At 37.2% G+C, this 144,179-nt stretch overlaps 2 protein-coding genes across 3 annotated transcripts in view; both read left to right on the forward strand.

Annotated features, from left to right (window-relative positions):
- Positions 1-6,783: 6,783 nt before the first annotated feature.
- PLEKHA5 (pleckstrin homology domain containing A5) lies at positions 6,784-76,600 on the forward strand. Of its 2 annotated transcripts, XM_059817030.1 has the most exons (26): positions 6,784-6,904; positions 13,255-13,359; positions 17,650-17,722; positions 21,497-21,597; positions 22,530-22,645; positions 31,438-31,902; positions 36,610-37,078; positions 38,610-38,693; positions 41,411-41,530; positions 42,225-42,278; positions 48,874-48,954; positions 54,874-54,936; positions 56,079-56,159; positions 56,294-56,443; positions 57,842-57,943; positions 59,118-59,229; positions 59,485-59,531; positions 60,431-60,619; positions 61,176-61,293; positions 65,223-65,338; positions 66,660-66,869; positions 69,565-69,723; positions 71,027-71,154; positions 71,990-72,135; positions 73,288-73,372; positions 76,582-76,600. In XM_059817030.1, exons 1-26 carry the CDS (start codon positions 6,797-6,799, stop codon positions 76,598-76,600), a joined length of 3,501 nt encoding a protein of 1,166 aa, XP_059673013.1. In that variant the 5' UTR covers positions 6,784-6,796. The 2 variants fall into 2 exon arrangements, with proteins under 2 accessions (XP_059673013.1, XP_059673012.1); XM_059817029.1 differs by lacking the exon at positions 60,431-60,619.
- A 19,078-nt stretch (positions 76,601-95,678) lies between these two features.
- Positions 95,679-144,179, forward strand: part of AEBP2 (AE binding protein 2) — a 48,885-nt gene continuing 384 nt past the window's right edge. Inside the window, exons 1-8 of the mRNA XM_059816554.1 lie at positions 95,679-96,304; positions 114,340-114,547; positions 117,673-117,780; positions 126,217-126,403; positions 132,232-132,356; positions 139,213-139,280; positions 142,782-142,895; positions 143,158-143,224. Of these exons, the coding sequence (XP_059672537.1) occupies positions 95,679-96,304; positions 114,340-114,547; positions 117,673-117,780; positions 126,217-126,403; positions 132,232-132,356; positions 139,213-139,280; positions 142,782-142,895; positions 143,158-143,212 (1,491 nt within the window). The 3' untranslated portion in view covers positions 143,213-143,224. The remainder of the gene's footprint in view (positions 96,305-114,339; positions 114,548-117,672; positions 117,781-126,216; positions 126,404-132,231; positions 132,357-139,212; positions 139,281-142,781; positions 142,896-143,157; positions 143,225-144,179) is intronic.

The following is a 144,179-nucleotide window of genomic DNA, read 5'->3' on the forward strand; positions in this document are numbered from 1 at the left end:
TTACATAACTGTAAGTTACTGCATTTATTTCAACTAGAAATGAGACATTCTTACACTAGAAAGCAAGCATACAAAGTAAAACTTCCTGATGTGATTTTTTTTTTTTTTTACCCCCCCCTCCAGTTCAGGAATGAAATGCTTCACAGAAGCAGAATAAAGCTGTCCTAGACTTGTCTTATGTTTGTCTCCAGTTGAACCTTACCTTTAAATGTCAGTGCAAAAATTTAGCATTAAGGTAGAGAGGATGACTTTATTGCTTGGGTAATTTTGGTCTTCCTACCTTATCTGTAATCTCTTAAAGTATTTTGTCATGAAGCAGGTATGAAAAATGCATAAAACTGCTTCTCATAAAAAATATCACTATGTACTCTGAGTATATTTGTGATATATAGGGATCGCATATTTGCATAATAGAGATTAGATTGTCAGACTGAATCTTATCTAAGACATAGAATAAATGTTGAGAGGCAGATACTTGGTGTAGCATTCTTCAGAGATATGTTCTTCAGTGTTCACTTGTCAAAAGGAAGAGTCTTTCTAAATTAAAGATATGGAGGCCTGTTGAAAGTTGTGTCCTGGTTTATGATTTTGTTTGTATTCTTTCAGTGAAGTAGAATTCAGCCTTTGCTTTGATGGTCACATTGAGAATGAGCAAATGAGAAGGCCTTAGCATTTAGGAACACATAAATAAAGTCTACAAAGAAAGGGCATAAGCGAAGCTTTGAAGTGGCATCTAGTTTTAATTTTAGTGGGGGAAAACCAGATGTGTCTTTGGCAGTTCTGGCCCAGCTCATTTTTTTAAGAGGACAGGGAACTCAACCAAATCATACAATGGAGAAAGACCCCAAACCAACTGTCCCCACCCTAGTACTTTGATCTTTCTTGGCACTTCTGAGTGAACTGCTCTGTTACAGAGAAAAGATGGTCTAACCCTTCATTTCTAATTGTGTGCACCCTCCTGTACAACTGGATTACATATCTCTTTTTTTCCATTCCAGCTGCTATTATCTGAGTGTATTCGCTATCCAAAAAGTCGTGGTACTGTTAAAGATGATAGCAATTTCAAAATGGCAACACTGGGCAGAATTTTCAATTTGCTGATTTTTCAGTGGTGTGTGTTAGAACAAAATATTGGTACACAGCATTTTTGGGTCAGCATGTCCTGTAAAACACAAGGTAGAATGAAAACAAACAATCCTGCTTGTGTAGGACGACTTCTGTTGGGTGCTGCTCCTGGAATTAGGCATTCTATTGCTACTTACAAATAGAATAATGTATTTAAGGGCTTTTTTTTAGTAGTCCTTCGATCACATTTGGCCATCAAAAAGATTGCTGTTGACTGTACATTTAGTGAGTAGATTAAAACTACACAACAAGGTTTTTTGAACATGTCTAGAAAATGTCACAAGGGATGGTCACAAGGGAGAAAAAGAGTACATAAGAAGGCAAATAACGGTCAAATTTAAGGTTACTGCCAACTTCTAACCTGAACAAGATAAATCCTTTTGCTCTAAGGGCTTGTCCATGTGCCAAAGCTAAGCTACCTGCTAAATGATGCCAAAGCTTGCAGTGTTCAGAGGAAAGGATTGGGAAGGAGAAGTTTAAAAATTCTGGAGAAAAGAGGCCAAGTTAAGTTGGTGCTCTTAAGTTGGTATCGGTTGTCTTGCACCGAGATAGCTAAAAATGGAACTTGTCCCTGTGTGAGCTATTTTGGTGTGGTTAGGGTTTTGTGTTGTGGGTTTCCTTATTTATTTATTGTTGGTTTGTTTTGGTTTCGTTTTGATACTTTTATAGCAGGTCATTGTCCCAGGCCACTGCTGGAATCAAGAACAGAATGTTATTTTGATACATGCAAGAACTATGCTTTATTTTGCATTGAAATGCTTATCTGTCATGTCATCTTAGTCAGCTGTGTCAATTTGTGGAGCCCGACACATCCCAGTAGCGAATATTAATGAGGAATAGTTTGTGCCACTACTGAGTCTGGAGAGCATGCTCGTGAATACTGATAAAATACACAGGGAATTTTTTCCATCTTTGGCTCTAGCATTTAGCATGTCATTAATACGACCTAACTATGGATGCTAAAATAGTAAGGGTCAGTTATATCCTTCAGTACAAGTGCAACAGTGTGTGTGTTTAGTTACCCTGTGTTCTCAAAACATGTGGATATGAAAAATGGATGGGAGAGAGAAGGAAGAGGAGCATTGTTTCTATATACCTCTTGGAGGCTGTATCTCTGCATAAGCAAAAAGTTAACACGCTGGCTTCTAGCTGCCTGTGTGAAAGTGAATCACTCTTTACCACATAATAAAAGTACAGACACATAAATATGCAGAGTTGAAACTCTGAATTACACACTGGAGTTTGTATAAAATTGAAATTAGAGTTCTCAGTAAAAAAAACCCAATTTTTGCTTTATTTCCCCTGAGATTTGTGGATGAGATATGTTTTACAGTGTAATATATGAAATACTAAGCGCGTGTGTAGACCCGGAAATTCATGGATAACTGAACAACTGTCTAAATCGGTTGTTGAAGATTGTGAGTATCAAATTGTAGCTTAGTTTTAATGAAACTCTCTGTAGTCTGCAAGATCGAGTTTAAAACAAATGCCTTAACCTACTGTTATGTGGGAGGGTTATGACAATAATTATCAAGCTACTCTACACCTTATGCAAGTATTTTGAGAAGTCTTGTCAAAATATCAGCTAAATTAATGCCAAAAATGCTGTAATTCAGATGAGTAATGAAAAAGTTCTCAAATGGAAGTATTTAAAATGTATTCATCCAGTTAGACATATTTACAGTCATTACACTTCTTGTACAGGCTGAATTTTCAGTGTTCGCTCGTGAGATTTCACTTGCATCTAGCTGAAGAGAAAGAAAAAGTTGTTCTTCCTTTGCCTCGCCTTTTTAGAAGGAAGTGACTATAAAGGTCTCTCAAATGCTAGAAAGAAAGTATTGTGTATCCCACAGGAGAGTGTTTCATGTCTACAACATTTTTTTTTGCCTTTTTTATGTAATGTCAGCTATATCTCTATACATCTCAACCACAGTGTGAGTAGTAAGGAAAACTGTGTTTTGTCCAAAAAAGCTTTGATATTTTTTGGAACACTGACTTGATGTATAACTCAAGCCTGAAACAAAATATTCTTGAATAGGTTTGTGTCAGTGCTTCCTCTCCTCTCTCTCTTTTTTCTTTCCCCTTCCTGCTTTCCCTCCCCTTTACAATCTTTGAGTGTGGCCTTGTCCTGTCAGTGTGAGCCAGCTGCACTCATACAAAACATGAGATCTGCCTCCTTTGTAGTGGTCCTGAGTATTGATGGTCCTTGAGCAGAAGTCCTGATCCATTTATTACTGCTTTTCTGGATGTCAGCTGATAGCCAGCTGTCAAGGTTTAGCGTGAACAAGACAGCAACATTTTGGCAAAGCTTGCGGAGTGTCAGCTCATCTCCATAAATTAATTTTTTTTCAGTTTGGTGTAAGAGTTTCTGAAATGTCGGAGGGAACAAAAAGAAAGTTTTTAGAAGTGAAGAAAAAGAGGAATCATTAAAAAAAAAAGGATGCTTCCTCAGGAATGTTTTGAATTTTAATTCTCTTCAATCTGGGCCATTTTCACTTGAAAGGCACTGTAGGATCATGGCAATTAGGATACTCAGGTCCTGTCTCTTCTGTCCCCTCATTGTGATGATGTATTTCTGCAACAGAAGCTTCTTTAGAAGCTAAACTTAGCATTCTGCTGAATTTAGTGTGAAGATAAAATACCAGCATTTGCTAGCTCATTAGTTAAGCTCCATAACAGGTGTATCCATTTAGGTGTTAGTAGGTTTTTAAAATCCCAGTAAAGAAAGTGCAAAGAACTGGGCTATCTTTCTAATCTTTAGGCTTATGCAGGTTTATCCAACTATCCGCTTACCATGAAGGTAGTGTGAATATTGTATTAGGCTTTTGTTTGGAGGTAACTTTTAATTGCCATGCTCCATAATTGCAAAATGTTATGATCTAAAGGAATTTTCAAGAAACCTGGGGAATGTTAAGATAGTCTTGTTAAATCTAGGTTGTTTTAAGGAGCAGGAAGGGTAGAGAGCATGAGACTTGAGATGAGTTGTGCTTCTTAGCTTTGAAAGCTAAGAAGGTTAAATGAATAGGTAATAAAATAAGTAGGTGTTAAGGATAAAGTGCCATTCAAAGCCTTGTGTTGTTCTGCACCTCTTCTGCTATCTTGCAACTAAAGCACTTTTTTTTCTGTCCAGGTTTGTTCTCTGTCAAAGACTATTTTTCAGGGCTAAACTTGTGATAAGAAAGGCATAGTATTATGTAAGATGCCTTACATGACAAAGATGATCATCATATATTCTTTGCAAAAGTGAATACTATCAAATGGAATTACTTCCTTTGTGATTTATAATGCTGACTTCAGATACTGGGTTTTTTGCATTATGTACTTTTTTCATTATAAATATTATTTTTCATTATAAATATTATTTAAAGTGTTAAAAACAGAAGAGGTGAGTTTGTTTTGAAGCATGTGGCTTATATCCAAATAAAACATCTGCATTACACACTCATTGCCCTTTCTTAGTCAGATTTCTGCTTGTATGCTTTTTAATCACTGAACCAGGTTTAAATTTCATCAGTGCACCTTTCCTGCTCTCATCCCTACATTTCAGGGGTTCAGAGGGGGTATTGCAGTTCAGCCACCCTTGCGTCTCGTAGCTGCAGAATCTTGCTGCTGTGCCAGCTGGCAGCTCCACGCTCTCAGGTGTGCTCATAGCAAAACTGGGGCTGGGAGCCTGCCACTTGCATGGGGGCTGGGGGTAGAGGAGCCCCAGCCTGCAGCAGGCACAAGTTATAATGTCAGCTGATTGACACATCTGGTAGGCAGTAAAGGCAATTCCTCCCCTTCTCTTCCTTCCCCTCTAGGGCTGGAGGGCTCAAGTCAAAACATTTCTTCCTTGAGTGGCAGCAGCTGATAGTTGTTGAATGTTGGCAATTTCTTCCAAATTGTGGGAGCTGCTGTGATCTAGCAACACCTGCAGTTCAGGGGAACAAGAATCTGCGGAGTGAGCGGTTTGTGCTGGTGAGGGTGAAGCCCCCAGTCAGCAGGCTCCCTGCCGCTGGAAGGTACTCCCAGGATCGCTGCAGGGCGGTAGCACTCTGAATTAAAAAGTCACCAGCAGAAGTAGAACTGTGATTGCGATGCAGCACTCTTGTTCCGATCACTGAATATTTATCTGTATTATCGGAAAATTTTAAACTAGTAACTTCATGTTCTAAGCTAGAAGACAATTGCTTTTACAGTAGTGATATTTTATCCCTACAGAGCAGTTGTTTGTGTCTTATGCTTAATTTGTCCCTTTCTAGCTGAAATCCTGTTTATGAATATATACAGACGTAGCTGAAGGGAATTATCGGTGATCATGTATGAACTAGTAACACTCTTACTGCTCTAGTTTTTAAATTCAAAACTGTTACCAATGGTGCCAATGTTTTCCATCTCTTTCCAGAGTATTAATAAAGATTCTTTAATACTTGTTATCATCCTTTTTATTAGTTTATATATATACGCGTTTGTGTGTGTATACACATGCATTGTTATATGCCATAATGAAATATTCATAATTGTTTTCACTGGGCTGATATACTCAATGTACTGGATTTATATACTTGAGTTGGAAAATCAAAATATTATTACCTAATAATTTTCCTTATCTCTCTTCCACAGTCATAATGAACGAAAAGTTACCTGCAAACATCCAGTAACAGGACAGCCATCACAGGACAACTGTATTTTTGTTGTGAATGAACAGTAAGTGGCATCTGTTTCAATTTATAAAATATATATTTTAAAACACATTAATATTGAAGTAAGAGTCAGTGATTGCTAATTGCAACATTTATTTTTTCCAAGCCAGATTAGCATGTATAAAGTTTTACCTGTTTAAATTATTTAAACGTAATATTAAATACTTAATACTAATTTTTAAGACAAAAACCATAGTCCAGATTAGTTATATGATAGAAATGCACCATGTTTATGCACTGTGTGAATTTCCACTTGTCACTTTACTTATTCTGTAGTGTTAGCAAATGACCTATATATTATGTAATGATCCAATAAAATTCCAGAAAGCAATAAATGTTTTAATCACTTAGGGACAATTATGTGCCTTTAATCTATCATGTTTTGCCTGATAGTTTCTCCTCAGTCAGTTCTTTTCTTGGCCAGTTGAGACACTTTCTGAATCATTGGATAATAACTTAGTTTTGTTATCTTTGCATTGGTGTTGTAGAATACACAATGACATGAGAAGGTATGTGTGCGAGTCATACCTGACCTCAAGATTTTATATGTGGCTGGGTATTGGGTGTCTTACTCGCCACCAGTGCTGCAACATGTTATACGGCAGCTAGAGTGAAAACCATCAGAACTGCAATATGTGAAACTTCACAAACATGCATGTTCTCACTGAAGTGGGACAAAGCCATATGGGGTCTTTAGAAAGCATGTCTTCCCATTTCCATCTCATGCTCATACCTGTCTTTTTCCGTCCCATCAGCACCTTACCCTAATAGAAACTGCTATTTTAAAACATCTTAAAATTCATCTATAATAGATTTAAGTTTAAAACACAGTGCAGGTAACTTTAGAGTGAAGTGTGAATTGCTTTCAAATTGGAAAAGTAGGACACAGGCTGTATTAGGCTACATCTAGGGGTGCTTTTTAATAGCAGTCTGCACACACAGCATGTTCTAGTGCTTTTACATATTCTATTTTCAGGACTGCTGCAACAATGACATCTGAAGAAAAGAAGGAGCGACCAGTAAGCATGATATGTGAAGCAACTAACTATAATCTGACATCAGATTATGCTGCTCATCCAATGAGCCCTGTGGGCAGAGTAAGTCTTTATGTCCAAATTAAATTAAAATCATTCAGTTATTCCACAAGGTACTAGACAGTGCTATATATTAGTATTCCATTGAAAAAGAGAAGGAAAACATACACCTTTGTCAGGACATGTGTCTCCTTTCATGTTTAATTTGGAAACTGAGGTGTCTGAAACAAATTATCACTGAAGCTGTAATTTTTATCAGGTATCTCAGAACTTATGACTTGCACACACTTGAAGTGTTTACAGAATCTGACCTTTCTAATTGGTGTGAATGAGCAAAATCTTGAGTGAATGATGAGACATCTGGGTAAGCATTGTTATGGAAATTGCTCGATACACAAACAATTGACTAGATTTCTTCAAGTAAAATGCAGAGAATTGTATTGTGTATAAAACGGTAGTTACAAGGGAGATGGAAGGTGAACCTGTGGTACAATTAAAGGGTGGATGACACCATTTGCTGTCATTGGACCAGAAGTAGAAGTCCTGGTTTCCTAAGAAAAAATTGCTGGGAAAAGTCCTGCAGATTCCTAGGCCACCTGAATTTGTGTCCCACTTTCTCCATTCATCCAACTTCTCAGAAGGTTAAGGTAAATGCCTAGATGTTTCTCGAGGTGATAGATTCAATTATATTTATTTTAAGGTTACTGGATAAATCTGATGAGGCTGTTGTGTGCATTTTTTCCATTTTTGCACAGCTTTCATAAAAGGAAAGTGTACTTGCTACAAAACTAAGAATTTTCTGAAGTTTGCTAGGACACCAAGGTAATAACTTTGATCAGTGATGACAGACAAGAGCCCTGTAATCTTTTCTACCCAGCAGTTAACATTTAAACAATGAAAAAAGCCCCATACTTCTGCTAGTCATTGAAAACTCTGAAAACTCTAAGAAGTGCTTTTCAGCAGATTAATCCAGCCTGCAAGAGAAAAACAAACTTTGGAATGTGTTTTAACTGAGCAAATTCCATAATTTCAGAAACTTAGATTGAAACAATTTCTTTTCCGAGTGGTAGTAAACATTGTAAGGTTTCTTTAAGTGCATTTTGGAAACCTTTTTTTGTTGTTTTAAATGTCTCATTAGTCAAGCAGAATCCTTGACCTACATTAGAAAACTATTATTTAATGAGAAAAGTATCTTAATCTTTCTGTGTTTCTGAGGGGGAAAAAAGAGTCACAGATGAATTATAAACATTAACAAAACCCGTAATTTCAACTTTCATATTGTCATGTTTAGGTCCATGCAGGAAAGCCAATTTAAAACAAAACAAACCAACAACAACAAAAAACAAACCCCAAACCAGCTAAGCCCTAAAACAATCAAGCAAGCAAAAAGCCCAAGATAACTTCTTGTTAGAGCTGTAGTAGTGACGTAGATTGCAATAGTTACACAGAAAATGAGTTACAACAGAAGCGCTCCCAGATTAAATATAGGAAATTAATTACAATTTAGGAGTGTGTGTTTTACAAACGTATTTTTCACACTCCTCTCTCAAAAGAGAAGTTTAAAATGCCCTTTAGCATGTTTGTTTCATAGTGTTTAGAAGGAAATTGAGATTGCTATGGCCCAGTTACTGTAATTTCTTTACTTTCATTGATTAATGACACTTTAGCTTCCTTTGAAAATTATTATATTTTGAAAAAATAGACTTTTGTTCTACTTTTCATTTCTCCTGTCTCTTCTAGTTATTTAAATGCACTTCAAATACTAATATGATTACTGTGACTGTATGTGCAATTACTGTAGTACAGTTTTCAAATGTAAATTTGTCTGAATTACTGCAACACCATTTAAAAAGTTTTGTTTTCAGGAGATGAATGCTTGCAAAGTAGAACCACAGCTAATATTAATCAGCATTTTCTGGTGGTTATTTAAGGCTAACGAGTTGAATTGGTTTTGAAGATAACTAAATAGAAATCGCCTGCTAGTTGTACCTGGATACAACTAATTTTCTTCAATGTTCTTATTGTTGGTATCTCCCAACAGTAGAACCTGAAATTCTTAGCTGTCTTATCAGCCTTCGTGTATAATATGTAAAGGCTCTCTGTATTGCCCCACAATAGAAGAGGAGTAAAATATTTGTGAGGAAAGTATATTACAGAGGAGAAGAATGCTTTATGTTGTTGCCACACCTATTTTTTTAGGTGTTTCTGTTTTCAGAGAACTCATGAACAAGCCTAATATTGGAAGGTAATGAGGAATGAAAGAAAAGTTTGTCGTATCACTAAAGTTTCAGACAGTTGAGGGGTATAGAAATAAGTTCTCCCTTTCATTAATGTTAATTGATCCTGAATAGATATGGAACTTAGAGAAGTTTCTATTTTGTGGCAGAAAGACTCACTGGAGTCTAATGCTGCTGCTGTCTAGAGGCTAATATGAGGTGAGGCAAAAATCAGTCTCTCCCCAGAAAAAGCCTTATTTCTATTCCTCCTTTCCCACTATATACCTGATGCTGGCCAAATAACACACTACATCTCTGTCAAGTGCTGCTTCTTCCCTATTAGCTTGAAGTGTATTTCTAAACTTGAAGCCACTAGCACAGACTTCTGACTGTGAAAAAGGTCTATATAGGCTTGAGATTGCTACAGAGCTATACATTTCCACCCTTCTTTTTAAAATTAAGAAGTTGTTTCTGTAGTTGTCTTCCTTTTTATTTTTTTCCTCCACTGTTAAATCACTACCTAGAAAAATATGATTATATGTCCTGAAATGCATTCAGGGAATCAGCTTTTTAATGTGTAAAGTCAGTCATATTACCAGGCACTCTCCACAGTTCATCTCCCCTGCTCTTCATAGCTGTCCTGATTATCAGCAAAATAATGTTAACAATTTTCTCACAGTAAGTGGAATGGTGTGTTAGCCCAGGACAGCTGCTGCAGAGCGCCTGTGTCTCCATTACAGCTAGGTTGTATCAAATTGTTTAGAAATATTCATCAGTTTGTTTATAGATATTTCATACAGTGCTTAAGCCAGTCCAGCTTTAAATGGTTAGTTTAGGTATAGCTATACACGTCTTCGCAGGATTTAGGTTAGCCAGAAATTTTGGAGTAATAGTGATGAGATACATTAGCAAACAGCATAGAAAACAGGACCAACATGAAGGGCAGTATTCATGCTTAGGACCAAACATGTCTACTGTGTGTTCATGGTTTATATTCAGACTAGTCCAGTAGTGCTCCTTGTGCGTCTTACATTTTAGTCTTATCTAAAATAAATTCAGTTTGCTCTACTATGCAAACCAAAGCACAGTAAGAGTGAATGACTGGGACATTTGCTTCAAGACCAACCTCCTGGTCCAAGCTAAAATGCTGAGGTAGAAACCCACTTAGCTCATGGAAAACTGCAACATTGGAAGGCGCCAAAATTGCTTACAAAATCCAGAAGGCAGCATCATGTTGGTTTGTGGTTTGGAAGATAATGTAAGCCTTGAAGACTGGAAACATTTTTAAACAGAAGTTGAAAATAACAAAGCTTTAGCTCTCCATTCTTTGAGTTCACATGCAGAAAATTTCCCTATGAGCAAGGTTCTCAGTCCACGTTTTTCAAATATACATGCAATAAGTTTAGTGTTAATTAATTACTTTTGTGCTAGTTCTGAAGCTGGGGAAGAAGCCTCGCATAAATTCTGTGTCCTCTACCAGCTAAGCACAGAAGAGCAGCTTGCAGAGTGATGAACTGTGCAGCCCCAGCTACTGACTGGTCTGTTGCCCGGAGTTCAAAACCCTGCTGGTGTTTGTTTTCTCCAGGTTTGGGAAAGACTGGACTTCCTGGCTTCTTTCTCAGTACTGGAGCTGTACGGAGTCCTGTAGGTTCTGGTTTTGGAGGCATCACAGTTGCTGGGACCATTCCTTAGAACGGGTCAGATGGTACCAGATGTGACTATAAGTTTACTAGCTCTGTTACCTTCTACACCTTCCACCAAGTGGTTAGTAGTTGGACCCTTCATTCACTATCCTTTTCTCCTTGCCTTCTCCAGAAGCTGGAGTTGTGCAATATGTCCTGTATTTTTAGTGCTATGGGATAAAAAGTATTTGAACCCTTCAATTCTTATTTTTTTCCTTTCTTCCTGTTTCCTCAGTTTGAGATATATTAGATATGTATGTGAGAGAACATGGGATGACCAGGGATCCCAGACATAACAAGAGGAGGAGCTGATGTAAAAAGTTTGGGAACTCATAATTAGTATATATATACACCTATGATATTTCAATATCCTAAAATAGTCATTATCTCAAAGCTCAGAATTTGTTGTGAACAGTTATTCTCTTTATGCAGTGTGTGGTAAAATAATCACAAGTCGTCTAAAATGTTCTCTATATTAACTAAAATTAGAAAGCACTTCTGATGCTCTGTTTAATTAATGGAAGTTTGTATTCACAGTAGGTAAGATGTAACTCATTAAAACTTTGCTGTGAGCTCAGTGAAACTGGAGTCCATATGGTTTGTTATCAGACCTGCTTAAGAGATACCTATCTAAATTATCTGAATTTGTTAGTAGGCTTGACATTAGTAGTACTTTCTATTGTGTTTTCAGAAGCATCCTTAATGCATTAGCCATTTTACAAGCATAGGGAGTCTGGAACACTCTTGAGAGGTTTTGAACCTTTAATACCTAATGTTAGAGCAGGAATGAGTGTTACAAATTATTTCTGATCAAAATCTTGGCACAGCTCTTGTGGGCTATACCAATACAGTAGCCATAAAGGTTAACTTAGATGTAGTTAACTTTACAGTGGGCTCTGGATTGTTACAGGTTCTCTATATTCCTTTATTACAGCTGGATGTCATAATTTTCTTCACTTCTTACAAACCTTTATCCATTTTGCACTGGGAGAAATTTTCAGATGAAAATGTGAAAGAATTTTACTTTTAATTAGGTTTTCAATTGCTTGCTCGCTCTTGCTTTCCAAACAGAGTTGAGTCAAATTTCTGTATCTCCAAGGGAAATTAAAAGCACTTTGTTTTTATATTCCCTCCTGATTCTTTCCAAAAAGCAATACAAAACAGCCTTGTTTCATTGTGTTGTAGACTTAAGACAAACACACATGGTTTTTATAATGTTATTCTTTTTTGGCTAAGCTATGTTGTATTCTTCAGTTAATGGCATTGTTGACAAAAGCTGCACATCATTTTAAATTGCAGTTTTCAGTTTATGATTTTTAACCTACTGTGGAATTCTCTCTGAAGCATGAAAAACCCAACTCACTTCTGTGATGCGTGTTGAGAGAATTTCCGTAGAGAAACCCCGTGCCCTAATTTGCAACAAAAAACGAGGTTTGTTTAGCCTTCCTCCTTTAGGAACTTTGCATAACCTTATGATGAGTCTCAGTAGTAGAGATGGGGAAGTTGAAGCACAGGATTATATTGTCTAAATTCAAATGGTGGATTTGATCAGAGCCATGAACACAGCTTAAAAAACCTATTTGAACTTTACTTCTCTTGCAGAGTGGGATGCTTTGCTGTATCACATTGCATGGTCTCTAAGGCACTAATTCTTACAGAATTTAAACCACAAGTAAAGGTTCAATTTATTTAGTTGCAGAATAAACTTTCTAAATGTAGCCTGGAAAGAATGAAGTGTGAATTGGCAAAGTGCTGCATGTTTCTTTATTCCTTTTCCAATTTCTTTTGGTTACTCAAGTAGAAAAAGGATAAAAATCTAAAATGGGTTATTTATCCTACTTCTCTTAATCATCTGTGATCACTGCATAGCTCTAAGGTTGTAAAAGGTATAAGCAACAGCAGATACAAGCGCTAGAGTTTGAAGGCAAAAGATTCAAAGTAGGCCTTAGTGCAAGCAGGTAAAATAATGAATATTCAAACCAGCCAAGAGATCATAGAGCGAATGGTTCTTGAGGGGGAAGAAAGAATAAAAAAAAAGTTAGTATATGTTAAGAAAGGGACGGTTATATCTTGTTGAAATCTGAACGTGTCTTCATGCATTAGGCCAGTGTTGGAAGCAGGAAAGAGGAGAATTTTCTTCCCAGCTGACGTAATTTTTCATAATTAATAATAGTTCTGTTAGTTTTACTTTTCTTTCTACAGCTTGGTAGGCTTTCTACCTACCTTGTAAGAAGGTCAGATATGTATTTGGTTGTTTTTTCTTGTTAAAAAAATTTTTTAAGTACTTGATTGAGATTTGTCTTTAAATTTTCTGCAGAGGAAAAAGAAAGAAATGCTGAAGCCAGCAGCAGAACCATCATAATAATTATTTATCTAAAAAAGGAATATAGTTTGTATTCTCCAATCCTCCAGAGGAACATGTATAAGAAAAAGATCTTAAAGAAAAGAAAATGTGTTAGGATTTTTCAACAGATACTGATGTCATATTTTGTTTAACCTGTTCAATTCAATCTAGACATCACGATCTTCAAAGAAGGTTCATAATTTCGGAAAGAGATCAAACTCAATAAAGAGAAATCCTAATGCACCAGTTGTCAGACGTGGCTGGCTCTACAAACAGGTACTCTTCCCCTTTCCCCACCTTCTTTTTTTTCTTTTTTTTGGTAAGGTGTATAATGTACAAAAGAATCATTTGCATAAAATACAATGATAGCAATACCAGAGTGAAGCTATAAACCCTGAGGAACTGTCACATGGTATTTTAATTAACTAGCTGCTTATTGGATAACATTCTGATACAAGTGAGTAAGACATCAGACAAGTACAGAACATTGATATATTGTATATAGATACCTTTCTCTAAAATACACAAAGGGCTTGAAGAATCTAGGCAGATGTTGGTAGTAAATAGCTGAAAGAATTTCAGGCATGCTGAGATGATAGGACAAGGATGTATGGCCCAGCATATTGTTTGTTTAAATTCTGAAGTTTCTTTTGTTAGGCTGTATCTCTTATTTTTTTTTTTTTTTTAAAAGTAAGTAAATATTTTCAATAACAAATTGGAAATCAAGCAGGTTTTTCACGTATGAAAAGAAAGAGGAATGCCTGTTTTCTTAACTCATAGATGACCATCTTAAAACCAGAAATCATTTTAGTTTTTCCTATTGAATGTAAACTAATCTGAAATATGTGCTTTTTAGTATTTATTCACACTGTACCTAGCCTGCTGTAGAATTGCTATTCTGCAATACCAGACCACTTGCACTTTCTTGCTCTGCAGGGAATCAGAGTAGAGTAGGTTGATCAAAAAATTGAACAACAAAAATGATTAGGCCATATTAGGAATATATTTTATAAATCATGTAAACTCAGCTGAGGCAAATGTGTATATGTAGTTTTGAATCTGCATTGTCATTTACTGTCCCTACTCTGATAGCCTGGTATGACCCATGTAGCTTTTAGATGTGATTGATGAGTCAGTTTTTACAAATTACTATCAAAAAAAAAAGATTTTGAAGTATCTGCTTAGTAGAAGATTTTTCCGTGTTCAGATAGCCTTGTGGCCTCTACTCTCATTCAATGTTGAGTGTGAAAAGTTGTCACAAAGGTGAGAGATTTTTTTGCTTTGTTTTGGGGCTATTAAACTTTGTAGTGTGAAAAAAAAGTCAGTCTATTCCTGAAGTAATGTTTTCTGGATTTTTTAATTAAATGAGGCAATTAACTTAATTGAAATATGAAATCTGAATTATAGCACAGGTGGTTGTGCACATGAGTATCTGTGTTATCTTTGCTGCCTACTTCTGAATAAGTTAGATTCATGATGATCTGGCTTTTCATTCTGAGGTCCTTTGTAGTGAGTTTTATATGTATGAAAAGATATGGTTATGTACCTGAACTAACTTAGTGGAATGCTCTGAAGATTCTAGCTGTTTTATGTGGCTTGTCTTACATCAAACTATGGATATTCAGCATATAAAGTAGTACAAATATGTTGCTTTCCTAAAAATTATACTCTATGTTCATATTACCAAGTCCATTTTAGTGTACAATTGTATTATTTTACTAATGAAGAAACAGTAGCTATGTTTTAGGTCACAGAATTATGATGGTTGGAAGGGACCTCACAACCTCCCCTGCTCAAGTAGGCTCAGTTAGAGGAGGTTGTCCAGGACTGTGTCCAGCTGGGTTTTGAATATCCTCACAGATGGAGACTGCACCACAACTTTTCTGGGCAACCTGTGCCAGTGTTTGATCACTCTCACAGTAAAAAAGTTTACCTCTGCTCAGGTGGAATTTCATGTTTCTTAATTTGTGCCCATTGCCTCTTGTCCTGTCACTGGGCACCACTGGGAAGAGTTTGGCTCTATCGTCTTTACACTCTTTCATCAGGTATTTATGCACGTTGATAAGATGCCCCCTGAGCTGTCCTTTCTCCAGGCTGAACAGTCCCAGCTCTCTCAGCCTCTCTTCATATGAAAGATGCTCCAATCCCTTGATCATCTTTGCCGCCCTTTGCTGGATCCACTCCAATATGTCCGTGTTCCTCTTGTACCAGTGAGCCCAGCACTGAACCCAGCGCTCCAGCTAGACCTCAGTAGTGCTGAGAAGAGAGGAAGGATGTCCTCCCTCCATCTGTTGGCAACGCTGCTAATGCAGTCCAGGATGCTGTTGGCCTTCTTTGCCATGAGAGTGCATTGCTGGCTCATGATCAGCTTGTTGTCCACCAGGACCCCCCAGGTCTTTCTCCACAGAGCTCCTTTTTAGCTGATCAGCCACAGTGTATACTGGTGCATGGGGTTGTTCCTCTCCAGATGGAGGACTAAGCATTTCCCTTTGTTGAACTTCATAAGATACTTCTCTGCCCAATTTCCCAGCCTGTTGAGGTCCCTCTGAATGACAGCACAACCATCTGCTGTTATCAGCCACTCTTCATAGTTTGTATTATTTACAAACTTTCTGAGGGTGCATTCTGTCCCAGTGTGGGGGTTAAATAGCCTTGGCCACAGTATCAATCCCTGGGGTAGACCACTAGCAACTGGCTGCCACTGGTGCCACTGATCAGCACTCTCTGGGCCTCATAGTTCAACCAGTTTTCGATCCACCTCACTGTCAAAATGCATACCGTTGGACAGGGTTTATGTGTAAAATGATTTAAATGCTGTGATGTTGGATTGGTTTTTGTACGAAAAGGGGTTGCTGTATGTTTTCATGTTGTAGCAGTAATTGAAAGCCATTTTAGTCAAGAGTTTTACCAACAGGTACTATCTTCAGAAATTTACAGTGAAAGCTTGTGCAGGTTTCTTTTTGATAGTAAGATAACTTTCTTAACATGTTTACGTAATCACAGAGAACAGAAAGTTCTGTTTGACTCAGGGTGTGCTGTCTCATTGCCTGTAATGCTATTCTTCTCTCATTTTTCTACTAATTTTTAAGTCCACAGTCAACTCTCTTTTTTGGAAGGTGTTTACTGTGAACATACTGTTACCACATTATGACATAATCGCCATCAAGAGGGAACAATAATGAGTAAATCCACTGATACAAAAAGGATGTACTTCAAAGTAGGAAATAATTTAAAATATGAGAACCACACAATCATTTTGTGTGCCTCTCTGCTGTGTCTGAAAAGGACCGAAAGGTCATTCCTAGCGTGTCTCATTGCTGGCAGGATTTTACATGTGGCCGTGTAGAAACCTGCTGGTGTTTTTGAGTGAATGGGATAAATGTGACATTGCGTAACAGCCTCTTCGGAAAGTTTGTCTGAGGGTTTGTGATAATCCTTTATACTGAAGTAGTTTGGGTATTTTCACACTGTACAGTTGATTTTTATGGCCAGTGTCCTTTGGGCCAGGGGTCTGGCATCCTAATCCGCTACCGAGTCAGTGGCCTTGTCAGTGAGGTGAGGAAGGCAGTCCTCTCTCCTTGTGCCTGCCTTTCCAGCTGTGAAATAGGAGCTGACTGCTATGGGCAGTGCTTCCAGACGTCATTAGTGTCTGTTAAACCACTTTGAGGTCCTCAGAAGGAAGGTGCTATAAAGCGTTTAGTTATTCTATTTATGAAAATGTTTGTGGCAAAGGATTTTTTAACTTCTTCTGAATGATATTTCCTAGCTCATGCTTGCCCTTTCTTCTTCCTTCAGCTCGATTTCCCCACCCCAAAAAGAGCAGAGCTTGAAATAAGAGGCTAAAAATTATGCTGACTTTTCTCAAGAAAAATCTGAAACAGCCCCAAAACCAAACCCACACCACCCCACAATTTTTCATTATAGAATCACTCTTTTTGGCTGTCACAAAACCTATTTACTACAAGAATATTGATAATTCACACATACCTTTCTTCTTGGAACAGATTAACATATTTATTAAATCTGATTCTACTAGGATGTGTGCGCTGCAGTGCTCTGGCTTATTTACACTGCAGTAGTGGTGGCAGTCTTTCATTCTGAGTTGTGCAGTGTAAATTGGTTATAAGCATAAAAGAAAATGAAATTGCTTTAGGAATAAACTTTATTTGGAAAAAAAATTGCTCTAGATATGAGTGGTAGTAGAAGATGAAGTTCAGCAGAGAGTTTCTTCAGAAAACAAAGGATGATGTACCCCGAGTATTGCCTTTCTCTTTTCCTTTTTAAAAAAGTATACATTTTTTTCAGTTAACTGTAGATTGTAGTCTCTAGCATACTAAAATAATGGGCTCTCATTTAATGGATTCTTGAATCGTGTTAACTTCAGGCTTCTTGTGTTACAATCTTTGTTTGCAGTGTCAAGTCTGTGATGAGAAGTCAATGATACTTAAAATATCTTAGCCAAGAAAATTAATTACTAGCACATCTCCACTGTTATGTAGTACCTGGTTTACCTTATGAACTATTAACAGTCTGAAAGTTCTTACTTGATCACTTTGATTAATACAGGATAGTACTGGAATGAAGTTGTGGAAGAAACGGTGGTTTGTGCTCTCAGATCTGTGTCTCTTCTATTACAGAGGTAAGTTCCACTCCAGAAAGCTTCGTTTGCTAATTTTACTGGAAGCAGATAAATTTTGACACACCACTCAAATGTAAGAAAAATGAAGCTGCTACTTAACTTAATGGGTAAAATAGCTGTATAGCTGTCAATATCTGGGCCTGCTACTTTTATCTTTTTTTTCTTTCCTCCTTTTTTCTTAATTACCAATTTCACATAATTGTTTCCTGCCTGTCAGGTACGCTCAAAGGGCAAACCCATTCACAGCCACCTCTTTTATTAAGTTCTGGATTATAGTTTTTTCACTGCTTCTGATGTTAGGAAGTAGATATGCCAGGTTAAATCTGATTTTTCATGCAAACGAAGTAACTGAAGTGGGGATAAGAAAGGGATAGTGCAGGGCAGCTGAAATTCTGCCTTTGGAATGATAAAAAGGATGTATATGCCTTTTGGGAATCTAATCAGTGTTCGTGAACACTTATAAAGTGAAACATTTCCCAATTCCTTATGAGTAGACATCTCTGCTGTATTTGGAACAAAGAAATCTGTTAGTACCCTGATGTAGCTACGTGAGACTTATTTTACATGGGAAAAATTAGCTGCTTATAATTCTAGTCTGGAGATAATGTATGCTAGAAAACCGATTCCTTCACCATTACAGATTATTAACTGTAGTGCTCCTGAGGGGATAAACAAATGGGATTTGTGCATACAGAAACATATTCAATCCTGAAATAAGGTGTAAGACCGTAATAGTTTAAAGGAGGCTAAGAGCACAGAAGATTGTAAAGCATGGTAAAATAGAGGAAAATGAAGTTAAGGCCATCTGCAGTCTTGTGAAGGGTAAGAAAGGGTTTCAGTTTAGGATGGGACTTCAGAATTGGTAGAAGTGTTGTTGATGCTGATGATGCTGAAAGCAGTGAGTGATGAATTTAAAATGCTGTTCTGTTAAAGTGCAGCATGGTTCTATTCTAATCGAGACCAATCAGGTCATGAAGCACAAAAGCTTTGTCTTTGTAACTGTTTCAGTTAAGAAATTCTGAATTATTGATATATAGTCATTAGGCTTTGTTTCTTTACCCCCAAGTATACGTAGTTGGATAAACCACTGCTGAGTCAAAATTAAGCTATAATTTCAGCCATGGAGGCATCGATTGTGATACAGTTACACTGTATTTAGTTAAGTGGTCATTATATACTCTGTCCTTTCTTATAGGGTTTTCTTATTTTAAACAAGTCTTCAGGCTCTCTCTTCCAAAGAGTGTAAAGAAAGTGCTGCTTTGTAGCTGCCTGAAGAACGGATTAAATTGACTTAAATCACTGCATGTGAAGTATCTCAAATTAAAACAAAAAAGCAATAAGCAAAACCAACAACAAATAAAATAAATCCAAACAGCTCTATAATCTCACTTTTTCATTTCTACATGTTGGTTTGCCAAATAAGCTGAAATACAAGCAGAATAGTCTAAATTGTTTACATTATAAACTTAGCTATCGTTCACTTACTAGAAAGCAGTTAAAGCTGATAAACTGTAATTAAACATGTATAGTGATAGTCTTAAAGGTATTAGAAATGGCTACTAAAATATAAAAAACTTGCACGCTAAACCCTGTGCTTTTATGTTTTTGTTAATTCTGTCTCAGATATTGAAAAAATTGAAAGGGAGGAGCCATGCGCTTACTCCCAGATCTCAAACAGTGTTTCTGGTTACGCGACTGTGGTGGTTGGGTTTTTTTGGTTTTGATTTTTGGTTTTGTTAGTAAATCTTACTGAACTTTTACAGTTGTGCTACAATGGTAGTAGCTAATGTTTAAATCTAATTTGTAGATGAAAAGAAAAATTATTTCATTGTATTTTTTCAGAGCTTAGAGAATACTCTTTTTCTGTTTCATGGAGGGATAAAAGACTGTCAGCTTTCATATTGGAAGGTTATTGTTGCAACAAATAAAAGATTTTAGAGCTGGACAGAAGATCTCCTGTTTTTCTCTTGTATTATTAATACACAGTATACAAGTAAAGATGGGTATGGGGCAGTGTAATGTGTAGATAAAAGCTAGTCTGATGGGAAACAGATTTTGAAAATCTGGAAATGGAATGTAGCAGTATGTCTTTAACAAAGACCAAAGTCCTCCAGACACGCAGCTGTTCAGTGGAACAAAGATGCTTAATGCTTTTATATGGCACTAGTGGGTGTAACTTAGTCATAAGACAGAGTATAATCTAGCAGAAGGGAATTTTTTCCCCAAAACAGCAGTCCAAATAAAGTAAACCCCAGCATTTGCCATGCATTCTGGGACAGGGGAAAAAAGGCAGATTTTTTTGAGTGTGTGTGGCTAGCAAGAAGTAAATATTTGAGAGGGGGAGATGGGATGGTTTCAGGCATACTTATGGGTAGAGTTGGGTACCTGAAAATAAATCTACTCCCTTCATTTCTTTTCTACCTTTTAATCAAAATAATTTTATGCTCAGTTCTCCAATTAAATAACTACCCAAGAAAGCATAATTTTTACATCTAACATGTAATGCTAATATGGCTGGGCAGAGCTTTCCCTGTATGAATAACTTCAATAAAAGTTGTGGCTTTTCAGAATTTAGTGAGTAAAGAGAACCGGGAAAAGATTTTTAAATCCAGGCATAAGAGGTAGTCCTTTTGTGCTGTTAATGTGTATTTTCGGTCTAACAGTATAAATTTTCTTTGCTTGAAACTTTGGAATATCTATGTTATCATCTTAATTTCATAGATCATAGTCATTTGTGTGGGCAGTATCTTTAACTAAGAGAAGTGTTACGGGGAACAGTCTCCTAAGGTACTCGTTGTGAATAGAAGTTCTGTATCTGAAATACAATTAAGATTGACTTTGTGAATTGCATCCAATTATTACTTTATTAAAGTATAATTGGATTTAAGAGCTGGTTGTCCCTTCCAATTAAAATGTGACTTTATTATTGTAATGTCTTGTTCTAAATTTTACAAAAAAACAATGTTCTCGAAAAAAAGGGTGTTTGGTTTGGGGAATTTTTGTTTGTTTTTTACAAATGATCTGAAACATATGCATTCTTACAAATATAATATAATTGAGTGTAAACTGTTCATAGGAATTATAACAAGCTCATAGTTTCATATGCCTGATATCAGAAGAGGAATGCGCAAATTTTCTCAAAGACCAGCAATCATAAACAGTAGTTAAAAATACTTCCGCTCTCATCGGTATTTGCAATTTTTACTGAGCCGGCAATAGATAACAGGTATGGTTCTTGTCACTGAATTAGAGGCTTGACTTCCATCTACTTTTCAGCTTTGAAGTCGTATGCAGGTAAGCACTGATTCCCAGAAAAACTCTAGGTGAAGCTATTTGTGGTGTTTTCCGTAAGGTAGCAGATTCCATAAGGTAGCTCATGTACTTTAACTTACAGAGCTGGCACTCTCAGGAGGGTTTTTTACGCTTGTCCATCTTGGGAAAAAGTTGAAGGTGGCCGTATTGAAATGGCCTGGATTTCACAGTGCTTAGCAGGTTTTTGGGGGCTCACGCTTGTGTGATGCAGGTTCTGTGGCATGTATTGGCAGAGGGGGACTGCACAATTGCTCTGGTGGACTGAACACTTCTGAGACTGTATACAGGCACCTACATAACAAATCAGTGTGGCTTTCTGATTCTCTAATGCATTTTCTTCTGAGGTAAACTTCTTGTTACTGGTCTTGTGTTGTCAAGTTCAGAGTTTTACTGAAGGGTCTGAATAGAAATATTACATGTCAAAACACTTTGTTTCTCTAATCAAAGACTACACATTCACAGATGAGAAAGAAGAAGGAATACTAGGTAGCATACTTCTACCTAGTTTTCAGATATCTGTGCTTTCTCCTGAGGACCATATTAACCGCAAATATGCCTTTAAGGTAAGGGAATCAAATTTTCAGTTTAATTTTGTGTCTGAAAGCACAATAGTCTAGTGAACAGAACTCATTTTACTGAATTGTTATGCAAAACAGGATTGACAAACAGCTTCTGAGACTGATTTTCGCATAATACAGTAGCAGAGAATTCAAGTATTTAGCCTGATGCAAATATAGACATAATTACTAGAATAAGAAAATGGATGAATATAACTTATTATTAGTCTTTTATTTTTAGTTCATGGATCTTAAATACTGTGTGGTATATTTAGAATTGTAAACTGTATCCGCAGTTAGACTTATCCCACTAATGAAAGTTCTTTAGTTATTTAGATACAAAGTATCTTTACATATAAATAAAAATAAGGTTTTATTATCACTTAAATCACAGTATTACATGAATCATTGTTAGGAGTGTTTCACAGCTAATATTTTTAATCATAATTTAAATCACTCTACTAAGTATTTTCTCTTGACTTTTTTTGTTTGTTTGTTTTATGAGCTCCTTTTGGCTCTTCTTTTGGCCTCCTAAGCAACACATCATTTATTTACTATGGTAAGTACAAATTAAAACTTACCGTATTATTCAGACTGCAAAAATCTATGCCAAAATCTTATTTATAATAATTATATTAATTTGCAATAATGGATAGTTAAGATAGGTTTTTTTAATAGAGTGAAGAAATATAAGGGCTTTTTATTGAGTGTATTAATGAAGAAGCAGCTATGATTGGAAATTACAGGCAATTATTTTGAAAATATGAATGCAGTGATAGAGAAATATTGACGTATTCCTTCTGATATGTTTTCTGATAATATTATTTGCAGAAATCTTACTATAGAAAACATTAGATCGAGTGTATTAACATTACTTGCCTTTTTTCTTTTACAGAATCTTACATTTTTATTGCAATGACCATGTCATTTCCAATCAGGCAGCTCATCCAAACATGAGGACCTATTATTTCTGCACAGATACAGGGAAGGAAATGGAGTTGTGGATGAAAGCCATGACAGATGCAGCACTTGTGCAGACAGAGCCTGTGAAAAGGTAACGTGGATTTTCAAAACGGTGGCACAGTGTATTTCTTCCTCATATGTAGTTTGATTTATTTAAATGAAAGTGCATACCTTAAAATAGAATGTAAATTGGCTGAAATAATTTCTCCTTATATTGAAGAACCCTTACTAATTTAACAATGTTGGACAAAATTTTGAAGTAGTAAAAATAATTTAAGTTCTGTGGTGAATATGGATGCCTTAAGAATAAAGGGTTAGAGGACAAAAACCTGACTAGTCCCTTTAGCCAGCGGCATCAAAAGTCCAATGGCAAGTACTATGTGCAGGCACATTTGACTTCCCCAGCCCTCTTGATTGAATAGCAATAGCAGCTCAGCTGGTGGTAGTCTTTGGCTTAAACTTGTCATAAGTCTCAAATTCACAACCATAGTTTTTGGCTAAATTAAACAGTTGCACTTGTGGGCAACCTGTGGGGAGCCATTCTTGTTCATCATTAAGCTGTCATCAAATTTATGATGATCTGTCATCAAATTTACCTGATCTGGAGCCTTATCCTTTGTGTATCCATGTGTTGACAATGAAAAGCAAGTTATCACTGGAAGCCTTGTGTTCTCAGAAACCGAATATTGTCTGTTGCTGTCTATCCAGTAAGAGTCATTTTCTCTCTCAATGTCGTCCTTTGGGTTGGCTCCATGTCATCTGTAATGGAAACCCCAGCAATGGAAAACTTAAAAGCTTCTCATTATTGATGGCACAGAAATTATTGCTGATGGATGCTGTCACTTGATCTACTTCTGCACTCTGTTACTTCCTGCTACACTGGAGCTAAATGAATGGAAGCAATGCTGAGAAATTTTAAGTTTAAAAAAAAACAGAAGAGAGAAAAAAAAAAGTAAAAAATTCCATAGACACTGATACCAAAGAAGGAAAAGGTACAATTTTTGTGGAAGAGTGAGCACATTGAACTTACTGTCAAAATACAAGTAGTCTTTCTGAATTTTGCATCACTAGTGCAAGTCATTCCTGTTAACTTCTTCCTGACATTTCTATATTCCATGTTCCAGTATGGTGCTGGCAGAAGCATAAAATTAAATGCAGACTGATTAGACACTTTTAATCTTAGATGTTTTAATATTTTGTGAGCTTCTCAGTCAAACGTAATAAAACTTTTACTTACACCAATCTATGGGATATTCAGAAGGATGCCTATAAACTGAGAACACTTTTAAATTTGTACCTGTGCAACCATTTAGTCACTGATCTTAAACAAAAGTTTGGAATCTTAGCTTTCATCTCTAATACCCTTTAAATATAGATAGTATATGAAGTATTTCATTCTTTGCATTGGACAGCATAGTGAAATAGCTTCATAGAAAAATACATTGTTCTTTGCGCTATGGAAGAATAACACATGTGCTTCAAGCTCTCAGCTGTCATGTTTATTTTTCCCAGAATTACTGAAAAGAAAAGATTTAAGCTTGTAGAAAGAAGGAGTGGCAGGTTCAATTACCACAATGACATTTGATCTGATTATGTATGATTTCATATTAAATATGAAGATGCTATGTTCTTTGTTTCCTGTAACCCTCCTCTTATTTGGAAACAATAGATGATATGGGGAAGGGATAAGCAGAGTGAGATAGAGCATAAGCAAGTAGATATTTAATACCATTTTCACCTTTTCATTTCTTCGTTCAGAGCTTTTAAGAGATTGCACTTAAAAGAATGGTGTTACTTTTGACAAAATAAAATATCTCATTTAGTTTAGTGAATAATAATCTGAAAAATCAATTTTGGTTTGCAGTTGAAGTGTATTGTAGATGGCTGTGGTAGCTTGCAGATGGAGAAATTATTAAACCAAATCAGACCCACTTAACTTCAAACAAAAATCATGTATTGATTGTATAAGCACTTCGTAGGGGGAATAATACTGAAGTGAGCCATTCTGAATCTCTTTGAACCAGTGAAACGACCTTCATTTGGTGTTTGCAATACCGTGAAGATGGAACATCTGAAGAGGATGTCTCTGTAGTAGAAAAAAATAACTTGAAAAACATACTTCTCCATAAGACAGAGCCTCCTTAATAAGTGTCGTCTTCATAGTCTCTCCCATAATAGTCAATACTCTATAGAAGATATTTAGTACACCTAATTATATAGACATATGTTACATTATTACTTGTGACATTTCTTTTAACATAAGAAGCAATCCAAAATGGTAATGTAAATATCCATTTTTTTGTGCAGTTTACTAATATAGCTGTACAGTCAAGTTTGCTGCTTCAGAGCCTAGCAAGATTCGTAGTGAGCTCACCCTGGTGCCTGGCACAGCTTTGTAGGCTAGTCATCCTTCTAGACTGCGGTGCCGGGTCTGCTCTAACAAGACGGATGTGCAGTCCGCTGCCATGAAGGGTGTTCCAATCTCCTGAAATGCTTGGCCATGCACTCCTACACCCTTCTTTCAGCCACAGCACCTGTTCCAGCACTGACGTCTGCCTATTTCAGGTGTTTGGCGGTGCATAGGCAAATGGTGGGGATTCCCAATACAGCTGAGTTTATTTTACACTTTTCATCCAGCTGTACATGCTCCTGCAATCTGCCTTGCATTGCTTCTGGTGCTTATCTTACTCCTCGGTGAATCAGTGCAGCACACTAAATGAGTAGAGAAGCACTCAGCAGCAAAATCAGTAGTCTTCTGCCTGGATATCACAGGCAGAATGGGCTTGCCAGCAGCCGAAACAAGTGTCAGAAAAGCAACAAGAAAAGCAACTTATGTAACACCATCTTGTTGTTTTAATTCAGGCAAGAAACCTTAGAATGAAACAGAAGTAGATGTGACCTCTTTGAAAAGTTTGTTAGTAGTCTTGAAATAATTACTTGAGAGAAAATACATTTCAAGACCAGTGAAGTCTCAAAGACTTTCATGTGTGTTAGCTATAATAAGGAAGAAAATCCTTCAGACATCTGTTTTCTAAAGAATCCATTTTTTGGCTACCAAACCAGTTCTTAAAATGAACCATGTACCAGGATATGATCTTATCCAGAAGAAATACTGTTTCTTCTCTGTAAAAAATCTGTTAAGTATTAAGTATTGTATTACCTCATCTCTAAGTAACCTAAAGTTTGGCATGCACATAGCTCTAAGCATAAATTATTTTGATTCAGTCAAATTCAGCCAGTGCCTTTGTTTCTCAATTGTATTTATTCTAGACGTTCTAACATGGTACTGAATACAGTTTTCTAACAGACCAGATACTTACGATACAACAGCTAGAGTTATTAAGAACTTACTTCCTTAAATACTTATGAAAGCTGATGTTGAGCCACTATTAAGTGCTTGCTAATATAATATAAATTGCCCAATGATAAGTTAGAGTTTTTACAGTATAGTTCTTTAAATGTAGAAGTCAACATACTTTACTGCTTATGATACTCTGGAAATCCAAACACAGCAGTTTGTTAAATTGAATGTGTGGTGGTTGACCCTGGCTGGACGTCAGGTGCCCACCAAAGCTGCTCTATCACTCCCCTTCCTCAGCTGAACAGGGGAGAGAAAATACAATGAAAGGCTCACGGGTCAAGAGAAGGACAGGGAGATCACTGACCATTACCATCACGGGCAAAACAGACTTGACTTGGGGAAACTAGTTTAACTTATTACCAATCAAAACCCCTCCCTTCTTCCTGGACTCAGCTTCATTCCCGATTTTCTCTACTTCCTCCCCCCGAGCAACACAGGGGGACAGGCAATGGGGGGTTGCGGTCAGTTCATCACACATTAGTTTCTGCCGCTCCTTCCTCCTCACACTTTTCCCCTGCTCCAGCATGGGGTCTCTCCCATGGGAGACAGTTCTCCATGAACTTCTCCAATGCAGGTCCTTCCCACGGGCTGCAGTTCTTCACCAACCACTCCAGCATGGGTCCTTCCCATGAGGTGCAGCCCTTCAGGAACAGACTGCTCCAGCGTGGGTCCCCCACGGGGTCACAAGTCCTGCCAGCAAACCTGCTCCAGCATGGGTTCCTCTGTCTCTATGGGGCCACAGGTCCTGCCATGAGCCTGCTCCAGCGTGGGCTTCCCACAGCGTCACAGCCTCCTACAGGCATCCACCTGCTCCGGCGTGGGGTCTTCCACGGGCTGCAGGTGGATATCTGCTCCACCGTGGACCTCCATGGGCTGCAGGGGACAGCCTGCCTCACCATGGTCTTCACCACGGGCTGCAGGGGAATCTCTGCTCCCGTGCCTGGAGCATCTCCTTCCCCTCCTTCTTCACTGACCTTGGTGTCTGCAGAGTTGTTTCTCTCACATATTCTCACTCCTCTCTTCTCCGGCTGTTGTTGCGCAGTTGTTTCTCCCCTTTCTTAAATATGTTATCACAGAGGTGCTACTACCATTGCTGAAGGGCTGAGCCTTGGCCAGTGGCAGGTCCATCTTGGAGCCGGCTGGCATTGGCTCTGTCAGATGCAGGGGAAGCTTCTAGCAGCTTCTCACAGAAGCCACCCCTGTAGCCCCCCCGCTACCAAAACTTTGCCATGCAAACCCAATACAGAATGTTTCAGCTTTAAATAATTTCACAACTACAACCTGTATTTTTCTGAGGTTGTGAGTTCCTTGGAGAGAAAAAAGATAATAGGAATGTTAAAAACACTAAGTTGTTGAGGTTTTGCCTGGTTTTCAACAAAATATTCTTACTTTCCGCATCTAGTTAGCCACATAATACAGAAATGAGATACTGAGGTGAGAAAATAAAAATGTAACCGTATCTTTTACAACTCATCTGCAGTCACAGCAGAAAAACTCCCTTCTGATGTATAACTGCAGGGAAGGACAAATATTATTTGGTCCTATTGACTTAACTGTAATTACTCCTTTCTAAACATTTTTGTTTTAATTTTACCTAGATAGTAAATCCAAGTTTAATAATGTACTGAGAGACCTATCAAAATAATTAAACACAAATATGTTAGTGAGGAACTATTTAAGCTTATGACTCAAACAGCCTCTCTGGATTAGCAAAACATTACTCATTCCATGTTGTATCACTGCAGACCACAGTTAAGTTGTATCTATGAGTACTGATTGCTTGCTTGTGTTTGTAGATGGTAGTATCCACCAACATACTGACTTAACATTTTTACCTTAAATGCTGATTTCTCTACTCTCCCATGTTTAAGAGCATCTTTTTTCTATGCTTTTGCTGTCAGCTGTGTGTGCTAGAGCCTTTTGTTTCTTCTGAGTGATGCAGCATGTACTAAGAAAAGATTATTTTTTTTTTTCTCCTCCTAGTGTAGTTACTTTCCCTGAACAACATAAGCTAAGCTGCCAAAAAAGCACTTGTTAGCATAGCGACATCCACAGTGGGCTTATACTGACGTCACTGTGTTTGGAAAAGATGGCTTTTTCTTTTCAAATACTTTTGCCTGCCTTTGTTAAATCACGGTCCTCACATCCATCTGATACTTAATTACATGCCCCCCAATGCTTTCAGAATTTTTTATTTATATAAACCAGCAGAAAATAGTACTTTTCCTGTATTACTGTTCCAGACATACTCTTCCTGTTTGATTGTAGAAATCTATAAATTGCATTCAGTGTGTGCTGAAAGACGTGTTCAATGCTCATTCTCTTTGTCTTCTCCCTCTCCCATCCTCAAAATACCCTGCAAGTCTTGTTGAATGTCTTTGAGACCTAGATATAAATATGAAGTCAAATATAAATATGGATTTATGTTTCTTACATTTACCTATTATTTTTTGCTAATTCTTTCCCATTTGGATCCTTTGCTGTGGAAAGAGATCTCTTGCTCTCTCGGAGTTGACTGATTGGATGCACAAAGTTAAAGGAGAGCCCAGAAGTCTATTTGAATGTCAGTCATTCAGCCTCTACACCATCACAAAGAATGTCAGATATAAATGCTTGGCTCTGCTGTGTATAACCATAGTAACAAGTGATACAGCATACAGAATGCATGGAAAAACAATTCTGTGATTTTTGGGGTTTGTTGTTTTTCAATTAAGACAGACAGTGGAAAGTGCTATGATACTGTAAATCGAACACTGTGCCAAGTCTTGGCTGTGCCACATATCTGATGAATGTCCTTAGAGATGCCACTCTCCCTCTGCACCACAGATTTTCCGTCTGTAAAATGGCAACTGCTTCTCTGCTGTAAAGGACCTTGAGAAAGATTGACATAAAGTGCTATATAAAGGGGGTAGGTGGTACTATTAAGGCATGTTTCATCTATTAATGCCCATGTTTAGGACTATTTGCAAGGTAGTCCTTACATTTATTTGTAAATTCTTGAGCACTGGCTGGAAACTGAAATTTTAACACCCTTTTTTGACTTGATAATTGTGGGAAATGGAGATTTTCATTTGCTTTCCTGTTTGGGGAATTCCTTTAGTTTGTGGTAGAACACTGGGTAGTACAGTTTTGAGGTGGGAGGGAGGATGTGATCCAGTTTTTTTCCATAACCTTGAGAAGGAACCTAGCCAGAAATGTTTGGTCTTGGGAACAATTTAAAGTCTTGGGGGGAAAAAAATAAAAAGAAAACACCTCACTTTTAAATTGCAGTAGGAGATTAGCGGAGCATTTCTTTGCTGGTACTTGGAAATTGTAAAAAAGATGACGTAGGTATAGCAGTTCCACCACACGTGTCCTCCCCCCACAAAAGTCTACATAAGAACTGGTTCTACATCGAGAGGTTTTTTCTCTCTAAAAGTTATGGTTGGCAGAAATATTACCCTCTCCTTTCTGCTAGCAGAAAACATCAGATGTATCTAACCTCTGCATTTAAGTGATGTATGAGGAAAAAACACTGTGTTTAAAAATAATGCTGATGCATGTAGCCAAAGAGATGTTCATGCTAGATTGTTGGTATGAATGTTTTCATTTGCAATACATTTGACATGTAATAGTCACTGAAAGAAAAGGACTATTTTGAGCTACTTACATTAATAGAGTGAATTTTGGAGGACTTTTATAACATTATGAAGTATCAAGCAGAGATTGGGATCATCACAACTACGTCAGGAAAGAGGCATGGGGAAAAATCACATCCCTTTTTAACATGCGAAGTGCATGAGCATTTCATTCTAACTCACGTACAGTATGCAGAGGACATTGATGTCTTGCTGTTTCTGGCTGATACGTTTGAAATGGTGTACTTGTCAAGGCAGGAGTCTCCTGATTCCTTTCATGTCATGGAGAGTTCATAGCAAGAGTAGGGTGGTAATGGGAGGTGCATTTAAAATTAAGTGTCCAATATTATTAGCAGTGGGTAGTATTTTATAAGGACCTTACACTTTTCAGTCCTTTATGTATTTGCTGGGGTTCTGTCACAAATAGTTGTTGGCCTGTTGGGATTTTGTGGCTTAAATTATCTGTTGGGGAGTGTAGACTTGTTGGACGTTTAAGCCTCTTGTTCAAGATGGGTTAAGCAAAAATGCTTACAGCTATGTGTAAAGGTAGTCTACCTGGAATTAGAGTATTTTTCAGAGGAGTGGTCATACTTGTGCTCTTGGTCAGTTGTGTATGTGATTGCCTTTTCACAGACGGATTAGGCACTTGAACTGGACACAGTTATAAAAATTAATAATGCATTTGCAAAAAGGATGCAAAACAGTGTGAAAGGTTAATTTGATGTCATCTTAAAGTTTTGTTCTTGATTTGATTTTATACAGAGATGCAATCTCTGGGTTTTTTGGTTTGATTTTATACAGAGATGCAATCTTAAAGAATTATACCTCTTCCTCTTCTTTCCTCCCATACCAAAAATGTTGATCAAAACATTTTAGGGTTTTTGTGGGTTTTTTTCCTAGTAAACTGGAAAAAAAAAGTCACTATCTGAGCTGGATGTTCAGTTCATGTCCCAGTAGGGAAAAAGATACAGTTTCTTGACATCTTGAAATTTTCAAAAGAGGATAGCTAGTAGAACTGCATACATTGAGTACTTGTGTAAGTACTGTAAACCAGTAACTGTTCTAAAAATATCATTATTTTTGTGGTACAGTTTCCTAAGTCAGCAGCTCTTTTACCCCTTAGAATTAGGAAAGCCACAGTGATTTTCCATAAAATGTATGCCAGCCAAAGTGATAACATACCAGAGAAACCTAATTGATGCCAGTGACCATGAAAAGTTGTTTGCTTTCTTTAAAGGAGCTCATTATATGTTAAATTCAGCAGTACTGTGAATCACAAGCTGATCAGCAATGTAATCTGCTACCATTTTTAAAGACAGCTTTAAAATTGTCTGAATTTCAGGCTGTTGATATCTGGAAGCTTTAGCTCTTGAAGAACCACTGAATATATATTTACTGTTTGAATGTCCAGCACCCCAGAAACTGAACATCCACTTTTGCAGACTCTGGCTTTATTTCCTCTTGTGCACATTTTTTCTAGGGGGTTAATTTGAAGTGGGCTTAAAAAAATCTACCCCATGTTATAAATGCTTTTAAAACAGCAAAGAAATAGAGAAGTGTGGAAGAAAAAACACTCACACTCTCCAACCAAAAAAACCCAAAACCAACCAACCAAACAAAAAAATCCCAAAAAACCAACCAAACAAAACACGACCCCCAAAACAAAACAAAAACGAAACAAAAAACCCCCAAACAACACCACCGAAAATACCAGCCTGTCCTTGATTATTGTGCAAATACATCCTGGATTTTTCTCTCAAATACGAGATATTGGTGTAAAATATCTGGACTGGGATTCACTGAAAGAACCCTGATAAACACAAATATATTTGCTTTTCAATTTTTATTACTGTGTTGTAATGAATGTTTTGTTGATATTATAGCTTGTCTTGTATTCCTTTCCAGAGTAGAGAAGTTAACCACTGAAAATACACCACCTCGAGAGGCTAACAATATTTCAAACCATCGAGTGCTAATTAAGCCAGAGGCACAAAATAACCAGAAAAACAAAGAAGTGAACAAAAATGAGGAGAAGAAAGCTTTGGAAGCTGAAAAATATGGATTCCAGAAAGTTGGGCAAGATAAACCATTAACAAAAATTAATAGCGTAAAGCTAAATCCTTTGGGATCCGAATACAGGACTTTACCCATAACCACAATTCAGGCTGGACACTTCAGGCCAGTTAATTTAAATGGGTCTGAGAATAAAACTGTTGGTGTTGTCCTGGCAGACACTGGAGATGGTCAGCACAATGCGGTTCAGTCACATATGGAGTCTGAACGAGTAATGCAGAGAACTAATTCAATGCTGCAGTTGGAACAGTGGATTAAAATACAAAGAGGAAAAGGACAAGAGGAGGAAACAAGAGGGTAAGTATTCTGTAATAATTTTTTTTTTTGGTAGTCTTTCTAGCAATAATACTTGGTCTTGTATCCTGGTTAGATTCTTTAGTTTTAGGTCTATATTACATAAATATATAATTCATTGTTCTCTGAAGGAAGTGCCTGGATGACTGTTCAGAACAGACTTATTAAAGTTTCTCTTTTATTAACATTTGAGTGATTATTAATAAATTAAACTATAATAATAACTTAATAAATAAAAATGGTCAGAAACCCTTTTCGTGTGTTAGAAATTTCTCTATCCTAGCAGAGAGAAGGTGTCATCAGACTTAACAATTCTTTTTCCTCTTAAAATGTGTTCTTAAAATTGTCCTATCATCTTCTGCGTTTTTGTTCACAAATTCTTGTGATAATATTTTGTTTAAAATTCTTCAGAATTATTCCAGGGAGCTTTTAAACTTTAAACACTCCTTAATTGAAGAGAGAGGGAGAAGCTTTACCTAAGAGTGAGTAACAGAAATCTAACTTGATGCTTAAAGCTTCTTTTCTCATGAAATTAACCATCTCCCAGTTCTAATATTGAACTCCAGTGCTTATTCAAGAAGCTTTAAAATTATGTGTGAATTATATTGAATCTGGTGTTGATAGCAATTTTTCTGTCTGACAGAAGTGTAGCGACATTGCTTCCAGGCCGGCTTACAGACAAGCAGCTCTAGCAGAAAAACATAAAAGTTTTTAGTATTACATTATATAGGAAGTAATGGAGATGCTATCACAAAAGATAATTTGAAGAGTTGGAAATTAAGGAGTTTGCGTATAGATGGATGGCAGAGCAGAGCTTAAGATAGAACCAAGTTCAGAAAATGTGTTTTCCACAAATTTCAAAATATGGGGGTTGGGGGCTTTTCAGTTTTTGCAAAAACTTGAAAAATTTACATTAGTTTGACTTACACTTGCCAAAATTGGTTGAACATTTCCTCATTGTCTTTAGTCCTTCATTAAATATAATTAGGAATTGTTAATGTGTTGTTTCATGAAGTACTCAAGTGATCAAGTTTGAACTTGCAGTAACAAGAGCAACTTGCACACTCTGACATTTATTTTATTATGCATGCTTGCGTAATGAGAACTGAGAAAGTTCTTTGATGCAATTAGTTTTTTTAGATTGGACTGTAAAACTTGCAACCAAACAGGAGAAATTTGCATAGCTGTGCCATTTTTCAGTTGCAAATAAGTATATAAACCCGAAAACTGATTTCATTGTGGGAATCAAATAGAGTGAAGTACTGCTAACCAGTATGTTACTAATTAACAATATTTTGTTCTTGACTATAGAGGCCACTTGTTGCTTAAATAAGGGTGGCACTGATAGCACAAATGGTATCCTTTCAACTGCAGTTCTACATAAAGGAAGCAAACAGAAAAAGTACTGGCCTTCAGCTATCTTTTTTGCTTTGTGTGGAAGTGGCCATGAATAATGATCCAAATTTCTGATATATAGTGATGTCTTTAGAATGTGTTTTCATTTAAGTTTTATTTTTGTTCAGATTGCCAGTTTCTGGCTGGAGACAGAAATTTAAGTAGAATTGAAGTTGGTGAAGGAGAATAGAAAGAAGGTCCAGTTTAGGTTAAAGCTTAAGGTTGGGGTGAGAGGCTACTAAGGCTGCTTATAGTAAAACCTATTCAACTCATAACTTGAATTTTTGAGAAAAGTCATCTTCACTTAATGGGGAAAAGTTGTTGACTTTTAACAAAGATGCTTTCCGTGGCATCTATCTCTCTTATGTGTTACAGAAATCATGGAGGACCAAACTGAGTATCTCTGGTGTGTCAGACTGAAAAAAAAAATCAGGACTTTAAGAATACTAACATGTTAACAAACAGGTTCAATTAAATAACTATATATAAAATAGGAGGTGTTAACTGTCCCTAATATGTAATGAAAAGTGTTCACTGTAAAACTACTGATTTTTTAGAGGAACACGCTGACCCTTTGGTAGTTTGATTTCCTGAGAAATTAATGAGAATGATGGCAATGCAGTTTTTAATTCTTGAAGCTGTTATCTGCCATTTCCATGGATCTAGACATCTAGTTTTGCAAGATCTACGTGAATAAAGACAACTGATGCCTTGAGGGAGAGAAACCAAAAATAAATGGTTTTTTTAATAAAAAATAAAAACATTCCAATTCAGTATCATTTTATTGAATTGACTTTGCACAAGTCAGTTACGAGTAAGTACTTTCACCAAAAGTGGTTTACTTGAGTGCTCTTTCTCAAATGTGAAAAAATATGGAAGGGTTGCACGGTACTAAGTGAGGTTTTTTTGTTGCTGCTAAGCCAGGGTGTGAGCCCCGCCTTGCCCATATAAGCCTCATTCTAAATAATAAATGCCTGCGATACAGCACCAGGTTTCCATCTTCACTCTGCCACCCTTTGCTTGATTCGCACAGGGAAGTTTTGTATTCTGAGCCAGCTGGTATTTGCATTCTTTAGGATGAAGGACTGTTTTGAGGTTTCGGTCTGAGGGTATTCACAACATTGCAGAACTGAGCCCATAAAGGTTTAGCAGCGAAGCAGCTTTCCCGAATAGTACAACTTGGACACTAGAACCAGTATTGCCACCCAATAGTAATCCTAGAGACAACCTCTAAAGGTGTCTATAAGGAGTCTGTAAACTCATGTGGAAGCCTTTTTTTCATATGGGAACATTTTTAGGGAGCTATTTATGATGACAGTTGCAGAAATATTTTGCAGCCTCACAGTGTACGTGACTGCTTGACTGGCTGCAGTCTTGTCTAGGGTTGTTTTTTGTGTTTGACTAGAATGACATTTTTGCAAGTATCAATAGGACATTGGTGCATCTGTTTAGATTTTATCAAATGATGTAAAACAAGGCTTAATATTGAGGGGGTTGGGCTTTTTACAGTTTTCGTGGTTTACCAATAGAAGACGGGTATGTTACCTTCCTAAATGTTCTAGAATATAAGTGATTTTATGCAGTCTTTAAATTGCTATCTTTACATATTAAGAACTTCAGGCAGCTTTTCTTCACGTTTTCTGGGATATTTAAAGGAGCCAACAGGATTACTACTGCCCATTTAATTAATAAAATGGGAGAGGAGCTTCAGTGAGTGAAGTGTATCTAGCTAGTTGATATCTTCATGAAAATATCAGGCTTCACCATACCTGTTTGTGAATAGCTAAAATAATATTTTGAAAGTTAGAATTTGAACCCAAAAGTGTCTTGGTTGTTTGTTTTTTAAATATGGAGATGGAGATAAGCCCTTATCAATAATGGTGTGTTATATGAAGAAATTTAGAGGTATTTAAGCAGGTTTTGCAGCAAAAGAATAGGATTTAGAATCCGTTTCCCTTTTTCTTTTTTTTTTTTTTTTTTTTTCTGTGAGAATGGAAAGCTGTTAAATCTACAAAATGGGGATAATAATTCATTAATTCTTGGAAAGCTTCAGAAACTGTAGCAGATTTTGTATGTAAAGCTCTTCATAGCAGTTTTCATCTCCAAAATGTTACAGGTGATAATAAATACTCAGCTTAACTATTTTCAGTGAAAAGTGGGTTTTACTGTCATCAATTTCCTTGATAGTTATTTCATAAGGATCTAACATGCATAACGCTGGTTTACCTTGCCATTTGTCCTACATTACTACTTCAATGTTTTTGTGGCACTGAAGTAACTCAAAACCATCTTCAGATTCTGGTGCCTTGTGGTGGCGGGGATTTTAGTTTGAATTGGTCGGGGGTGGAGCTAGAAGCTGCTCCCCTCTGATGCCTGAATCACGTCCAATTTGAGGTCAGTTCTGTTGTTTCTGGGCAAGCATCTATCATAGATGTGATCAGTAGCAAAAGGCTTTAAGAGGCACTCATCTGAATTTTAGATAAGGGTTGAATGAATCAATGTTTATGACCTAGATTTTGTCCTCTGAAAAAAACAAGAAATGCTTTGTCATACTTAGACATGCATCGATACTCGGTATGGAAAATTTTCTATTTCCGCTAATGCTAAAAGTTGCTAAATGGCTGTAGCACACCAGAATTTTAACGTGGCAACAAATTAAAGAATAAGGTTTTCAATTCATATCCGAGTTGAAAAGCAATAAAATATTATCATCAAACAAAGAAATATTTTTGCTATTTGTTTCACTTGAACAGCTGATATGGAATGGTTTATCATTGACAACTGCAAAATATAATTTCATTAGACAATTACTGCTATTTTTTCATGGTCTGCGTTAAAAATTCATAGTTTTTTTATGTCCATAGTAATTGCTCAAGATTTTCTTAGAGGAAACAATAGGAATTTTTTTTCACTTTTGAAAAAGAGAACATTTAAGATGGGCTTATATGGAAACAGTATAGAACTTCTAAGCTTTCAAAACTTTGACCTATCCAGCATATAGAAAAGTTACAAGATTTGATCTAAAATTGACACTACTAGACTGTTAAACAGGTAAAAAGATCAAATATGAATTATATAATCAAGCAGTTAATCAGAGAGAGGATCCAGTTTCACCTGCTACAGTGCATTCAATCAGTATAGTTGATTCTTTAATTGTTGTCTTGATTTTCTTGCATATTTTTAAAATGACACTTGCAGTATTCAAAAAAAAACCAACAGTAAGTGTTAGCTAGATAAACATAACCAATACTGAAAAACTTCATGTTGCCATAATATTAATGCTGTCCACTAATAAAAAGAAAATTTGTGTTTCAGCATAATCTCATACCAGACATTACCAAGAAACATGCCAAGCCATCGACCTCAAGTTTTACCCCGGTACCCAGAAGGCTACAGAACACTGCCAAGAAACAGCAAAGCACGGCCGGAGAGCCTCTGCAGTGTAACGCCTTCAGCTTACGACAGAGCCATAGGACCAGTAACAGCTGAAGAAAAGCGGAGGTCAATGCGTGATGACACAATGTGGCAGCTCTATGAATGGCAGCAACGTCAGTTTTACAATAAGCAAACAACTCTTACTAGACATAATACTTTAAGTAGCCCAAAAACTATGATTAATATTTCTGATCAGACGATGCATGCGATTCCCACCTCACCTTCTCATGGTTCGATCGCTGGTTTCCAAGGGTATTCCCCACAGCGGACCTACAGATCAGAAGTGTCTTCACCAGTGCAAAGGGGAGATGTAACTATTGATCGCAGACACAGGACACATCATACTAAGGTAAAAATACTTATTTTAATAGTTAAAAATCTTATTTACAAGGATTTTTAGTAGAAAGGATACGGTTACTGTAAAACTCATGTTGCACTGTAGTATATTTTATTATAATGAGGATTAAGTTACATCACTGTTTTCATGGAGAAAGGTTTGATTCTAAAAAGCATTTAAAAATCTAAAGGTTGTAAAAAGATAGTTTTCTAATACACTCTGTGAAAACGTGTTGTCCTAATATTACTGTCTGTGATATTATGTTTCTCTAAAGGAAAGAAAAGGAGTCAATAGGCAAATTATTCAGAATAGTCTGTTGTATGTGCAGAAATCTCTCTCCTTTCTAGCTTTTTTAGCTGGAACTCTAAGATGACTGAAAATCCCAGATATCTTTCCATGTGCTGTTTTCTATTCTTGAGCCACAAGTTTGGCTGCCTTGGGTTCCAGCAGAAAACTGAGTGTAATCGTTTCTTTTGGTGCCTCTGAGTTATTAGGGAGATCACTAAAGATCAGACTCTATTTGCACACAACCGTAGTGCTTGACTAGTGTAAGTTTGCTGGTCTTCATCAGTGAGAGGGAGACACAAAGAACTGTAAACCGGGGTGCTGTATGTGGCTCTGGAGATAATTACATAAAAATTACTCTTTCAGTTGGATGTAAAACTAGAGTTTGTATAAAATGCTCCTGAACATTTTTCCTTAAATCTTTCTCAGGTGTCTTTGTTTCTTGATGCAGGAAAAAAAATCTTTAACTGCATCTTAAAACAGTTTAAACAACTTACAGTTGATTACTAAGTCTTGGGTTTGGAAGTTTTTAGGTCCCTATCAACAAAGGAGTCATTTTGGTTTGACATCCTTTATGTCTCAACTGCACTGGGAATCTAGTAATCAGTGCTTCTCACACATCTGAGAAATATCACTAGGGTCAGTGCTGCAGAGCATGTGTTTACTTGTCATTTCAGCCATGTTCTGCTTTCTGATATTTTTTTTTTCCTTGTGAAACACTTTATGCTAGTATTGCATTTTATATTTAGTATCTTTTGTACAAGACTCCTGTTTCCCTTTGGTTTTTCGTGCTATTTGGTGTGTATTTTTTTAGCTACACAACTAGCTTTTGCCATTAACTTAAAAACACAGACCTGTTTTTAAGAGGTGGGTAATTAGGAGACTGACTATTTGAAATCAGTAGGGTAAATTTAAGATTTAAACCCAATCTATATAGAGATCTTAGGTTTTTAAACAGCTTTCAATGATGGGTGAAGAACTAAAATTGTTGGTGCATGGGCTATCAGTAGGATAACATCTGTGAGGGAGGATTGTTAATTAAACGAATGATGAAAGCTGGTGTATTTCTAAAATTTAGAGGTAGGCTACTCGAGTGTCCTAGATAGTAGATCAGCAGGGAGCGTGACTGGCCAAAGCTGGCACAAATCATAGCAAATTTATCATAAGCGTGACGTTGGCTTGACTTTTTTTAGCATTTAATAGTTTTTGAGGTTTTAGATAACTATGGATCATACTGTGCTATTTTGTTTTTGTACAGCATGTCTTTGTGCCTGACAGAAGGTCAATGCCAGCAGGTCTGAGTTTACAGCCTGTTACTCCTCAGAGCCTCCAAGGCAAAACAGTGAGTTGGATTTTTATGTGGTACATCAGGGTTTTTTAAGAATAATCCTTTAAGTATGAAGAGGCAGCACTGAAATGTTATTCTATTCAAAGCTTGCATGAAGTGTAGCCTTTGTTTTAATTATCAGGGTTTTTTAAAGCAAATAAAGTAGTACTCCGGGTCCACTGAACTCTGAGAATATTGTGTAGCCACTGAGTCCAGATTTTCTTTGAGAAATACAGATATTAATTTTTTTTAATTGTCTTTGATACATTACAGAAATTCCTGGGAGAGGGTAGACTACATCACAGAATAATTATTTCTCCATTAATTATTTAGAAAAACCTAAAAGTAAAGCTTACCTTTTTTGGAAATTTTAAGGATACTAAAATTGCGTTTGGTAAAGTTGTGTCCTTTCTGACATCTCCCATTTTACTGTGATAGAGCTGGAATTCTCATTGAAGGTATTTCATCAAAATAATATTGATGAATACTGTCCACCTTCCTAATCGAAACATGACTTTTAGCCAAAAGCTAAGAGATTGTCCTAAATTTATGTCATTTCTTAACCAGTTTTTGTCTCCTTTCCATAATCTTTCTCTGTCCATCTGAAATTACGGTTTGAGAGAGTTATGAATTAAGAATGCAGATTTTGAATCATACTGTGGGCACAGCTCCCCAGTCAATCCTTCCACTGCCTTGACCCCTGTTTCTTGCACTTCCCAGCATTGAATCCCTGGCGTCTTCAGCAACTTACGGGTTGGCCTTTGGCAGCTGGTGCCTTATCTCTGCGCCTTGTCTCCTGCAGACGTTTCTTTGGGTTCACGGCCCCATCAGCTCTCCTGGGCCCTGCTGCTGCTGGAGCTAGGCTGATGAGCGGGGTAGGGGGCAAGGAGGTCCAAGCTTCTGCCTGTACAAACCAAAAGTCCTGCCCACAGCACAAGTGTTACAGGGGCCAGAGGAGGAAACCTGTAGGTAGCTCTTGAAACAAAATTTTGTGTTATGGTTGTTGCAAGAGTCCCAAGAGCTGTATCAAAAGCACAGCGGTTACAGCAACGTCAAAGAAGTTTGCAACATTATGAACGTCTAGAGAGGAGTAGGAATAACTGTTCGATGGGCTCCTCTATGGAAAAAAATTTTGCTTGCAAACATTGCTTTTAAGTACCATTAAATAATTTATTCCTAATGCACTAAAATCGTGCTTTTGCAGAACATACCGAGAAGAGTTTTGATCTTGAAAAAGTGATTCACTTTTGTTTGAAGTGTTCCTTTTGTTTCAAGATGCAACCTGCAGTTCTCTTATTTCTGAAAATAAGCTTTTTTGGGCTTTGAAATGATGTTAATTTTTAGACTGAAAGCATTGTCACTGTTTGGTGAGAACTTGAAAATGTCTTGTATAGCAGCCTAGATGCTTACGCTTCGTCTCTGAAATTAAGTATTTTAAGTCCAGGTATTGAAAGAGTACTATGAGAGGAAGATTGGCCATTAGACAATTTGGCTTTGGTGCCAGTTTTCCCTCAAAGCAAATGGTTTTGACAACTGAAGCTATGTGGAAATCCCTTGCTCCCTCTCGTGGGCTACTTTGGTACGCGCTCACAACCGTGCCAGTGCCACGCTTATTCTCAGAGATTTTTCTTTTTTATTCTAAGAAACTGGTCTTCGTTTTTCAGTAATTTAATATGTGGTTCTTTGGAGCTTTCTTCTTTACTTCTTTGCTTTGGGGAAATTCTGTGACTGTGGGAGAGAGAAAGTGGGGTTTTAGGGTTTTTTGTGTTTGGGGTTTTTTAAACTCAGAACTCATGAAAAAATCAAAATGCTGGATGAATATTTAACTTTTTATAAGACTGACTTCTGGAGAAGTGTAAGAAACAGAAGCAAACAGGAACATAACAAAAATAAATGATGTTAAGTGTTTTGTTTTCTTTGAAGTCTTGCTAGTAGAAGTGGTTCCCAGGAATGGTTCAGGCAGTTTCCCAAACTGACCTAAACTGATCTGTGTGGAATTACCTGACGAATACCCATTTGAGTGTGACTTTATTTCCATTATATATATAATCTTGGGTTTTAAATACCCTTCTTCATCCCTTCCTGTATTATACATCTTAGTCATAAAAGTAAAGCAATAAATTAACTGGTAGCCTCAGACATCTGGAAGGTGGGATGGAAAATTATTTTTGTTATGCTTGTGCAGTTTTATTTTGTGAAAGGTGATTGTTTCTGAGGTAGTTCAGTTACCGTGGGTGTTTTATTATTTTTACTCTTAATTTTGACACACAAATTTGTAGAATTATTTTAGAAACTAGATTTTCTTGAGGGCATTTTTTGATTCTTTCACCAAGCTCAAATGGTTGTCTATGTACAGGTAATGATATCCTAAAGGCTGGAATTCTCTCCCCCTTCGCTTAAGTCAATACCATCAATTTGATATGCATGTCAGAAAATGTTTGAGGGCTGCACAGACTTTCTCCTGCAACACCCTCACTTATTTTTGTGCATTATACAGAATGTTCCACTTTTATGGAATTTGCAGTATCCATTGTTTTGAGTAGTTAAAAGTTAACCCTTCGTTATATATTTGAAAGTGGTAAATTTGGGGGAAAATGGTGTATCTTTTGTTGTATCACTATAGAAAGTTTTTGTAAGAAAGATACTAAGAACCCTTATTTTAATTAAGTGTGGTTTAGGATACCAATTAACCTTTTGTCTACTCTTTGGCTTCTCACACTGCACTCCTTCAGCCAGAGGAGCTCACGCTGCTGCTAATAAAGCTGAGACGGCAGCAAGCTGAACTGAGTAGTATCCGGGAACACACACTAGCACAGCTCATGCAACTAAAACTTGAGGCCAGCAGCCCAAAGGTCAGCTATAAAGCAATGTGTGTCATGTACCATTCTCACTAACTTGTAGTCATTTATTAATCAAAGTTTGCATTGTACCGTTAATGCAAAATTTTCTGACTACTATGGGAGTAGAATAGAATAACATTGGTTCTTTGTGTATGTAATGTTCTGCTATTAACCCTTTGAGGCTTTACTCATAGCTTTTTGATATTAGCTGAGTCAAATTTACATAGGAGTATTTTAAAATATATTGTAGTTAAGTTTGATGTTAAAGGTTTTTAACCTATTGTTATTATAGTCAAAATTAGTAGTGATAGATCATGAGATTAATTTATTGTTTATAATGCCTCATATCAGATACAATCTTATTTGTAATCTGTGTACAAAAATCAGGACATGTTTAAAACACAGATTTATCAAAGGGTTTATAGTTGTCTGTGTAGTAGACATTTACATGAGCTTACTGTATTTTACATGTAAAACCAAAATGTAATGTAGTAGTTCGTAGTCTGATTCATGGCAAACTTCCATCACTTCTGTTTTGGGATCAAAATCTGTTAACAGTTCACCAAAAAAAAAAGCAGATAAAAGCAGCATTATATTTCTATGTAAAACAGAAAGATCACTCTCTAGTTTACATCTTCTAAAGCTCTTTTCATGCATTCTGCACCTTCTGTCCCTTTCCTTTTTCCCTCTGACTGCTGCCTGCTAGAATGAGATTCTTTCACATCACCTTCAAAGGAATGCCATATATTTGGATCATCAGGTGGGATTTGTAATTTTCTTGTGTGTTTACATTTCTTAATGCTTTTTGCCTGCTCCTATCAAGCTGGAAATATTTGGGGAGAAGGATTTTCAGTGCTTTTTATGAAGTTGGATATTTAATATGTGCTCTTTTTAAGTAGCACAGAATATCTTAATCAATTACAAATTTGACATGTAATGGAAAAAAAAACCCTCAATTTAAAATTGGTCAGAATACAGTAGCCATTCACCAATTAATTTTTCTGTTCTTCATTTCCTTCTTATAATAACACTAACTGTAGCATTTAATCATCTCTAACCAAAGATGTAATATGTTTCAGGGCTCATACGACACACATGCAATTTATAGAAAATTAGTACTTCTGATAAGTTTAGTTTTCTGAATTAAGAAGAGTTAGATGTTTCTACAGGACATTAAATGAAAAGGAGGTCAAACATGAAAAAATGTTTTAAACAAATCATAGCATGGCTCATTACTTTTTCTCCTTTTACTCAGTTATTTTTTAAAGTTTTATATAAGAATAAGATTTTACTTCTTTACAACTTCTTATAACTTATGGGATGAGGGTACAATTCTGTCTTCACTAACATAATCGATTGCCAAGTGAAGAACTGTGATATCATGCACCTCTTTTTATGGCTTTGTTGTATGATCAAATGGGACTTCTGCACAAGTTGTGTGTGAGAAGTTTTTAAAGGGGAAATTTTTGCTAGCACTTAAAAAAGACAGTCATAAGTGCTTAGAAGAAATATAAGCAACTAGGTGTCCATTAGTTAAAAATATAAAAATAGCTAGAGCTTTTTATTTCCTAATATTCTTTCCTCTAATGAAGTTTTTCAGCCTTACACTTAAAACCAGCTGTTCTTAGAACGTTTATGTCCTACATGTTCCTGTGATAGGATTTCAATGAGTTACTAAAAACCACACGTGCGCACGGAGACATGGACGTGCACACACGCAGAGACGCATGCGCTTGGTTCACTGAGTGGCTTTATTTTCCTTTTATCTCTTGGAAACAAGATGTAAATTGTGACCAATTCAGTTAGATGGCAATGCATTTCTAAACATCTCTGTCTTGTCTTAAGGGGCTGCAGGAGGTCCAAAACAGTAGGGAAAAACTGCTTGCTAAATTAGGCCAAAATATTTCATCCAACTCAAATATTTCCAGTTTATAATGTTTTGGAATAAGGGAATAATTCTGTCTTCAACAATGTAATTCATTGCCAAGAACGGACAACTGTTCATGTGAAGTGTAAAACTATGTACCATGCTGTCGGTTGATTAGCCAAGCTTGTCAAGAGATAGGATTAAATGGAGAGAATTGCCTGTGTAAAACATGCAAAGTGGTAAAAGGGATTTTCTTTTTAGTTGCATCAGATGAAATTTAGAAATGTAATGTGATGTGATAAACATTAATTTAGGGAAGTGTCTAAATCTTATAAATGTGCCATAATTACCCCTACCAGAGATGCAAGAAATCACTGCACTTCTTACAGTAAGAAATCATTATCAAGTCTAAAATACATTACCTTAATCACAAAATCATGGAAGAGCAGGTTGGAATACTTGTCCCAGTTTCTGATCAGTTTTTCTTTTCTTCCCTTGTTTTAATATAATGCTGCCACCTACCTGTATTAAATAAATCCCCCTGAGAGTCTTTTTGCATTAAGTACCACTGCTTCTAGGGGTGGTATCTCATTTATATCTTTTTGTTACTTTGTCCATTATCAGTTTTCCTTTATGTTGGGAAGAATAAAAATCAAAGTTTCTTTTAGTGTAATTGAGGCCTTTCCTCCTCGTTATCCACATCTGTAACCAGCTTGCATAATCACTGGCCCTCTTTGAATTTTAAATGCCCAGTGTACTTCAGTTAGGTATTTCCACTCATATTTAATCTGAAAATCATGTCAAAACTTGCTTTGCCTAGAGCATGTGGTGGAACTCCAGTCCTGTTATCTTCAACTCTCACCTTTTTGGTCACAAAAAATTCAGTTCTGTACATAACAATAATTAGTCAGTTTGCACCAAGGTTGCTCAGCTGAATTTTCAGGCACACTAAAGTTCATGTATAGGGAGGGTAGCTTTTATGCTGTTGCAGTAAGTTGTTGTCTGCTGGTTAGGTGGCTTTCTTATCAGGACTCAAGAATATCCCATAGCCTTTTTTAAGTCATGCTGCTTTTTTGTACTGCTGCTTTTTTGTACTGCTGCTTCCTTTTGAGATGCTTAGAAGAAATTCTTATGTTATGCTTTTTGATGGTTTTGTATTATGCTTTCAGAATTTTTGTTGTTGTTGTTGGAGTTCAGAGATAGGGCAAAAAAGATTGAAGAGACTGACATGCATATATCCAGCCATGTGATTTCTTTGATGTCTTACAGCCAAAAGAATGATTGTCCAGCATCCTTTTTTTAAAGTGAGGTTGTGAAGCACTCTGCTAGCTCAAGGTTCGTAGAGAGGCAGGAGAGAGACTCATCTGCCTTTTAGGAGTTAGTTCTTTGGACATAGCTAGCAACCCTAGACAATGATGATTTGTTTGCCAACGTGGGACATGTTATGAGGGCACATACAATTTCAGTCTTCAAATTTTAAGGGATCACTTATTGTGTATTACTAAATCCAAGCCAGCAGTCTCCTTAATGTATTTGTACACAGTAATTACAATAACAGTAATGAAAAGTAGGAACATAATTTTTTTCAAATAAAAGGCAGACACACTTTTTTTCTCCTTAGTAAATAAAGCCATGGCAGGAGGTCCCACTTGAATCTTTCTGTCACTATGGAGAATGCCAGCAAACCAGTCTTTTAGTACAATTCTGAATTTTATGTTGATAGTAAAACTCTTCTTTGGCTGAAAAACCCTTTCTATTGAGCTCAAGCTATGTATGTAAAAGTCTCCCTGCATGTTGTCATATGATCTCAGCATGTCCCGGGTTGGTTTGTCACAGTAGAAGCTCTACTAAATTTAATTTAGTCTTTTTTTTTCCCCTCGTTTTTTTGAAATGGCTAGTTATCTGAATAGTTTAGATGTTAAGTTGTTCATATAATTCTGCTGGTACTTTCATTTTTAGTTCATGCACCCTTTGAAAACTGAAAGAAAAATAAACAGAACTTGAACAAGAAGTTGTCAAATGAAGGAGTGAAGGTCCCACAGCCAACATCCATACTGTCTTGGTGTTTTGTTTCTGTTTTCTCTTTATCCTCCTCTTTCTGAGATGCTGAAGGTGGTTCTGGGGAAAAGGTAGTAAATTAAGGGAGGCTGGAGTAGTGCAAGGGTGTTTGGATAGAGCTGACAGATATCCTGTAGTATATCTGATAACCTTGCATTTCAGCCTAAAATTCTATGTCCTGTGTTAGCAACATATAGGATACTACTCTTGGTTGTATGTTTCACGTTATCTGGAAAAGGTAGAGTGAGCTGACCCAGCCACCACTGTTGTTCTTTCTGTTGCTTCTTTTTTTCCTTTTCCCTCCCCGGAGGAAGAAGAGAGGCTCAAGGACAGGTGCTCTGTAGGGTGAAAAGAAGACTGCACTGGAGGCAGCATTGCTGTAAAAAGAAGGCAGGAAGGAAAAGTGCTTTTTCCTTCCTTTTTTTGGACAGAAGATTAAAGAGCAGAGGAAAGGTGGGAGAAAAGCTTGGTCAGGTCCTGTTGCCACTGCTTTTACCTTCAGGAAGCTTGAGAGGAGACGGATAAAACTGCCAATCTGAGCTCAGTCTTTTTTCACCCGTAACATATGGTCTTATCTCATCAGTGAGGTCAACTGTCCTGGTAGGGAGCTACTATTCCAGCTGATCACTGCCACCAGAACAGCACATACTGAAATGTCATCTGTGTAGGGTGTTATCAAACACGGAAGAGAATTTAGGAAAAAGGAAGGAAGAGAAAAATTGTCGATAGCTTGGCTTTACAGTTTAAAACATAAAATACCCACTCAGATGCTCTCTCATAAATAATGTAGTTGTTCATATATCTCATATGTCGAGGCGATATTTTTTTCATTGTTTCCAACTGGAAAATGCTTTTATATATTACATCAGTAAAGAGAAAAGCAAAGATGAAGCATCGCTTCTGGGAAGAAAGAGTTATTTACTAGAAGTAGACAGTGATAAAGCCAAGACTGCTGGATTTCATTTGGTTTTACTGCTGTGTTGCTGTGTGACATCAGGCAGTTCACACTTCAGTTTGCCTATGAAAATCTTAAGTCCAATTTTTATGATTTCTTTAATTGGAGAGACTCTATGAGTACAATGCTATTGGCGTTATACGTAGGATCTAAAAGGTGTCCTTTACTGTAGGAAATATTTTTTTTTTTCTGAAGTAAGAGAAAAATCAAGGCTTATTTGTGTTACGAACAAGCAAATATTTTTTCCTTGAGCTATTTATTCAATGTGAATAATGTCCAACTTCAGTTTGGGAGTAGCCTCATCATAATGCTTTAAGAACACAAAATAGGTATCCTCTTCACCTTTTAGAGCATGGGACTTGCCGTTGTGTCCCGCGTAGCTCTGGTTTACTTTGCCAGTTCTTCAGTACACATTGCCTTGTGTCTGCGCTAGCTTTAGTTAACAGAAGGTTTGTGACAGCTAAATACTCCCTCAAGAACTTAACTTCTCAATGGTTGAACGTCTGTCAGTATTTTTTGGAAACATTGATTTCCTAAAGGGGGAAAAAAGCTTGCTATTTTTCACTGCTGCAAAGGCTCTTTGGTTGGCATTACTTCACCAATAATCTGGTTTTCGATCCTTGTTCTATAAGGGCGTAAGGAACTGGAGCTTTTCTGGAAATAACTGGCATTTGCAGACATTGTTAGATTAGGACGTTAGGCATCGATGGCAGTAAAGATCTTGGAGGAAGTCCTATAAATCAAAGTTGGAGCTGGCTAGAGGACAAAACATAGCTTCAGAACATCCTTGGAGCAAATCCACTTTGCTTCTTTTCTAATCTGGATGAAAAAAATCTTTGAACAATTCCACAGGAATTAATTCTGAAGTTGTCTGTTATCGGTCAGAAGGGAAAAATTTGATGTATTGTAAAAAAGAATTAGCCAAAGAGCCTGAAGCTGTTGAAATCCTCTTAATAAAAATGCATCCAAACCAGTATACTCCTAATAAAATATCTCAGCCTCAGAGCAATTTTTCCTTTACAAATATTTTGGTTGGCTGTAGTTTGATTGCTTGGCTTTGGACCTTATTGTTGATCCTACTAGTGAGATATCTTCTGGTATCACCCGGTGCACCCACTCTTCTGGACAAAATTTAAATGTAAAGGGAAAACAACTTCTTGTGTCAGTTCTAGTTTTCTGTTTATGTATGATGGAGCAAATGGGAGGGGTTGCTTGTTTGGGTTTTATCCTGCCTTGAACAAACAGAGCATCATAAGCTTGCCTTCTTAAGCTAGGGTACTCTTTATTGGGTGATTAACTTATCAGCTGATCAGACTTTTCTATGTATAAAAAACAACAACAACAACAAAAAGGTCCTTTCTCTATAACAAGAAAAATGTGTTTCCCATAAGGAGAAAAGAAAATACTTCTCCAAATATACAAGTTAGGTTTCTTCCTAAATAATTAGGGGCAAGAAATTCCAAAAGGCATCAAAAACTCAGGCTTTCTGTTGCATTTCAATCTGTGAAACAAAACCTTGCCATGCAAATTCGTGGTGAGTGCATATATATACACAGAGTGAAAGATCATAAATATTCATACACACACTTCCTTCCTGTGTAACCGTACTCGAAACAGGCATTGCTGAAGTTTCCAACAGGTCCTAAAGTTTCCAACAAAAATAGGAGGGGGACTGTGCATTAAGTGACTTTTCAGTTTCTTTTGGAGAGGAAAACTATCCGTTTTCATAATTTTTCCCTTACAGTTAGGAAAGTCTCCTTTTTAAAACCAAAAATCCCATACTATTGTCTGGGTTGCATACTTTTCTGAAATCCTAAGTGTATGTAATTTTTACTGTAATAATCAAAGTATCTGGTTTTGACATTTGCACACATAGCAATAAATACTAATCATTACAGAAAATGTCTGACCCGTTCCAGAATAGTTTCACACCCATAAATGGGGGTGGATAAATACAATGAGTAATGATTCAGAGTTCCTAAGTACATAAATCAGTGCAGTATATAAAGACAGTTTGTGATACACGAACATAAGTCTAAATCTTGTTTCAATATTCAGAGGCTGGGAATGCTTATATTTTTTTAATGTACATTGAGTTATTAAATCTATAATGTAAAAGGGTTTCTGATAAAGGTTGGAGTGTTCCTATTGCATAATCCAATAGTACTTTTCAATATCATGCAAAGTCAGGCTTATTTTAAGCATTTTTATTTTTAAAAAGGGAGAGTGTTGCGGAATAAATATTACATTGGTTTTGAGCATTTATGTGTTTTTGCTACATTTGTTTGATTTTATTAAACTTTTCAGATATTGATATTACTGAATGATGGAATATATAAAAAGCATGGGATAAAATGTAATCTACTGCATTATTAGAAAAAATTAAAGTAGAGGCTATATTTTACAGTGTCGTCTTTCAAATCTAGCCATGCTGTAAACTGATGTTTGCTGTATGCTCCTCCTGATTTGAAATAGATGAAAGAGAATGAACCTTTAATCACCATGGTTCACACTATGATTGAGAACTCGGCGCTAAGACCGCAACTGTACCAGCAAGTAAGGTCTTGGATAGTGAATGAAATCGCTTTATCATCTGCGAAAATTTTCCTTAGTGACAGTTTTGGTTGTTCCTCAGATTTATTCATAACATTGGTGTTTTTCTTATTTGCTTTGGAAAACCACAAGTCATCCATGCTTTATAAAATGCTGCAATATCGTTAGCATGGCTTTTGCTGCATTTTTGTTGTTAAGTATTAAATGTACCCTTTTGAATAACTTTTTCTGTCTAGACGATTTAATTAGTTGGTATTTTATGCAGGTGTCCAGTAAATTCATGAAACTTCCAATAAGCTTCCAACATTTGTCTTAGCATGATTCTCTGCAATTAGTGTTCAAAGGTGCTTCTTTCTTTTGACCACTACAAAAGCATGTGAGTAGTGTTTACCTGGTCATTTCTGGCAATTTTGTTTTGTTCTAGGAAGTGGATTTACAAGTTTTTGTTTGCACCTACTAAGCCTTTAGCCACTTAAAAATGGAAGGATCAAAATTACTTTGATCTGGGGGACTGTAAATCCAAAAGGCAGTGTCTGTTCATAAAGTCACAGCAGACCTAACTCTGCACACTTACAGAGTATCTAGTGATGGTTGTCAATGGTAAGATGGAAGAAGAATCAGAAATGTGAATGGAAATATTGTCTGTGAGTTGAGACGTGCATTAACTTATGAGCATGGCCAATACGTATCTGTTGGCACTGTAGTGTCTTAGGGATACTGGGGCTTAACGGAATAGCTCCTTTCACATCAGGGAATGTTTAAGAAGTTTCTAGACTCTGCTGCAACAAAGATATTGTTCTTACTTAAATGACTGTGATACTTTGCAGCAGATGAGGTGTGCAGTTCTGGCTGCCAGTCAGAAGGGAATATCTGACCAGTTCCCTTACACTTGCATTTACGACCTTGTGAGCCAAAATGACATATAAAGGATGCATAGTTTGAAGAAAAGGAGATGTTCTGCCATGCGAAACAGTCATTTATTAGTGATTAATGCTTTGCCATGTTTTTAAAAAATGCTGCAGCTTAATTTCATGTTTCATTTTTTTGGAAGTCAACTCCACATTGTAGATTTGTTTGTGATCCAGAAAAGTTGCAAGAAAAATCTCAGCTTTCCAAAGGAAGTTGGGTTGTGAGTGACTTTGATTTCGGGAACATCCAATTTGTGCTCCTATGTGCAAAATAGGACCTTTAACGTGGAACCTGAAGGAACTATTTGGGAGAGGAATGGGAGAAGTAAGGTGCCCTCAAGCCCTAAATGAAATTAGGTTTTGGTTTGTTTGTTTGTTTTTTAAAGAAGCCTTGCTGTTACGATTTTTTTTTTTTGCAAAGCAAATCAATTTTCTGTAATAGAGTATGTAAGACAAATAAGTCAACATACATATAAAGAACAGAGGTGCTTTGGATGTGTCAGGGCAAACTAGCTCAGCTTCTAATTATTTATATAGACACAATTGAGGTACAGCTGTGCCTGGGCTAGTCGGCCTGCTTGTTTAGGGATACCAATAAATTTCAGAGTGCTGTCTTGAGGAAGCTATGCTGTCAGCTAAGGTATCGCTACACAGCACTGCCTTCACCTTGTAGGCATACCTGCTGCTTTGTATTTGACACTGAATAAGCACCTTCTCTGACATTCTTGCCAAAGAAACAGTGAACCTAACAGGTCATGGAGATTGAATAACCTTTTGTCACTAGAGGTGTGGTCTCTTCAGGTCAGTGGGTTGGCAACATGTTGGCAGGCTTGTGCAGAAGAACCCATGTATTGCATAAGCTGCAGGGAGAATAGCGAGACCTCTGCTTTCACAGATGAAGTTTCCTATATGAAATACTGCATTAACTGATTTCCAGGAAAGGACAAAAATACACTCAAAATTTCACTGCCTAAATAGTCTTTAAACTTTTGTAATGCAAAACAAACCTGTTTAAAATTCTGGCAACTTATTTAAACATCATCTAATTTTTTATTCAAATAAAACAAATTGGGTTTGCCAGTCATCTTTCCCACTGCAGTTTTAAAGAAATGTAAACAATTGGGAGAAGCATCTGTGTAAGCAACTGAAACCTGTTTTGTTGTCAAGATAATAAACTAGTTTCTGATGACCGTAACCATTCCTGAGGGTAGAGAAAAGGATCATTCTTTGCTTCAGTTTATTCAGTTCAGTTTTATGACTGAGCTCATTTAGAGTTAAGCAAAGAAAAGCAAGACAAGCTTGTATTTAACTAAAAATTAAGGTGTCTTGCTTCCTGTTTGTTTGTAATGATTAATGGTTCTTTAGTAAAATAATAGCTAAAATATATACTATTTTGAATGTGTTATTTATAAGACATTTTTGTTTGTGATTTGTTACATCTTCACAGTTATTTATATCACTTTGACTTACATCAGCCTGCTCTACAGACGGGACTGTAAATTTACAAGTATAAGCCAGGGCAATTATTCTATATGTACAGACAAGAAAAATAGAGGCTTTCTACATACAGCCCGGACCCATTTCTACCTTGGGTTTTTTTGTTTCTTTCTAATACTAGGAGAGGAGTGTTAATCTGTTTTCTAAAGCAGTATATGCTGATTTTAAAAAGTAGAATTGTCCTCGGTTTCTCTTATGTGTGTGAGTTCCCTAAAGGGGGAATAAATGAAAATCTGAGTGCAACAAGCTAACATCCAGGTCTTTGCTTGGATAATTATTCTTAATACATTAAAAATGTGTAAAAATAGTCCTTGATTTTTTTTTTGTTCTGTAAGGACAGGGAGATCCCATTTATGGCATTATTATTATTATTATTATTATTGCAACTGCATGCATTTAAACTGTTATGCATGTTAGATTTTGAGATTTGTAGGTAGAAATATTTTTCAGGTTTTGTTGTGAACACGAGATGATTGTATTTGAGCTAAAAATCTTGTATTTCCAATTTGTATTTGAAATGTTATCTGTCGCATTATGCAAAATCAGAGGAGAATCTTGCTTACTGTGGGGTAGATGCCCATTTGCCCTGCTTCCTGATAGTAACAAGTACTTTAAAAAAAGAAAAAAAAAAGCGCCTCTTGGAAGTCTGACTTTAACCTCGTGCTCCCCACAAAATGTCCTAGATGGTCCTGGTTTAATTTCCTAAGTGCAGTGTCTTGCAGAGATGCTTAGCGTGCTCTCAGGGTGTGAAATTTCCTGCCATATATTGAATCAAAATGGTTAGCAGAATCTGAAAATAGCTTATAAGGTAATGAAATAATACTGTCACTTAAATGTTTTTAATATTGACTGCTTAATAGGTTTAACCCCTCATGTCTCAAGAGAGAGATTTGCCTAATCTGCATTTATTTGGGAAGAAAATTCCCTCCAAGGACATCTTATATTGTGTCCATCGTGGTGGATTTATTGACTTCTGTGACTGATCTGGTACTGGCGTCTGATGGAGATGGGGACTGTACAGTGGGACTGTAAAGTAGATGACAAATTGTTTCTAACATAAGATGGAGGTTCAGTTAAGGTCACTTTATCTTTTCACATGTAAGATACATGTTTGGCCAAACTCTGCATGTGCAGTTTGCCTTTCAAAAATGATAAGTTCTATTTGTAGGTATTCAGGGTGCTGCTCCTTAATGTTTGGGAGCTGTGCAGTGTATTTCACCATGTTAAGAGGAATGGACGTTTTTGTATTTGAGTAGGCAAATGTCAAGGACAAGTGTAGAAGTCAGCAGCAAGTCATGTCAGTGGTTCAGTAGGTGGCACTCTTTCTTTGAAATTACTGTAAAGTATCTGTAGGAACGATTTGGTGAGAGAGGCATTTGTTGAACGTGACATAAAATACATTTCGATAACTTGATCATCGGAGCTCTTACAATGCATTTTCCAGGGTTATGAGGTTGTTAACCTTGCTTGCTTGTAACGTGTAATTGCATTTTGTCTACTAGAATTCCTCTCATAATTCCAGTAGAATGCAATAGCATTCTGTGCTTTTTGCCTTAAGCTGATTTATAGATGTGCTGTGGAAAGAGGAGGTGCTGTTTTGTTAGAGATGGATTAAGTGTTTCATACTATTTGTAGAGTTTTTGCGTTAAGTCTACGTACAATGTTGCAGTAGAAATGTTGAAATGAAGTGGCTCTCCAGCAATGTCTATTGTGGGAAACTAGTACTGCTGACAAAAGCAAGAAGTTGGCAGCAATTTTAAAAGTGTGATAGGATTTTAATAAGAAGAATTAGCACTGTATAGTAGTCTTTGAAAATGTGTTTTTGTTTTCTGAATACTTAAAATATATTCCTTTTAGGAGGTAGGGAGGGATAAGGATGCTGAATTGGCAAGCTATCTCAAACTCAGCTATAATTAAGGTTGAAATGCCAAAAAAAGTCGTCTCTCTTTTTTAAAAAATAAAGAAGTGTAAAAAATATTGGCTTGAAAAAATAACATTACATTTTTACAAGCAAGCCATATGAATTGCTGAGCAGTGTCTTGGGAAGTTGTATTTATCTAATAGGGGATAATCTTTCTTTTGTAAAGTCTTTCTGTTGTGAAATATAACTAGGTTTTCCTGTGAGTTAAAGCCATTTGGCCATGTTTATGAGTTTTTTTTAAATATTTCCATTCCTCATTTTTCTCTCATTGTGATAAAATCAACAGTTAAAAAACACAACTCTGCAATAGTAGGACTTTAAATAGATATCTTAATTTTTGTGACATTCATGAGGTGCAAAAGTGCTGTGGCTTTTTTTCATATTCCTACATTCATTTTCATAAAATGTCCATTTCAAAGAAAGTTACTGTGTGGTTTTAATACACTATACATACTTTTAAATTGTCACCAGGTGCATTTGCATGAGGTATGTGGACATAATGTCTTGAAATGAAACACTTAAGTGTGCTGAAGATTTATTGTATGTTTGGAATGCTTGTCTGATTAACCCTTCCCTAGTCCTTTTATTTATAAGCGTCCTTTAACATGGGCTTATGTTTTTGTAGTCTGTCTTGCACTATTAAGTCATGATGACCTAATTATGACAGATACATAAAAGGAAAGCATCTATGTTGGGATTCAGTGCGTACTCAATGTGTTTTTAAACACATAGAATATGAAGGTTGATAGTGTTATGCCAATACTTGCTGTATAGGACATTAAGTAGTTACTGTATGTGACAGTCCATTCTAAAATGGGGAGCTACCTTTTTTCATGTAAAATATTTTTAAATTTTGTTACTGGTCAGTTAAGAGATTGAAAGAGTTAAGAACTTAATGTGAGGAGCTATGTGAACGTAGTGCGAGGATACCTTACACGCTGACTGGCGTGAGGAGACAAGTTTGCCTACATCCAAAGATAAAATAGAAGGGCTTCCCTTTATAGCACTTCTGGTAATACTCTCTTGGAGGAGAGGGAATCCATATGAAAAAGTAGGCAGAAAGGTATTTGGCAGCACTCATTGAGCATATATATGTCTGTAACAAAATAGTTTACACATTTTGTATACTTAGGTCATTCTGTTCTGATTTCATAAGGAGGATATTCTGATGTGAATCTGAATACACTTGACTATAGTGGGCCTAGAATGGTTAATTCCAAGTAGAATGAGTCCCTGTATTTAGAATGCACATAAGAAAAGATACATAATGATGTATAACAGTGTCTAGGTGTACTCTGGCAGTTTCATCTTCCTACATAATCCATGTTTGATTGAGTTAGTTGTACATCTTTAAAAATCCAGTTTCAATTAGAAACATAGCCTGTTAAGTTAATGCAACTTTCTACTGACAGTTTGCTTGACATTCAATTTACTTCTCTTCATTAATATATAATGTCTAAAAATACGTTGTTCAATGTGGTATGATTGACTTTCAAGCAAAAGCTGATTTCTGTATTAAAACTCTTAAGCTGAACAGTAGTTTCATTTTCATAGTCCAATTAAGTTGTTTTATGGCAATATTGTTCTTCCTTATAGTTAACACAAGAAGAATGTAGGGGTACACTATACAAATATAGAACTGAAGAGCTGGATATTGACGTAAGTCATTTGTATTTCTTCTTCCTTGGAAATGTTGGTATTTGTCTCTTTATTTTGATAATAATTTCCCCCTTGACTTTTGGGTTTGAAACACAGTTTATATAGGTGATTACCAACAGAAATTGTTTTGTGAAATTGCGAGGCATAAGATTATTTTTGTAATAAGCTTCTAACTTGCAGGAAGTATCACATTTTAGGCTGAAATTTCAAGTATTATATCTGTTCAAAGGTGAATTGCTTCTAGAAAGGAATTAATTACTTGAGAAGGGGAAAACTCTGTAGCTGTAGTTCATTTATAAGAATGAGAGCTGTAATTTCTCAGGAAACATGACTGATGTTCCAAAACTGAAATTTGGCACGCGTAGTTACCATTCAGAGTATTGGGTTGCTAGTTACTAAAGAAAAGGGGCTTGGTGTAAAATTGGTGGTGAAACATACACACATATAGCCATACTGCATATGCATACATACGCATGTCTGGTCATTCTTGCACAATGCAACTAAGAGTAGACATACTGATTTAAGGGATGTTATTTTAACAGTAAAAAAGAAAGCAGGCTTCCAGTGTTATCTTAGAGTTAAAAAGCCAGAGCAGCACAAACTGAACCAAAAAAGTTTTTCAAATAGAGAAGTAAACCATTTCAAATTGGTTAGAGTGTACTGAACAGTTATTTGCTGAAACTGGAGCTGGAGTGGAACAGTTCTATTCATAGCCCAGCCTCAATCGGAGGTGAAACAGAGCAAAGTATGGATAGTATTAGTAACTAACTATTAAAAACCTGAAATAAGCCATGGGAAAGACTGTGAATGTATGCAACATTCTTTATAATACTGAGGAATATGTAAATTGAAATGGTATTTAATACCTGTTATTAAATTGTAAAGATTTAGCTGTAGAATCATAAATTACATGTTTTGAGCCATGCTCAAGTTATAACAACACTTATTTCATAGTATCTTAAGAGAGTTTCTTAAGGTTAATTTGCAAATGCAAGACTAATGCCTTCATAATTTTACAATTCATCGTTTGTGGTAATAAAATTTTATATAGATTCTTGTAATGATTTGATCAAGTTATATTTTGATTACTGGAGATGTTAAAAATGAAATCCTAATTGTGATGATTTTCTGTTATATACTAGGCTAAGCTTAGCCGTTTATGTGAACAGGATAAAGTTGTACAAGCACTGGAAGAGAAGCTTCAACAGCTACACAAGGAGAAAGTAGGACAATTGTATTTATTACCTAAAGTGGATGTTATTTTACGTGCTTGTTATGAGAACATTGATAACTGAAATAAAATGAAAATTAGCCCAATGATGCAGAACATTAAAAATAATTCTTTTTATTATAATAGTACACGCTTGAGCAAGCTTTGCTATCAGCAAGTCAGGAAATAGAAATGAATGCAGATAATCCCGCAGCCATACAAAATGTAGTCTTACAGAGAGATGACTTGCAGAATGGACTACTTAGCACTTGTCGAGAAGTATCACGAGCTACTGCAGTAAGTAATACGTTCTTGCCGGTAAAATTCAGTGAAGTGTTAAACGATTATCTTCGTGTTCATATTCTTAATTTGGTTGTCTTTGGTTATTTTTCATTATGCTCCAACAAACATCAGTGGTCTTTTACTTGCTTATAGTTTTGTCAAAGGCAGCTGGAAATTGATCTTTTCACTATATTCATCGGGTAGTCTTTCTTGAATTTATTTTTCTTTGCCAGGAATGAGTCCCTGCTGACTTTAATTGGTGTGGTAATTTTCATCTTTATAATATGAAAAGTTGATTACAGAAGAAGTAAATAATGCAAAGAAGCTATTTTATGTGATGGCAAAATAGTAGAAAGCACAAACTTTATCAGATATTCAGTCAGATAGGTGACTTATTTTAAGCAAAAGCAGCTGCAGGATGAAAAGAAGAAAGGATTATACTGTCATGGTCTCTCTTAATAGTAGGCCATTATAATTAAAAGATCTTTCAAGTTACGCACTTTCAAAAACCTTAAAAAAAAAAAAAAAAAAAGGAAGGGAAGAGAATTGCTATTTACTGTCCTTTTCCAGTTCATGATTGTTTCTACATTGAAATGACAAGGCAAAGAATCGTTTTTGCCTACTTATATATATATCCAAAAAAGTATTTCAGTGTCAAATTCCAGTGGTTTGCTGTGGTGAAATTGATACAAAGTAGGCCCTGAAATACTGGTTTTAGTCTGAACATTAGACTGTCTTGTAAAAGAGATTGGTGGGATAAGGTATCAGGGGAAAGGAAATCCTCAAGATATACTTTCCCTCATTAACTTTTTAATTTATGCTAAATTGAGTAAATTGCTTGATGTAGGCTTAAAAAATGACATGGCAGAGCTGACCTCAAAGAAGATTTTCTTTTTGCACCTTCTCCCTTCTGGTGTATGTAGTTTCATATATGTAAAATAATGGTGTATTAGCAGGCCTGGGGCATTCACTGGTAACCTTACAGGCAAGATTGGATGACTTACATTTGTCTTGATAATACATTGCATATACACGCACACACGCTGTGCACTCACACGTATGTATTCTATGTGATAAAAGAGACAAATTTGCATCCGTTTTTGTGGGTTTTCTGCCTCAGTGGAAGGACAGCTTAAGACCCACACGCCTGCTGACTATAAAGACATATTCTGCAGATTTTGCCCTTGCCTATCTTTTTTGTTTGTGGAAAGACAAAATGCTGTTTGTTTAAATTCTATTCAGTATCATTAGAAAAACAAAAAGCTGTTTAAGCATTGCATTCTTTAAAATATTTATTTATTTATTTATTTTAGCATTACTTCCTGAAGTTTCATGCCACTGAATAAAGTAAATATACTTTTTTTTTTTACTTGAATATGCATCTGTAATTCTTTACTTTTGTTATATACTTAGGAACTGGAAAGAGCTTGGAGAGAATATGATAAATTGGAGTATGATGTAACTGTAACAAGGAACCATATGCAGGAGCAACTTGATCGGCTTGGAGAAATTCAGGTGTGGCATAGGTCTTAAAGTACATTTAAGTGACTTTCATTTTCTATGATTTTGTTTAAAAACTACACAAATGAAAAAAGGGGGACATGTGATGCATTAATTTACAAGGTATAAAAAGAAAATAAAATTTTGTAAGTTCTGAGGAGGTCTGCATTAATTTACAAGGTGTAAAAAGAAAATAAAATTTTGTAAGTTCTGAGGAGGTCTGCATCTTTTTCTGTTGTTTTGATGCTACAGCACTGGTTTTCGTGTGTCTGGAAGCCTCCTCTTTCTGTTTCAGTGATGGTGTCCAAAATGGGGTAGTTTTCTCAACCTTAATTGCTGTGACACTCATAGTAAATGTTCACACAAATCCTTCCAATTAACTGAATATTTTAAAATGTAACTAAATCATTCTATAAAAATAAATTATAATAAAAAATATTCCAGGCATTGCTTCAGGTCTTATATACAAAGAGTTCTGATGTGTATCTTATTAGCTTGCTGTGCTGTGGAGGATTGGACAGTTAGTATAAGTTCTGAATTTCTAAAGAGATCTTGTTGTGAGACACACACACACACACGCACGCACACACAGATGTGCATACATTATCTGGAACCGGCAGATGGGTGTGGTCCATGCTGGGAGGCATTAAAGACTATTTGCTCCAGGGACTGATTTTCTGTGCAGCTATGAAAGGGAGATTACAAGGAAGCCCAAGAGCTGAGAAATTTGTGTTATGAGGTTTGAACCATGCATGGCCATGAATGCAAATAGGCCCAGAGTTCATATGCTCGTATGCAAACACCATGTTCATCTCTACCTATTTTAGGGTTGGAACTGATGCATTCTTTTCTTTCATTGTATGTAGGCCTCCTGTGCAAAGTTTGTTTGGATTTTCTTTGGAGACAGTAGATACAATTCTATTCTTACGTGGAGTTTGAACTAGCAAATTGCTGTCAAATTAACTGACACATTATGAAATGACTTAGTCTTAACTTTCTGTTTCTGACAATATTTGAATGTTGCATTTTTATGGAAAAGGAGATTGTCTGTCATTACGGCATTTTATTTTCCTTCATTGGGAAAGGACATGCAGTGTAGTCTAAAGAAAGAAAAAGGTTTTCTGGGTTTTTTTTCCGCTTGCAATGTATTCTAATTTATCACCTATATATGCTGTTTATTTACTGGCAGACTGAGTCAGCAGGGATACAGCGTGCTCAGATTCAGAAGGAACTGTGGAGAATTCAAGATGTGATGGAGGGTTTAAGTAAACATAAAGAGCAAAGAAGCTCTTCAGAGGCAGGTAAACTGATTGTTTTTATCTCGTAGGAAGTGAGATTGGATAATATACATTTTTAAAGGATAAGTTCCATAGTTGCTTTTGTATGTTTGAAAAAATGGTACAATTGCTGAGAAAAGAAGAAAGCAATCATCTATTTTAATTTGATGCTTTGTGTATTTGTTTGATAGCAACAAGTTATACATCATATTTTAAAAGCTATTTATTGAAAACAATTTTTCTCTTTCTTTCTATGCCTTTGCCCCTCCCCCCCAACAGGCATCATGGGATCAAGGACATTTTCAGCTATTAAATATAAAAATGAGGTATGGTTTTAGTACATTTACCATTTTAGCATCACTGAATTTCTAATATACATATGATAAAAATGAGCATTATTATAACCGTTTTAAGGGTGTCTGAAGTATGTATTCAGTATGTTTCTGTGAAAATATTGTATTGTGAATTAGATTTAAAGACTGATATATCCACTAGTAATTCTAACACTTTCATTTGTTGTGTATCTTTATATTCTCACCGGTATGTTTCTCTTTTCCATTTCTCACCTTTTCCTCTCCCTAGGCTCTTACCCTAGAAGTATAAACCCTGATTTACGGATTTGTTTTCTACCCACTACACTTTTCATGGGAAGAAATACATTGCTTTATATGTCTATTCACATATTGAGCCTGGTTCTCAGATGGCCAGAGCACCCACAAGAACAGCTGAAACTGTGGGAAGCTCCCAAATGTTCAATTCCTCTGAAAATCTGGCTAGAAGTTACAGTTTTAAAGGGACATTGTCATGGTTGTCTAAAGTTTATGCAATATACATCTGGCTTACAAAACTTTCTAAAAGTCTTAATTTATATGCAAGTCCTTAAAAATATATTGAATTTAATTTTTAAAAGGATGATTCATAGAGTTCATACATGTCCAACAGAAAGTGCAGGTGTTAGAATTGAAAATCTTGATAAGCTGAATAATGAAACTATTGAAGTATCTCAGTCTAGGTGGTAGTAATAAAATAAAAAGCAAACAAAAGAACAAAAAAACCCCAAAGAAAATAAAGCTGTCTTGGCTTTTTTTTTCCTAGTGTGACATTGTCCCTTTAATTCCAACATCTATAGCTGGTGTAGCTATAGTAATATATTTTTCTTTTTAAGTTATAAATAATTGTAACAAGTGTGCACATCTAAATAAGGTGACTATTCTACAATCTTTAGGAAGAGGAAGTAGTCCCACCTCGTCCTCCACTCCCTCGGTCCTATGACTTTACAGAGCATCCTCCCATAATCCCCCCTCTGCCCAGTGATAGCAGCTCCTTGCTCTGTTATAGCAGGGGCCCAGTACATCTGCCAGAAGAAAAGAAGATTCACCAAGTTCAAGGATATCAGAGAAATGGATCTTACTGTGTAAGTGGCTTAAACTGCCACATTGTTCTTGAAGCATCCCCCTTCCTTTGCACAGTCACAATTTTTATTTTGTCATCTGGCTACTTTTGTGTTACGTTTTTGCTTTTGGCTACTTAGTTTTATTTACAGCTCCATCATTGCTCTTCATGTTTTCCTGTCATATATTCTGTGCATATATAAAATGTCTTAAGACTTAAATGCCTGTATCTGAGTAAATTCCAGAAAATTAAATTCTTCTCCTCAGAAGTTCTTAAAAAACTCTAGGCTCAGAATCAGTTTTTGCTGAAGCCTTATACAGGTTTGTTTCCTGAAGATCATTTAAAAGAAAAAAAACCCTCCGCATTTTTATGGCAATTTTTTTCTGTAATTTCTGAAAGTCTGCAAATGTTGTTACTCAAATTAACTACAAAGAAATACCGCTGCAGTAGCACTTGAACAATGAAACATCATCTTAAAGTGAGAGCAGAGTCATCACAAAATACTGTTTTGAGTCTTAAGACGTAAATGGTTGTACAAAAATGCCTGTTTATTTACCTCATAACTTGTTGTTCCTCAGGGTCCTGATTATAGGCTTTATAAGAGTGAACCAGAGTTAACTACAGTAGCAGAAGTGGATGAGTCTAATGGTGAAGAAAAAACAGAACAAATTTCAGAATCAGAATCTACAGCTAAAGGTTTGTCCCTGGGCGTGGTGTTTACAACCTTTCAGCCTTTTTCACAAGGCATACAAAGCTTTAACTGTGTTGTAGAAGCTATATCATCCTTCGCATTTTTGTAGCCTGTCCGTTTCTTAATATGATGAAACAGATTCCACAATAAAATAATGATTTAATTATATGACAAGAAAGATTTCAGTCAATTACACCGCAGAAAAATCAAACATTACACTCACCAACAACCCTGAAATCCTTATTGACACCATGTCTAATCACATCACTCACATTCCTCACACATCATTCCCTTGAACAATTACCCATTTTATGTTCTTGCCCTTGAACAATTATTCAGTTTTTGAATCAAGCTCCCAATGTTGTGTCACTGGAACGTCCAAGAAGGCAGCACCACAGAATTTTCAGGCTCTCATAAGGCAGGGAAACAATGTCTTTTTCTTTTTTTAATCTTGTAATTGTTGAATTGCCTTCTGTCCTCTGATATAATAGGAATAATGATCATGACCTTGGAGTGTACAGACAATAAAGGTCTTTGCAATTGCTAAATGCTTTGGATTCTTCTCTTCATCTAGCTCCCATAAAAGCTACTAATTGCTTGGTAGAGTCTTTTACCAGGAAGTGGTTCTCAATTCCGTTTGTTAAAACACACAGAATATTTTGTTAAAGGTGACTTCAGGAAAAGCAGTTTAAGCACCTCCCAAAAACCATATTAAGAGCTTTTAGAAAAAGTAACTAATCCATTTTTTTACTGTAACGTTTGATGTTTCTAGTGCCAGCAAGATCACTGCCTTCTGTTACGGTAGTTTGACTAAGCATGTACATAGCAGGCCGGTGCAACAGTACCAGAATTTGACCAAGAACTATGATCATGTAAGGATAATATTTTCATCAGAACAGTAATGGAGGTTTTTAAAACTAAGGTTAGCATACAGTTTGGGTGTAAACAATCTGAGTGGCCCTATGATATATGATATAATTAAGCTTGCACTTACCAGACAATTAGTCAATTCAGATTCACTATGGTATTTGCTGAGGTATAATGGTCACTTCAGATAGATATTAAATCTCTTTTAACTTGGTGGTGAAAAGTGCAAGGTTTTGCCTGAGATTTGCTAATCATCAGCCACCTAAATTGAGGAAGTTGCCTTTCTGACAACATACCACAGGTTTATTGACCTGTGGTGTTCTAGATTGTTCATAGCAATTTATGACAAGAGGGAAAGTAATTGTCAAGACAATATAAGAAAGCCTGCACTGATTATGTAAAGCAAACCAATACTCTTTTGAGTACACCAATCTGCTTTCTATCTTCTTCTGTAAAGACAGAAGTAATTTTACTATGCCCATTTGTAGAAAAACAGTCCCCAGTAAGGGAAAGCAATAATACGAATTCTTCTAATATAAATAATATTTGGGGTTGGGGGAGAGAATAGCTGCAGTGGTAGCAAGCAGCAAGAGGCTTTTTACGTTCTCAAACAACAGTGTGAAGTGGGTTTATCATAGCTGTGTTTTATCATCTGGTCCATGCTTTTGAGCATGTGAATTTTCTAATGGATATTTCTTGTTCTGTGTATTCACTTATAATAACAATCCCCATGCAGTAGGAAAAATATAACCATTCGGGGAGGGGGGTGGTTATAGTGTGCATGCCATTACAGCTATAATCTGTTTCAATAAACATTTTTAGGCCATTCTATCTTAACAGTTTATAAGCTGAAAAGGAAACAAATTCAAAGACAGCTCATCTCTGCAATTTTTTCTTTCTTGCTGCTTTAAGAAGTCCTACTTAAATGACATAGAACCACCCCCAACAGGGAACTAAAAATTAGTGAATTTCAGAAGAAATTTTAAAAATATTTTTCTAGTTCATTGTGCATATTACTGTACTAGACGCTTCTCATGTTTCTTCTGTCAGCCTTTTCCCTCTCTTTTCAAATGTTAACAATCAAAGAGAAACATTTTAATGGGACTATGTAAAGTAACCCTTACAGCTGTTTGCAAACAGAGGAATATTTATGACCTGAATGGTACATAAAGGTGACACAAAAGGAGAATGGACTTCTGCTGTGTTTTATCCTTTTTACATTTAAAGGAGACCCAAAGTGTTGCTTTATAGTTTTTGTTTTGAATGATGGATTTGGCATTCAGATACCTCCAATCTCTTTTGTCAGCCTATCAAACAATTTGGAGAAAGAGTTGAGCCTTCACTGACTTAATATATACTCTGAAATCTGTGCAACTTCAGGAAAAACAAGGAGAAATAATTTGGCTATCAAAGAAGACATATCTATTTTTAGGCAAAATCATTGAGGAAAAATATTTTTCATAGTTGTTTTTCCTACATGTATCAAGGAGCAAAAATGAAGCATGTGTTATTTAATTGTATCTGTATATTTTGGTAAGTTTTAACTTACTTCAGTTTTCTGCCAGCTTAATTACATTTTGGCAGGGCTTCTCTAAGTAGAAAAACTAGTGGTGGATATTGTTATGAGAGGATGAATGTAATGGACATCAGGACACAGAATATCCTCGGCTCCCGACCAGGTAGACCCTGGCTGCTGCAGTTCCCTGTCCCAAAGTACAGTGAGCCGCAAGGCTGCAGGCATAGTCGCACTGTGCACAAGCACAGCCACAGCTAACCACAGCAGATAATGCAAACAGGTTTGAGACCAGTGCTGTTACAGGCACCACATAAACAAGACCAGCACTCACGTGAAGGTCAAACAACACAAATAGCATGATCCTGTTCTCACTTGCCAGCTAACCAGGCTCAAAGCTTGCTAGCTGATCTCATACACATATAGACATGAGCACACGTGTGCACACTCACAGATGAGTCCCTCCAAGAGCTGACCAGACCTATGGTATCTCCATCAGTCAACTCTCAGTACCTCTGACCTCTTCAGTATCTGAATCCTAGACTTAAAGTCTCTTGGACAGCTGGCTCCTGCACCTTGTGTTCTGCTTGCCATCTAGTCTTGTCTTAAGTTCATTAGCATCTCACAGACAAAAGGTTCCCCCTGGTAGCCGGTCCAGACTTACAGGCCCTCTGGTAGCCAACCCACAGACCTGCAGTCTTTCCTGGCTTTGTTCCCCAGACCTATGTATGATCTCTCTGTAGCTGTCTCCTGCTGGCAAGCTAGCCTGGCTTGAAGTTTACTGTCATCTCTCATGTACTCATATGCAGAAGAGAAAACATACTCATATGGAGAATACTTGAGAATAAAGTTTAATAAGAAGATAGGACAGACTGCAACGCTGAGGCACGGGGCTTGGTCAGACAAGCATACTGACAAACGGCTTCTTTATGCAAAGCCGGCCCCTTTTATTCCCCCTCCTCTCCATTATTCCGTGCCTGTTCTTTCCCATCCGCCTTGCCCCATCCCTTTCGCCGCCTTTGTTTCCTCCCAAATAAACAGCCCACCCATAATTACTTTTTGTTCATTGGTCCCACTTTTGCTAAATTTTGTATCTTCGCCACCATAATCGAGGTGAGCTTGGCCATCAGTGGTAGCACTGCTGTGGTTCCCTGGGCACGCTGCTGGCCTCGCAGAGACGTTCCACAAACAGTTCCAGTACTGACGTCCGATTGTCTGTGAAGTTTGGCCACCTTTCACATAATTCCCCCTTAACCATCTGTGAAATCTGGCCTTTCCACACAATGCTATCTAACTTGTGTCTGTTTCTCACAGACGAAATTTTTATGTTTATGTTTTTATGTCCAGCAATTTCTTGTGCCATGTGCAGTAGTTACCCCTGGGGAAAGTCATCTGCTTGCTGTACCTTAACAGACGTGATAGTTAGGTATTAAGATCTTTGCTGTCTTTTGAAGAATAGTTTCCAAGGCGGACAACATGTATTTTGTAGAAAACAATAAACTGTTTTGGCAATATTTTGCATAGTGCTTAGTATATTGCTTTACTGTTTCGCAGGCTCACATTTTCCTGTGGGAGTTGTACCACCCAGAACCAAATCACCAACACCAGAGTCTTCAACAATAGCATCCTATGTCACTTTGAGGAAGAATAAGAAGATAGATCTAAGAACGGTACTTTAAAATAACCTTTGAGCATTGATGGATAGTGATGTGTTAATTTCTAAGTTTAATTTCTGTAGCTACTTCAAAAGGCGTAGTTATCTTTTTAATCTTCTTTACAAAAAGAGTCACTCTTATAAAAATATAATATATTAAGTTAATGGAGACAACTGTAGAAAGAATGACAAAGTTGTAAAGGTCATGTATGTTAAACTGCATAGAGACACTCAAACTGGGCAGGAACTAAATGGTAATGGTAAAACTACTAAGCTACTGAAGTTCAGGCTTGAGTTGAAAGGGCATGAAGCATCTTAGGTTAAAACTTTGAAGGACTTGTATTTGGCTTCTGGGGCAATTTAACGGCCCTTGTATAACAAATACTGGCTTTTATTTATTTCATTGCTAAAATGATTTGGGAAATACCTAAAGCAGCCAGAAAATAAGGATACAGTAAGCAATATGTGGGTAATAAGCCTGGAATTTCAGATTAGAGGGTCCTGTAGTCTCTGGGTGGAAGACAGACATTTACATGTAGTTCATGCAAAAGGGAGGAAAACTTTTGCCATAGTTACAGCATGAATAAGAGAAGAGAAGTTGTAGGAAGAATGGGAGAGGAGAGAACTCACAGGATGTTGACAGGAGAAAGAATACCACTTTTCAGAGGTGAAATCAGTTACTCTGAATGTACTGAATGCAGCTGATTAGCCCGAAGTAAATTTTTTTCTGTCATACAAAGTACAGATCTATGTGAAAAATCAGTGAATTTCAAGAGCAGAGTAGGTAAAGTGATGGTTGCTATTTTGGGAATAATATAATGCTTGGAATTACAGATTTTTAAGTGGTGATAAATTCACTTTGTTTCAGCCTGCACTTGCTGTTAAATTATGTCCAGCTGTATTTTTTGTTGAAATAAAAAGGCAGAAATCACTATTAGATCAACGGGATAAATGTCCTGGATCATTAAATTTTGGTTATGTTTCTGTCTCAGTCAAGTAACTTGTGTTTGCCTGTCATTTAATGTCTGGTAATTTGTTTCAACTTGATAGGATGGGTTTAAGAGAGCATCTACCCATTCTTTTAATGTTTATGATTGATGGTGGTAATGTCAGTGTTCAAAAAAGCAAATTATTCCTTCCTTTTATTTTGAATTTTGGTGTTCATTTCTTAATAATGGGTTCTTGTACTTTCTTCACATACATAGGAGATCTTTAATTGCCTACTATTTTTCTGCTTTTTAGTAAATTATTAGGTGATCTTTTCTGATAAGCTAAGCAGGTTAGAAACCTGCTTTTTTAAAAACAAAAAAATATGTATATATATTCTTCCATTTAAGGAAAGACCAAGAAGTGCAGTGGAGCAGCTGTGTCTTGCAGAAAGCACACGGCCTCGAATGACTGTGGAGGAACAGATGGAAAGAATAAAGAGACACCAACAAGCTTGCCTGAGAGAGAAGAGAAAAGGACTCAATATTATTGGTGTTTCAGACCAGTCTCCTTCACAAAGCCTGTCGTTTGTGAGAGATAATCCATTCAAATTGGCGCAGGTGGGTCCCACATTATTCAAAAACTTTAATGTGTCCAATTAAAAAAAAAAAGTTACAAAATTGTTCTTTTCCAAAATCATGTCATACTATAGGTGTCTATTTGAGACTGCTTGTATAGAGTAACAGTCACAATTCTCTGCCATACACAGAGAAAGGGAGAAGACAATCTTCATGTTCATACCTAATGACAGTAGAAGTCACTTGTTTGTCTTTTTGGAAAATAAATACTTCAAATCTACATATGTTTGATTATGCATTGTGATGTTTGTTAACAGGTTTGTTTGTCAAATTTAGCAAACAACATGAAATTGCAAGCTTTGTGACTAAAAGCAGTGTCAGGGAGAATGATGATTCAGTTGATGTATAAATTATGAAGATTTTTCTGCCATGTAATATATTCAAACATCTGTAACATTTTTAGGTAGTAATGTATATTTATGATGATAGCTCTTAACTGGTGCTCTTTTGCTGTGGTCTTTGAGCCCTTGAATACATAAAAGTAGAACCCTCACTTTTGTTTTCATTCATTCTTAAACAGTTAAGGCAAAGAAGTGAGTTTATTATATAGTTAAGGGTGGGGAGAGAGGAGGAAGGTATAACTGCTTGTCATTAACCAGGAAATACTATCCTGAATATACACCTTAAAAAAACAAAAAAAAAAAAAAAAAAACAAAAAAAGACCCCACACCCCTTCAGGACAAAAATATCGAATAGATTCAGGGTAGTGGATGTTAGACAGCCTACTACTTTCTAACTGCTAAGAATTAGTTTTCTTTTTCAACAGCATACTTTTTTCCTCAGACCACACTGGTTTTGATTTTTTTATTTTTTTTTTTTACACTGACATGGAAATGCCTTCTGTTATGTTTTGTACACATTTTAACATCTGATTTTCCAAAACCAGATTAAATGCATTGCACGGTTAAGAACTCAGATATTTCCAAATAAGTTTTAGGTTTGATTTTTTTTTTTATCCCCCCACCCCGAACATGGTAAACTGCCTTCGGAGCGATACAAAAGTTACTTTTCCTTCAACAACATTGCATTCCCAGAAGACACTGAATTCAAGTTTTGTCTTTGCACTAGAGCGTCTGTATTTGGGATGACATCATGAATGCTGTATATGAAGGGGGGTCCTACAAATATTTTTGTGATTAACCCTGCCTTTCTCAAGAAGCGGATGTGCAAAACAAAGCTTTGCAGATACTTCTTTTTGTAGTTTTTACAGAGGTGTTTGAGCTTTACCACTTTCCTATGGTATCATTTTATACCTCAAGGTGAGGAAACTGCAGTCATGTATGTGTCATACCCGGTTAGCCAGCACATGGGGAGCAGAGTGGGGGAAGTGGCCAGATCCTCTGTGCCAGCAGTACTTGCTGTACAGAACTCAAAAGAATTTTGTTCATGTCAGCATGTTCTTCAGTATTCTGTGTGAAATCAGTGCTACGTGGGTAAGAAATCTATAGAGTAAGTGAGAACGTGTCGGAATTGAGTATTTAGCTAGTAGTCCGTGCTACAAAAACACTTTTTCTATCACAACTTCAATTCTTCCAGAATGCTATTTGGCAAAAAGCCCCAAGATGAGGTGTTACTGTAGTAGTAGCTCTTATTTTTAAAGCATAGTTTCTATGCCTATTGATTTTTATACAGAAAAATGGTGCAATGGCATTAACTGCTGGAAGTCTTTTCAACTGGAGTTTGGTTATTTAAGAATTGGAGGAAAAAAAGGATTTTATAAACAGCCTACTGTGTAATTTTTAAGTGATTACCAAAATACAAAAGGAAGTTGCTTCACAATTGTTATTGTTTGAGACAAGTGTATGATATGGGTGCATACTTTAGTTAGGAAAGTAAAGAGATTGACTTGTGAACTGACTTATGTGGAATTTCCTCTTAACAGAATGCATGTGCTAAATCACAGGAATTCAGCCACAAGATTTACTACTTTTATGGCTCCTATTTTCCTCAGCCCTAGTACTTAGTCTTATCAGACTTATATGAACCACACTTCAGTTCAGTTCATTACTCTGCCAACATAACGTTTGCAGTTCACAATCTTAAGTCACCTCTACCATCCTTCCTCAAAATTTTTATATCAAATTATTCTCTGTGCAGTGGAATTCTTTTTTTTTTTTTTTTTTTTTTTTAGGAATCAGTAATATCCTCTGCCATTATCAGATGCTATGTGGTCCTCTGTTAAATCAGTTAACAGCATAGGCTTGGAAGATACCCAAGATAGTTGGAGAAAGTGCACGCAGGTGCTCTGTGAATTTTGTACTGAGAGCAGATTTTTATCCATCATATTTTTTTAACCAGGAAAAGCTGTTTTTTAAAAAATCAGTGCTCAGAATGCAAATAAGAATGCTGCTAAGCCTGTGTGTGACTGAGCTAAATAGGAATGAAATTTCAGAAGATAAAGGTGACTAATAGAAATACTGGAGATTGGGGGGGCAGGGTGGTGCAGAAAGTACAATGATCTTAGAGAGAAAAAAACTGATAGGCTGAACTGTTTTGAAGGTACAAGAATGAGAAAATTCTAAGTGCTTAACAATTTCCATTTTCCTTATTGCTATGTGGTATACTTAAGGTTTTTTAAGTATTTTTTTATCACAGTCAGAGGACAGCACAAGACTCGGAACTCAGACTGTGGTAACTTCTGTAAGAATACATCTATGTATCAAATTTTATTCCACAGAATCGAAAAAAGGATGATACTGTGTCTAGTAACATGAAGGAATTAGAGAGCACCAGTAAAGAAAATAATTTGAAACAAAATAATGGAAGTCCTGGAGAAGAAATAGCGCAACTAAAACATGATGGGGAACAAGAACATAATTCAGGTTTTACTAAAGAGGTACTAAACTGTCCCTTATTGAACTGTTCATCAGCCTGTCTTGCAGTAGAAAAATATTTTGAGCTACAGACAGGAGAGTATGGGAAACTGAGCTAGTTCCTTTTGCTTGGAAGACTAAGATACCTTTTTGGATATAACAAATACTCTATAGAGAAGTGTAAAATTGTATCAGATCTGTGTATAGCTGAGATATTGCATTTTCTTGGATATGGTCTTCCTAAATTTCATTTTACTTAACTTTATCTGTTACTGTCTCGATTGATTAGAAAATTACAAAATTATGGTCTTTACTTCTTTGGAAACAAAACTGATACTAATGCATCTTTAAATGATAATCATTGATCTGTTCATTGTGTAGGATATCCCAGTGTAGTTTTTTGACAGTCATTTAATACACCTGACTTTTTTGTTTGGTTGGCTATAGTGCATCAAATAGTTTATAGGAAGCACATAAAGCTGACACAATTTATACATGGAAGTAGGCAGTAACTGTAGTTTGTGCTATTTGGTCACTGGATTGATTTCTGTCTTGAAATAGTCTCAAACTTAATTGGCAGTGAGTTACCTTGGTGTTTCTGGTACTAAAGTACCCTGAACACTCAGCAAAAACAGTCTGACTGTGAAGAATAGATTACTGGAGTTGTTTCTACATAATCGTATCTACATAATATTTTTTTAAATCTTGTGTAGAGGGGTTTTTTTCTTCTTTTCTATCCATATTCTTTAATTAGTCATCCTTTGCTTTTCCTCTCTCATTTTTCCTTTTGTTTTCCTGTTTTATATTTAGCTTTTTCAAACATATGTCTAATGGAGAATGGTATAAAATAATTAACATCTGTTGTTATTCTTTAAAAACTCTTTCTATTGAGAGTCTGTTGCTTTGTTAAGTATGCAAATCTTTTAAAGGACAATTATGTCATACACTTAATGGTCTGGTTAAATACAACAATATAAAAGCAGTGTTCAGGTTTATCAGCAATATATTCCAGTAGCTGGAATCTCTATTGGCATTGTGAAGAGAGGGATAGCATGAAAAAATAGGCAGGCTGCAATCGGAGTTCAGATAAGTTCTGGAAGTTATTAAGCCAAGCCCTGCCCATTGGCTTTGGTATAAGTTTCAGGATAACACTATTAACCTGAATGGTATTGATAAAAATTTCTTAAGGTATGTAATTCTGAGTTACTAAGTATACATGATGGCAAAATTTGTCTGTTAATAAAACTGTTTCCTGAAACTGTATTTCTTATCTACCACTTAGTATGTATTACAGCTTTTTGTTTCATGATTTCACTTTTTTTATAGCTGACAAAAACTGATGATCTTTTATCAGATGCACATGTTGTATCTGACTCGAAAGAAGTGAGTAATGAAGAGAAAGCAGAAAAGGAAAAGAAAAATAAATTGGAAGAAACACATGATGGTGATATAAGGTAAAAATAAAACAAGATGTTCAGAGGCTATTTTAAACTTGCACATTGTATTTATTAGCTGAATGGACCAAGCAACTAATGAAATACTGTCGTAAATACTTATAAGGTATATTTATATGTTCTTAAGTGGGTTACATATAGAGAAATCTAGTGAGAAACCTAACCACCACGGGGGTTCAGTAAGAGGTGATGAGCTGGTGGGAGGAGCAATGTTTATTTTCAAGTATTGCCCCAGTTATAGACAGAATATATTCATAATGCTTGCTTTGGGATACAAAATTTATTTAGTAATGTCAGTTCAAGCTTTGTATCAGTTTATTATGAAAGCTTCAGCCAGGGCTTCCATAGCAAACTCTTTACCACTGATATTTAGGAAAACACTACATTCAGGAGCAGACTAAACAGCTTATTCTGTATCTTCTGCTTCAACTTTTTCTTAATTATTTTGGACTATCACAGAATTAGGGGAATATTGTGTCTTGGATATTCCTCTTTAAGGATTGATCACTTCATTGTAAGTTGCACTGCAGATCCTAAGTGAGTTCTGACGTTAGGTCATCACTTACAGCACCCTTCAGCAAAATAGATATCACGCAGAAAGAAACTGCATGAATATGTAAGGAAAAGGAATTCAGTTTCCCGTGCTTTTTTTTAAAAAAAAAAAAAAAAGTCTTTACAAGTTAGAAGGGTTTCAAAATACGTGCTTAATTTATATTACACAAGCTTGCAACTTTTTTCTATTAACAGAAGAAAATTAAATTGTAACTCCTATACTTAGTGGTTAGCACCTGAAATTAAGTTGGTGAGTTGTAAATGCTGTGCTTTTTTTAACCAGCTTGCAGAGTGTGACCACAGCTACAAACCACAAACCCAAAACCAGCTCAGAAGAAAGTGAAGTAGTTAGCGTTCAAGAACAAGGAGGGATTATTTCTTCATTTGAATTAGCAGCACAGTCTTTAAAAGGAAATGAGGCAACAGCAGGTATGGAAAAGAGTTTGACTGAAGCACAGCTTATACAGTACATATGTAAAATTATTTCATTTTGATGATGTTTTTTGATGCTCGGAAACCCTTGTGAATTGAAAGTGCTGAGCTAGTCTAGATGTCAAGTGTATGGTTTTATAACATAAAAAAAAATAGTTTCCCAGTGGACAACTACAGAAATTCCATTTTTTTGAGATTTTAATGTAGATCTTATGCTTGCATTTAATCAGGGAATTAAATAACTATTGCCAGAAATTGAGTCATACTATAGTTGTTGCTTGGAGCAAATCCTTCCCTATTCATCTTGTAGAACACCATTTCAGTCCTGGGTATGTATAGATAGTTTACCCTTACCTCCTTGCTAACGGATGGCCTCAAGTAAGTCCAAGATTGAGGAATCCTTGATAGTTTCTAATATATCTAGTAGACTTTGAACTAGCAAGTAAAAGACCACAGTTTGGTCATTTTTTCAGGAGTCAGAAAAGATTAAGAAACAGAAAACACTAGCTGACTGGTAAAATGACTGGTGGTGTACTACTTTGCAAGAAGAGAAGGCGGAGTAAAGCAAAATTGTTTGCAAAGAGAAAAAAAGAGGGGAGTCTGTAGGGGAGGAGGAAGGAAGAAGATAGAATTTAAGATGTTATTAGGATATTTGGTGATGGGAATGGTTAAGTAAGCCAAATGGTTCAATTTATGGATATAAAAGGTGACCTGGACCTTCATAGTGCAGTCAGCAATCCTTTCTGTGACTTGATAATCAAAACCAGAACTTGTAAATAGATTTTATAATGCTCAGCAGAGTAAAAAATGCTTAGTTAATCGGAGATGGGACATAAAGATGGGTCTGGGAGTATCCCAACTAGTTAAATTTAACTGGTTTTTTTTTCTCTCTTTGCTACATGAATAACACATCAGCATTCAAGTCTCAATTGTTTGTTCCTTAGGTGTTCTACTAATTATTTATAGGTGTGAGTAATAATCTTTCTTGAGAACAGCTATGCTCTGCCCTGAAGTTATGCTTAATTTGCTGATCAGATTTTTAAGCCTTTACTTGTGTAACTTTCATTTGGTTCTGCTTATATTTATTATGGCTTGAAATCATGCCTTCTGTAACTTGTATTCTTATTTATCTTGCTGTGTGACTTGCAGTGAAAAGTTTGCCTTCTTCACCAGAATCATCATTGTCACCAGTTCCATCTACACAGACACAGCTCACAGAAGGATCACATTTCATGTGTGTATAGTTACAGAGAAGTACGTCTTTTTTTCCCACCCCTCCTGCCATTTTTCTAATATTTTTCTAAGTACGTGTATTCTAGTTATTTTTCCGAGAAGCATCTGTAGACAATACTTGGCAAGACAAAGTTATCTGCAATGTTCAATATAAACTAATCAGAAAATAAAATAAATACATGTATTGATTTGCTTGCAAGTAATGTATTCTCTATCCAAGTAGAAAGAGAAAGGACTAATTGGCTTATCAAGCACATTCTCCACAACTGGCAAGATAAAAGCCCTTTGAATTACATGAGCGACCTAAGCTGTTACAGAACAGATACCCAGTTAAGGTATGAGCATCACTGCTTAGGTGCAAATGAATCTTGATGCTTCTGTTGTGGTAACAGGCAACTAAAGCTAAGTCTCTTAGTGATGCGTAGGAGGGAATGGTCTCATAGCCCAAAGAGTTTATGGCTTAAGACGTAGATGACTGAGGCATGACAAACAGGAAGGGAAAACATGAGGGTGGAAGAAATGTAACAATTGCAAGACTATTTTTTCTTTCTATAGAAATAGCCCTACACAGCTTTTCTTCCCATGTCATAGTAGGTGTTTTCTTCTAGGAATCAAGTTAGAAAGCATGAGTTAGGCTAGATTTACATGTTCCTACCTCTAGTGCTACCTACTTAATGAATGGAAACAGAAATATAGGTAAGGATATTTGTATATACAAGTATTTAAAGAAATTAGTAGGATACCAATGTGAATGCTTCAGCAAGTTACCAGTGTTTAAATCAATCCACATTTCTTTGTTGTTAGGAAGTACCTGCTTAAATAAGCTTTCTGCTAAAAGAATGAACTTTGTAGCAATGGTAATGTTAAATGCCATAGTTAATGATGTAATTTAAGAAACCTTTAAAATCAAGAAAACTGTAAAATGGAGATGTTTTCAGTCATTTAGCATGAGGAGTTCTGAAAATGCTTTTTTTTTTTTTTTGTTATTGCTGTTTACTGTCCCAATCTGTATTGCCAAGCTTTCATCTTAGCAAAATTAGATTTATTCATCACAGACACCTTTTTTGTATGAACTATGGCCAGGAAACTACTGATGTTCTTAAAAAAAAAAAAAAAAAAAGGGAATTATTTTCATCTTTTTCTCCCTTTCAGAGAGAGGAAAATGTACTCTTTGCATTCAGTACTGACACCTGTGTTGCCAGCTTCTTGATGAATGTGGTCTGTCATGATTAGATTTAGCTTGGACTTCCGTACTTCCATTCAAAAGTTTTATTACAGAACTATTTAAAAAAGAGAAGTGGGACTATTCAGTTTTTCTGGAAATACTGATTTGTGTTAATGCTTCTCAGTTTCACTGTATAAATACACATGCAGTTGTCATGCATCTTCTTTTTAAATAGGACAAACACTACCCCATCAACTCGCTTTCAGGTCAGTAGTGAAACTGAAACTGCACTGCTGAATTCTGTCCGTAGCCCCAGCATGCCTCTCTTGAAAGGGGAAGCAACCATATAACTTCACCAGGAATTTATTACCAATTATATTAAGTTGCTTTCAGCTCTTGTCATCAGCTCCCATGGTCAGATCAGCAAATTCATTTTTTTAAGGATTTATGCTAAATACAAGATTAGCAAAAGTGAAATGCTCATATAGTGATCTGTTTTGTAACTTAATGCCCAAGGCTTGACATCCGACAGTGTGGTGTATCCTCATAGGTAATGCTGTAGCTGAAACATTTCAGTGTTAAGTACGATTCTACAAATAGGCCTTAATTGTTTATGACAAAACAGTGCATCTGGGATGGCACTTGTAAAACTAATGCTGTGCTTACACATGCCTCGCTGTAATGAAGCAAGGATTCCAGAATTTAAAATACACCCCTTTTGGCTGTTCAGTATTTGAATTTAGTCAGAAAAAGCATTCAAATATGTGCATACACATTCCACATTTCTTTGCTGCACTTGATGCCTCTGTTGGTTGTTTCCTAGGAGCTCCAAAACAAATTCATGCCATGAGATGGACCTAGTATACGTAGGAGATGTACGAAGCACATTTATTTATTGCCCCTTACCACACATTTTTTATATATATAATACACATATTATTATAAATTTTATATATGTAAATAATTAGATCTATTATTTACATATATAATTATTTACATATATAATACACAGTATTTACTGCCCCTTACCTTCTGGGGCTGCCGTTCCAGTATTCCAGTGCTTTGCGCTTTGCTGAAAGATAGGTCTTTTAACGTGTGAGAACTCAGTGTCTCTCAGATGCAAGAAATCCTATGCGGCAGAGGGAACTTCAGAGCTATGGGATCAGCCCTGTTCATATGCAACCAAATTTTTCAGGCAGCATCTGGAAAATATATGGTATATTTCAGACAATAATGAGGTAATACCTATATTTGGCTTTTACGGTCAATTAGTAAAATTATACCCTTGGCACGATGCCAGGGGAATTTGGCATAGAAAATCAGTGGCACAGGATATTGTAGGACTAAGGAAAAACCCATTAACACAAAGTTACTTTCTTTGTCACGGCTCTTGCTTTGCAGAGACAAATCTGGATGTGTACCACTAACACTGTTGCTTTTTAAACATCACATTTACACTGAATAATGGAGGGATAATGAAATTTTATACAGCACCTGGATCCAAAGCGCAGAAACATTTTTACTCGTGAACTGTTAAAAACTATTTATAGAAGTCCTTTCAGCAGTTACCAAAATGCAGCAAGCTCTGGGTGTATTGAACTTCAGAACACCTTACAGCTACGCTGCCATTACAGCGTAGCAACTGAATAATACTGCGTCCCTCTTCAAACTGTGCCTGTCATTTCTAAGAGCAATTAGGGTCTTTGCTATTATTACTGGTTTTCTATGACGAACATTTGGAGGTGGCCATGTACAACAGGATAAAACTCTCAAAATAAACAGGCTTTCATTCAATTTGTGTAAATTTGAAAAAAGCTTGCTTTTGCTTCTTGCTGTCAAAGTATCTTTGACAGCAGTATTATTTATCAGAAAAATTGATTTTGGAAACAACTGATTTCTAAGATACTTTATTATGTTTTACACCAGTGATAACTACTGCTAGAATGAGGTCATAAATTCCTTGCTATGTTTAATCCCAGGAGTTGCTTTATACAATATTCTGTTGTTGCCAAAATAGAGTAACTTAATCTATGTCTGTCTTTCAGCACTAATGGCTTCTGTTGAAAAAATTCATGCCTCAGATGTATGGACCTGACCTATGAAAATATGAGAAGATATTGTACAGTATATTTTAAATCTATGAAATTCATAGTTCTGATGCTTTTGGCCACAGAGCATCATTTTATCACTTCCTGGAAAATGTTTATTCCAAGAGAGCTTTAAATGGCCCACATGTACACTCAACAACCTTCAGATTGTTCTCCTGATACCAGCTTGCTGCTATGATTTCTGTGCACATAAAATAAAGGCTCTTTTTAATGTGCAGCCTACAGTCAGAACTTTATTTGATATTCTCCAGAATTTAATGTTCTTTTAGTTACGGATCATATAAGTTTACTTTTTTGCTTCTTCTAGATGCATAACTTGGTTAATTTTACATATCACCACTAAACCTTGTTTTACACTTTTTAAACACTACAATTTAATGGTTTAACATTTTATTTGTAAAATTTTTATAAATATATGCATATAGATATATTTAAAATGTGCCATTTTTATTATTGCTTAGTAAAATATGTCCTGTTTCTGCTGTAATTATTTCTTGGTCAGGTTGCAATGTCAGCAGTTACTGCCACACTTCTGTCAACATATACATTAATGTTAGTGGTTACTTTTTTAAATAAAATGGAGTGTAGGTATTTTGAGGTACTGGGCTTTTCCTTCGTTGGGTTAGGGTGTGTACAGCAATAAGCAGGTTTTCAATCCAGTACTTAGTTTGTGTACAAATGTAATTATGTTCATTGTGTATATATTATACAATGAGCACATACAATGTAAGTATAAGAAGCCACTTATTATTGTTCAAATACGAATGTTCATATCCCATTTCTTTTATATCACATTAAATAAATGTTGATGTTCTTAAGGACTTGTATGGTTAGTATTTCTTCCAGCAAGCAGATGTCACACTGTGTTCCACCTTTTGATGTGGGGAACGCAACGATTCTTTACCGCATTGGCGATGTCACCTGTCAACCAGAGTAGCAGTGACAGACTCTTAAGACATTCCAGTCTTCCTCTACGGGGAAAGAATAAGGCTGCAACACAGAACAAAAGACAACCTGAGACTGAGACGCAAGAAATACAGGTTCAGCTCCTGACTCTCCCAGACATGTATCGTGATGTTGGAATAATCACTTAGTCATTCTGTGCCTCCATTCCCTGCCTGTTTACTTGAGAGGTAATAGCCTGTCCTACTGGGGTGTGGTGAGTAGTAATTCAGTATTTTGAAATATTGAATGCCACGTTCAGTGGGGTTAAGGAGAGAAGTATGATGATTCCTTGAGGCTTTGACATCTGCAAAGCATCTTCCAGAAACTGAAAGAAAACCTGAAATAATTTGTCAAGTGTCATCATGCTACAGATGTTACTAGCTTCACTTTTCCATCTCACACAGCTGTCTGAATTTGCCTGAGACAAAAGAGGTTTAGAAAAGAATGATGAAAAAATGAAAAGATTTAAGGGAAAGCTTTTGAATCTATGATGTAAAGCTAAGAAATCTTTTACAGGTTCAGGCAACTGCTGTGTACTTTGGTGCATGTGTTGTGCCCTAAGTGGTAAGGCAAGTTTCGTAAGACGACGACTGCCAGTTCCTGTTGTGCTTTTTTATCACAGAAATTATATCCTGTTCAAGTTAATATTGCTGTGCTAGAGACTATATATATAATTCCTTGTGCTTTTCCATAGTGGAGTGCCTGAGATTAACACACAGTTTGAAAGTAACTCTTTATCATTGCCCCCCTAAGTAGGAGGCTATGTTTGTTTTACTCTTCTGCCACACCCAGCTCTGCTGCCAGTTCTTCCTGGGGCTCTTTGCCACAAAGACACAAGAGTATGCTCTCGGTCTACTTGTCGTTTTACCATTTTCTTTGAAAAGTGAAGAAATAGGAGGCAGAATTTAGCAGCAGAGCTTGGAGGATTGTAGTGAAAGAGATGGCTGAAGGAAAGAAGATGAATCATGATGCAGGCAGACGGCATCCAGCTGAAAGTTTGACCAAATAGCCTTTCCTCCTTTTTTGGAACGGTAGCCCCAGATTAGTGCATCCTTCCATCCAAAACACAGAGCAAACAAGAGGAACATAATTTTAATTGCTCAACCAGCTGAGGTTTAAGTTCAGTGGCCCCACTGGAACACCTGGGGTAAAACAACTAGGACACACCCTGTTCTCTCCCTCACCCTTCTAGAGAGAGCTGTTAGCTGTCAAGCTTTGCAATCTCTTTCTGTCCTTGCTGCCAAGAAAAGAATTGCAACCAATAAAGGAAAGAATGACTAAGTGGTTTTTGGACATTTATAGATCTTGTCTGTGTTTATAGCAGTTGTCAGTTTGGTGTATCTGCGAAGTACGTGCAGCTTATACTGAAGCTGGGGGAGGGTGGGAGAATTAGCAAGTTTTTGCTGGTATAACTGTTGGCAAAGACAGCAAATGTAAATGATGCAGGAATGTATTAATGCTCATAGACTATAATTTCACTTCCTGTGGGTACTTGCAGCAAAGACTTGCAGTTTCATTGGGTGCTCTATTTTTTTGTGTCTTATGGAAAAAATGTATGGCTTTGTGTTATCACAGAGCATCTACTGTCTCTTTACCTCATCAGAATAACTCATCCCAGTGATCATACTCATGAGATATAAAAATATCAGAATACTGATATTGTCAGCCTTCAAACATCTATTTTGAGTTTGTATCTAGGATATTTTTATATTTCTGACTGATTGCTTTATTGGCTATTGCACTGACATTTGTATATACGGAACATGTGCTTTTTTCAAAAGCAGGAGTCCTTAAGAATAATGCAACACATTCTCTACAGATGTTCATGCTTTTCAGAACCAATTACATCTATTTTTGTCTTTTGTTCACCATTTGCGTTGTTCCAAGACTACTAGAGAATGTGATTCTTTTAAGTCCCTTAATAAAGTGACATTACTCAAAAAGTTATAGCTGGTGTCTTGGCAGTTTTTGTATGTTGTGGACTGGCTCAAAGAGAAAGACCTCACTGGGCAGTCAAAACCAAAACCTTGTTTGTATTATTATTGTGAGGGGGGGAAAAGTAGTCTTCAGTTAATATTTCCGCATAAATATAGCTGTCATAAAATGAATCCAATAAGGTTCCATCTTCAGGAAATCAGAAAAATTTTAAACAGTTAATTTCTATCTAAATCACTTTAATTGGACAGTCTGGGAAAGAATTACTACCCACCTTATTGTATCCACTAGATGTAGTAACCAGGAGTACATACATGAAAAACGTTAATGGATTACACTGTTAGTAATAGATCTACTAAATTCTCTAGTACTTGGACTGGTGGGTTAAGTTATATCCTGGATGAGTAAAGCAGCAGAGTGGAAGATCTTTAATCAGTGGTAGTGCGGGATAACTCTTACCCCAAACTTTTCATTATATTGTAACAATAAGGTGGGGTTTTTTTTTTCCTTTTCTAATAAACCAAACCATAAATAGTACTCACTCAGATCTCAGGAGTGGGTCATCATGTCTTTTCTGCACAATACTTTTTTGTCCCTGGATTTTGCTATACTTATTTTCTGAAGTTATTCTAGGGTAGCTTAATCTTATTTCAGTTTGAATCCTCGATTAAAATGTTATTTTCCATCCTTCGGAAAGTTGACGTTTAAATGGCCAATGAACAAATTGCCTATACCTGGCATTAATAATATATCTGAAACAACTTAATTTAACTTTTCTTAAGGATGCATGTGAAGATAACAAAGCAACATCTGGCCTTCATTTCTTCTAAGGAACATTATATATACTTGCTGTTATATCCTTGGACCTGTTTAGCTTGTCCATATGGGAACACTGAAGAAGCTGCTACAAAATAAAATGGAATATACTAGTGGCTGCAAGCAAATGTCTGGCCCAAAATGAAGGCTAAAAGCAGCTGCTTTCTGAGCTTGACACGCACAACTTGTTATCCGGCTGTTCCAGATGTGTCAGTAGTCAAATGTTACTTGTGGAATGAAGTTTTTGGTATTTTTTGTGATGTTTCTTCATTCTGTCTTATGCCAAAGAAAATGTTTTTAAGGTCTGTCTAAATATTACCTAGCTGTTATTGTGAAACTGCAAGCAACTCTTAATTGTTGCTATGGGTAAGTAACATCGCCACAGTGGTTGCTAATTGGCTCATGTGGCAGTCTCGCTATGGATGTGTTTAAGAACACTTCTTTAGGCTGGGTTAGGTTCTGTTTGGAATAAAGAAAAAGCTGTAAGCAAATGGTGCTGTTTCCAGTGGACTGCTGTAGAGTGTATCAGGACAAAAACAGATGTGATCTCATTAACTTCTTTATTGCTGAAACCAAACCTAAAATAAGGAATTAATTTTTTGTCAAATTCTATCCAGATCTGTGTTCTATGGAACAGGAATACTTCAAAGAATTTCAGACTAAAAATGGAAACACGCTCTTCCTCTTTTGAAGGTGAAATCAGTACTGCTTAAAAAAAAAAAAAGCAGACTCCCTCAGGTTTAACTTTATACGTAGAAGAAGCAAGATTTACTTATGGCCTAGAGATTTGGTCAATGAAAACTTTCGTCCTCATCTGTTGTCATCTGGTAGTTTTCCTGAATCACAGTGAAGTGACTGGCACTGTCCAGGACTCTCTTCTGCAACTTTAAATCCACTCCAGCCCAATGCGTAAAATATTCTGCATTCCTTGTATGGAGAAAAAATGCCTTATCCATGCAACAGCTGTCTGTCCCTACATAAGCAGCTGAATCCAGGCCACCAGTTTTTTGCTTGAAATTGCTAAAAACTGCAGGTGCTTAGCATCTTGAAAGATCAAGCTCAAAGCATATCATGTGAGGCACCCAACACTTCCAAGTAACTCGCATCTGAATCTCCCTTATTTTCAGCAATAGATTCTATTTAGAAGAAAAAAGATTATTTTTTTTTCAAAGTACTAGTCACATTGCTAGAAATCAAATAATTAGTAGGTACAATCAACTATATAAGAATTTATTTGATAAAATTGTCATTAATTGACAAGAGTACATTTCAAAGCAATTGGAAGAAAGCTGCAAAATTCAGCAACTCTCAACTCATAAAAACCACCTCTTCACAATATGGATTTCTGCTGAATCTTGGCACTGATTACGTGTGTAGTTGACTGCTCTGTATTGTGCAACTTTCTTCTTGGTAAAATCTCAGGTCAGCAAGAATGTGAAAGCTGTTTCAGATGTTTTAGCTTTAAAGATGAATCATTTATTATTTTTTTTTAATATTTTCATGCTCATCCACCAGTCTTGGAAACAGCCGTTAGTGGCTATTGCATTTATTCTTTTTATACACTGAAATGGTCATGTCTAGACAGAGAGAAAAAAGGCAACTGGACTTTCTGATTAATGTTTTCTGATGTTTGTGACTGCTGCTATTTTATGTTTGATTTCTGGCTGCCTGGTGACTGTCTCAGAGAGTTTACACGTACAAGGGCTGGTACTGCATGGAAGCCAACTTGTGTATGAGTGCGGACTAGCCGAAGGTGTCATTTTGTGAGCTAGGAGATTGCCTGGAAACCTGGGATTGTTTGATTTAAAGCACCTTGCAATAACATTTCTGGCTGTTTTCTTAGCCTATGCCATCATACCTGTAGTATTTTGTAACTACTGTTTCTAGTATATTGTGCCTACAAATAATAAATATTTTTAATAAAGACAAAGTGCCGGGATAATGTGTTGAGATCCTGATCGCTATTTACAAGGTGGGAGTTACTAATTAAAGAACCAGTCTCTCAACCATTTAGGAGATTGTGTTAGTGAAAAGGAATTGGTTAATCCTCAAATGAATTGCAACATTGGGAAAACCATACTTGCATAATCTCATTCTTTGGAATATGGGGGGATGACTACTCTAAACTCACAGCATGTTATTTTAAAACTTTTATTTCATGATCTTAAAGCTATTCCATTCTGTGTGATCAGCTGAATGTAACCTAGCTAAGCTCCTCTTCATTTCCATTATCCAGAATTTAGGACAAGGAAGAAAAGAGGTCATGACATTTTGATCATTTTTTCCTCATTAAAATCTTGTGGACCCCAAGGAGTACAGTTGGGTCATGTTTGTAAAAGGTAGGAGTCTAAAGCCTCGCTTTGAGCCATGCCTATTTCAGAGAAGTGCTCTGCACAAATTACTATACATCTTTCCCTGTCTGTCTGGTTCCAGGCCAGGGCACTTCAGTTATTTCACTTTTGAACAGAATCCCTAACTTTTACAACATTTTCAGGCAATAAATCATAGGCAGCCTGTGAAGTCTAAGATCTCTTTACAGCTGATGTCACAGAGTCACAGAATCACTAAGGTTGGAAAAGACCTGTAAGATCATCAAGTCCAACCATTAAAAAAAAACAAAAAAAAAAACCAACCACAACCACCTCTAAGCTATTAGGAGGGTGACTATGTACAGGGGTGAATCCTAGTTAAAGCCTAAGCACTCCAGACTTCATAGGCAATTCCCAAACCCTCGGATGCTGCAACTGCATCTTTGTCTGAATGCAGCAAACCGGATTTCTGTTCAGTTGATCAGACGGCCTCCTCCAACAACTATTGAGGAGCTGTTGATTTTAAGGTTGCCCAGCAAGCTGGGTATGTGTTTTGAAAGGTGGTGCTAGCAATCAATATTACTGCACTAGGAGGCTTTCCCTCCTGCAGCCCTCCCTTTTTCCTGCAGCTGTCAATAGGCACAGACTTGCTGCCTTGTGCTGTACGAACAGTGTTATCACCTGTTGGCCTTGATGCAAAAGCAGCCAATCTAAGCTTCCTTCCAGTATCTGCACTGGGAAGATAAGTTGAGTTAACGGGGGAAGCAGAAGATGTACTTTATCAGTCCAAGTTCAAGTACTCACCCGGAAGGACCCTGAAAGAGCAAAGTTAGCCTTGCTGCAGCTGCTGCTGCAGCCGCTTTCCCACTTCAGCTTTCCTCCTTTTTCCTCTCTGCCTGTGCTTTTGTCCTCATGGTGTGGTTGCCATTGTGTAGTAGTTTTAAGGGATGAAAGCAAATAATTGCTGATGGGTGACATGATAGCGCTTTAAATGGGAATGCAGATTGGTTCCAATACCAAGCAATATAGTAATGCAGACAAAGCAAGTGGCAGCAGCACAACAGGCTTAGGGTGATGGCCATAAGCGTAAGTGACTGACAAAAGAAACTGTGATATACAAATAACCAATATGTGTTTTAAAAAAAACCCTGATGTTAAAATGTCCAGAACTATCAGAAATCTTGTGGTCTGGGAAACTGTGTAACTTGCAAGCTGTCCAGATGCGGCACAGACTGCAGCTGACCTGTCATCTTAGTAATATTTAGTAACCCGTTCTCTTCTGACTTTCTGGGAATCCGGGTGCTGAGCACGCGCAGGAAATCAGGGATTACAAACTTGTCTGAACTTTTCACTGCCAGACATTAACATGCGGACGCAGCAGCCTGTATGTAAATGATGTTATCTGAGCTGTTTTATGCATGTGTTTCCAGGATAAGAAAGGAGATTATTTCATTGTGTGAACTAATTACCTGTGAGGAAAAAATTAGAACCTGTTCAATGTTAATGCCAAGCTGTATTTTTATTAACCTTCATACTCAGTGATCCAGTGTTGCATGTTTATTGTGTATTTTCAAATATTAAGGACTTGATCCTTTAACCTAAATGAAAGACATTCTTGATGTGACTATGCATAAACAGGTTTCTTTACAAGGTTGTAGCCACATCTCAGAACCTTCCTTTGCCCATAAAATGGGGTTGCTTCACCAACCATAAAGACAAAGTGACTTTTAAGTGTCATGGTATTGCTGCTTAATCATGCACAGCAACAATTAAAGATAAAAAGTGGACAATCGTATTAAACTGGAACGACAGGACAAATTACTGCAGAACAGAGAAAATATGTTCTTAGCATCATCTGGAGTTGTGTACAACCAAGGCAACAGAGTTCATGTTCATATAGCAGACCTGAGCCCGGATCGGAACAGCCCTTTTGGCTTCAGGTAGACAGCTTGGATGATTAAAAGTTAAACACGCTCATACTGCAAACATGATATGAGATAAATAGAATTTGTGCAAGACTCTGATCTCTTGTGGTTACTACATCTCAGCCGAAATTCAGCATGTTGCTCATTAATACTATAATTAGGTAAGGGAGGAGGGGAGTAACTCTCAGATATTTCATGTTTTAATATTTGTGTAGCTTTTAAACCAGCGTTTATTTTGTCATATTTTGTTAAGCATGATATAAACTGGTTTGTTTAGTTTTGCATATATATTTTACTACGGAGCATAAGCTGATAATAATATGTTCTATGTAATGGAAATGAATATGTGTGCAATACGCTAAAGGCAGTTACCGCAGTACAGTGCAGCTGGTGGACTGAGATCACCTAATGCAATGAAAGAAAGTCCCAAAATCTGACTGTATTAGTATGAAAAAGACCTCCAAAATGTGTGCTAGTATAACAAAACTGAAAAGACAAGTGGTTCACAGCCATTGTTCCAGCACTTAATTAATGTGAAAATAATTAAGAGTGGTGGGAGAATTTTTTTTTTTTCTGTAAAGCGCCATTTTAAACTGGCTGCTTTGCTACCTCTTTACATGGAACTTGTGGTTGTGAGAGAAACTGGGAAGTGAACGTGGCTGAGGAACATTTGTGTAAGATTAGGTCCTCAAGGTAGCAGGGAGCACAGAAACCGTGGCCTGAAGCAGTGCCAAAAGATTTTCCTTGGAAGAAATAAGGCAAAGTAGGTCGTCACTCTCTACAGAGCTGATACCTTAACACCTTTCAGTGCCTGAGTTACATTTCTATAATACATGCCTCTTTGTAGTACCTCTCATGCACTAGCACAACCTAAATCAAATAGTTTTCTCAACTTAGAGTCCCCAGTTCTATGTGAAGACATGTAGGCATGAATTGTTGTAAGATGCACCACATTTAAAATCAGATCTTTTTCACCTTGCTCTAAAGTGTTATAATAAAAATGTTTCCTGTATTTTCCAGACTTTAAATAGCTGAATCCACTTTTCACCAAGTTGAAACAAATGCTTAGCATTGCTAAAACCAGCTAGAAATTCAACCATAAAGATGATGGTTCTGATAAATTATCTAGTCAAATGTAATACAAAGCCAAACTGCTGCCATTTGTCCTTAGCAACAGCTTGCTAAGAATTTATAGTGTCACATTTTCCTACTGTATTTTAAGTAGTATAGTAAGTTGTTTTGGGGCACTGAATTGCCTAGGAAAAGTACTTGAAAGTATTTGTTTCTTGAATATAGTTTACATGTGTCACTAGGCAAAAATCATTAAGTACATAATAAATGTTCATCTTCACTGAAAAAAGAAGTTTTAAAAGACTGAATAGAATCAAGTGTGTTACGTGATTAAAAACTAGGCCCATCTCTTTTGAGAACACTCCATGTGTATGTATAAGAACAGCTTTCACTGGAAGGCTTCAAAGACAGTCAACTATACCTCAGAGCAATCCTGGGAAAGAGACTCTATTATGCACATCCTAACTATGGTTAAATTGCTGCATAACAAAATGATAAAACGGTTTGCCCACTCCTAATCAGTCAGTTGCTTTGGAGAGTCTGTGGGCAACTGAGCCGGGAATAGACTTCAGGAGAGGGGAATCACTGCTTTGCCTATTAGAAGATGTGCAGCGCATCTACAGGGCACGTCATTGGGGCATTAAGCTAATTTAGGATTTAAGTCTCCCGGTTCTGCAATGTATTCCAGGCTTCCTGAGAGAGGAACCCTCACAGCTATTTAAATTCTGAATTATGGAAGGGTCACGGTGCAACTTAGAATCTCCTGTGTGATATGTTCTGAGTCCCCACCTCCTAGCAGCCATCCTCCATAGGCCAACAATATCTGGATTTGCTATGAGTTCCTCAAGACTCCTTAGTTCCCCAGCTCTGAAGTTTGACATTCTGGCCCCACTGAGGTCATTGGAATTTTGCAATCAATACCAGAGAGGCCAGACTTTCAGATAAGGCTTGTAGAGCTCATCTGAGAGCACACATGTTTGACTCTTCAATTTGCAATAAAGATGGCTGTTACGAGATTGGTTGTAAAGCACCCGATCTCAGTTTCAGTTCCATTAGTGATAATCAGCAAGAGCATAATGCAAGTTTCTAAATGTTCACATTTATATTCCCAGTGATTCAAATTAACAGTATTGGAACTTGATCAACCTTCCCATAGTCAAAAATCCCTTAGTTTCTCCTTCCTCATTTACATTATGAGGATCTCAGCCATGTAGCAACCATTTTCAGTCATTTCGGTAAAATAAAAGCTTCACTGTGAATGGAAGAGTCTCATAGGTCCCAGCTGATACTGCCACAGAAATCCTCTCAGCTTCTTGCCCCAAAGCTGCCATGCAAACATCACAGCAGACATGCTGGCCTGTAAGACTGAGATAACAGGAGTGGCAGTTGTTACATCGATGGAGTTGGATTGCAGAATGTGCTGGTATTTGTACAGGTTTTCTACAGATTACTGCTGCCTTCTACGTGGCATTTTTGTTGCCAGGGAGGGGCAGAGGGGAATGCAGGAAGGCTAGGTGCTGCCCCTGTTAAACTGAATAGATGAATGAGAGAAGGTGTGTGAGTATTGAAGGGGGAGGAGGGGGCAGAAGAGTTCCATTTTTGCCATATTGCAACTATATTCCAGCTTCAGAGGGCAAGAGTGGGGAAGATTGCAGAGTAAAACCAGGGAGATTTGACAAGCAGGCATTCCCCAGTCTCTGTTGCCAGTACGCAGACAAGGCAGCGCAGTTTCTTTGGCACAGAACTGCTGCAGTGAGCTGATGAAGATCTTTTCAGTCCCTGGGCTTCCCAGTGCTGTCATGACAACAGCTACTTTCTTGGTCCTGCTGAAACCCCTTTTTCACATTCAGTGAATGCCATACACAGAAAAGTAGGTTGTTCTTATCAATCTCCCTCTCTCTCTCAGATTTGATTGACTGAGAATAGGGAAGGACTCTGTACTTCTATGGACTTGGTTTATTTTCCATGAACATGACAGATCCTTGATCTTATAGGAAAGGTTTGAAGAGTTATGAACTGGAAATACTGGTTTAATAGCTTAGAAGACGAATACACTATCTGTGATAAATATTTATTGTTAGTGGCAAATGGCAATAAAGTCATGCTGCTGGTTTTGTAATTGTTAAATTAGTTTCGACTACTTTGAGTATGACTTCTGCTGTTCAGTAAATACCATAATAATGGAAGGGCTAGTTTTTAGATACAAATCTGAACTTTTCTGAAATTCAGGTGTTTGATTGTCATGCTCAAGCCTACCAAATAATCATTTTTATTTAAATACACTAATGCTGTATATCTCCAGCTGTTTGGCAAACATTCCATGACCTGAATTTTTCTTGTAACATGAGCAGAGCAGTGGGGAGAGAAGAGGAATCGTCCAGCTGCAATGGCTTTGGGAAATCTGGACTTTGACACCTTCTCTATGACGGCATCTTGCATAAGGCTGACCAGACTGTGTGATAAATGCCTCTCTTAAGGATAACATCTCTCCCTTAACTCTCTAGCATGCCAAGATCTGGCAATCATGGAAAATATGTAATCTTAGTTGTTTATCACTTTTAATCTCACGGGATTTAGCAGGACCCTAAATTTGTCATACACGCTATCACGGGAATTCTGAATGCAGTCATTAGTCTTTCAGGCTGCATCTAAACCTGCCTGCAGGGACTCACTGCTTGGCCCCAGTCATGCAGCTCAGCTCAGCTTCTTTGGCTCCTGATCAGGGCTCCCTTCCTATCTTTAGAAATCATGGTGCAAGGCATGACTGGTGTGAACATGGTTTTCACCCCCATGTGAAGCTGGGGCAAATATGGTTATATCTGAGAACTCAGAAAAATATTTAATGTTTTTGCAGATTTGACAATGCCTGTGTCTTTGTGTAACATGGGAATAATACCTCAACTTCACAGAATCACAGAATAGTTGAGGTTGGAAGGCATGTCTGGAGATCACCAAGTCCAACCCGCTGCTTAAAGCTGCATCAGCTAGAACAGGTTGCTCAGGACCACGTCCAGACGTGTTTTGAATATCTTCAGGAATGGTGACGCCACAGGGTCTCTGGGCAACCTCTTCCACTGCTTGACAGCCCTCACTGAGAAAAAGGTTTTTATTATCTTTAAATAGAATTTTCTGTGTTTCAGTTTGTGGCCATTGCCTCTGGCCCTTCTCCAGATACCACTGAGAAGAGTCTGGCTCCATCTTCTTTACTTCCCTCCTCAGGTATTTATACACCTTGATAAGATACCCCTGAGCCTTTACTTCTCCAGACTGAACAGTTCCAGCTCTCTCAGCCTCTCCTCATCTGACATGCTCCACTCCCTTAATTATCTTCAGGGCCCCTTGCTGGGTCCACCACAGCGTGTTCTGGTAAGCTGAGAACCGTGGTTGGAAGGACATGTGTTCACAAGAGCTTGATCTTGGAAAGTCAAGAGATTCTTTCAAGAAAAAACAGAAGAAAAGAAAAAAGCACAAACATTATAACTAGATTCCTGTAAGGGAATTTTAATTTAAATTTTATTAAATATTAATTTTAAAAAAATTAAGGCTGTTCTGTGAAAAAAACATATTCTAGTTATGACCACAAATTGAAGAAGGGAAGTTTTAAAGTAATCTTAGAAGAATGTGGAAAAGCTGCTGTAAACTTGTACTCTTTCCAAGCTGTGATTTGTATTTAATTAGCATTCAATTAATTATGCATTTCTGTTTGGTTGTAATGGTTGCACACCGGTTTTGCAACATGCGAGATCTTGATTACTTTTATGGTTTTGAAAAGAATCTTCATGTGTGCAAAGAAAGTCTCAGCTCTTGACTTCACATCTACATTTTTAGAAAAAAACTGCTGGGATTTACTGCCTCGCCTGCTTGTGCAGAATTGCCCACTTCATTGGGATGACCTTCCCCTGCTCTCATTGTAATGCTCTGCAGTAACTGACCTGCAGAAAATAAATGGACATACTGGTGGCAACCCTGTATTTGTGGTTGGGTGCACACCTTCATTTAAAGCTGGAATCTAGCTCTGTTTTGCGTAAGAATGTAGAAAACACACATTCCCCAAATTAACAGCATGTAAAGACTCTTTAATCTGGAAGAAAATATATTAATTACCTCTGGTTAAAACTAATCTAAATGGCACCCTTTAAGAATGTTGATTCTTCTGAGACTTAAGAATTTTGCCTGCCTTTTATTGAAAAAGAGCAAACTGTGCCAAGTGAAAAATGTCCACAAGGAGGTATAGGATACTTTGGGAGGAAAAGAAAATGTCTCTGATAACTTATATATTCTTTTGAATCATAATATAAAAATATTGACAACATTTAATGACAGAGAAAAGATACTCTGTTTGCTTGTACAGTACTGAATATATTTTTGTTTTACCTGTTCATATGATGTATTACATCAGCTATTTACATTTTCCAATGTGGCATTTGGAAAACTTTCTGAATAGTTTCAAAGAAAAGGACAACACATTTTTAGCATATACTTATGCAAGTCCCTGGAATCCACAAAAATTGAGAGACATGGGGTGACAGGATTAATATTCAGATAGATAGATACACCAGTGCGGAAGTATTGCAAGTAGCTATTGCTTTTAAAGCAAATTCTGAACTGGTTCTCGGTGGTATCTATAATAACTAATAGTTTATCATAGCTAAATAGTATCTATTTGAAATTCTGTGCTTATGTTTCAGTTTTTGCAACAAGCTGTAAAGCACATAAATGAACCATATTATGAGGCCTTCTAATGCCTTCAACTCAAAACTTTGTATCTTTCACTTACAAGAAATCTTCATGCTTTCTTGGTTTGCTTTTTGTGTTTTCCTTCAATATCATTTGACAGCAAATTTAACATCAATTAGCGTGCATTTTTGAGAAGAGGTTTTATGCGCTTGTAAAATATCTGATTCCTTTCAATTATATCAGAGCATCTATGGAACATGGGCTTCCTTTTACTGTTTGTGTTTACAGATGGCTTAATGCAAAGATGCCCTCACCTCCACTGGGCTTGTAAGTTGTTACAAAAATACGAATGCAAATGTAATGAATGTTAGGATGTGCTTTTGGATGAGCTTCAGAATGATAGAATGGGGTTTTCCATTCCTGGACTAACTCCTGGTCCTTTGTGTCACCTTAATAATTTCTTAATTTTTCTGTTCCTTTTTTTCCCATCCCCAGAGTGGGCACAGTTACACTTAACTGAGCTGTCTGGAGTTTTTCTGAAGTTTCACCACCTAACAGCAACAGAACGCCATTTTGGTTTTTTTTCTCCTAGTTACCACTAAAAGCAGTTCCTTGGTCTAGCTCATGGCATGAATTTCAGAGACAGCTGTGCTGGCACAACAGCAAAGGCAATGTGTCACCATGAGACCTGTAACAAAGCACAGGCAGGGAAGAGGGGGAAGAAAGACCCAAGCAGTATCTAGAATTCATATTGCTGCAAAGTGTTTTGCAAAGCCAGTGTACAGCCCCCACAAGGGCTCACCACCCAACGAGGAGAGAAGAGGACCACAGCCCAACATGCATTCCCAGCAGCCTTCCTTTGGTTGACTCAACCTAATCAAGGCTTGAAGTTTCCTATAGTCATGGTTTCCAAGCAAACAATATGGGGAAAGATTAAAGGCAGCTTTGAAAAGAAAACAGCGTAGAAGCCGAGTTTAAAGGCAGAATTAACTGGGTGCTGCAGGAGAGGGTGGAGTCAGAATTGCAGAAGGAGGCAGTTTCAGTCCGGTCTGAAGGGAAGGGTGAGAACCAGGTGCTGGATGCTCACTTGAAGCAATGGGAGATTGCAGCCTCCTCCTCCAGACCTTGAATCTGGATGGGGAAGGGTGGGGCAGAGAGAAGAGAAGGGTGCAGTTTCCAGAGGCTGCTGAGCAGGCAGAATACTGTGAGCAAGGTGAGTCATGAGGTTCAGGCAGCAGGAATTTCCTGCAGTGCTTAAGACATGCATGCGGAGGCAGGGGCAGGAGAAGGGAGTTCAGTGACCAAATGTTTTGTTTTACAGAATTTTCCCTGGTATCCTAACAAATGCAAGGCAGGATGTCACTTTTTCTGTATCTTAACCCTATGGCATTTTTTTTCTCTCTTTATAGGCCTTTCTTACTGTTTTGAAGTGTTTTGATTACATACTATATGTCATAGTATTATGATGCTGATCAACGTTAGGAAAAAAAGCTCAAAAATGAAATTTTCTGATGATGTTGCCTAACTGTCCTTCAAAAAACCCCCACAAAACAGCAACATTGTTGTGACTCAAGAAAAGAACAAACTACTTCTTTGGAGTGTGCTCATTATTGACTCTGCTGTCCATGTGAATGCCCCGCAGCCTGGTGTTCCTAAGGTAAGAGAATAAAATCTTAATTTCTTCTCCCTGCTCTGCTGTGTCTGCAATGTTATTTCTTCTTGCACTTGTGGAGAATGGCTCTGCTCGGACTGTTTGCCCATGAACAAGATTCTCCTAGTTTATCTACTGACATTTTGTTTTATTTTGTACTTGATTGAGAATGTCTTCCAAGTACCACAGATTAGTATGCCTCAACATAAATATCTCAGCTTTAAAGCATCATCCCTATTGTAACATGAACATACCAAGCTAGACTGAGCATACCAGAAGCCCTTTGTGTGAACGACAGAGTAACACTCAGTCTCAAAGTGTAAATGGATGTGTAAATTCTTTTCCCCTGATGATTTCCTAACAGCGTGTCTCCTGCTTTGAGCTTTTATCAGACCATTCAAATGCAAATGATTTAGATGCCTTTGCAAGTTCTAGACTCACCTGTTCTCAGACAGTTCTCCTTCAAGAGGTTCGAAAAGTCAAAAATCTTGGAGAAAAATATTTACCTTCGCTAAACTGGGTATTTTTGAGCAGAGAAAGCTCAGTAGCAAGAGACTCAAGTAATCATTGCTGCTTGCGCTTGATTAGGACTTCATTATAGCGCTCAAGAACCAAGTCTGGACGCAGAATTTCGTTGTTTTGAAAAACTGAGAGCAGGACACCAAGAGATTATCACAGAGTTATTTCTTCGATGACCTGCCGCTGCAGTAGTGACCCCTTTGGTACTGATCTCTTGCTTAAGTGATTTCCATTAGGCAGGTTCACACCTTCCTTCCTATTCATTTGTGTCCTGAGGTTTCCTTCCCTGACCTCTTTGAATACACAAATTACCTAATGAGCTGGCGTCTCTACCACGCTACTCAGGGAAGTGGAAAGTGGGAGGTCTGAATCACCCTGCTTGCTTTCGGTACACAAACACAAGGAGCTTTGCGTGCACACACGACCTCAAGAAACCCAGACAGACTTGGGGGAAAAAAAAAAAAAAAAGAGTACAGTGATGGCCTTGTGTACACGTAGTGGAGTGGATTTGGGCAATTTACATTAGGGCCCATGGAGTTCTCTGAGATAATTTTTCTCCCTTTTTTTCATATTCTTAGGTTGTAAAAAGTGTATTTTACCTAAGAAGTCCTTTATACGTTTTTGGCTTCTCATGACTTGATACCTCTCCGATTCCGTCCCTCGCTACAGCAGAGGACTCCAGAAGGGAATCAATGGGTAGAAGAGGCATAGGAATTACTTCAGCTACTGCCGTCTTCTGACTGAATCAAAGGGTGCCGTTTGTTTTTGAAACCTCATGCCTCGTGTTTGATAAGACTAGTGAGAGCAACACCCACTCAGGAGTGCCACACCTTCCTAAGTGAAGAGTGAAGTACAGAACACGTTGTTACCGGGAGGGAGGAGGAAAGGTAGAAGAGGATGTAGACGCTCAGGGTTTGGTGACTATTTTGGTGGAGTTAGCAGACCAATGATACATACATTCCACAGATGAAACAGCATTACAGCTGTCCTTGTCTTTTTTCTTTCTTCTTTAAGCATTCTTACCATTTCCGCTTTCTAGCTGAGGCTGGTTTCTAGAAATCTGGGAAACTATCACCGCTTTTTGCTGTTGTTGGTTTCCAAAGTTCGCTCATGCTCCTCTGCAGGTTTAAGATGTCACTGGTTTGTTTTCAAAGATTAATCTAATGTCATGTCCCCTTGCTGCAATACTGTGTTGCTGTTTCAGCACTGTGGCATTCTATTTTGATGCTGCTGCACCACGGGTTGCTGGTGTTGCTGCTAACAACTGCATTGGCTGATGGGCTGGGAGCCATCTCCAGCTACAGTAACACAGGTCTTAGGAGCATCCTTTCCAGATTTTCCTCCTACGTGGTTAACTTCTCCTGGAATCTAGGATCTCTGCAGATATGCCAGATACGCCTGCTGTGACTTGAATTGGTGACGTTCTTCCTATTACACAGAATGCACAACGTTTTTCTGGACTGAGTTGGTTCTGTGTTTTGTAGTTTGTTTTTAAACTAAGCTGCCACCACCACGATTTTTTTTAAATGTGGCAAGCTCTGTAAGAGTTGGTTAAAGACTGACAGATGTAGATATATAACAGTTAAAATTCAAGTGGAATAGCATTTTATGCTTTCAGTTACCCTCTTCATCCCTGCAGTAATTTGTGAAACTCTCTGATTTCATCTTTGCGTTCAGATTTCTACCCACCTTCCTGTTCTAGTGTAAATCCCCATCCTATAAACTTTTGCTAAGCGCTTCCACATGACAATTTATCAAACGCTTTCTTGATGTCCATGTAGACAAGACCCGTGTCAAAAAGCCTGTCACATTAGTCTGGCATGATCTACCTTCAGTAAACTTAATCCCATTTTACATTAATATGAAAATGACTTTAATTTTCATAATTTGTTCTGAAGTCTCATATATGATTGACAATCCTTCTGTTCAGCTATCTTCCACCTTTCCCCTTCTACGCATACACAGCTGTTTTTCTTCAGACGGCATAATTCCCAACTCAACAAATTTACTAACCCCATGCCTGCAGAACCGAATTTATGTTCATGAGAAAAAAATTAACCCATTTCCCCAGTTTTAGGACATTAAACTCTTTCGTTTTACTTCCATTTAAATGGAGTAATCTGTATTTTGCATTCCCCTTTAGTCATACTGCTTTTGCCCTGTAGCCAACGTGCCTCTCTGCTGCAAATGGAGGTTTAATGCCACATGTAGTTTATTCTCTTTGCTCTCTCTCCTCACTGCATAGCGCAACTGCTTTTTCATTCCTTTTTGTCAGTATGGCTGAAAACCTTTTTCTGTCTCCTTTGTGTCTCAGCTGAGCTCGTCCTGTGACAATTCTCAGCGGGTCACGTCACATCGCGACCTGCACCCTGCAGCTCCCTTTGCCGAGGAGCCTCCTTTCGCCCTTTCTCGTAACTCTACATTCCTTCCCCCCCCCCCCCCCCCCCCCCCATTTTAGTCACCACGAATCCGGCCAGATCCGGAGTCCCTACAGCCTCCTCCCACCCCACCCCACCCCCGTTTTCCTCTCACGGAGAGAAATGTCACTAAGTTTTCCTCAGCCCTGACTGCCGGTCTCTCTGCCCCCTCCCTCCGGCAGCCCCGCAGGCCTAAGGCTACCCAGCCTCTGGCTGAACCAGCCCGGAGGCCGCCGGGGCTGAGAGGCGTGGGACGCTTGCGCCGCCGGGGTTTCTCCCGGGGTGGGGGGGGAAGGCGGTGCGGCGGCGGGGGCTGCGCCTCCCGGCCGGGAGTGCCTCGTTTCCCGTTCCCGGCTCGTCCTGCGGGACTCCCCTCCGCACGCGAGCGTTTAGCCGCGGTGAGTAACGATGACGCGATTCAAGTGAGGCGCTAGGAGCGAGCCAGGATCCCCGCCGCCGCCGCCCCGCTCCGCCCCTGCCCTCCCCTCCCTCCCGTTAACGCCCCTCCTGCGCGCCGCCTCCCTCAGCACCCCGCGCCAGGGGCCGCCGCTCCGCCCTTCCAACCTTTTTGTCCCCAGGCGCGTTCCGTAGCGCGTGCGGCGGCGGCCCGAGCCCCTCCTCTCTGCGGCTCGCGCCGCCGCGCGATTGTGCGGGTGAGAAGGGCAAGGGGAGGGAGCGCGGCCGCGCGCACGGGCCACGCGCACGCCCCCGCCGTTGCCGCCGCCGCGCGCGCCCGGCTCCGCTCCGCTCGCAGCGACTCGCAGGCGCCATGGCGGCCGCTCGCAGCGACATGGCGGAGCCGGAGGGGCTGCTTCCCGGTGAGGCGGCGGCCGCTGCGGCCGAGGAGGAGGAGGCTGGGGCTGGATCCTCGTCGTCGCCTTCGTCCTCGGCGGCGGCGGCCGCGGCGGAGACGGAGTCGCTGCTGCTGCTGAACGGCGAGGCGGAGAGCATGTCGGAGCCGAGCCCGGAGAGCGCCAGCCAGGCCGGGGACGGGGAGGACGAGGACGAGGAGGAGGAGGAAGAGGAGGAGGAGGAGGAGGGCGGCGAGGAGGAGGAGAGCAGCCTGGTGGGGAGCAGCAGCACGAGCAGTGGCTGCTGCAGCGACGAGACCCGCTCGCTCAGCCCCGGCGGCAGCAGCGAGGCCGACGCCAAGGAGGAGCCCAAGGGCCCCCGGGGCAGCCAGGAGGACGGGCTGGGCCGCGGCGGCGGCGGCGGAGGCGGGGGGAGCAGCTCTAGCAGCGTGTCCAGCGGTGGCGACGAGGGCTACGGCACCGGCGGCGGCGGCGGCAGCAGCAGCGGCAGCAGCAGCTGCAGCGCCACGTCGGGGGGCCGGCGGGGCAGCCTGGAGATGTCCTCGGACGGGGAGCCCCTCAGCCGCATGGACTCGGAGGACAGGTCAGTGCGCGTCGCGTCCCCCCGCCGGCGGCCGCCGCCTGCGCCCTTCCCCGGCCCCTACCCGGGTCCCGGGGCGTCCCTCGGGTCCCGGGGCCGGAGGCCGGCGGGCGCCATGTCCGGTCACCTCCCCGCCTCGCAGCGCCGCGGGGCTCGCCAGCCCGCCCGCCCGCCCGCCCCGCCGCAGCGGCCAAGGGTCCCATCGTCCCCGGGCGCCAACTGCCCCTCGGCCCCCTCCTGGCCGTGGGGGCTGTCAGGGCGGCGGCGGGGGGCAGCCACAGGTTTCTCCGGCCAACTTGTGCCCGGCGGGGCGGGGGGCGGCCTGCGGCGGCGCGGGGAGCCCGCCGCGGTTCTGCGCCTCCAGGCCCCCTCCGAAAGCCTGCCCGCTGCTTTTGGGAGGAGGGGGCGCACCCTCGGCCCGACTGCGGGCGGCGGGCTGCGTGGGGGCTGCTGGAGCTGCAGCCATCACCGTTCGGCGTTTTACGGAGAGCCCCGGAGCGGCCCCCGCTGCGATCGGAGCACGGGGCGCTGGCCTGTTCAGGTGGCGGTATTTGGTTGCCGCTTTCCTCGGAAGCTGCTGATTTTTTTTTTTTTTTTTAGGTGGTGCTTTTAGGGTTTTTTAGGGTTGTGTCTTGCGCTAACGCACGGGCGGGGTGTACCAAAGCTCCAGGATGGGAAATGATGTATGGATGTGGTTTTACCTGCACCCGCACCAGGGTCTCTGGGCTAGAGGCAGAAAGCTGAGTAGTAACCTCTTAAAGCATAAGGGGGAAAAAACCATCTAGTTCACTAAAATGAGAAGGAGGCCAGCCATTCCGTATTAGGTGTGCACAAGTAATAAGCATGCACAGAATTAAGCGAGGTTCAGTAATTTGGGGTTCAAAGACATCTTTGGACGAGTTCTGTAATAGTAAATGTAAAGATTATTTCTTAGATTTTTGTATGTTAAAGGTATGCATCTCGTTTTCCCAAGACATCAGCTTGATTCTTGTGGAAAGGCACAACCAAATTCTCACACATTGTTGGCTTCTACATTTCAGGTCTGATTTAGCCTACTAAGTCAAGCATTTCAAAGAACATGGCTTATGTAGTAGCTTTCTTGGATGCTGTGTGCAGTGGTTTAATTGACAAACTGAAAATGGCATGGAAAATGGACATAAGAGCAGTCTTAAAATGCTGTAGGTCCCTTTACTAATTAGTCCTTTCAAAGACTTTAAGAAACTCGTGCTATTTTTTTTATTTCAGTATAGCATTAAAAAGTATCAGACTTAGATCTGAGATTATCCTGTTAGAGTTACAGTTAAGTAACGATTAGAATTTTGTTTGTACTTTCTTAAGTTAGTTTCATTGTTAAGTGTGAAGAATTACGTGGTTTGGTCCAGAAATGTACTTTGAATATATGTTAGATCAAATTCTGTGTAGCTATACAAATACCCCTATTTCAGAAGTGGGGCATCACTAGATCTAATCTCAAGTGTTAAAAAAAACAAACAAAGCCCTTGTGAGTCAGTTCCCCCAAACCATGTAATTGGCCTAAAAGTCTTAAGAAGAGAGAGAAAAAAAAAAACAGTTCTTTTGAGACTCGTAGGAGTCACATTTTCTTTCTTCCAGATTCGTGCAGGATGGAAAGGAGGGGTAGGTGTTGGGGTTTTGTTTGGTTTGTTTTTCCAAAAGCTGAGATTTTTACATGAAATTGCCTAAGTATGAGAGTAGAGTTCTGGAAAAACAACAGGTACATAATGGAGTTTCAAGATAATAGTTTCTTGTTTTTCATCAAATTAAATTCTAAATCCAATCCTGGTCTTATGAGAGTGCACGTCAATTTGTGGGTTGAGGAAATAACGGAAATAACTTGCAGGGGTTTTCTGGAAGTACAGTGTTGTTATGTCTTGCTTGTGCACTCCAGAGATAGTGTGCTACTTTCTTTCTCTGTCATTGTTCTCATGGTTCTCTTGCTGTAGTCACACAGTTAAATCTATGTGTGTATTCATCGTTGCTCCTTCCCAGTACCATTGGTACAGACTCAGTTGCAGGACTGTGACTCTTTGCGTTTAGTGGCTTAAATAAGGAATGAGCCTTGTTTTTAATCTTTGCAAAGTTTTATCTTGAATTTCCAGGCTGAAAACTTGAGTTGCTGAGAGGGAATTTTGTGCTGTAATTTCAAAGCCTGCTTGTTGCATTGCTCTTTTCCTACTCGGCTCTACCAAGAGTGCCATTTGTTATTCCTGGTGATCGAAAATTTCATTTTGTGTGCACTCCTTGCTGCAGTATGGTAGAATGCTTTATTATTTTTGCTACGTGTAGTCCAGCAAGTCGCTTGCTTGATCTAGTGATCCAAATGACTGCTGCTGCTGGGAAGCCAGTCACAACGTAATCTTGTACCTTTTAGATGATCAGACAGACAAGCGGGGTGTTGCAAAAAGGCGGGGGATGTGCCGAAGAGCTAAAGAGTATGTGAGGTGGGATGGTGAAATACCAGTGAAGAGCTGAGAACAGCTTAGACTTATAGGTGGAGATATAGGTTTATGATATAAAATAATTAGGATTATATGTTATGATATAAAATCCTTTATATATGTGTGTCCTTTATATACGTTGTGATATGAAATCCTTAAAGACTTAATCATTCATTGATTTGGCCACCTCTGCATTAATACGTAAATTCTGTAACTATTAAGAGAATGAGATTCTATTAAGTGATGTTTTATATGAAATAGTATATTGTACAGTACTTCATGACCTTTGCTGGCTACCTGTGTCTCTGAAGTCCGAAGGAACTTGGTGTCTCATCTCACAATGTGCTGTAGGTGAAGATTACCTGGGGGAGGGAAGAGAGAGAAAAGGAAAGAGAGAGATTGAACTAACATGCTTGAATTTACAGTCCCTGGGTTAAGCGAGAGGAAACTGGTAGAAAGGTATACTTGGTAAATATTCTCCTGCTGGAGGCAGGTTTGGTAACATTCAGATCATGCCCCTAGGCTTGGGATTTTCTTTTTCTTGTTTCCTCTTTAGAAAATTTGAATAAATAAGAGGGTGTGGTGAGAGCACCTGAATTCCATGAGTGATCAAATTCCTCTTTCCCTGTGTAGGGTCTTTATCGTTCTCCACGATTACCAATGTGTCATCTCTTTGATTTTTTGTTCTAGTGGTATCAAATATAAAATAAACTACAAATAAAACAGCTGAACAGGAAAATCTTGCATATGATCAAAATATAGCTACCGTTCAGCAACCTCTATTACTAATATTTTAAATGCATTTTGAGAGTATCTGCTAACAGAGTAAATAATTTGGGGCATTACTGTAGGAAAGCTGGAAGTGTTTATAACAACACAAGAAACAAATACAATGTTGAATACTGATGCCCTGAAACTTAGGGTGAGTTTTAACCAGCTATTTCCATGCACATAGACAGACTTTGTACTTTGTTAAAACATATTTATCTTCCCCCCAGACACCAAAAAGCAAAACCCAAACTGATACCTAGGATAACTAGGTGGCATTTTCAGCTCAGTGGTATTAGTAATGAGAATTGAGTGCAGTAACTCTAGGACTGGTAGGTTATCTTGTTGATCTGTAATCATTCCAGGCTTTTCCTTGGAATTGTGCTAAGTTCCCACTGTTGTGCTAAAGTTTTTCTGCAACTTTTGAGCAAGCTCGAATCAGCTGGCTCAATAATAATAGGCTGCATTCAAGTCTAGTTATCCTCCAGATTTACAGTTACAACAAAGACTATTATCAGCATGTGAATGCTGGTAATTTTCTTGTGCCTTTCCCTAACTTCAGACATGTGCTGAAAGGATGGATGTGTTTCTCCAGAGTTCTCTGGAGCAGCTAGTCTTATTACAAAGCTGAGAAACATTTGATACGACTTTAAAAGAGAAAATAATGGTTCAGTTAACTATAAACACAGTAACTGAGTTTAGCATTGGGCCACAGGTACTGAAGCTAGACCTAAGCAGATGCATGGGTTTGGGTATAAATCAGCTGATCTGAATGCAGTGAAGATGTATCTGCAGCTCACTGATGTGTTATTGCTGAACTACAATATTTACTTACAAATACCTAGTGTTAGATTACTGAAATAATTAAAATGTTGTTTACTGGAAGGTTTATTATGGAAGTATAGTTAAATCTGAAGTAGATTCGTTATCAGATTTTGTTTGATTTAGAGCACAGTGGTAGATCTTGCAATTGTAATAAGATGTTTGGCAGAAATGTAAGTAGTAAAGCTATGTGAAGGGCTTTTTTGTTCACCCGTGTGGATTTGTCTAGTGTCTTTGTACTATCACCTAGAAGTTACCCCTGGTCTTCTGTTCTTACATTATCCTTACCCTTCTTTAGCAGTTTATCCTTTGCTCCCTCCTTTTACTGACTAGGCAAGAAGCACTGAAAAAATATTTTCAGCTGGAGGTATCAGCTGTTTTGCTCACTAGTATATAAGTGTTGATTGACTAGTTGGTAGGCCAAATGTAACAGGTTGTTGTTGGACCTATGTAGTAATCTTCCCCCCAGGAACAGCACTAATAAATGTCCATCTTTTTCACAGAATGGGCAATATTCATGTAACTTGTAAGGCTTTTTTTTTTTCCTTTTTTGAGCCTTTTCACGTTTACTGTTATTCACCAACAGAATTGGTTATTGGGAGGGACTGACTCAAGGAATACTCAATAATACTCAAGGAAACTTTTGGCTATCTTAACCATATTAGACTTCTAGAATACTTCTAGAAATGTTATTATTCTGTTCCTGTGTAATAGGCGAGCAGTTTTGAAAACAGGCAGAAAAGTTTTTCAATAATAAACCTTTTTGTGCTTCAGTTCATTTTATCGAGTGAAATGAGGCAGTGTGAAACTAACAGGTTGAAAGATAAGAGATATAGACATGAAAAATCCAGGATCTAGGCTGAGGTTTTTTAATCTTGTTTAAAATGAAAGTCTTATCAACCTTTGATATGTATGATGATTTCAAAATATTAGTTATTTAAAGGTTTAAATATAGCCTTTATTTTATCTAGTTTTTAAACTCTTAAAAGTGAAGAATTTTCAAGACTGACATGTGAATTGTATGAGTGATGTTTATGAGGGCAGAATAGTAAATCTGGAATATAATCAGGAAGGCATATGGTACTAATAGGTATGCTTCATGTATCCATGTGACCAGATTAAAAAGTGCTTCAGGGCTCTCTTTGCTGCATAGTCTCACTTGTTCCTACCCAGGAAGTGAAGAATCATTCATTAGCACTTATGGCAAGGTGGTTAAGTCGTTAAATTTTTTTAGACTGTGTGTAATACTGACGTCTCAGAGTGGGCTATATAGATTACCTGAGATTCCAAAATTCTGCTGAAAAGTGTATTTGCAGTGTTTGTGACTGTATTTATTGTTGCTGTTGTCATTTGCTTTCAAATTGCAAAATAAACCCCTTGTTTCTGTAATGGTTATGTTCAGGCCTTTCTGGCACTGAAGAAAATAGCTTTTGATAGGAAGACGAAACAGCCCAGATATTTTGTATGGCAAGTATCTTTATTACTAAAGCTGTTGCTTGGTATAATTGAGTGGTTAAAATGAGGTCTATTTGTGAACTAGATGAAAGAGCTTGCTATAATGAGCTGTTATTGTAGTAAGATGTAAATATACTTCATAGAATTTGAGAAAAATATTTTCCTATTCAGTGTAACAGATAAATGGTATTGCTTTTATGTTGTATTTATAAATCCATACAGGTCTATGTGCATTTTGTTTAAGTTTGTGACATCATTAAGTCTGGTAACTTCTGAATGTGAGGTTTGATTGGTGGGTTGTTTTGGGGAATTTACAGTAGAGGAAATAATAGTGTTGGTCTTTTTTCTTCTTTTTTTTTTTTTCCTTTTCCACTTTCCAGTTAAGTTAAACTGGGTGTTATGTGCAGCCTGAACATCCATTTGGCAAAGATGTGACATCATGCATTTCTGGAGTTGGTCACAGATCAAACTAACTTTTTTGGATGATGCAGTGGAAATGTTCTACCATAGCCACTCTTACTCAAATCTGCACAGCTTTCCAATAGCTTTAATATATTTACACCTTTTTTGAAAAACACTAGCCAATAATGATGGAGGAATCAGTAGTCTGCAGATCTAGCATGGAAGACAGCAGTATGGAAGTACACCTAGAACCCATTGCATTGGGGTAGTTGTAGAGCAGTCTATTATTGGGTAGGAAGATGGGGACATGGCATAGAAGGGAGCAGATGGAGCGTTTAAGGTGTCATATACTTTTGGTGTGATAGGGAATGAGATGTGCCTAATAGCCTGAGGAAGAAGCGAGAGCTTAACCCAAAGGAAGTGGGAAAAATTGGTCCCTGCCGTAAAGGAGCCAAATAATTGCAGGGAATCCTTGAAACAGGTGGGAATGTAATCTCCAGTTAACCTAGTGCAGGAGAAAGGAACAGAAGAGACTAAGAAACTGCATTGTGTGAACAGTGAGTTTTATTCACTCTCCCAGTTGCCATTAAATAATATGGTGGCATGCCTTGCAAAAAAACAAAGTGGTCGTTTTGGAAGATTTTCTTGAGGTAGAGTTTTCTTTGCTTTGTTATCTGTCTATCTATATAACTGTTTCCTTTTTATAACTTTATATGCATTCTGTCTAGAGTTGTTCATGTTTAGAATATGAACATGTTCAAGTAAATTTGGTTTAGAAAACAAAATATAAATATTCCATATTATGCTTGCTATTTATCATTGGTTTTGTGATGTGCTAAGATAACGTTTACAACTCTCAGATTGTGATTTTGCAAAGCTAAAAAACAACAAATAATTGGGGAAAAAAATTTGAAGCCTCTCACTCAAGATACTGGTGTACTTCTTTCCCTTCATGGTGGTAAAATGCAAAAAAAAAGACCTGGCATTTCTTTTCCCATATCTACTTTTCTTCTTTATAATAGAATTTAAGATCCTAAATATCTTTTGCTAAACTTCAATTGCTAACGTTTAAAGGATACTTTCTTTAATAGAGGGTTACTTAAGGTATATGCAGATATATTTGATAGTGATAGAAAGGCAAAAGATTTGTTATAATCTTGGAAGTCCTGTTGTCATCCTGATGCACTGTAGAAGAGTGCTGTAATTCAAATAGCTTGTGTAGTGTCGGAGGGAGTAAAATGAACCTAACTTGTTTGAGTTCTTGTAAAAGACAAGATTATTGGCACATACAGTGATAGTATCATATATTAAGTATGCTTTACCTAAATAAGAACATAGTGTAAAAATCTCCACTTATTGTTAATCTTAATGTTGTTCCATGCAGCATCTTGTACAAATTACCAGTTTCCCTTTAAAATTGCAGCAAAGTCCTTATTTTGATCATTATAGTTTATTGTGCTGTAATCATAACTTAGATTCCAAATATAAAAAAAATCTTAAAGGTGCGAAGAAAATATTTTCATTATATACACAGTGAACAGAGAAATGTAAACTTTTTTCATTTGAAATAAAACTACTTTTGTCATGTCTTTAAGTAGGCTTCCTTAGGCTAACTTGCATGCCAACCTGTAGATTAGACAATTCGTACAAGTAGTAGTTAATTCAGTGTCCAGCAGAACAGGAATCGGACCTTAATTTATGAGCTTTCCATTATGAATTGAGTCAATTAGTGGAGTTTTACTTTGCTGGTTTCTCTGCTTTTGATGCCTAGTTAGTTCTTGAAGTAGAAACTATTCACTGAGGTATGAATAGGAAAAGCTGCTACTTCATAGAATGCTATCCTCTCTATGTATTTTTATTCTATATTAAGTTGAACCTAACCTGACCGTAACTGAAACTGGAGGGGTTTTTTTAGGTCTCCTCTGGGAGTTTTGCATCTTTCTTTGGTCGTTTTGTCTTCTGCTCATTTTGAGTTTTGTGTTCTGGGGTGGGGGTGAGGGAAGATATCCTGAGGATGGGAGGGTAATAGAGTGGGTGGAATTTCCTTGACACCATGCCTGAAGGCTGTTAATTTTCAGTGCTGATAAGACTACTTCATATTGATTATGATTCTCAGAATGGAAAGCACAGTTTAAAAAAAAAAATTAATTCTGGCCATTCTTTAATGACTGAATGAGTTTCTTCTGTGCTTCTCTAAAGCTTTGCTAGTAAACATACTGTTTTATCAGTAAAGATTGAAAATTATGAGCCACTTGTTGCAGTTCCCTAGCTTTCCAAGGAGATTATCAAGTTGAAGATAAATGTGGTTCCCAGAAATGAAAGTCAGTTTTATTTGTATCTTTAAGGGAGAACCACTTACAGTTTCTTGATTTGCGTAATCCTTTTGCATACGTAGTCTTTGTGCTGTCATATCACAAGGCATGTATGTTTAACCTGCTCTACTCTCTCACTGCTCTTCTGATATTTCAGCATTACAAGTTTCTTTATTGTGTTACCTGTTCCTCTGTATGCTACAAAACCAGTGATAACCTGGGTTTGTGTTATGTAAATATTATGAGCCCAAATATTCTAGGGCTAAGAATCTAAATAACCAAAGTGATCCAGGAGAGTGGAAACAGCTCTAGAGAGGTGGTGATTCATAACAAGCTTTCTCAGTCTTGTTTTGTTTCCTGTGTATGTTTGTTATTTTAAGTTCCTTCAATTTCTCTATCTTGAAGGGCTTTTCTGTCTTCCCCTGGTTTTATGTTATCAATCTGAAGTGTTTGCAGTGTTGCTCCCTTTTCTAGATATTTATACCTAATCTAGATGTAGCTTTACTCTAAAATAAGCTGCTGCTTCAAAAAGAATTTCAAAACAAGTTTTTTAATGTTATCAGTTGTCACGCTGTATAAAATTCCCTCCCTTGACTTTTATTTTCCACTATGTTGATTTCTTAGTAGTCATGTAACTATATAGATATTCAATAAACAGTTTTGCAGACTTCTTTTTAAGATTGATTTATGAATACTTTTTGGGTCTTGTTGATTTTGACTTTTTTTTTTTTTAGAATAACTTAATCTGTGTAAGGCATAGATTTGATTTCCAAAAAAAACGCCGAAGTGATTCAGAAGCACAAGTGCTTCCAAGTGAGTGGGTGCTCTCTTAAATCATGCAGTCCTGGAAATCATGGTCTTTTTCCTTTATCTAGAAGTTGCCTTAATGTCGCTTTTACTTATTTAAAGGTATCAAGAACCTGAAGGTGCTTCTGGAAAATGCTAGACCACCAAACACTCCTATTTTCCTTTTCTATCCCCCTTAACTTTTTAGTATTGCATCTCTTACTTGCTAGGTTAATTCTCCCTCACTTTCACAAAGTAACTTTGACTTACACACTTTTTGCCTATCCTGTTTTTCCTCCCTTGCCTCTGAAGAGCCATGGAGTCAGTTGTGTTGTCTGATACCAGGGGTCTTTGTGGATAGGAGCTGTAAGAGCAGATGTGAACAGAAGGTGCTGCCTTTAAAACACAGTGGTGGACTTTAACTTCATATAGTTCTGGCTTACTGTTTTGCTTCAGGTATTCTAATTACTTGTTGCCATGTGAATTAGCTTTCTTTTTGGCAGCTGTTTAGTGTTCTGCAATCTGTTTTTGTTTTGATGGTGGTTTATCCACATACACTATTTTTTTTCTTAGTGGTGGTAGATTTTCCTGAATTCAGAAACTGATCATTATCAGCCATGAAATTATTTTGGATACTTTCTATTTAAATTAAAGACAAATGGTTTTCTCAGGAAAATAATCAAAAAACCCACTTAGAAATGTGGGTAGCTGAAGTTATTTTTCTGTCTACTTTGAAGATTCTCTCTGGATTGCTTGCTGGTTAGATGAAAAGAAACTATAGAAGCTCTAAAGCATTGTGGCATTTCCATGCCACAATCAAACTACATCCATTAAACCAAGGCAAACTGTTTTGCTTGTGAAACATTTATGTTCGATTTGGAGAATTAAATTGATAAATCATGGAAATTTAGTAATAGGAGTATATCTGTTACCAATGTGGATGCATCATAAAATACCAAATTCACCAAAGGTGGGGAGAGGAACAAAAAAGATGAGGCAAATGTTAAACTTTTCTACTCTGTTGCTGTCTCATAGTGTTTGCTCATGTTCTGTGAACTCTTCATTTTTTTTCAGATCTGTTTTAATCTCACTTTTAAATTGGCATGATCATTTGGAGAGCATAAAGCAAAGATTAATTTAAATCTGCTTGGACACTTGTGTGTAGTTGCCTTGAGCACCGCATTTTATTGCATTCTGGTACCCTGATGCAGATGTTCTGACAGTAACTTCATAAAGAGGTTTGCATTAAACTTAGCTTAATATTCATTGAGCTTAATATTCATTGAAGGTCAGGAAAACTTAAATCTTAATACAAAACCATATGAAATTATTCTTCCTCTGCTTTCATTCAGGAACAGTGTGGCAATTTCTGTTACTAATCAGTTGCATCAAGTTCAGTTGTACCATTGAAATTGTTAGCTCTTAGAAATGATGTTTGTCCTACTTCAGTTTTTAACAGCCTTGGTCTGCAGTTCATATTGCTGGGAGGAATATAAAAAAGTAAAAGTTAATGATGTGATGCTTCTTGGAGAAGATATAGCGGCTCCCATGTTTGCAAGTGATGGAGATTTTATAAAAAAGATAAATAAAATTCCCAGGACAGATGGAGGAGCTTTCTATTGATGAGGGGAGCTCAGGGTTGATAATTTGATAATTCTCAAGCTTTGTGAGGATTTCTCTTTGCTTGACCTTTGATTGCATTAGGAAGTAGTGAGTGTAAATCACTTTGAATCTGGTGGCCTCAAAAAACTGTAAAACTGCTCGGTGGTCTGTTGTTTTTGTGGAACTAGTCCCTTGGCCAGAGCTGTACACCAGAGTTTTCCACCCCTTGTCTTGGAAAGGAATAGAGAATAGAGTAATGGGTAAACTTTGAAGTTTTTGTTTTTACTCTTGACTTTTCCTAGTGAAATGAAAATAATGAGGTGCTGGGGTATGTCACTAGGCATGGGTGGTGGGGTTTTTTCCCTTTCAATTTTTGTTCTGTTTTGACTTGGCATTTGTAATTGAATGATTGCGATTGATGCTGTTTGTTTTCTTTTGGGATTAGTACCTAGTTGTGATTTGGTCTTCCATGTTGTAAAAGCTTTTCTGTTTTATTCTAGGTTTTAACCCTTGAAGTTGCTGTAAGAAACAACTGTCGTTCACAGTGTTTCCATTATTCTGAGTTTGTTTTATCTGAATGTTACAGTTCAGCTTTCTTTTGTAAGCTTCCCTCATATGGATTGGAACAATGTAGCTGAAGCTCCATGCAGAAATGACAGGGTACTTCACTGACTAGTAAAAGCTAAAGAAACTAGCAGGGTATTTTTTTATCCTTAAAATATTCACCTACTTCCAGTGAGATTCGTAGTATTTGGATTCTTGAATGTTAATTATGCTTTTCATCTAGTCAGAGGCAATCTTCTGTGGTTTTGGTGCTTTATGACTGGATTATCACTGTGTACTTTAGAAGAAACTGTTTCTGAACATTCTTCACTTGCATTAGTGTAGTGTGCAGCTTGATGGCTACTCAGTAGTGCTGGTTTTAGAGACTCTGCAATGTGTGTTCACATTTCTGCTCGTTTTCAATTTGATGCGTTACAAGATGAGGTTATTTATTATAGGATATGTCACAGTCGTTTCCCTTGGTGTTATCTGAAATTAGCTGGATCTTTTGCTTACCTACTGAACATCTGGGGACTGGAAGCTGAGCATTCTCGGTGGAAGTACTGTAACTCTGAAATGAGCTCCTGTTGATCAGACTGAAGTAGTGCTTGTTGACCCACAAGGGCATGGTATAAGGCCCATCTGTTAGGTCTGAATTTTGCCTGAGGGAAGGTTACTTCAGTTAAGGTCTACAGGGAGTATGTTTAGCAGACATTAAAAGTATAACAGCAAATTGATTGAGCTTTTGTGCATGTGTTCAGTGCCTGGCTCTACCATTACTTCAATTGCACAGTTGCTTATGGGCGTTCATGGAAAGTAAAAATGAAATTATGCCATTCTTTTGTTTTTGTTGATATTCCTTCTAGACTCCTACTGTCTGTTATTCTGAAAGATTAACAGAAAAAGGGAAAGAAAAAAATTTGGGGCATCCCGTTCATTAAATTCAATGGAAGTGGTTACTCGCAGTAGTGAAGAAATTGATCATGGAGAGCCAAGCATGTGTCAGGAATGATGTGCGATACACCATTTTCTTTAATGCATTAAAATCACAGGCTTGTTATATTTTCATTCACATTTAACTGTACACAACAATTAATGCCCAAATGCGCATGTGGTAAATTGTGTGGTTTAAAATTTGTGCATTTTAAATTGGGAATAATTTGGAGATTTTTTTTCTTTATAGAAAATATTCATATTTACATGACTCTAACAATGGCTTAATTTTGCTCAGATCCTTAAAAGAGAAGAATAATCCAGGACTTAAAATGCTTGAAGAACTTTTTGTTTTTTATAAAGTGAAAATGACTTGCAACTTCTTGTAAGTTTTTAGCTATTATTTTTTGTTTCAGTTTCAGAATTGTTTTTAAATACAGTTTGGACTGGATTTAACCAGCTAGACACATTTGGTTCACACACATATAGATTGTGCAGGTACTAACCTTTTAAAGTGAAAGTGATGCTAAAAAAATTTTTATCATTTTGATTATGAAGATGTATTATTTCTAGCCAGAGGTAAAGTAGGTACAGGTAAAAATAAGACCTGAAACAGTGCCTTTTGAGGTAATGATTCCTCTATTCAAGCTTGTGTTAAAGTTGTTGCTTAATTAACACACTTTAAATGTCTGTATCATTTCAAAGCTGTTGATATCCTGGTAGAGGGAAAAATTGTAGGAGGAAGGAAAAAGGTCTTACTCTTCTGAGAAGATTCTGTGTTTTCAGGTCTACCTTGCTGCATTTGGAAGGCACTGTTTGCCAGTGTTTGCAGACTCGGTAAAATGAGGTGTGGGTTTAGTGATGTATTTTAGAAAGGCATTCAGTTCTTGCCTCTAGAGCTGTGATTTTTACTTCAAGTTGATTCTGATGCTCAGATTAGGATGAAAGTAAGGATAACATAACCTCGAAGACTACGTTGTGCTTGCTGTAACAGTTTTAAATTTTAGTAATTAGTCGGTCTTTTGAATGATGCTTCTTAAAAACAGCTATTGTGTATGCAGGCTCTCTCCAGCAGTGACTGTTTTTGATGCTCTATTGTTTAGTATGACCCCTGAGTTGAACTCTCTGGAACTCAAATGTCTGATGTTCTTCATCAGGCTATGGTCTATAGATCCATTACAATGGAGCTGGAGCCTGCTTACAGCTTGGGAGCAAACCCAGACCTGTCTGTCACTAGCAATAGGGGAATGCCAGAAGTGCTTAAGTTCTACTTGTGTCATTCTGCTTTGATAGTGGCAGTCAGGATTTAAACAGATCTCCTGGCTGGGGAAAAAGGGCTTAGAAAAAGGCAGAGAAACTTGCATTAACTTATTTAGCTAAAAATTTGTTTCAATGTCTTTGTTTTGTTATGAGTAGTTTGCAAGAATGTCTATGTTTTCCTTACTTTGTTCCATTTTCTCCTCTTTAATATATGTTACTTTTCCACTTACAGGCTTTGTGGATTTCAGATGAGAAAGCAGAAGGATGTAATTTCTATTACTACTTTCCCTTTGTTAAGGAACTTTTCCCTCTCTTGGATCATCCCAAGCAGGTAGAAAGTCAAATTGGATTGAAAAGCCCCATTCATAGATTGAAAGAAATACAGACACAATTTCAGTAGTCCAGCCCTTCTTAGGCTGAGTTGACATGCTTCCACTCTTTTGGTCAGGAAAAGACTCAAGTGGACTAGATAGGATGGTGGAGAGTGTGCACACATCTTGCCCACTTGTATGTCCTGCCCTCACGCCCTTTCTGAAATCCCAAAACCCAAAAAAGTGAATCAGCAGGTCTAATAAATAAAATACTGGTCTGTTATCACTCATCTGGATTTGGGTTACTTTTTTACCATTTTTAGACTATATCTTGAATAGATTATAGAATCATAGTCCAATGTAGCATTTCATCCTCAATTTCCAAGAAATTCTATATGTTACTACTTGGTTTAAGTGCTATGGGCAACCTTTTTTTATTTCAGTTCCTCTGATACTAAATTTTGATACTGTGTGTGTAACTCTAATCTGTTAGCCCTTAGCAAACGCTTAGGCTATTAGAACCAAACCAAGCAAACATTTAAACTGTTACAGCTAAATGAGCTTTCTAAATGTTATTGGTTTCTCATGTCACTAATAACCCTACTTATCAGAATACCTTTTGCTGGAGCAGTTTTACTAGTTGACTTCTATATCTTTTTCTCCAAAAACAAGAGTAACTTTCTACAGGTAGGTTAGCATATATATATATAAAAAAGCCTAAATATTTGCATTCCTTAGGCTGTAAAATTAGAGACCTGTGATTTTTGTATCATCAGGTGGTCAAGGTATGTTGCATTGCATTTGCAATATGAAATAAACTCTTATGCTACACGTTCGTCAATTTCATCTCTGCTTAGAGAAGTGAACCAGTTTGCATGCCTGTGAACCAGAGAAACCACACACATGTGCATGAGTGCACGTTTCTGCCCCCACCCCCAATTCTTTCACAGAACTCATTCTGGGTTATGTTTTCTCATTGCTTTAGTGCTTAAGACCAGGCTGTAAAACCAGGGAACCCTTGAGAGAACTATGCTAAATACCTCTTCCTAGTCTTTCCTTGTGGTCACCAGCACCATACATCTTCTTAGTTGGAAGTTTGTTTATGCCTATTTGTGGGTTGTTTAAGAATGGTACTGATGCTGTCAGTGGATGTAGAAACTCGGACTGAACGAAAATAGCTTGGAAGTTTGAGCTCCTACTTAATAAGTACTGTACTTCGGTATCTTTCAGCTGTGACAAAGTTAGGGTTAGTTAACCACATGAAATGGTCTGAGGCAGCTATTGCATAAGTGCTGTATCTGCAGTGCTGTGCCATCCTTGGTTAAGCAACTTCCTGTTGGAACCACTGATGTGTGTAACATTACTGTATGCAACAGAAGTGGTCAGGCTATGTGCCATCTTGTATGCATTCAAACCTACTTCTAAGTACTGATTTTGAGAAAACTGTTTGGATAACTCAAACTCAGGTGTGTGTGTGGGGTCACATTTAATTATTTATTCAATTTTCCTATCATCCTGTTGGCAAATTTTGCTTTCATAAGAGTTTTACAAATTTTACTTTTGGGGATAATTTTTGGCTTAGGCATCAGCTGAGGAAGGAGGGGATGTCAGTCCCCTAGTTGCATTTATTGTGGGCCTGGCATGGTGGAAAAATTGGGATTGCTTGCAACATATTTTGCACTTAAAGCTTCTGACCATTTCCTAGAGGGATCTTAAACTACTATTACCAGTAATTGTAGTTAGTGGCTGTTAACGCTGTTGGGACTGGTAACTTCAGCTCAGTGATAGTTGCATTTTCTTGGAAGTTTCTGGTGAATATAAAAAAAAAGCTTTTTGGGAAAGGCAGTGATATGGAACAGATTAAAACCAATATCTATAGGCTTCTGTTGGCCACCTTTTCTTTATTTGCTAGTCATGGATTGTGAGCTTGTATGTCATGAAAGGAACCGAGACTACTTTGGGTGTGAGGGAAGGGGGAGATGGGGAGGGATCGTGGAAAGCTGTGTGTAAATGCTGTGTAGCAGCAAAGAGCCTCTATGACTTTCATAGGTAGAAGCCATGCCTTGTAAATTGTCAATATTTTTTTGAAATTGGGGGTGGGGGGAAGCACGTGGCATTTGTATAGTGTTTAGGAAGTATGTATTTGATACACTTCTATTAAAGCAAAAAAACTGTTGAGAAGGTCTCTAAAACTTTCTTTTTAACTTGGAAAACAATGGCCTAAAAATAATTGGTCAGTTTTAACAATAGGAGACTAATGGTTTAGGTGAAGATTTTTAATGGATCTGTGCTTGGGATATGGTGGTCAGCGTTTTCGTAAATGTTACCTTGCTGGTATCTCTCGCGTCAGAATTTGCTCATGAAACCAAATTGCTTGGGTTAGGTAAAATTAAAGCATAACTGGAAAGCATTGCTAAACAGAATCTGTTATTTTGACTAAGGCAAGATATTTTATATTGATAAATGCAGTGGAATCCACATGGTGGGTGAGTGGTAGAAATCTAAACAAGGCAAATACCTATGATGATTTCAAAATCTATCACAGGAAAAAACTGCTAGCATAGTAATGATTAAAAAAGATACAGATAACATGAGAAATTGCTAGTAAAGGCTTTTAGAGCAAAAGAGCAAATATGCTAATGATATCTTCAAATTTTGAATAATGGTATAGTTTTTCTTTCATCCTTCTCAAAATGTGTGCTAGAACAATAATGGGTATGTAAACAGTGATGGCCAAAAATATGGAACAGCACCTGTACCTTTAAAAACAGAATCCTTTAGCATAGTAATTATGTGCAAGAGGTGGGGGAGAAAAGGGATATGATAAAAGTTAGAAAATTATGAATATTATATAGAGCTGAATAGGAAATTATTATTTTCTTTCTTTAAAGTAATGTAATTAGATTTTCTTTTCCTTGCACTTTGCACAGAAGAATACGTAAAGACACCTATGTAAAAATTACTGCTGCATACTGGGCTGTGTTGGCAAAAGTGTATCTCTGCGGTCAATAGAAGTGATTTTTTACCTCTGCTTGGCACCATTAGGACTATGTCTGGATTACTGTGTCCAGCTTGGGACTCATCCCAGATACTCACATACTGGAGAGGATCTGGTGGAGGGTCTCCAAGACGGTAAGAAGGCTGAAGCAAATGCTATACATGGAGAGGCTGAGAGATGGGGTTTCTTCAGTTTTAGGATAAGGGCAAGGTTATTGCTGTTTTCAGTGACCTGATAGTGAGGTTTAGCAAAGGAGGAGTCAGAGTCATCTCAGCCCTACAGCTGCCAAGGATGAGAGGCAACAGATAGAAGTTGCAACACTGGAAATTCTGATGAGATGTTGGGAAATTTCCCCCCTCCCCCACAATGAGGTTAATTAGACATTGGGAAAATTGTAGCAGAAACTCCAGCCTTTGAAAACATCCATTAACAACTCAACTGAACAAGACCACAAGCAATCTGATCTCACTTGCTCTTGTTTGAGCAGGAGATTTGACCACCTGATCTTCTGAGGTCCTTTCAAAGATGACCTGTTCTGTAATGCTGTGGCTTTGTGGAAGACAAAAACATAAAGGTCCTAAAAAGTAACAAACAGATTCACAAGGTTAAAAAAGGTGCATCAGTAGCTATTTAATGCTTATGCAGGAAGAATATCCATCTATCTCCCATGCTTTTTGCTTATATATGGAAAGAGCACACTCTCTGCAATTTTTTTTCTGTTCCAATTTGATACTTGGTTCTGTATCTGCCAAGACACAGAGCAGAACGGCTGATGAAAATGACCCCTGCTGGCCACGTATTCCCACTGCTGCTGCTGGCTTCTCTGGAAAGTTTAAAACAAAACAAAACGCATTAGTTCAGACCATGCAAGTGCATGTGATGCACTTGCTGGGGCAAGTGTGGGAATACCTTAAACTTTCTGTAGAACTTCACTGCTGTATTTGTTTTAAGGATGTAGTGTTAGCGGTGGATGCTGGGCTAGATACATCTCTGGTCTGACCCAGCATGCCCTTCTTTTTTTGCCTTTTTTTTTTTCTTCTCTCCTGGGAAATAAAAATAATGAATGGCTGTTTAATGTAGCTTAAAAATGACTGTGTTAGTCACATGAGAGTTAATTTTCTGACACGTCAGTGAACGGGAGAATTTTTCATCCCTCCCTTTTGTTGTCAGTGTCCAGAAGAAGTTATACTGTCAAGTATTAGTAGCTGTTTCCTGACTGCACATTTGTTACAGTTAAGGTGATGAACCACAATAAATAGTAAGTTTGTGTAAGATTTCCTTTTCAACCTGTCTAAATATATCTGAAACAAACACCAAAGAGCTATGATTTTTTACTTTGTTCTGTTAACATGCAACAAATATGAACTTTCTCTTTTATTTTTTCTTACAGCATAAGCAGCACTATTATGGATGTAGACAGCACAATTTCCAGTGGGCGTTCAACTCCGGTTATGATGAATGGACAAGGAGTTCCTGCCTCCTCTGCAAAAAGCATTGCTTATAACTGTTGTTGGGACCATTGTCATGCTTGCTTCAGCTCCAGCCCAGATTTGGCAGATCACATTCGCTCCATACATGTGGATGGTCAACGAGGAGGGGTTGGTGTTACTTTTTCTTTTCTCCCTCTGTCTTAGTTGCCAATATTTTACTCTTTAATGACAGTAGCAAATTTTATCCTTCAAAGTATCAGTTACCTGGGTAGTGGCAATTAAGGTTGGTCCTTCAGCAGTCTGGTATTGGCTGTGTCTTTTGCATAGTTCACTTGATTTGGTATTCTGTGTTTTTAATTTAATACCTAATTTTAAGAATGTAGTAAGTTCTTTTTAATAAATGATTTGAAGCTATCAGGTTTTTGATAGATGTGCTAACTTCTCAACATCCTGAAGCTGTTGGTATATCTTTAAGTGCTTATACTTGGAATTCATTTTCTTAAAACTATTAATGTACATGTTATTGCATGTGAACTCAGGTGAAGTCATTTCTTGATTATTTTTACGAATGGAGTCTCGCTAGAGGTAAAATATATACAGAATGTATAATAGGGAAGATGTAAGAAAATTGTCATGAAAGTACAAAGTCTTACCAAAACAACTCTGTAGTACTGATGGCAAGTATACCTTCATTATAACTGCATCAAGGTTTTTTTTTTTAAATTGAAGTACATACATAATCATATATATTTCAGTCTAATCCCTGGTCAAAAGATGCAATTTCTGTTGGTCTCACAATTTTAAAGTTTCAGAACATCTTCTGGTAGTGTAATTTCAACTCTGTACTTAACTACCCACTCCTCTCCAACCTCCCAAATTACCTTTGATGCCTGGAATATGTCATGTAAACTACATCAAATATAGGCAATCTTCCTGCTTTTGGCACTGTATGTTGCAGGCCTTTAATTTCTTGGAGAGCTAATATAAAATCTTAACCTAGAATAGTCATTATGTTTTGACTTTTTGTCCTGTCACTTCTCCAGAAGTAAAATGTTAGGCCATTGCACTTTATCTTGAGTGAATAAGAGACTTAAATAAAATGCTGATTTGCATTACCTTAAATAATTTACTATGCAATTGTGTCACTGAGACAGCCATGACTCTGGTTGTATTTAGCTAATGTGTTCAGCTTCGTATTTGGTGACTTCTTTCATTCCAAGCTCTAAGCAGAATCATCCATCCAGTGAGCTGGCTTTTTAGCCACCCATGAGATGATTTCTGTGGTTCACTTCTTAAGTTTGTAAGTGTTATATGAGTCCTGGATGAAACAATGAAAGGGATGAGGTGTATTGGTATCCCGTGGGCTTTCACATAACTGCATCTCTGGGGATCTTTGTTATCCCGTCCGTGACCCTTTTTAATTTCTTAAAAAGGGACTTGAAGATTTTTCAGCGTTTTTTTTTTGTATTGTATTTCTGTTCACTTACATTCCATTTGACATGATTTGTGGATATTTTTATTTAGAAAACGTTAGACTGTATTTGTCTTTCTGAAGGAGGAGCTTGTTGGAAGCACCAGGTGTCTAATAACTGTTGCGTTCAGTTCACACTTTTTATACCCCTACTGGAGTTGGTTTATTTTTTGAAAGTTCTTCAACTTGATGCTATGGAAGGGGATTGATCCTGGCTGTTTTGTTTCACGGATTTGTCTGCCACCTGCTGGCGAGGTGTTTAAATGGTGTTAGAAATTACATTCTTGCGGTTTTGATTGGATTTCAGATATTACTCAACTACAATGACTATAGATTTGAAGAAAAGTGGGAGTAGTAACTGCTTATTGAGAACTTAAAAGCAACGTGATAAGCATCTTGGTGTGATAAAATGTGTATTTTCAAGCTAATACTGAGATAATGGCTGCAAACCAAACTAGGTAGATGCATGAAGAGCCCATGAAAGTTTTGACAAAATAGTTTTGCCTCCCAAAATTTTTTTTTCAGAAATACTTTGGATTCAGCCTTTTTACAAGGGTTCCCAAGAAGCCTTGCCTGGACTTCTGGTGGGTTGTTGTGAAACCAAGTGCTTGTTTTTTGGAGGGATTGCATTTCCACAATCTGTGACTTCATAGTAGTGCTCCTTTGCTGAGTGCCCTGCAGTTGTTGATGAAAATATTGGGACAGTTACAGAGCTGTTGCAGAGCCAGGAATCTCTGAAATTCCAATTCTGTGGCTTCAGGGGGATCTCAAAACTGAGGAGCGGGAGACGTCAAAGGTTTAGGGGGTTGAGCCTTATGTGTCAGTAGATCTGGATCGGTCATACAAACATTGCAGGGTTTTCCAGCCTTGTATTAGTAAGCTGGATTATCTATATATTATACAGCAAATACATACCACTCCTGTGGCTACTCTTTTGTTTTGAAAATACAGTCTTTTGAAGATTGAGGTTTTTAATCTCCAAAAGAGAACACGAAACTCATCCAATTAGTTTCCTGCAATTCTGAAAACATGTATTATGGACAATGCTATTCCTGGGGACTGTATTTTCCTGCTACAAATCAGGGCTATACCTCCCTTCACATGCAGACCTGTTGAGGAAATTCTAATGAAAGGCAAGTTCATTGAGCTTTTTTATTCTCTCACTTATAGATAGACACAATGAGAGGAGAAAGAAAAGCACTTAATGCACTACTGTGCATGTGACTGATCTGTGCACTAGAATCACAAAACATCCATGGACGTTGAATCCTACGAGAAATTGTAAGGAATTGAGGAATTGAGTATAAGGCCCAAACTAGAGGTGTCCAGTATTCTAGAACATAAAACTCTGGTATCTAAACTACTATACTGTAACTAAAAGTTTTTACTTTTTCATGCTCAAAGAATAAAATTATTACTTACTTATGAGAGTAAATGACTTTATTTCTTTATCTGCTAACCAGAAGATGTAAATTTGTCATTTTAAAATGTTCTGTCTTAATATCTGCTGGGCACAGATACTGAGTACAAACACAAACGCTTTAGAGTGGATGCTGTGGCTCTCAATTGTGTTTATCTGCAGGAACATCTGTTTTTTGATATTTTATTCCAGTGACCTGCTTTTTTGAATACTAGTGGTTGCAATTATTTTTTCCTTGGTGAGATATGAGAAGCGTGTTGCAAAATAAATGATTATTGTTCAGAATTCTTTGAAGTACTTTGTGTTGTGAAAACAGGCTGCTTTGCTAATCTAATGGGGTTTTTTTTTTTTTTAACTGTTTTCTTTGACTTGTGTAAACTTACCACATTTTTACTCTATTAGGTGTTTGTTTGCTTGTGGAAAGGTTGCAAAGTATATAATACACCTTCAACAAGTCAAAGCTGGTTGCAGAGGCATATGCTGACACACAGTGGGGACAAACCTTTCAAGGTAAGGTTCACTGTAAGATATATCTTCCCTTATTTTAAGAGTGATGCTATTTATTTTTCCTGATACATTGTATTTAATTGAAAAATGCCATCGCAGGAGGATTTCTTAAAAAGCATCCAGTGAGATGAGCCTTGGTCTTCACCATAATTGTGCCCAAAGGTCCTGTTCTGTTATGAAACCAGGTGAAGATACTGTTACTGCTTCTCTATCCCTGTTTCTTTTAATCTATAAATGGTAGGGGAGTCTAAAACTAAATAGTGCTGAAGGTTAATTTTTTTGTGCATTTTCCAGTTGAGCTGCTTACAGTGTAACAGTGAGATATTTTGCCTCATGCTTTACACTTCCACGTTAAACTTTGGATCGTGCCTGATGGTGCACATTCGGTGCTTGAATACGAGCTGGTTTTGTTAACAAAATTCAGTTGAAACACAGTCAGTATTTATGGTTAACCTCTTTGAGAATATTAAGGAAGTCAGGAATGCAGGATCGTTGAGCTGACTGTATTTCCTGCACGGTATTTTCTAACTTTCTCTTTCTTTCTCCCCCTAATCTGTACCTGCAATTCTAGGTATAGTAGTGTTTATCATTCCCATATCCACCAATCCGTTATTAATGAGTTGCTTCATCCTCTTATGGATACAGTTGGGGCAGTTCATAGCTGTCAGTCCTGGATCACTTGATGGTAAGTCCCACCCACACTACTTCAGACTGAAGTTCTCCTTCCATGTAGGATATGAAAATGAATTAGGGTTTTTTATTAAGTTTAGGTAGCATTTTATGCCTTGTTCTCCCCCAACCCCACCAAGTTTTAGTCACTGTTTCTCCACTTGCCTCTCCTCTCTTTGTTCTCAGGTAATATCTTCTGCTTTTTTTTTTTTTATTTTAAGGCAGTTTTATTACTAAAAAATACTTTTCTGTTACAGTGATGACTTCCAGAAGTTACTTCTGCACAGCTTATAACAGTAGTTGTGACAGAAAACAAAAGTAAACTCAAAACCTAGAGAGTAAAAATAGTGCATTGCAGGCGAAAAAGTTTTTACTAAGTTAGACTTTTTTTTTTCCATATTGAACTGTGTAGTTTAGCCTGAAATTTTCTGACTGAGAGAGTGAGTAACAACAGGAAACTTGCTCTTGAGTTTATCGTACCCTTTGTTCAAAGGAATAAGGTTAGCATGCTCTTGGAAGCACAGCGTAAGGATCATGGATCCCTGAAAGTTTGCAGATACGGTTGTTCCAGCAGCTGACCTAATCTGAAGTATTAATCCCTGAATAAAATAACCTTGTACCTTAGGTCTTCTCATTTTGGAATTAAATATATTATATATCTTAAAGTATAATGGCAAGCTTTGGTCTTGAAGGAAAGTCTTTCAGTAGGATAATTTGTATACTTATTTGATCTAGATCAAAGAAACTCAATTTTAGAGACATTGGGTTTAAAAGAGGTGGGCATAGCTCAGAAATACCAGTAGTACTTTTGAGTCTGTCAGTTACCTAGTAAAGTCAGTAAAACTTGGTATCCCAATTTTTTGGCTAGGCTGGTTACAGCTAGAGACCTAAAATTTAAAACAATTAGTTCTGATAATAATAGTCTTCTGTTAAATACATGTTTTTTTACCAGCTGATATTCTGTACTTTCTGGTCATACTAAGGGAAAGAACGAAACACAGGCTAGGATTGCAGTAGTTAATCATCGTGGTTCAATGTGTGTCACTTCAAAATTTTTTCCTACTGTTGTCTTCAGTCCCTTTGTTTGTTTTTTATCTCTGTATTTCTCAATCTGTTTCTGCGGGATTTGAATGGAGGATAATTGTGGTCTGAGTAGAATTTTGTAACATCTTTTGTTCCCCTGTCATTTATGCTGAATATAGGCTTCAGGGCTCACATGAGGTAGCCAAGTATGTAAGTGTATGTGATAGCAACCTATTAATTTAACTAGCCCCTTTTCCTCACTGCTTTTCTTTTACAAGCTTTTGAAATCTACTGTGATATAAAAACAATTAAGTAAGTGTTGGATATTAGTCTTGATCAGTCCAAGAGCAGCCATTACTAATTGTTTTACGGCAGTCATTCAAAAATGGAGCAAATGTTTCCATTTTGGTGCATTTAGTGATTCTTATAAATCTTAATTGCTCACCTTTTAGGAAAAGCCAAATTTTTTCAAGTCAGAGTTGGATTAAGGACCTCTTGTTCTTGATGATTACTGTAGACAAAATATCTCCCAAAACCTAAATTACAAATGAAATTTCTGTTGCCTTATGAGAATACACGAGTTCTAGCATAAAAGAAGGAATCTGTCATTTTAGAGACCTTGCTGAAAATACCTAGTCATTCAGTGTTTTATTTAAAAAAATAAATAAATGAATATCAGGATTTTTGAGGAAAGCCAGAAAAGGCGGTAATAGAAATAATGTCTGAAGAACTGCTGTTGAGGATGTTTTTAAAAAAAGCAAAGAATGTTAGCTAGGAAAGTGACAATTAAAAACAAGGAAAATTTACTTTTGTAAAGGTAAAACAACACTATAATTGTTTAATGAACAGAGGAGAGTAATAAATATGTGGCAGGTTGCTATATTCCTATACTTCCAGTCAAAATAAGAGACAAAAGAATTTTCTTAAATTGAAAGGCAGTTGGGGACTGTCTCAGGCATAGAGCTCTCCTTTGCATTAGAACTACTCTATTGAAGGATATGTCCCTGTCCTGTCACCCTTTTGCTTGCAAGTGGACTCACTTTACGTAGTTGCCCCTTTTGGGTTTCATTTTCTACTGTGATACATGTGATGTTATCCTTTGATTAAAAGCTGTATCTGGCTGTAAATGAGCTGCTCTGCTTTCATATTAAAAGGTCTTTGTGGGTTTACCTGCCCTTTCCATGCATTCATATAAACTATGTGACTGTGTAGTTTATTTGTCACAGAAATGAACGCACTTCTAAATTACAAAGGCAAAATGTTTCATATTTTCGTTTCTCCTGTTTTTTCTGTTTGTGTGGTTTAGTGTGTCCCCCTCAACATTAATACTTCAATACTTCTGTCACAGAAAAGGTAAATTTCCTTATGAATACCTATTTTTGAGACCTTTGTTATGCTAGCTGCTTTTTTTATATGGGGCAATTTCCTGGTAGTGTATGTCGAGCTCATAAGGAAGAAACATTTTATGTCTGAGTCGTCTGCTGAACTAAGGCAAAAAAAAAAAGATACCCTAGGTCTCTGGGCATAATTTAGGACCTCAGTTCCCCTTTAGTCATCAGATCGCTTTTCTGTTTACTCCCTCCCCTTTTTTTCTAAGTTTTTAATACTGATGGCCTTGGGTTTCGTGTGGAAGACGTGGATGGATTTTTTTGCTTTTTTTTTTGAGGCCATCATCCCTAAGTTTTGTTACTGATAAAGTATCTTTTCCTAGGGCACCCACCAGTCCCTCCACCAAAGAAGAAGTGTCCATTAAATGACACATAGTTACCATTCATTGCAGCTAGTTCTCAGTCTGTAGTCAAATACTATTTCTGCAAAGCAGCATGCTTTTCCAATCCTACTTTTCCTAGATTTGTTTTTCTTGTCAAGAGGAACAAACAAATAAATTGGTCTTCCAGAACATGTTTCTGGTTGTGAACTTACCAGCCTTCTTTGGCTCACTGTTAGGTATTTTTGAAGTTATGCTGCTGCTCTTAATACCTGAAGTTCATTGCTCTTGTGCTGCTGGAAGTTTTCTGTTTCCTTATTGCAGTCTGATTCTACCCATCCTTTCATCTGGGTTTTTTTTTTTTGTCATTGTAGACATTAATACAGGTATTCTCAGAGCATGTAATTGTTTCTCTGAAGACATTTAGAAAGTTCACGTTTGTGTATGACTTTACATCCAGAGTTGAGAGAGAAAAAACTAAACATTATTCTTTTTTAGTTCTGTTATTACATAGTTTTTGCAGCTTTTTAGAAACTGGTGGAATGTTGTGGAGTATCATCAGCATGTAGTGGTGGTCCTGGTGAGGGTTCAGCAGCTTAAATCTTTCAGGATTTCGGAACATGTAGACAGGTGGATCTAGAGGAATAATCTGCTGAGTTAGAAAACTGATGCTGGTAACTGTCTTTGGCAAGCTGAGAAGGAATTTCTTCATTCACTTTATTTTTCTTGTCTGAAACTTGGCCGTTACAAATACTTAAATAGTTAATGTGCTGTGACAACCTGCATTTTCCAGCATGATTTTTAGTACTCAAATTAATTGCAGCACTACTCACCATGCCTTGTTGCTGTACAAGGCATTGAAAGTTACTTGAAGACATATCAAATGAACTCTTAAATGTAGTCTAGGTGACCAAATACAAGATGTTAGGCACAATGAAAGGACAAACGGTAGAGTGAGCACAAAACAATGGGAAACTTTATGCAAAATAATTGCATATAGCAATTTTCTGTAAATATAAGACTGCATGTGGGTATGCCACCAACGGCTTTCACATACTGATTCCAGTGGGTATGCTCTTAATGTTTAAGATCAGTCATGAAAGGTTTGCTCACGTGGGGTAGATTTTTCAGTAACAATGAATGACAGTACACAGGTTCATTGGAGGCTTTCATCCTTTGTTTAAAAGGGGGGAAGAAAGTAATAATAAAAATGAAATTTGGTGCTCATTCTACCACCTGTAACTTCCAGAATTTATTAAGGGGTGACTGCATTTGGTATGACTCTCAGTAGAGTAATACTTGTTGAAATCTAGAAAACACAGCCAAGCAGCTTCAGTCCTCATTCAGAATTCATGTCTGTTACTCTCTTGGCAGAGTATCTTCTATCCATTAGAGCACTGCAGATGCAGATAGAAAATCTAAAGGCATTCTGCCTGAACACTTAGATGATGAGACAATAAGAAGGTTTATCCAGATGTCTAAAATATTACTGTTAGATTTATTGGAAAAATTACACATTGAATATTCTAAAAAGGAGATTTGATTATTTTGAATTTAATAGAAACCCCCCCACCCCTGTATTGCTAGATATTTTTATCCTGTTTGTTAAAGTCACTGCTCTTTACTGCCCATTAATAATGGTGGGTATGGGTACACTGGAGAAATTAAACTTATTACATGTTGACTTATTTTCTCTTGAAGTAACATATCCACCAATCCGGACCCAATCTATCATATTTGAAATTGAATGCAAAATGTTGGGATTTAGGTTTTGGGGGAAAAATAAAGAGATTGGTTTAAAGTTGTGCATAATAGTTGAGTTTGATTTATTAGAAGCCCTCTAGATCTGTATAATTATCTGGTGGGAAGCTGATTTGGTGTGACTTACCGTCCAGAGATCCTGAAGTGACAGCCTGAACTGCTCCTTTATCTTTGGAGAGAAGAGACTTTACCCGTTAGTAACGGATTGCTGGATATATTATTTTAGAGAAAAAAAAAAAGGAAAAAAACAGGTAAGATTTTTCTCCTCTTCTACTATTTCCTGTCTACTACAAAGGCATTCTGTGTCATCTTTGATATATCAGCTGTTGAGTATTTGATGACATGATCAGGTAGTCTCAAACTACACCATATCTGAATGTAATGATTTCTGCAAATATTTCATACTGTGGCTGCAGGCTATAAATAGGCTTTCTGGAAAAATATATTTTCTAGTTGCAAGTTGCATATATTGAAGATTTAAGGATGCTGGTTTGGGGCTTTTGAACGTAAAACTTGGGTAGAGCAAGAAAAGTAAGTGGTAGCTTCTGTAGATAATCTGTATAGAGTATCTGTGATTTTTTTCTTTGTATACGACTAGGGAAAAGTCAAATTACGACATTATGAGTCAAACTGCAGTTTGTCATAAAACAGTGTTTCCTGTCTGACAAGAAATACAATTACATTTTACGAACTTGTGTTTTAAAAAGTTTTAGAAATGTGCCTGACACAAAGTTATTTTCAGAAGGTATTGCCTTTTGATATTATACTGTAATAAACTTGGAATATGGTAATGCATGCACTGTACCCAGACTTCAGGTCATTTTTGACCTCTAGCAGGCATTGGCAAGACTGAACTTTTAATTTCTCAGTGTGATTGAACTTCAGGGTATGGGGGGTTTTTTCACTTTTTTTTTCCTGTCAGTAGGATCGTAGAGAGCTAGAAGCTGAAGTCAGGAGCACCTTAAAGAAAGTTAAACCCAAGCTTAGGTTTAGTTGCTTAGTTTAGTTTTGTGAAACTGCTTTTATGGATGAGACAGCTGTTTCAAGGACTTCAAACAATTCTTTATTCTCTAGTTTTTAACTAATGCACGCATGTATTTTTACCTCTAACTGTTGATTGTGAGTTTGATCACCTTTAATATAACTAAGTGGGTCATGTTAAAGGTCAGGTTGGATGGGGCTTTGAGCAACCTAATGTAGTAGATAATGTCCCTACCCACAGTAGGGGGGTTGGAACTGGATGATTTTTAAAGGTCCCTTCCAACCAAAACCATTCCATGATTCTGTAAGTTTAAATTTTAATCTTCAGTATTAATTTGAAGTAATAAATATTGCATTGAGGTTACCATAGGGTAAATGAGATCAGGATCTTGAGTGTTTGAATTTCATAGATACGCTGGGATTTTTTACATTGTAAGTCAGTACAGTGTAAGTATACAATATTGCTATTGTTTGAACATGGGGAATTATAGGGCAAGGTAAAAAGGCGTAGGTAGGTTTTTGGTAAAAATCTTCACAATTCTTAAGATACTTATTAGTGGGGGAGACAGGAGGAACAAATACGGTGTGAAGGATCCTAAAGCTTTTTGTCAGGGAATTATGTTTGTAGTTAGCTCAGTACTTAGAGGAAGTCAGGTAAAGTTTTTGTAAGGTTCCTTCCATTGCCCGTGCTGCCCCCAACCCCCCCCAACCACATAAGGCAAATAAAAATGTCCTCCTCTATTTTTTGCTTTTTACTGTCTTGAAATGTGTATGTATATTTTTAGTCGTATAGCAAGTATTAAATCCTTGGGGATAACACAGGTTTTTCTGTTTATGGACACTATATTGTTTTATGATCATCATGGAAAACGATTTCCTAGGTCTGAGGCAGAAATAGTCTTTTCAATTCTGCAGCCACAATTGGAAAATAAGAGTTGGGTTTTGGGGACAAAACATGCTGAGTGGTGTTCTACTGCTGTTTTCTTGTCTTTCATATGTCAGGCTTGGGACAGATTACTGTATGAGCTTGCAAATTCATCCTTCAACTTTTCAGAGAAAACTTAGCACTATGTACATAGTTGCAGCATTAGTTATTCCTGAACTGCCTCATCAGTTTGCTGCGAAGGGAAGCGCTAGACAAGAGAGGTACAGAAGAAAGAGCTGAGAAAGAGGGGAAGGAGGGGGAGGAGCAGAACAGATGCGGGAGAAGGAGAACTTTCCGATGGTTTGGAGTAGTTTCTTGCTACTGGCTGACCAACTCATTTTCCCTGTTAACCATTCTCTGGTTCAGAAGAAAAATTGATCATGTGGATACACAATTCATTGCAGTCAGTGATGGAATGAGTATCTTAAAATCACTTTTCTATTACCCTTGTAAGCTCAGAGCACAAGAGAAAAGGTTTGTGCCTCCCTCCCCAACAGTATAATTTAAATACTTATTTTGCGAATGAAATAGTTGTAAATATAAACCAAATACTTAGGAAAATACCAGTAATTAGTATAGTCAGTACTAGCTTAGTTGCATGCATCTTGTGATTTCTATGTTTCTGCTTAATTATTGTTGGAGCTTTTCTTATTTTTCTGTTTGAGAAAGAGAGGCCATTTTCTTTAATAAGAACTTTCTTAAATACTTCGGAAGTAATAGTAGCATCCCAAAACAAATGTATTAAGAATTGTTAATACAACTTTCAAGTTACTGAAGTTAAAGTTTTAGACAGAACTGCAAGATAACTATTTATTGACTTTGTATACAATTTACAAAAAAGCATTAAGCTGTTTCAAATTTAATGTGGGTAAGGATATATTTTTTTTTTTTTTTTTTACTTCTGCCTTGTCACAAGAAAGGAGGGTGTTAGAGAATGTTATTGTTATCAAACGCAGAAGATTAGAGAGCTGTTGAGAAATACAGAATAACAATACAGCATTTTGAAAGACAAAGGGATGCTGGTATGTAAAGGGGAAGGTTCTTCAGCAGCATTTATTTTCTGTGGGAAGAGTTTCAGTGCATTGTTTGAGATTGGTTTTGTGCTATACAATATTACAGAATATAATATAGTATAGAAAAAGATGATTATAACATGGAATAATTATTGAGAGTTATAAAGTTCAGATAGAAATTTATTTCAGATTATGTTTCTGTTTTTCTTTTTAAGAATTGCGTGGTCATTAAGAATTTGTCTTCCTTTTAGTGTGTTGGAGGTTGAGCCAGAAAAGTCAAACTGAAAGATCTGTCAAGGCTCTTGTGAATGAGTGCCATATAGCACGCTGATACAGTTGTTCTGTTTTTTTCTCATTAGTGCGTAGTTGGTGGGTGCAATGCCAGCTTTGCATCTCAGGGAGGACTTGCCCGTCATGTACCCACACACTTCAGCCAGCAGAACTCTTCAAAAGTTGCCAGTCAGCCAAAGGCCAAAGAGGAATCTCCATCTAAAGCCGGAATGAATAAAAGAAGAAAGTTAAAGAACAAAAGACGGCGATCATTACGTAAGTATTTCCAGAAGTAAAAGTTCTTGAAAGTTTTGTCTTAGGTGGGAAGTTTCTCTTCAATGTGGATGTTCTTTGCAGATGTGGGTCTGGTAGGGTTGGTGATCTTTAGCATTAGAGTGTTGGCATCCATTATCATGGGAATAAAACAATTCCAGATTCTGTTTGTGTTTCTTTTTAGGGTAAAGGATCTATGTGTTTAGTAGAAAAGATCAGTTTTCTGTGAGCAACAGTTTGAGTTTACTATTTAAAGGTGCTTTACATTTTAGAGTTGCCTTTTGTTTACTGACTGTATTACTGTTGGAAAATGTTCTGTTTAGAGATGAAGAGATCTGAAGTTCAGTACTGCAGACAGAGATTGCAGATTCATATAAATTAGAGATAAATGTATATTATATAAGCTCTCTTTTGAGCACGACATTTCATTAGCTTAATGTCAGTTTTATGAGTAAAACCAAGATCTACTTTTAGGCAGATTCAACTTGCTACATTTTTTTAATCTTCCTCCGCACAGTTGATGGTCATTAAATTTATATGAACCAATGTGCTGAGAAGTGTGACTTATCATTTAAAGTAAGAATTGTTTCCTGTAGGAAGTAATAATCACTTATGCAGTACCTTTTCTAGTCCATTTTCATCTAGTTGTTTGATTCCTGAGTTGTCCTAATAACCATGCCAAATTTATTTAGAGATTCTAATGTACAGAAATGGTTAGGAAAGACGAAGCAATTGTTAATAAATTTAACTTTGTTTTATAATTGCTTTGGATGCAAATTTCCAGTACTGAACTGATTATTTATTAATTTTAAACCGTTGCTGTGACAGTTGCATTTTAGAGTAGAGACATGTAAAAACCCATTTAGATTTTTTTTTTCCTGCTAGTGTGTCGACAGCTGAAGAAAAAACTTCCATTGATTTTTACCTGTGGTGTGAAGTCAACCTTACAGTATTGGAGAGAAGTGCAAGATACCTTTTTTTATGAACCACTGGACCTGTTATATCTCATACTGTGCACAGAAATGGAGCTCTGTTGATAAGCAGGCAATTATTTCAGTCCTGTCTCATGGCTGGTAGTAGGATTTTAGTGATGGTGTGCCGGAGAACTTGTGTTACTTTTGCTGGGTCAGCAATTACAGTCTTATATTTCCAGAACTCTTCTGTGGCAGAACACTTCACTGTATTATCTTTCTGTTCCTGTGAAGAAATACAGTTACCAGTTATTCAAATGGTACTGCAACAATGGGTGCACATACCAGTGGTCTTAAGTGATTGCTCTATAGGCCATGATTGTGACTATTCTTACCTTAATAACTCACCTGTGCTTGAAGCAACTGAAGTTTATGAGGCAGTGGTTATGTTTCTGCCTTGAACACAAAGAAGTCTGTCCCGGAAAGTTGCATTATCACCTAGAATTCTGAAAAGTGTATTTCCTGTATCTTTCTTCCACACTGTGTGACAACTGTGCAGTTCAGTGCTAGAATAGTCACTGTTAACTTTATGATGATTTTTTTCTTTTTTTTTTTTAAATGCTTTGGTATTCTTAAAATACATGTAAGCAAGTCATATCATTAAACACATCCTAAAAGTGTAAACATGAAGAATTCCTCTAATTTTGATGCTGATTCAACATTCAAAGAAGGTGGAAAGCTATTTTTGTTCTTTTCCGAATTTGACTTTCAAAGAGCTTTCCCTTTCACTCTAGCAATCTATGTAAATGAGAAGGTTCAAGAAGGGAAGGCTGATCAATGAAGGGTTATGTGGTTACTTTGCAGTATCCTTTTAGTTCATCTTAGATGTAATGAGAGAGACTTCCTTGAAATAGTTGCAGATTCCTAAAGGATTACCTTGATTTGTTGATAGTGTTACTCAAACAAAATATAGATGTCTAAGACTTGTCACTTCAAAATTTTCACTTTCAAAGATTCCTGAGTTGCATCTTGGCTATCTTCTCCATATTGATTTTGTTAGGTGACTGTTTTAATGCATCTTAATTCAATTTTCACCCCTGTATATGCAGAAGTAGTTTTTCAGGTTGGCATTTTATTAGTAATTGATGAACATCATTGACTTACAAGTTTCAAATCAGGGCTTCATAGTTAAAACTTCAAATTATCTGCGAAGATGTTCTAGTCTTAATAATAATCACTGCAGAATTCTTGAATGAATCTATGGCAAAAAAATGTAAGTAGTAAATATTATGGGTATGTTAAAGACCAAACTGTAGTACCTCAGTGGTCTGCTGTCTTGATCGTGTTGTGCAGGAAGAAAAATGACAGCTGCTTGAGCAATTTTTTATCTTTTTGCCTCTTGAGACAAATACAATGCTGGCTGTAGAGTTTTGCCTTAAGGCAAAAATCATATTCAGCTGAGCTGGGAACTGACTACTGTAACATATTTCTCCAGAGGGTATGTGACCCAGAAATGTATCCGAAGTTGATGGCATTTTGTGAAAATGCTAAGTAGTGGTAGCTTTTCTTTAGAACTTTGTGTGGATTATTGTTGATTAGGTAAACTTGACAAAGGGCTGATACAATTTTGCTTGTCTTTTGTTTCTTAACTTAGTTAAAGAATGAAGTGTGCAAGTTTGTATATTTCTTCTTTACAAGAAGGGGGGGGGGGGGGGGGCGGCGCAATTACCTTTATCTAAGAAGCCAAAGTAACAGAATCACAGCATTAAGTATTTTCAGTCTAGAGTATATAAAGGTAGGAACCTAGATTTACATTTAGATATTTTAGAAGTTTCCAAAAGGAGAAGCGTTGAACATATGTACCAGGTTCTCTGCAAGTTGGGTTACAGGAACTTGTGACAAATGGGTGTAAAGCAAGATGCTGTTTGATAGTGTAGTCTGTTTAAATTGCTCACAAATAGTCATTTGATGAAAAATTACAGTTTTGCATCACACAACAATTTTTCTCCTGAAAAAATGTTGTCAACATGTTCTTTATACCACCTCATGGTTTGATTAGACCCTGGCTTTTTTTGCAAGGTGTAAGTGGCTTACTAAATATTTACTGGCAATAGATTGCTAATACATGCTGCTATTGAAGCATCCTTGTCTATAAATTCTTAACGGTTTAAATACAGCAAACCAATACATCTGCTTCCTTTATATAGGCCTGTGATTTGTGTCTGAAGGTTAACAACCTTCTGAGACATTAATGCATAAATAAAAAAGGAGACTTTACTGCGGCTTTATATGTGACAAGAACATGATCTTCTAACTTAGGCTATAAAGAGAATTCTTATTGTTACTGGATTATTTTTTTTCTTTCTTAGCATCTTACCGTTCTTAAACTGTTTTGCAGTTCTTTTTTTTCCTGTTGATAAACAATGTGTTCTTTTATGTTTGGAAATTAGTACTTTTATGATGAAAGCATGTTTTACTATAGACACCCTTATAGCTGGTTACATTAGTGGTGCTATAGAGACTGTCTGATTTGTCATACAAATTTTGATGTTGCAGAATAATTCAGGATTACAGTTGGTAGCTTGCTTTCTCTTCTGGATAGCCTTAAACATATTCACTGCTCCATGTAGTCTGTCATTTAGAGGTATAAAGCCAAACATACTGAAAGCTTGTATCTCTAAAATAGGTGATAGTGTTGCTATTCTGAAGCTACCTCAAAGAATTTTGCAGAACCTAAGATTATATTCACAATATTGTCACTTGCTTTTCCAATAGCAAAGCACTATAGTTATTAGCAAGCATGATAATTGAGTTCACTGGAGAAATGTAAACGAGGAAAGGAAACTTACTGTTCATGGAATTTATGGTTAAGAATGTTAGTTACATAAGACTTGGAATTTCATTTAGTAGGCTACTAGTATGAAGATTTTAATTTATTTGACTGAAGTAATTGATGGGTACTTGGAACTTGTATTAAGCAGCAAGGGAGACACCTTACTCTGAAAATAATTTTGAGGGAATAGATTTAAGATACATAGAAGATACAGCATTAACACTCAATAAGGAATAAATAAAACTATTCATATACCTTTGACAAATTGTGCCCTTTCTTCTACATCTGTTGAATGTTATCCAATGGTAAATCCTGAAGAAATTTGCTGTATGAAACCAAAAGCAAAAATTTGGGGTCGTCTTTTCCTTTCCACATTCCCTTCTTTTCTCCTTCATATTTACTTATAGAATATTTATATGCTTGCATCACTGACCACCTGCAGCATGAGCTGCAGTTCTACATTGCCACTTACAGAGAGGAAACATTTCAGTGAGATGATTGCCTAATTGGCAGTATCCAGCTGAGATAGAGTAAGGACAGAACATAATGTACAGATGAATGCTTAACAACAATTAGTCCCAGGAGTGTAGCAAATTCTAGTTTTAAGTAGAATTTGTAGCTTGTTTTGAGATGATGGATAGATAATCTTGGTGAAAAGGCATATGGAAGTTGTTTTAAATGAAGACAACAGAACTTTGAATCACTGTTTCTGCAGATTACAGGATGATACATAGTTGATAATGTAATATCAACTCCTATTCTTAGTTTTAATTTCAGTGTGTTAGAGAATTACTGCTCTCAAACAAGGCTTAAAAATATCTGAATACTTTCATACTGTATTTGCTCATGCAATTTTACTACTGTACTATATGGTATATTTTTTAAAATTTGTGTGAAGTATTTCTAACAGTATGGAAGTATGTGCCTAGTAGCAGTTATTTTTTGAAGTACTTTTAATGTAGAATTGATAGACCTTTTTTACACTCTAAATCAGATTTCAATACTTTTTACTGGTTGAGAAACACTTAACTATATTAAAGTCCTTTTCTAAAAGGAAAAGGGCTTTATTAGTACATGCTGGTTTTAGACTATTTGTAAATTATTGGATGGATGTTAATTGCACTTTACTCATTATAAATTGGAGTGTAGTAAACGATACAGTTGGTGCTACTTGGCTAGAAAATAATCTGTTTACTAATAACAAAAGAACATGGCATGACAACTTTTAAATAGCAAGAAACTTATCTAGCAGTGTGGAGTTTTTCACGTGACTATTCAGCATTATTACTCCTTGGAGACCAAAAATTTCTTGACGAGCTAGTATTTTCTGTATGTTCACAATAATTCTTACTTCATCCTTTGCTTTGTGTTCCCCTGCAGTACCAAGCAGTTTTGTTTTCAGTGCTATTGTTGATCTCTTTGCAGCATCCCAGTATTCACTGGAAATAACTGGGTTTTTTAGTGATTATAAATTAGAACAGAGCAGATCGGTGTTAATAAAGTTAAGAAATAAGGTATGGGCATAATTCTGCTTTTAGGATGTTGATTGTATGCACCATCATGTTTTGAAGTACTTCAATACTATTTTTTAAAAAGTCAGAGCAGTAATATTGGAGCTATTGACTGTTCAGTAAGGGTGACTTGGCCAGTTAGGTTTCCATAAACATCACATTTATTAATGAGTTCTGGGTTTAGTTTCTTTTGTACTGGGACTTCTTTTTTTTTAAGAGATGATAGCAATGGATGTTCCCAAAGGTACTCAGCAAAATTAATGAATTCTTAATTTTGGAGATTAAGAAAGAGTAGAATTCACTTAAAACTAAAAAAATGAGTGAGTGTAATTCAGTTTGTCAAAATAGTTGTTTCATCTACAAAGAGTATGTTTTGACCAAACTTACATGGATTGTGCCCCTCTTGGAGTCCTTCCTTCCTCTCAGCTAAATTAATGTTTACAACTCTTTGACAAGGTAGTGCTACTGCCATAATGAGAAATTATTTACTAATGACACTTCAGACTTACATGCTTGAATGTGTTTGAATGCTTTCAATGTGCTGAACACTAAGGATCTCTTTTCCTTTTTTTCTAGCAAGACCTCATGACTTCTTTGATGCGCAAACACTGGATGCTATAAGACATCGAGCCATCTGCTTTAACCTCTCAGCACATATAGAAAGTTTAGGAAAAGGCCACAGTGTTGTATTTCATAGTACTGTAAGTATATATATTATGCATACTGTTTGTTTACCTGTGTGTCTCAAAAATCTAATACTTCAGAAAGATTTCTGTTTTCCTCTTATTGCTGTAGGCATTTAATCAGAAATAAGTAATAGTGGGTATTTTACATTGTTGATTTGTCCATTTCTATTAGTAAACTAACTTTTTAAAAGTAGTGTTAGCAGTTGTTCAAGCTCACAAATTTAATATCTTGCAACATTTCCTGTCTGATACACTTGGGGAAATATCTAAAAGCAAGTATGTGTTGCAGAAAAATTTGGTTATGTCTTCTAAATAAGAATGCAATTCAGATGGCATTTCCATAGTTGTGAGTGACAGTGCTAATTTATCATAAAGACTGATTTGAGGGTAAATGTATAATTGAATATTTAAAGATGCTGATCTGAAATTTGTGTTTATTCCTTTTTTTCAGTTTAAAAAAATATAATCCTGAATAAATGTATTGTTGTCTCCCTTTTTCTTTTAATAAACTTGGTACTTGCCTCCTAGCAATTCACTAGGTGGGGAACTGGCCTTTAGTCCTGTTTCCATATCCTGTTTTGTTGATTTCACTTATTTGTGGATAGGGTAGACATCAGTATTAATTTAGAAAAGTTAAAAATAGGGGGAAAAAAGTACTAAATCGGGGTATAGGGATCAGAAATTCAAAAAGCTATATAACCTCAGGTTTTCTGAACCAAATTGGGAGATATGGGCATGTAAAAGGTAGAGAGACTCAGCTGAAGAAAAGAACTAAGAGATGGGACAAAATGAGGGGGGGTGCTTTGTAAATTGGCAGACTAGTACAAGGTGAACTGTAGTCCAAGGAAGGAATGTTGACTGCTGTGTCTTCAACTATGGCTTAACCATAACACATGATTCAACCTATTGAACTGTTAGTCTGTTTCCATAAATAAAAGATGATTTTATATGCATGAAGGTTATTTCATCCTGTTCTACAAGGCTAATGATTGTTATAAATATCTGTGGCCTCTATTAGAAAATTTTCCCAAATGATTACTCTGAACTTTATGTGCGTTGAGCACCAGCTGCAAGTGGAGGTTTGCAGGTGGCTTAGCTGTTACTGTATTTAAATCACATTGTAGTTTTCCTGGCCAACATGGATTTTACAATGCTGTGAGAAAAGCAGTTTCTATTCCAATTCACAGCTTGCTTTAACCTGAAATGTTATCCAGACTACTTGGTTGTGGAAGCTCGCCTCTGGCTATTGGAATAATTCATAAGGAGGTGGAATTAGAGGGAGGAACGTGCTCTAAAACGGCTTTGAATTAACTTGGAGGAAGTGGTGAAAATCCTTTTAGCTTACCTGTGCATACGTCACTTGAGATGTTAGGGGTTGATTAGATCTGAAATCGCTTAGACCACAGTGGTGGGAGAGGTTGTACCTACCAGTGGCAGAACTATTCTAAGATTCCAGCCCTATGCTGCACTTAGCTACCTTATTTTAATATGCTGTTACAGTTTTGTGGGCTTGTGCTGGACATAAGCTATATTGATGAGACTCAGCCTAAAATCTGCTTTAAAAAGAAAAGGTAGAACAGAAGCAGTCTTGTGGATGTACACTGTTACAGTGAGCTAATGGTCACCTCAGATGCAAACAAGTTTTGCATAACCTGTAAGCGTTAGGACATTGAATTTGAATGGTGACTGGCTAAATAGCATAATACGGTTTGTGTGGTCCACCTTCAGATGAAGAAAAAAATATGGAATTATCAGGAGCATTAATTTGAAAGGTGAAAAATATCAAGATGAAATTGTCTTGCTCTCTGAAAACTGACATAAATGATGTAGATTTTTTTTATGCAGCATAAGAATAATGTCAGCACAATGCAGTATTTTACAGGACAGATATCCTAGTGAAAAATTACTAATGTGAAGAATTTCTAAGCAGTCACTGTAGATACCTTTCATCTGCTATGAGAAGACACTCCTTTTATTTTTGTATATATATATTTTAAACCCATCTTTATAGATATGGAAAGCTGTAGAATGCAGTCATCAATAAAGCCTTGCATTGCCATTTAACCTAAAGAGCAGATACTACACTGATTAAAAAATGCAGCTTATAGGTTACCCTGTCCTCCACTTCCCCCCCAACTTTTTGAAACGTCTAGAATTTATTTTCTAAAGTATTTGAATACTAACCTGTTTTTCACTGGTTTTAGCTTTTTCAGATATTTCAGTTCAGCGTTCACATGTGTTGATACTAGTTACATGTGTTTTGAAATCTTAAAACTTTGAAACACAGTAAGTGAATAAGATGCACACCAATTTATAGGGTGAAATTTTTTTCTTTTTCCAGAAGAGGTCAGCAGAACTCCATTTCTGATTTGAGACAACTTTGCATGTTTCTTTCACAGAGATAAATTCAAATTAAATTTACCTTTTCTCTTCTGGGACAGTGCATGAAATTTAGAGAATATAGTAAGCGTTTTTTCAAACAAAGCTGTATTGAGCATACGTGTACTCGCTGAATTATATTTTTGAATGGAAAACTTAAATGGACTTAAGCTCTTTACAAAACAATTTTAAGTCTTCAGAGCATCATTATTGCAGGCATGCTAGACTTCTTCCATTTCAGTTGTAACTTTTGCAGACTTGACCGTGAAGCTCTGATTACTAGTGTCAAAATAGCAAATAATTTTTTTCAATTGCTGTTTTGCAGAATTTTTACAATTTTGCATTTGTCTGCATCATAGCTCTGTTTCTGACTTTAGCCTGCCTAGGATATGGTAAAATTTTCATGGCCCTAATTGTGATAAAAGTGGATGCTTTTTATACTTTTTATAAAACGTCTTGAAATTTGATAATTTCAGAACATATGTAGGAAAAAGCAATGGCAGCTATAGATGCCAGGTTTCTATTGCCTCCTAACAGAAAGCTAACATACTACTTTAATAGTAAACAAAAATAGGCTTGTTCCATATGTGGAGGGAGGATCTTTCATCCCAGTCAAAACCAAGTGAATTGCTCAGACTTTGAATATTGATTATTTAGCAGGGACAAGATAAGCCAATGATATGGGAAAAAAGTCTGCAACATTCACATTAGATACAAGTATATCTCTCTGTGTGAAAACATCCTAGCTATAACTTTCATAGCTTTCATGTATTACATGATTAGCTCTTTTGTTATGAAAAAATATTTTTTTTATTTTCTACTGCTAAAAGTTACTTTCTCCTCCTGTTAACCTTCTGTGTGAGTGTGAAAGCTGGTTCAAGCCCTTCATTTATCACTGATGGCTTGAAGATGTTACTAGGGTTCAAGAATAATAGAATGGTACTTGCAGTGATATAATTCAGGCAGTACTTGAATTGCCCTAAATTTTGTACCCTGAATCTCTTTCACTTGTCAGTGTTTCATTTTTGAGTTTTTACTAATATGTCTCTTCAGTGTGGGGATGGTAAGACAGCAGAGTCCTAAATCTTGTACTGCATGTTCCTGACAACGAGAAATTGTTAATGTCAGAGTTTGTCCTTTTTTTTTTTTTGTCCTGTCAAAGAATGCAGGTGATGATATTGGGTGGTTCTCACAGAGATCTATGAGGTTTTGGAATCACCATGTATTATACTGTGAATCCTTGTAGAAGCAGTGCTATTGATCATTTGATAGAGGGACAACCCCAGCTTTAACTAGTACTTAAACGTAATATGCATCTGTGACTTGTGTGTTCTGTAAGGTTTCCTAGTTGATATACTTCAAGTTTTAGATAGGATGAAGAGCATTGTGGAGAATAACTTCTTCTTTCTAACTCGGGTTTAGCTAGTTTACTGTGTCCAAATGGTAATGTTTTAAAATGCCGCCTGTAAACTTTTCAGTATGTGATACCCATGATGCTTGCATTACATGAGAGAACATACGTGTCTCGTTAAAACTTGAAGGTTAATTTGAGAATGAACTGGATTGTACAAGAAAATGTATGGTTTTGAATGGGAAAGCTGATGAGAACTAGGTTTTATTTGCCCTGTGAAGTGAGCTTTGGCTTACCTTTATTTGGTTCCAGGTTCAGGTGCTCCAGTCTACAGCAAAGAAACTGAGTTTGCAGAAGAAGCAGCTGGGTTCTGGGCAAAGGCTAAAACTTAAAGTTGGAAGGGATTGGAGGAGTGCTTTCCAAATCTTTATTTAAAAAGAAGTCAGGGTTTTCATACTTGCTCCAAAATTTAGCAAAGGGATGTATCCTGTTGCGGGTATGACTTGAGACTTATGAGGAAAAGTCTTAACAATGTTTCAGATGCCTAAATTAAAGAACCTTATAGTATTCTTTGATACAAGGGCCAATTAAACTTTGTCTAATTGGCAAAGGTTAGTAGAAAAAGGATTTTTACTGTCATTTATCTGCAGTATCCCACTATAACATCCTATTGCAGTTCTTGCAGGGAGCATTCTTTCAATTTATCTGAAAAAGCAGATTTTCTCACTCTGCCTTTCGATCCCATTTCCAGATGAATTGTGAATATATATTAAATGAAAGATCCTAAAACTGGGGCTAACTAATGGTTACCTCCTTCTTTTGGAAGAACTGTGCATTACTTTACTTCGTTTATTGCTTCTCTAGCCTTAGACCATTGGACGGTCTTTTCCAAATCTCATGACAACTTGGTTTAAAACCTTTTAGTGTGAGACTTCAATATTTTTTAGAAACTCACCATCTTAAACACTGTGGTGGGTTGACCCTGGCTGCATGCCAGGTGCCCAGCAAACTGCTCTATCACTCCTCTTCTCTGCTGGACAGGGGAGAGAAAAATACATCACAAGGCTTGTGGGTCGAGATAAGGACAGGGAGATCACTCGGCAATTACTGTCAGGGGCAAAACAGACTTGACTTGGGGAAACTAGTTTAATTTATTGCCAATCAAATCAGAGTAGGATAATGAGAAATAAAACCAAATCTTAAAACACCTTCCCCCCACCCCTCCCTTCTTCCCAAGCTCAACTTTACTCCCGATTTTTCTCTACGTCCTCCCCCGGCCCTGAGCGGCGCAGGGGTATGGGGAGTGGGGCTTGCAGTGAGTTCACATGTTGTTGCTGATGCTTATTCCTTCTCAGGAGGAGGACTCCTCACACTATTTCCCTGCTCCAGCATGGGGTCCCTCCCATGGGAGACAGTCCTGCACAAGCTTCTCCAACGTGGGCCCTTCTCACAGGCTACAGTTCTTCACAAACCATTCTAGCGTGGGCCCTTTCCACAGGGTGCAGTCCTTCAGGAACTGACCCAGTTGGGCCCCCACAGGGTCACAAGTCCTGCCAGCAAACCTGCTCCAGCGTGGGCTCCTCTCTCCATGGGTCCACAGGTCCTGCCAGGAGCCTGCTCCAGCATGGGCTTCCCATGGGGTCACAGCCTCCTACAGGCACCCACCTGCTCTGGCGTGGGGTCCTCCACGGGCTGCAGGTGGGTATCTGCTCCACTGTGGACCTCCATGGGCTGCAGGGGACAGCCTGCCTCACCATGGTCTTCACCAGGGGCTGCAGGGGAATCTCTGCTCCGGCGCCTGGAGCACCTCCTCCCCCTCCTTCTTCACTGACCTTGGTGTCTGCAGAGTTGTTTCACATATTCTCACTCCTTTTCTCCATCTGCTGTTGTGCAGCAATTTTTCCCTTTAAGTGTGTTACCACAGAGGCACTACTGCTGTCACTGATGGGCTTGGCATTGGCCAGTAGCGGGTCCGTCTTGGAGCCGTCTGGCATTGGCTGTCAGACAGAAGCTACCCCTGTTGCCCCTCCAGCTACCAAAACCTTGCCACGCAAACCCAATATTCCAGTTCTTGTCTACAAGCATATTGATACATTCAGATATCTGAAATATATCTGTATTAATAATCTGGCTGTTAAATCCATGGACACTTCTCTCTGCCTCATTTTTGTTTAGAAGGTCCTGCATAGTTGTAACAATAAAACTTTAAGTGAACTTGTCAATGCCTTGAAATCTCATGACTAATTTATCATGGTATTCAGTTGTGGGAAATTGCTTTGGTTGATGAAGATTATGGACTTCAGTATTTAAGTTCCGTATGCTACATCTTAGTTTAGCCTTTTTCATAAAGATCACTTGCCACCCTTCTGTATTTCTGTGCTTTAAATGTTCTCTAGTAAACTTTTTGGAGTTTACGGTATCTGCAGTGGTTATCTATAGAATCTTTCAAAGATTTAATATGCATTTTATGCTCAGAGGTGCAGAAGGTGGGAGAATTGGTGTTTGAAGCAAATAGGAAAATCTGTATGAAGTATTGTGACATGTAGTAAAGGAGAAGCTGAATGTAAATCAGTAGAAGAGGAAGCAAATGGCTTTTCCCTGTTTTTCTGGATACTGTAAATTTTTGGGATACCTTTTGAATGCTGGCTTAGGTATTGAAAAGGAGCGAGTAAAGGTTACCTAGGAATGTGTCCAGATGTCAAAGCATTTGTGAGAGAAGATTTTATTCTTATGCCATACTATAATTAAAATGTAAGCTGCATCAGTTTCTTGCATCTTCTATAGATATCTTGTGGAACAACATAAGCATATTTGTAGAGGAATGTATATTCTTCAAAGCTTTCGGAGGAGCTGCTTAAAAATTTGAACAAGTTTAAAAGGAAGGAGACTACTTACAGGATACATTTTTTTTTTTTTTCAGGGACGATTCAGTAGACAAATGTTAAAGGAAAATATTAAACCTTGCCAAGAACGGCTTGAGTAGTGATATGTACGTTCTACCTATATGTAGAATTAATACAACTTTCAAAGAGTAAAACGGTTTGTCTCTTATGAATATCCAGTTGAACATGAAGAACAACAGTTTTTGAGCAAAAAATCTGCAGATTTGGTTTTAATTATGATTTATGTAATTGTTATCAGGTAATAGCTAAAAGAAAAGAAGATTCTGGAAAAATAAAACTCTTGCTTCATTGGACACCAGAGGACATGTGAGTATATTGCTAGTGATATGATATAGAATTTAAAAAGGATTTACAGTGGGGTAAATGAACTAACTGTCACTAAATTATGTTATGCCTTTGAATATTTAAAATAAAGTTCATGTTTTAAAAAATGCTTTTTAAAAAGTAATTTAGAAGTTTAAAATTAATAAGCAATGCTTTAATTGATTTTTAGTTTAGCTTTCAAGTCTTCAGACTCTGATACGAGATTAGGTAAATTTGAAGCTGTATTTTTGATGCATTTTGTCATTATGGGTGTTAATAACAAGGGCCTCTAATTATTGAGTGGGGAGTTCAGGTTGGTTTTGCCACCCATATACATAAGGAAATTTATCACTGAGACAGCTTCGTTTTACCCACTGATTCATCATGATCTTAAAATACTTTTAGGTACTAAAAAACGTACAATCATCAGTGTAACAGTAGAACTACAAGAATCTTTGCCTAGGTGCCACAATTTAATAGTATAATAACCACAGTTGGCCCTTTTAAGGTATCCATCTCATGTTGCTGCTTCTTTGGATTCTCCCACTGAAGCTTGTGAAGCTTCTCCATCTTCCAGCATGTTTGGCTGCTTTCTTGTCTTGGTTTTTTGAAGTTCTGTCTTGTTCCAATGAGTAGTCTTGTGTGTAATGCAGGACGAAGGTACTGCCCTCAGGTAGACTTGGGACATATGAAGTAGTAAGTGAACTTTAGAAATACTTTATCTACTTCTTTGAAATAGCTGAGATCTCATCTCTTTCTTCTGACAGAGAAGAATTTATATGTAAATATTTTGATCTTAATTATATGGAAAAGTAGAATAAATGTTTGGTTTTCACTATGCTGTAGGAGAGAAGTAGGCAGAGTAGTTTTAGGAGAGGCAGTAGCTGTATGCTTCATGTTTTCTATAAGTTTTAAGATGATTAACTACTTTTCCTTTAAAAGGTAAGAATAATTACAATAGAATTTATTTCTTGGATCCATACTCCTGCATACCAGTTCCTGGATCCATAGTCCTGCATACAGATGGTGTTACTAGGACATTTAGTTCACATTAAGATGGAAGTTACTGAGACATTTAGTTCACACTAAAATGAATAGCTGCATAATTAGGTAGGACATTCAGGTTTAGGGGCTCTTTCTGAAAAGGAACTTCAGTTTTACCAGGAAGATACCTCTAAATTAGTAGAATTCATTAGGAAAGGATATCTAAGTTTCAGGTGAAATAGTCCATAGTTCATGAAATTAACTATTAGAACAAGGGGATCTTTTAGATTCAGTGCTGCTTTTAAGTGACTGAGTGGGATGGTGATGCAAAGCCTTAGCATAACAGAAATTTACCTTTGCTTTGGCAAAGTGGTTTAAATTACTCAGTTTTGTAGTGTCCCAAATTAGTCATGTGCAGTAGATGAACTTGGCAGTGTGAATCTATTATAACTTTTATTTGCAGAGGACTAGGGTTGCTGATAACTTATCTGCAGCAATGTTTGGCATTTTGATGCAATTTTAAAATGTCTGTAGCTTTTGCTGCTCATTGTAGCACTTGTAGACTGCAGGTTTCAATTCAACTTGGGAGACAATAACTAAAACCTTCTAGTAAACAGTGGTTTTTTGCTTCCCTTTTAGGACAGCTGGTAATACTATATGTAACAGCATTCGGAATTATACTTATTAAATTATTACAGATCATTGACAGTTAATTGCATTGCATCAAGACAGTTAATTGCATTTTAACATAAAAAGCATTAAAAAAGCATATAACACTCTGGGAACATGAAAAGGGGAGGGAAATAACTTTTAAATTTTTTTTTAGCGCAGAAATTTATTCTTTGTGCCAGTACTTCTTAGCTTACTGAGTTGTTGTCTTTATGTCTATTCCAAATAGTCTTTGCATGTGAAAAGTTTTCTTATTTGCTGTTTGTATTGTTTTGCATCTTCAGTATATAGCTTCTACTGAAAATGTCTTCCAAATGTTGTTTGTCAAAAAAACTGATTTTGGCTTTATTTAAAAAATGTGTTTTCACCTTTCATGATGTGTATTAAACCTTAGTAGATAAATGTATTGCTGCCTGGGTGTTTCTTCCTCTGCCTCATTTTTCTTTTTTCTTCCACCTTTATCTGAAAAAGAAAAGTATCATTGGAGAAACTCCTTTTCCTACTGGGATAGAAGTTCTCTGTTTAATTTCATTTTTTGAATGGCTTACCTGAAAAATTGAATTAGAGTTACAGTGCTGAAAAATAGAGATTCAATTTAATAATTTGGAAAAGTATGTAAAATTGCGTATAGCTGTGGTCAGAGAAACAATTGTTTCACTTAAATAGTCTTAAATGTTGGGGTTTCTCAATTTGAAACTTGTTTCAAAATGTGGTAATTCCTGATTACAAACTTAAACTTTTTTCCCCAACCTGAAATTATCACCTGAAAAAATCACTTTATGTGGGCTGAAGATAATCTCAGGGGGTTGTTGGTTTTTTTTTTCCTTCTCTTTTTTTTTTATCCTCCTTTTTGGGGAGTTGTTTTTTCTTTTTCTTTTTTTCCCCAGTAGTGGAAGCAAAATGTTTGTTCTACACAGCCTTGGTCAATGCTAACTTTTGGAAGGAGACAGGAAAGCAGGTTTTCAGTAAGACACTGATGACCTCTGCAAGCCCAGTGTCTCTCTTACACAATGGATGGTTTCTTAACCATCCATGAGGTATTTTTAACCTGAAAACCTCAGCAGGCCTTAAAAACCCAATGTGCTTTCAGCAAAAGAAGCAATAATGCAATAAGCCACTCTGAAGTAGGCATGTTTGGTTTCAAAGAATGTAAGTACAAAACGTAGATCAACTGTGTACGTTTTATCTCCAGCCATCTTCCCCAAGTTTCACTGCAAATTGCACTGAAGCAACAATTCCCCTTAATGTATAAAGACCGAGTTTTATTCCCTCTCACAATGAGAAATGTTACATAGCCAAAATATTTTGTGGTGATTGCCTGGATTTCCTCAGAAGATAATAAAACAATTAACTTCAGCAAAGTTGGAGCATTTTGACATTAAAAGCTTTGAACTTGGAGCAAGCAAATTAGTGTAACTTGAAGCTCGTGCGTGCAGTATATTCTGGCCTTTACTTACTTTTTTGACAGCATCAAAGGATTTTCTGCCCAGTAAAATAAAGTATTTTCAAAGATCTGATTTTTTTTTTTTTCTCCCTGCTACCCATTTTCACATTAAATTGTTAAAATGGAGAATGTAGTGCCATTATCATTGTGTGTTTGGTTTAGTATTCTTCTGGAATAATCTAAATTCTGTTTAGTATCTTTTTCACACTGAAAACTTGAAAAAACTTCGAAGTATAATGTGTAAAGATTGGCTGTCTTTTCCTCACTCCAGTGAAGATGCTTTTTAACCAGTGAAATGTGAAGATTACTTTAAAAAACTTCATATGTACTAGTTTACCGCATAATTTTATGGTAAGAAAAACAGTTGATCTTTTTTGAATATTTTTATTTTATTTATTTATTCATAGTCTGCCTGATGTGTGGGTAAATGAAAGTGAGCGACATCAGTTAAAAACTAAAGTAGTTCATTTATCAAAACTACCAAAAGATACTGCCTTGCTTCTGGACCCAAACATATACAGGTAACGTCCTAATTTTGAAACTTTCTTTACTTAAATATAGTCTTAAGCCTCACTTAACTTTTAGACGTTGGAAAATAGGGATTGCTGATGCATTACACACCAGATCAAGGAGCCTCGATCCTGTCAGCGTCCAGGAGTTAAGTTCTGAGGTCTTAAGTTGTTTCAGAATTACTTAACTTCTTGAACTGAACTCTAGTTACTGAGAAACGGGGAATGTGTGTATTTACCAAGTGTATTTTACTTTTTTGTGCTTGGTGTACAGAAATTCTAGTAAAGGAGGTACATACAGTGGAATCCTGAAAGATCACTTCTGTTAAGATCACATACTGGTTTGTATACCAATTTTTTTAAAGTCCAAATTTATCTTTACATATTTTATATTCAACTGTAATACATGCAGTATTACCTTGAAATCTGTACTTGTATACAAGTACTGTTATTTTTTAATACAAGATTCTCTAGAGGGGGACAGAAGGGGACAGTACATGTTACTTGCTTTTAAGCTGCATTCACATTTGTGTTTTTAGGACTTCAGATTGGCTTCTAATCCATCTTGTTTCTAATAATTTCCTGATCCCCCCCCCCCCCCCCCTTCTTTATTAGTGTGCTCACATAATTATCAGTACCCACAGTTCTGTGTGTGTACAGTTTTTAAAGGTAATCTGAAATGCTTAATTCACTCTGAAGTTTTTGAATGTCCAAAGATACGTCTATATGGGCTTATATTAAAAATTCATGAAAATGGGTTGCGGGGAAAAAAAGTTTTTTCTGCCATAACTGAAGGTCAGTGTTCCTATGTTTCTTCCTTAATATCCAGTGATCCTAGTGTCTAAAGGAGTAACTAGAACACTAACTTGAGGTCTTGATATGTGATAAGCCTTTCAGTTCACCTTTAATATTCAGTGTATTTCACTAATCAAATTAATGAAAACTTGGTCTACAATATGAAAATAAATCACCATACATCTGCAACGATAGCAGATATAGTAAGGATTTAAAATACTTACTGTAGTATATGAATTACTGATGTTAACAGTAAATCAGAAAAAGGTTATGAGGAAATTGGATTGTGTGTTTTAAAACTGCTTAACACAGTGACTGTTTTATAATGTAATTTAGGTGTTAATCATCCTTATATTGATTACCTTTGCAGAACTTGATAATTAGTTTGATTTGAAAAGGAAAAAAATAATCCTTTAAAATAAAAATGTAGTGATCTTTGGGATTAAGTCTTTGGAAAAAAATGAGCAACCCTTTCTACCTCTCCCAAGTAAAATTAAGGTC

Source organism: Gavia stellata, chromosome 4, assembly GCF_030936135.1.
Source record: "Gavia stellata isolate bGavSte3 chromosome 4, bGavSte3.hap2, whole genome shotgun sequence".
NCBI lineage: Eukaryota > Metazoa > Chordata > Aves > Gaviiformes > Gaviidae > Gavia > Gavia stellata.

Excerpts from the sequence above, each read along its gene's own strand:
- PLEKHA5 (XM_059817030.1), top strand. The coding sequence starts at position 6,797 with ATGACATCTGAAGAAAAGAAGGAGCGACCAGTAAGCATGATATGTGAA. Across the intron at positions 54,937-56,078 it reads CTGAAGAGCTGGATATTGAC|GCTAAGCTTAGCCGTTTATG; the intron begins GTAAGTCATTTG and ends GTTATATACTAG. Across the intron at positions 60,620-61,175 it reads AGAGAAATGGATCTTACTGT|GGTCCTGATTATAGGCTTTA; the intron begins GTAAGTGGCTTA and ends GTTGTTCCTCAG.